The sequence below is a fragment of the Abrus precatorius genome, unplaced genomic scaffold (genome assembly GCF_003935025.1).
Source record: "Abrus precatorius isolate BTA unplaced genomic scaffold, Abrus_2018 Scaffold11, whole genome shotgun sequence".
NCBI classification, from domain to species: domain Eukaryota; kingdom Viridiplantae; phylum Streptophyta; class Magnoliopsida; order Fabales; family Fabaceae; genus Abrus; species Abrus precatorius.
Window position 1 is genome coordinate 26536051 of NW_020874303.1, and position 139094 is coordinate 26675144.

The following is a 139094-nucleotide window of genomic DNA, read 5'->3' on the forward strand; positions in this document are numbered from 1 at the left end:
GCTTAACCCGAATTGTATATATTTTTAGTAGTAATTGTTTTTATTTCTAAAGGTAGATTGGTTCCCAGCCCAAAGCAAAGCTATAATGATTACCTGTTTTACCTTGAAAAATGATAATATAGCCGAAAACGAAATAGATTATGAAGCAAATATACTAAGTGACATTAATTGAAATTGATTAAAAAAAATTGTTAAAACAGAATTATATATAATATAGTTTTAATTATTTTATAAGTTCCCATAATTTCATTGGATTTTTACCTAGGTTTCACTGAGAAATATTTAATTATATAATCACTTTTGTTTCAAAATTTTACAGAAAAAAATTTAAAAGTTAACTCCATTAAACCAAATTTTGCCGGTTAGTATTTTTTTTATATGGCAACTTCTTACTATAGAGATCAAAGAATGTGCGAAAGAAAGGAAAACTACGTAGACACAATCAAGCTGATCAACATATAACCCCAATAATTCTTCCTTCCAAATTGGGGAATGCAAACGAAAGAAATCAATTTTAATTAATATTGAATTACATACATACCCTTGGCTCGAATTATAAGATTTGACAAGGTGAGAACTCTACTGAAAATTTAATTTTATAACCTATCTTTCCTTCTACGTTATTTTCAACTTCAAATATCAATGAGAAATAAGTCTATCCATTCCTTTCTCTTTCCACTCGTTCCCCACGTCCAAACATAGCATAACAATAGCATATGTCCCCAATTACATTGAAGATGTTCACCTAATTGGCACCTTCCAATCCATACAGCCTGATTCAAGCATTGTGTTGATCAAGATGTCCACTAAACTGGATCTCGCCATGGAAATTGCAAGCTAAGAGACAACGTCCTGATACACATGCCGCCTACAAAGCACCTTCATGTTGCGAATCACAACTACCTTGCACTCACCAGCACTTGAGATCAAGAGAAAACCAGGGGATGCAAAATTTGAGAAGGTACTAGTGCACCTAACAGCAAATAAACATGCTTGCACTGCTTCAGTTGTCTAAGTAAAAAGCATCTTTAACTCCTCAATTCGTGCAGTTCGAACTTCTTGATCAGTCAAGGCACCAGAAATCATTCGTTGTTTACGTGCTTGCACTGCCTCCATTCTCTCCTCAACTGTGCCCTGCAATGTGAATAATAAGAACAAATGCCACATTCAGGTCAATAACAAATTGATACTTGATAGGTGAAAATCCACATAATTGGTGATAAAAACAAAACAAACATGCCAACTAAGTAACAAGTAATTATCCAAATTAACTTGCTTGAACAAAGCAACCTCATATCTGGTATTCATGAAGTAACCATCACCCTCATCAACATTTTAGCACTTCAATTAACAAAAATTAAAGATAAAGCAGTTTTGCTACCAAAACTTCTAGAGCAATACCATATTTCTTTTAGTCTTGTACCCAGTAAAGCAATTGATCAGCCCAGCTAAAAATATATAATAAAACCAAGTGAGATGTGCACGATATTCTAAAATTGAAATATTAATATACCTTCACAATAAATCGTTTAATGGCCACCTTCTTTGTTTGTCCAATGCGATGAATACGCATAACAGCTTGTTCCTCAACAGCCGGATTCCACCATGGGTCCTATTTATAGAGAAAAATAATTTATAACCACAATTACTAAAAAATAAACTTTCCAAATGTCCGCAAAACGTCACTATATATCCGTTGGATTGATTATTCATAAAACTTTCTCATTGCAACTTTCTGAATTCTATATACATGTAATTATTTCCTCCTATATACTGTATACATTAAATTTCTTAATTTAACAAATATAATAAAACAACTAATTAATGTGGAATACAAAAAAAAATTGCTATAAATTTATATAGAAACCAGAAAAAAAGTATTGGTGAGTAATAATAATTTAAATTTGAATAATATTACCCTAATCATGATGCTTACATCTTGAATCTTTAAATGACCTGTGATGCAAATATTTTGCTCTCAGACTAATTTAACTTCCATGATGAATTGAGACAAGGTAGTGTACTTGTTCCTACAATTTTAAAATGCTGCAATGATACGTTGAAATTGTCTAGTTACAGGGTAATGGTGATTCTTACTTAAATAATGTAGGGAGATCATATAAACTCCACAACTGATCATGCATTTTTGGTCACTGTTTTGACTTTTTATATACATCCAATTTTGGCAATAATAACTCTTTAGAAGATGAGACTTTTGCATAACCAATGTAATTAAAAGCTCATCATTCATACTCAATATTAATAGCAATACAAATTCAGATTCATTACACTTTATCCCCCTGTGGTTGGGTTAAAAAACACTTTGCCCTTTTGCTATGAAATTTGACACTTTATTCAATAGTGGTTTGGTTGAAAAAACACTTTGCACGTACCATGACAAAAGCATTAGAAGCTGCTGTTAGGTTAATGCCCACCCCACCAGCTTTTAGTGACATTAACAACACCTGGTGCAAGAAATAAGCACGGATGGTTATAAATAGTAATCTATTGAACCAGTTCACAACTCTATCTATGTCACAACAAATGCAAAGTAGAAGTATGTCAAAACCAGGGTGTCGCTGTCTTCTGAGAATTGTTTGATTACTTTTTCCCGCTGCTGCTGATTCAAAGTCCCATCAAGACGAACAAATGAAATGTTATTCCTGGACATGATTGAAATCACAAAATAATAATTTTGGTATCATTGTTCATCACCAAAACATGTTAAACCAATTAAAAGGTAAATACACTCATAATGCATTAATGGCTTAGACATGATGCAGAAAAGAACAGGAAAAACATGCCACAAGATCACAGCAATCCTCAAAGCTGATGTCTAATTAAAAAGAATTATAACAACACAATATATAGCAAAGGCATGTCTAGATTATGGACACGGTTCTTTTGAAGAAGTTCACATTCACTCAGATTCTATCACACCAGAACAACATCTTTCCTAAAATACGATTCAGTCAGAAATGAATCTTACCGAGTAAAGGCAATCTGCAAAAGGTCTAGAAAAGCAGTCCACTGGCTGAAAACAATGCTCTTGGAGCCTGATGAGCGAAGATTTTCAAGTTCATTCAAAAGAAGTGTTACCTTGCATGACTCTACCCAATTCTTCTCAATATCCACCTGAAACCGATTCTCAGTAGGGGCAGTGATAAGATCCTGCCTGCTGATTAATTTCCTGTAAAAGAAAAAGTATCATAAGGAATTTGTGCAATAACCAAGATTCATTCGAAAAATACTGCCATAAAGTCAATTTTAAACTTCCTGCGGTCAAAGTTAAATAAAACATATCCAAAATTCTAATAGATTAACTTGATATACCTACAAACAGGACATAAACCAGAAGTAGAATTTCGCCAACTTGCCAGGAGGCATTCCCGACACAAGCGGTGAGCACAAGGTGTCAGGACTGCATCTTCAAATGCTTCTAGACATATTGGACACTCTCCCTGCTCCCCTTTACGTAGCTCTTCCACAACTTCTTGAACATAAGCCCGAGAAGGTGCTTCTTTTCCTTCACCTTCAGAGGCATTATGGGTTCCTTTAAGGAAGCGCTTTGCTAGTTTGTTTAGATCGGAAAAGTCTTGAGTATCACCGCGACTAAATGAATCAATTGTTACCAATAAGTTAAGGTTTATGAAGAGAAAACAACTTAATGGTATAAGGGTCAAAGAAAACATTGTCACAAGCATGCTTTTCAATCACATTGCATCAAACAAACCTCCCAAGAAAGATAAAATGTAAACAACATCAAGCAAAGCCAAGAAAACCATCCTATGCAACAACAAACCCATTCCTATGCAGCATATTGTTCTGATTCAATCAAAGGCACCAAACTATTACAAACATCTATATACATCTTTTGGAGTTAAAAGAAATTAATCAAGTTTGTGATGAACACACAGCCCAAACATGTTCAAAACACTTCAGACAACTGAATGATACAAATAAAATGACCAGGGGTCACCAGCCTAGAAAGTCGTATAAAAACAGACCAGCAGACTATTCGTTTCATTTAATCCTGTTAACTATTAAGAACCAAAGTCAGACATAAGGGTCCATCCTAAAAACAGAAAATATCATTTTTCCCTCATTAAAATTCTTCAGTTTAATAAAGTAACAAAATTTAGGTCAAGTCAGAAGGAAGATTTGACAATTGGATCAGTAATGTATATGTACTTCCCAGTTGCCATTTTTGCCATTCACTTTTCAGCCTCCACAATGCTACCACCATCCAGCATCTTATTATTGTAGTATCATGCTGATCAATTTCTTTAGCATGCTAAAGTTTACCTATAATTATCTCAAATTCAGCTTAGAAACCGTAATTACCATACAGTATAGTTCAGAGGCCAGTGTTTATAAAAATTTCTCTTGCACTGATTTTTTTCCTGAAATTGAAAACTAACCAAACCTGACAGAAACTCCTCAGACTAGCTTATGAATAGCATTTTATTGAACAGAACAGGTTTAGAAATTTTAAAGAATAGATTAAATATGTTAGTGTAACTGTTTCTTAAAAATCAATTGACCAGACCACATGCTTATAGTTACAATATGTTGAGAGACAGCAGCAGATTTCTGGTACAAAATTCAAGTATATTAACAGGAACATAGGCCACCATACCTCATTACAAGAAAAGGATGGTCACAACATTGTCGAAGACGTAAAAGTAACTCCAATATTGAAGCATAATTATGAAGAACACGCCCTTGTTCAACAAACTGGTCAAACTTCACCTGCATAAATTTCATCAACAGGTTGGATCAATGTGACTCTTTTCAGTGCCAAAAAACAGGGTGAAATTATTAAATTTAGATTAGATATTCAAAATACCTTAGATCTTTTGAATAGGGCCTCATAAAAATCCTTTTCAGCTTCTGTGTGTTCACAGTAAATTATCTGCATATCAGCTGGAGGGAGAACTAGGATGGGCCTGCAACAAATAATAAGTCAACAAAATACACTAGATGTTGAAATAGCACAAGTCTTTAACCAGTTTACCGACTTGCCCTCTCGATCTGTGCTATGTTTGGTTCTCCTCAACATGATTGGCTTCAAAATGGACTGAACTAACTTCAAGCCTCTTTCATCACCACCCTCAAATGGCTTCTGAATAAGTTTGTTCCACCTGGATCATACAAAACAAATCTTCAGAGTCCAGCACTCCAGCCACATACCCACTTAAAAAGAGTAAACAATCTAAGTAATAACCAGAGTAGCAGTAACGTATAAGATATGTTCCCAAAATAAATACATAGCATTTAATGACTATGCTAATTCTAAACATTCATGGCATCCAGTTTGGTTTCATACGTGGTACTCCAGTTATGTTACATAAAGAAAACAAAGGAGGTGTAGGGTTCAGAGTTCATAACAGAGGGGGGCAGGTGGTTTTGCCAGAAATACTGATCGAGATGCATGGGTATGGAGCATAAAATAAAAAGAAGGGTGGGTGAGTGTTGGTTGCAGTGCAGATGTCGGACAATAGATAGAAACATGGGAAACTACATCTAATTAGGAATTTTTAAAAAAGGAGGGAAATCTAAATTTTTCCCATAACTCTCAACCCCCAACCAAAATATGTGTGTGTGTGTGTTGTTTTTAAGGGAAAATTGAATTTTTTTAAAAGCCTCTCACTATAGCACCAATACAGCCTAATTGCACTACTGATAATTATGCACAAGATTCATGCTCTAAATTTCACATATAAGTCTTTTTATTATTGTTATTTGTTTCAATCCATATAAGCAAACATTTGAAAGCTACAACTTCTCTATAATGTAGAATATTCTAAATTGAAATTCTGAATTGTATTGTGTCAATTTACATTATAATTTACATGTATATATAGGAGTCTAATTCTAATATTTACATGAGAAAATATTATAGATTATCTTCTAATAATCTTAGAAATAATGAAAAACAATTATAAAGATAATGACAATAAACAAATAAATCATAATAATTAGGAGATATTCTCAACTTTCTAAATGCAGTTAGATATATGGAGTCAAAAATTTCAGTTTAAACCATATCCAACACACAAAGGAAGTGGTAAATTTACCAGGCCCAATGACCCCAAGGCTCTATTCTCAGAAACCGTAGAAGACTGTAAATATCCTCAAGGTTGTTCTGTAGATTATGAAGGGCTCCATGTCAGGAAGCATAAAAACAACATCTGTCATGAGACTCATGACAGATACAAAAGAAGCAAATATAAATACATGAACAGCAGGTTGCATGAAAATTTTGAAGTACATATCCATTTGAAAGTAATGAAAAAATCCCAAAGCCGATTTTTAACCTTTTTAAATAAAAATTTTTAACACCAAAATCACTTTTAGTATTGGAAAAACAATGAAGCTTATCTAAACCCAAGGTAAGGTTTGACAGCATTGCAAGGCACATGTGTATAACAGACCAATGGTTAGCATGCTTAAATACAATCTCCAACTTGCAACACTGGGAAAAAACACAAATAATAAATTAAAAAGCAGCAGAGTCAGAATGCAAGATGAATAAAGCCACAACTTAGAGAATGAACAGGTAAAACCTCATCAATTATTATACCATGATATCATAAACACATTTTAATTTTATACAACTCAAAGATGGAAATCATAAGACAGACACTCCCAAAGCTAATTAAAGATTTCATAAGTTTGATCATAAATATAACCTTAGAGCAAATCAAAGGTTTCTGCCTTTCTGGTAATGTATATCAAGTTAATGTATCAACCTTATTCCTCATAAATCAATTAGTTAATTAATCCCCAAATCCCAAAAAGAAAATTGTCAGCCGTGAAAATAAGAAATTAAGACTCATAATTATTCACCTGAATAGGAGTGCCAGTTAGACACCAACGTCTGTCAGCAATTAAAGCAGTAGCTGCCATAGAAATTAGGCTTTTAGAAGATTTTATATTATGTGCCTCATCAAGAACCACTCTAAACCACTGAATAGAGAAGAGTCCACCGTTATCCTCTGCATTCTGTACATAAGACAGATAGGAAGATGCATCAGTTGATGTGTTCTAATAAATGAAGCAAATAAGCACTGTTAGAGCAAAAGGGTTCCAACTACCTCACTGGAAAATTCAGAGGCCAAAATTCCATATGTAGTAATTACAACATCACTCTGAGCAAGACTTTTTGCATCTTTTGGCCTACTCTGTCCATAATGGACATATAGAGATAGAGACCCAGGGTGTGCGTGAGTTTCAATCTCAGCCTGGAGAAATTGTCAAATGTTCAGAACTGGAAAGAAAGTATTTGACTTGCTCTATACATCCACAGCTGAATACAAAGTGATATTAACTTTCAAGTAAAGAAATGCAGTAACCAGAGAGCAACATATGCAAAAACTGACAATGCTGATACCTTCCACTGCCCGAGAAGAGTCATGGGACATATTATCAAGTTGCCACCACTTGTTAGAGAATTCTTTTGCTTTGTCGGTTTATCAAAACCAGCAAATTTGGTTGCCTTCTTAGGTATGCTTGAAAAATTGTGCACTGTATCACTAAATTCACCCCCTTCAATAGAGGACTGAGTTATGGGTTGATTGCCCAATGATCCACCCTTCCCTGAATGGGCAAGGAGAAGGGATATGGTCATGATGGTTTTTCCAAGTCCCATAGCATCTGCTAAAATCTTCAAATTCACAATAAAATAATGCATTATAAATGTTGAACAATATGTGAAAGCAAGAAAAATTTCCAGGGTTAACTCCTTAAGAAACATACTCCTCCTCTGGCCATCTGAAGGGTGCTAGGAAATTCTGTTGTTGCTTCACCAGAAAATGCATTCAAATAAATAGCAAGCTCCCTCCTAACAAGTACAAGCACAAATACTTAATCAGAACCATTTATTAGTTTCTCTATGCATTTCAGTTCTCACAATACAACCACAATTTAAAATCATGATATCAAATAACCACAGGAATACTTGTCAGCCAGGTGATAGGCCTCCCAACATGGATGGAGGGTTGTTGCTGTCTCATCCATATCCCGTCCCTTCTCCATCTGGATCATCCAATAAAGAGCCTGTTTTTGATAGGGCCGTAGTTCACACAGAAGAGTACCAGGGGGATCCATTTCCTGAACAAAAATTCCTGGTTAATGATTATTTCATCTTTATAGGCATAAGTAAAACAATGCATGTCACTCTCAGAATACAGCACCTCTAACTCTGAGCTTGATCCAACACCAACAATGTTGTCAACATCAATTTCAGAAATGGAATCCTCATTGTCATTCTTGTGACCATTTTGAGAAGGATGCTCAGACTTGGCACGTAGTAATGTGGCCTGAAGAGAATATCCCTTCCATTAAAGAAAGGTACCGGCAAAAATGGTTGCAGAAATACTGACAAAGCAATACATCCATAGTTTTTTACCGTTTGACTGAGAGGACGCTTATTAGAATAGAATTCACCGGGAGTTAACTCTGCCTAAAAATCAAGTGATGATGCAAGTCAATATTCAATTACAACTTTCTTGAAACTTACTGAGGAGTTACCTTGTCTAACAACAGAAGCCAACTCCACAAGCAGAAAGAAAATATAACAATTTCAACTGAATATAGTAATGACATAAAAGATGCTTGGGGAAAATAAAAACAAGTGGCACAGGACTAACAACCACCTTCTTAAAAGGGTTCAGGCCTAGCAACCGAAACAAGGTTGGAAGCGGATGAAACACGGATTCATCTGTAGAATTGGTAGCATCCTTGAGAGAAACCTGGTGATGCTTACCAAACACTGAACTATTGATGAAAACACTGAAATAAAAACATCCCACCCCCACCACCACCAAAAACAAACCAGAATTTATTATTTACCGACAAAAAAAAACTAACTGTAAACCAAATAATTTTATAGAAAAACAATTCAACGCAACATTGTGATTACTAAACACGGTGTGGCAAGTCACAAAGCTTCTCGCATTGAGCATACCTGACTGACAAAGTAATAGAGTCCATGATGCCCAAAACATTAGGCGCAAATTTACAGTGTCCTTCAACCCTAACCTTGTTATCTCTCACAAGAGGTAAGAGACACCGAGCCCATTCGTTCGGTATTCTACCAATCTGCCAAAATCCATGCCATAAATCAAAACACGAACTGAATTAAACTATTGAACAACCAATGTTACTACCATGTTGATGTGCATTACCTCGCCACCGTGTTCGGTGGAGAACCGAACTATCTCCGAGCAAGTCGCTGACCGTCCGAAACCCTTACCCGACGAAGGTGAAGCAGAAAGTGCCTTCTTGGGAAACTTAAAAATCACTGTATCACCGGAATTTATAGTCCTCCCTTTACACGTGGATAATCCTGTCATTTCGCCACAAGCCACGAACCACCAATCATCGGAGCCAGAAGTGCAGTTACTACTATCGTTATCTCCATCACCGGCACTGTGCTTGGAGTTGACGGTGACAGTGTGATGAGGTGTAGGTTTTGGTTTAAGAGGAGAAACTGGTTGTGGTTGGGGATTATTGTTGCGAGGGAGTTTGAATTTTTGGGAACTGTGAGTGTCGAAGATGATGTTGATGGCTGCGGTGACGTCGTTTTTGGCCATGTGTAGGGCTCTGATGATGTCCATGTCGGTAAATTCCGAACCGACGATGGATCGGACGGTGGACACGTGGTGGTCAGTCACCTTGCTCCCCATCGAAGCCCTAACCCAAACCTCGTAATTTCGCGCCAAGGGTTTGCTAAATTGAAAGTGAAACAAAGGGAGAAGAAAAAATCTAAACAGAGGCGCGAGAACGATGAAGGGATGAATCTCCGTTACTTGGCGGGAGTCCACGTGAGACGCACGTGGTCACTCGCCTTGCTTTCCCGCCATATATCTCGTCTTCTGGAATGTGCGTGTATTAATCCCTATCCCACCACGACTTTATTCATTTACAAATATACATTAAAATAACAAATAAATAATAACATAAAACTAATATATTTAGCTATTCTTGTATGAGGAATAATAAAAACATTTTTTACGTTATTTATATATTATTTTCTATTATAAGTTAAAAGAAAATTTATGATCTTTTTAAATAATTTCTATCGCTGTAGATATGAAAAATATTAAATAACGAATAATAACAAATTTAAATGCTTAATAATATTAAGTCAATAGTTAATTAAAAATATAAATTGAATGAAATGTAATGTTTTTATTTAGATTTTATTATTATTTTATCAAATTACCATAAAATATATAATAATTTGCTCTTTCAATATTGAAGATACAATAATTTATACAAAGGAACCACTTAGCGTACCCTGCAAACGTTAGAACAAAAAATATAGCTTTTTTTTTTAATTACAATACACATATATTAAAATAAATGATTTTACCAATTTTAACCTTTTATAGTTGATTCTAAATGATATAATACTTATCATAGTTATATATTTTAAAAATAAAATATATTAATTATAAATATTAAATAAAAAATTATAAAATAAAATAAAAACAGAAAAGCCAGTCAATACCAAGGTGAGCAACAAAATAACAATATACATGTAACTTTAAGTTTACTTAATTATGATAAAATTGATTTGTTTTTATTTTTTTATTATAAAACAGATTAAACGTCCAAATTAAATCTATAGGAGAGTCATACTATTCTAACTACCAAATGTATCAAAACATAAAAATAGAAGTAATTAGGAAGGAGATACATAAAAACAATGGAAAGATAATGAAGCTTTTAACATTGTCTTAGTAATTTTATCAGCACAACAATTAGCTTTTCTAAAAATATGAACAAATCTAATAGACTTGATCAATTTACTAATAATACAAATTAAGTCAAAAGAAAGTGATAGTAGTGCTGAATTTGAAGAAGTAAGGATAAAGGTTATTTAGAGTCACTTTCCATCCAAATAGTATGAATTTTCTTGAGCAATATCCCTATAATTTTGCAATCAAAGATAAACAAAAGTCAATTTTGTTACAAAAATCAGAAACAAAATTACTATACTCATCACAAGTGAGGCCACTATAAACTATTTCCCTAGTAATCAATTTAAATTGCAATTTTTAGTATAATGTATATTTTTAATTAAATTGTATAATTTTAAAAACAAATAAGTTCAAAGTATAACTTATTTTTTGAGAGTTTTATCATTAGATTTTTAATATCAAATTTAAATCTAAACATATGAAAGTGATATATATATATATATATGTTGTATAATTATTGTATTTTTCTCTGAATTTTTTTTTTAATAAAATCTTATAAATTTTAAACACTTAAAAGTTCATTATTAGTAATAGAGGTAATTAAATAAAAATTAAAAGAAAAACACAAGTTCTAATATTCTTTAAAAGTTAGTAATTAAAGTACAAGTTCATGTAATATTTTTTAATTAATAACATTTTCACTTTAATTCCGACAAATTTTTTGAAGAGAAAACAACAATAGCATACACCAACTTAAATAATACTACTCCCAACAGATTTGAACATCGTCCAAATTGTGTTTAACAAAAAATGCCAAATTGTGGAGTGCAGCGAGGAACTGCCCCAATATTTGTCGTTAATTTTAATGACAGAATATGGCCGTTACCAGTTACACGAATCTTTGAAGGAAAGATTAATAATTGGCGGGAAATTCCATTTAAGCGGGAAAATTATTTTCCTCAATATTTTCACTAATTTATCTTTTTATTTTAAAAAGAAAAAAAAGAGAGTAAAAGCTTCCTTTTTATTCTCATTTTCACGGGCTAGCATCACCGCCTGAGTTAGATCGGTTTTCAACCGATTTGACTCATTCGAGTATTATTAAAAATAAAACTGGCAGCACTAGGGTAAGAAACAACGATTTTGGTAATATTTATTTTTAGGGTTGATTTTAAATATTTTATTTGTATAACATAAATGTTTTAATAAAAAAAATTATTATTTAATGTTTAAATTAATCTTAATAGATAATGTTAATATTTGTTATAAAACAAACAAGAATGTCAAAGTTTTGCGCAATAAAAAACGAAAAAATTATCTCAAATTCATGGAAATCATAGGGAGAGTAACTAAAATACAAGTGGATTCAGTATTATTCTAAGTTTGTTAAGTTTAGTATTTTAACAGGGATACAAATCAATACCCTGTCCATCGTTTAAAATAATTTTTAAATTTATGCAAAAAAATTATTTTTGTTTAATAAGTTTTAAAAAATGCGTGCACTTTTCATGTTTTTAATCGTTATTTTTTTGAGAAAAAATAATATATGTGTTATGTCGAGTTTAGATTAAGTCAGATAAAAAATAAATAAATAAAATTGAATGTCGGCATTTTTATTTTTTCCTCTGCCTCCTACATATACTTATTTTATATCATAAACTATCAAATCTACAATGTATAAATATTTTTAAAAATTTTGAATAAAATATAAATATAAATTAAAAGTGGAAAAATAAAACAATAAACCGTTTAAATTATAAATAATAAATTTATAATTAATTTAAAGAAAATATGAAGGTATAAATAATATATACCTTTTAGTTTTACTTTGATCTCGTGGCTGCTGGTGTTAAAATAAGATATACCCCACAAGGCTCGATGACTTTAATAACTTGCATTACATATAAATGGATTTTTTTTTATAATCAGTATTTTACAGATATTAGTTAGAAAATTATGATAGATGTATATTAATAGTATTTATTTTGAAGTTATTGTCCCTAGAAGTATTAGTTAGCATTTGCCAATGAAAATTTTCTAAACCATCTATTTGACTCTCTATTGACAAGGTTCAACATAATAATTAATCAAGTGAATATAAATGAAACAAAACTAGATGTGTAACTTGCTCACACATTCTTTATAAAGCATAGATGATTTTTTTTAAACTATACCTTTTTGATCAAGGCAACATTTTGATGATTTATCGTTTTTTCACTCCATTTCACCTTGAAGATCATGCACACTTGATAAACATCGAAAATTTCTCATTAAAATCATCAAACCATTATAAGATTGTTTTCATACAAAACCAGCGAGTAAGATGCTTTAAATTTAAAAATGTTAATCAACACATTAAGCTGTAAAAAAAAGTATATAACTTCTTAATTTTTCTTCACATGTAAGGGATACAAGAGGTATAAAGCATGCCTCTCATTCTCAATGCAAAATATAATGCATGGAGCGATTTGCACCTCTGTGTGGAAAATTTATCATTTTCTTGATGAACTTTTGAGAGCTCTGCACTAACAATTTATGCTATTTTCTGATGTAATCCACTTCTCATTTTTTACGCGTAAATGTGCATAAATCAATCTAACACTGTCATTATCATTATATTATGACACAAAATTGGTGTTCCTAAACTCCAATACGAGTACAAATCAAACTAAGATTTCTGGGTCAATATTCTCTAACATTTGAGAGCCTAAAAACTATCTTAAATCTCCTAAATTCTGCATTTTTTCATCTCTCACAGATTCTTAGCATGGTACATACAATCAATCATCTTATTTTACGTGAAGCTAAATATATACTTGCAAGTGGCTCAACTCAAACCCATAGTTAATAAAGTTTATAATTCAAATATTAAAGAATTGACATGAAAAATTTACACTTGTTCATCCTCAATTAATAAGTTTACATATAGTTACTAACACTGTCGGTTATTTCACTATTCATATGGTCCAATAAAAACGACGACCCTTTAAAATATTTAGTTCTTGTAACTATCATTTGTAGTCAAAATGTATTGTAAACTAAAAGAGTACATGATTTTTAAGCGATTATATTTCATTGATTTAGTTTCAACTCAACTTTATTACTCGAGAATAAATAAACGTGTAAAACCATAACGAAGGCCACAACAAAAGTATTGGTGAAAAGCTAGTCATAAATCAATATTAACATGGGTAATGTGATGCATTAATACAATATACAAGAAAACATCGATAGAGAAAGAAGACTTATCTTGCCAAGAAGGAACCAGTGAACAAAGCTAAAGAGGGCTTGTTAAGTAAAAAGGCTTAATTGAACAGATATATAAGACGTTACTTAGAGCAATGATTACAATAATGTTTTGTGTGACAACATGTCGATATCAGTAAAAGTGTACTACTGTAATTAAATTAAGTGTAATGCTGTAATTCAATTAATGAAGTGAAAAAAAAAATTATACGCTTCTCAATTTAGTAGATGATAAAAATGAACAAAAATAGTGAAATTGAATCTATTTGTTTCCATTGCATAGACTGTTACTTGAAAATTTAGATTTTTTTTAATGTTCAGCAAGAGTCTCTTAAGGTTCTAAGATCATAGAATAGAGCGTGTATATAAGACATATTGACATCTAAGTTAATATGTGTGCATGGAAGTGTGTTGAAAATGTAATCAAATAAGTGTGTTCATCTGTAGTTGTCTATTTTGTTAAGCACTCGCCTTGATGTTCAATGAATAAGCGTGACATTATATAACACATGAGAAAAGTGTGATTGTAATCTGAAGATAAAATTACAATACTCATGTTTTGATAAAATAAGATAATCATGACCAGCCAATGTGATTATTAACGTGGTGTTTTGTGGTATATAAAGATTTTTGAGATTACAGTTTACCGCACTCAAAATAATTTTACAATTTAGACGATAGACTATAGAGTATTTAACAAATTTCCAATATTTTTAATAGAAATTACTTTTTTTTATTAAAAATTACAATATTCTATATTATTAATCAATTAAATCTTATAATTAATACATTTAATATATATATATATATATATATATTTATCATGCGTCATTTAAGACAGATTAAAATATTTATTTATTTTTTATTTTCTAACACACTTTAGTATTTCAAACATACCTTCAAATTTTCATATTTATACTCACATAATGAAATAATGAAATTTAATCAAATAGTTTCAAGATGTCAATTTATTTATCTTACTTAATATTTTAAAGATTACAAATAATATAAAAGTAATATTTTTATTAAAAAATAACAATTCTTATTATATTTGTAACATAATAAACATTTTAATAATTTACTGTCATTTTTTTATTGCTTTAAAAGTATTCTAAAAGTAACAATCTTCTTCTAACATTTTAATAATTTACTGTCATTTTTTTATTGCTTTAAAAGTATTCTAAAAGTAACAATCTTCTTCTAGAAGTTAGATTTTTATTCAATAATTTATTTACCTTTGGTCATTTAAAATTTTAGTTTTTTATAAAATTTATTTTAAAAAGACTAAAATTCGAAGTTAATATATATATTTAAAAAAAAAAAGATTAAATAGCGTGCGAAGAACTCGGCTGGGTGGAGTCGGCAACTCGGACGCGACGAGTGATAACAACAAAGAGGTCCAAAATCTCAGGATACGTCTTGGTTGGAGTGTGCAACAGCACAGCACAACACCATCGCTTGCTGTTTTCCTTCTTCTCTCATCTTATAGTTATCCTCACAACCCTAACCTTCAATCCACGTTAATATATCTCTCCCCAACAACATCCCCAAACAAACCCTAATCCTTCGATGAACCTTTCGTGAAAAACACACCGATTCGGCCATGGAACCTCCCGTTGTGAGATCCAGGGGTCGCCCGCGGAAACGGAGAAGAGAGGAGGACCTAACCGTCACCGTTGACCCCAAAACCGTTCTCGAATCGAAGAAGAGAGCACCGATAGCATTGGTTGGACGATACGTGCTGAAAGAGTTCCCCCGAGACACTGTTCTTCTCGGCAAAGTCGTGCGTTACGATAGTGGATTATACAGAGTCACGTACGAAAGTGGCGGTTTCGAGGATTTAGATAGCGCTGAGATTCGTAGGATACTTCTCGATGAAAGTTACTTCGACGACGATTTGACTCGAAGGAAGAGTGAATTGGAGGAATTATTAGCGTTGCCGACGATCGTAGAGGTACCGAAGAAGGATTCGAGTGAATTGCACGGTGATTTATCGATTGCAAACGAAGAGGAACGAGACGAAACAACGGATGTTGATTCGTCCGGTGACTCTAGGGATTTGAGCTCCGACGCCGAAACGATATTACCTATACCGTTACCGTTGTCGTTGCCGCCGTCTTCGGGAACTATTAATGTGCCGGAACCTTACGTTTCGTACCTCTTTTCAGTTTATGGATTCCTACGATCGTTCAGCATTCGCTTGTTCTTGAGTCCGTTTACTCTGGACGAGTTTGTTGGTGCTGTTAATTGTCGAGTTTCGAACACGTTACTTGATGCCGTTCATGTTTCCCTGATGCGTGTATTGAGACGTCACCTTGAAAGCCTTTCAGCAGAAGGTTCCCCGCGTGCATCAAAATGCCTGAGGTGATGATGTCTGTTACTGCTTTTTTTATCTCAACCTTTTTTGGTGTCTGCTTTAGTTTTAGTGCTGCAGGATTATCTCTTTAATCATGCTTTTCCGTGTTGTAGTCCCAAGTTTGGTCAGTTTGTGTACATGTGCGTGTAATTTGTCATGTTTCGTTTGATTTGAACGATGAAACTGTTTTGTTTATGTTCCATTTTCATTCTTGGGGGGATGGGGGAGCACGTGGATGCCTTATTTCCGCCCGTCAAAGCATTTTCCTTTTGTGTAGAATCCCAAAACCCTGGCGGCTTGTTATGTTGTATTTTTGACTGCATAGGTTGAGTTTTGTAGAATAATTTCAAAGCAACTACATGTGTTGTTTCATCCATTGACTAATTTTGTAGAGGACAACAAATCTGTTATCTTCTCCTAATTGTAGCATTCTTTTGTCTCAGTATGTGCAACATGGCATATGCCTCTGTGTTATCCTTTTTATGAGATTGTTTATATTTAAAAGAATGTCAATTTGAATATGTATTTTTCCAGGTGCAGTGATTGGAGCTTGCTTGATTCATTGACTTGGCCCGTTTTTGTGATTCAGTATTTAGCAATTTACGGATACACAAAGGGACCTGAGTGGAAAGGATTTAATGATGAGATTCTTTATGGCGAGTATTATTTGTTGTCTGCTAGTAGGAAGTTAATGATATTGCAAATTCTCTGTGATGATGTTTTGGAGTCTGAGGAACTAAAAGCTGAAATGAACATGCGTGAGGAATCAGAGGTTGGGATGGATTTTGATGATGAAGATATCCTTTCTGCTGACAATGGGCCTAGAAGAGTCCATCCAAGATATGCCAAAACTACCGCCTGCAAGGATAGTGAAACTATGAAGTTTGTTTCAGAATTGAATGCTGTGAATCACTCTATTTCACATATCAGAGATACTGAAACTGCCGAGGATGGTGATATTGATGGAAATGGAGATGAATGTCGCCTATGTGGCATGGATGGGACCTTGCTTTGCTGTGATGGTTGTCCTGCTGTTTATCATTCAAGGTGTATTGGTGTGATGAAGATGTATATACCAGAAGGGACATGGTATTGTCCAGAGTGCAAAATAAATATGATTGGGCCAACAATTGCACGGGGAACATCACTTAAGGGGGGCGTGATATTTGGAAAGGATTTGTATGGGCAAGTTTTCATGGGTACTTGCGACCACTTACTGGTGTATGTTTAACATCTTTTGTGTTTCTTCCACTCCTTCATTTGTTATTCTGGATGAGTCCAGGCACTACTTTCAAGTTAATTAAATTTAAAGTTCAATTTTATTTTCTTCTCTAACTTGATTTTGTTCTTTGGTTTTTAAATTTTTTACTTTCCTGGTTGTCATTCCTTCTATAGATTCACTTGAAAATTTTGAGGTTTGATCTTACGATCTTTCATGATTGCAGGCTCAATGTTGAAAGTGATGAATTTTGTCTTAAATACTACAATCAGAATGACATTCCTGAAGTTATCCAACTGCTTTATGCATCTGTGCAACATAGACCTATATACAGTGGTATTTGCATGGCAGCGTTACAATATTGGAATATTCCAGAAAGCTTCTTACCCCTTTGTGTTATATCTGTACCACAAGTAAACTCAGCAAATACAAAGACGGATTTGAACTCCTCTACTGTTCCTCCTATGGTTGAAGACCACAAAGCTGTTAGTTCAGTGAAGGCAGAATATAATTTAACGTTTGTGAATGGGATTTCTAGTGATAATATGGTGCCATCTCTTGATGCTTCACTGGTTACCACTCAAAGTTCTGCTCAAGGAAGCAGTGGCAATGATAGAACTGAGGAGTTACCTACCGTAAATTTGAAGTCTCATGAGGAAGCTGCAATGGATTCAGTTGTTTCTACTGTTAACAATCAGTCAGACACAAAGTACCAAAACTCTGTTAATAGGTTGATTGTAGGTCCTGCCCAGTGCTCCTCGGTAAGCAGTCAATTTAATAATTATGGGCATACAAATGACATGGGGTTGCCTATGAATTTGTCTTTGCAAACTAAAGGTGATCAAGCTGGTTTTGGAAAATGCAAAGGCAGTTTAACTAATGATTTTGTGTACACGGGTTGCTCCAATAAACCACAGTCATACATTAATTACTATATGCATGGTGATTTTGCTGCTTCCGCTGCGGCTAATTTGGCCGTTCTTTCTTCGGAGGATTCTATATCTGAGGGTCATGTGTCTGACAACTTAAGGAAAGCAACATCTGAAAACACTTCTTTGCTAGCAAAAGCATTCTCACTAACTGCTTCACGCTTCTTTTGGCCCAGTTCTGAAAAGAAGCTTGTGGAGGTTCCAAGAGAGAGGTGTGGCTGGTGCCTTTCTTGTAAAGCCCTTGTTTCAAGCAAGAAAGGATGCATGTTAAATCATGCTGCTCTAAGTGCAACCAAAAGTGCCGTGAAAGTCCTTTCTGGCCTTGCTCCTGTTAGGAATGGAGAGGGAATCATCCCTAGCATTGCAACATATGTTATTTATATTGAGGAAAGTTTACGTGGTTTAATAGTTGGGCCCTTTCTATGTGAAAACTTTAGAAAGCAATGGCGTAAACAATTGGAATGGGCCAGATCATTTGGTGATATAAAGCCTCTTTTACTCAAAGTGAGTGATTATTGTTATTATTATTTTAAATAAAGAATATTTTTCAATTTTTAACGTGTAATTATCATTGTTGTCCAGACTTCAGAGTTTATATATTGCCTGCATGCATTGTAAATATTTTGTAACATATCTTGCTTGTGTTGTGTGCAAATTTATAAATAATTTTTTTCCCATTGGTTAATGAAATTATCATTTTCAGCTTGAGGAGAACATTCGTACAATTGCTTATTGTGGGGACTGGGTAAAGTTGATGGATGATTGGTTGGTTGAATTTTCTACAAAGCAAAGTACAGCATGTACTCTTGGAACATCACAGAAACGTGCAACACGTGGGAGGTGTAAGAAACAGTTATCTACTGATAAAGTTAAAGCAGATGGTTGCCATGAAAACTTTGCATGGTGGCATGGCAGCAAATTTACCAAATCTGTATTTCAGAAAGCTGTTTTGCCAAAATCCATGGTCAGAAAAGCAGCTCGCAAAGGTATAAAGTACATAGTAGACTGTATACCATTGTTTACTAGAAGTAGTAGATTATTAGTTAAATTGGATTGATGCTTGTTTAATCTGTTATTAGTCAACCATGAACTGAAATGGAAAACCACTTCCCGATTGACACCTATTCATCATTTTCTCTTTAAAATTTTATTATATAAATATAGAATTATTTTAAAATCCTAAATATAATAGTTCATAAAAATAATACATGCTTCATAATTAATCAATATGGCTGATCTTTTAGTCGTGACCAGATGTTCAAGAATTTATTGACTATATCAAAATCTGATATAATCGAGTTGAGCCTGCAAATATTGTCTGGTTCAATTTGATTGCAGTGCACTTTCACCTGTCAATGACTATTTGCCAATTGTTTTGTAATTTATATATGTTTGGGAATAAAAGCATGAGCACTGATTGGTTGTGGGCAACAGGTGGTTTGAGGAAAATTTTTGGTATATTCTATGCGGATGGCTCTGAAACTCCTAAAAGAAGCAGACAGCTAGTTTGGAGAGCTGCAGTTCAAATGAGCAGAAATGCATCAGAGCTGGCACTTCAGGTTCCCTCTTATGTATTATAATAATATCATAGTAGTCAATAGCTTCCGCTATTGCGGCCAAGCGAGTTTCTGCTGTCATTCCAAATGCTATATGTATAGCAGCTGGAGTGGCACTAATCGTGGCCAAAATTGCGGCTGCTATTTGATGAATGATGCAAATGTCAAATTTACCCTTGTTTTCTTAACATTAAAAGGCTTTAAAGGGGGGCATTTTATGATTTTGCTTCCCCTTTAGATTGTCAATTTCTGCATGTTGTATCATTCGAACTCTGTAATCTTGAACCCTAAGTGCTCCCATTCACCATCTTCAGCAACTTTTGCTTCATTCAGCAAGCTTTATAGTGACTGACGTCCTTTTTTGTCTAAGTTCCAATCATCTTCTTCATCTTTGACAAGACTTACTCATTTTTTGTGCGATCCATTCACGTTAGAGGCTACTTTCCCACCAAAACCTGACTAGGTTCACTATTTCGAGCCAAGTTGTAGTAATCTTCTCAATTTCCAACAAGACCTACATATTTTCTGATGAGCCATCTGTGGTGGAGGATTTTTCCTGTGAGAGCACTCTATTTTGTTCTCTTTTTCCTTCTCTGTTCTGTTCTAACTTCTAACTTTTGAAAACCCCTCCAAACAATTGAAATTTGAAATCTTTAGTATATATATGTGTAGCATAATCTATATTTGGTGTATTTTAAATTTTCAAAATAGCAGCCATTCTGCTTATCCACTATTTCTCTATAGTATTTTTGGGGTCGGTTGCATCTGGATTGACTACTTTGAATAATATTTTTTTATATTAACAACTTTTTTGGATCAGTATGTTGTATTTGGCAATAACTTGATATTTGATTATTTGCATCAGGTCCGATATTTAGATTTTCATATCAGATGGAGTGATCTGGTGCGTCCTGAGCATAACCTTCAGGATGGGAAAGGTCAAGATACTGAAACTTCTGCTTTTAGAAATGCAAATATTTGTGAAAAGAAGCTTGTAGAGGGCAAAATTTTTTACAGAATAGCCTTTGGGAGCCAAAAGCATCTTCCTTCGCGGGTAATGAAAAATGTTGAAATAGAGCAAGGTCCTGAAGGAAAGGAGAAGTATTGGTTCTCCGATATACGTGTTCCTTTATATTTGGTGAAGGAGTATGAAGAAGGCAAAGGAAAATTGCTATCTGATAAAGAGTACTTGAATATTGCATCTCAGTTGCACAAAAGGCGGTTGAAAGCTACCTGCAAGGATATATTTTTTTACCTTACCTGCAAGAGAGACAAATTGGACATGTTGTCATGTTCTGTATGTCAGCTGGGTGTTTTAATTGGGTGATTACCTTACTTAGCTACTCTCTGTTCATATGTTTATATAGTATTGCTTTTTTATCTCTTTACGCCTGTTCTTTCTAATACTTTCTCTTGGTTTGATTTCAGGAATGCGCTCAAGTGCAGTGCCTGTCAAGGTAACCGTGATCACTCCTTTTATGATTCTTCATTCTTTCAGTGCTGTCCTAAGGTTTTAAGGAATTTTGGAAATGAATCTTTTCAGTTTTTAATAAAATGAATCATCCTGTTCCATAGAATAAATACACGTGAATGCCCTTACATAAAGAGTCTAAACCTTGCAATGAATATTTTGAATTTTAGTCCAATTCTTTTGTTGGTTAGTATGTGGTATGTGTGAAATATTTGAGGAAGTGATGATATTATTTCATGATCAAAATAGGTTACTAGATACTATAAATAGTTCAACAAATCAGAATTATAAATAAGGAAATAGAATGAAATCCTAATCTACTAAACTTTTCAATTACAAATCAGAGGGATTTTTATACAAATAATCCCTTGACAGTAGGAAGAAAATATTTACAGTAGGATTATCATAAATGTGGCATAATTGTGCCATAATCAATCAAGGATTTGACTGATTCTAGAATCCATCCTATCCAGCATCCAGCAGTATGTGGTTTATTTAGTTTGTGTTTTTCATCTTGCCACTTCTTATTCTCTTGATTTTGTTTGTATCTTGGTTTAATGTTATGTTTCATATGGGCATAGGTTATTGTCACCAAGGCTGTTCCATAAGTTCGACAGTCTCTACATATGAAGAAGTTCAGTTCCTGGCCACATGCAAACATTGTTATCACACTAAATTACTTACTCAAAAAGAAACCTGTAATGAGTCTCCAACTAGTCCCTTACTCTTAAAAGGCCATGAACATACCTCTTTGACATCTCTGAAAGAGCCAAGGCCTAAATGTTGTGATCGAGGATTGAGGTCTACTAGGACAAAGAATAGCTGTCCTGACATGAAGCAAGTTGCTTCTGATTCACCTTTGGAAGTGAAAAGTCGTTCTAGAAGCAGTTCTTGGGGTATTATATGGAAAAAGAAGAATATTGAAGATACAGGCTTTGATTTCAGGCTCAAGAATATACTTCTAAAGGGACGTTCAGGCCTGCCTCAAATGAAGCCTGTATGTTGCTTGTGTCATAAACCATATATGTCTGATCTAATGTACATTTGCTGTGAAACATGCAAAAGTAAGTTTTTTCTTCAGTTGTTAAATGACATCATTTTGAAGTCCTTAACCTTTATTTATAATCTCTGTATTTGGTTTATACAGAATGGTATCATGCCGAAGCTCTTGAGCTTGAAGAGTCCAAAATTTTTTATATTCTGGGCTTCAAATGTTGCAAATGTCGGAGGATAAAGTCACCTGTGTGTCCTTACTCTGATTTGTTGTACAAGAAGCAAGAGGGCAAGAAGTCACACTCAAGGGTTTCAAAGAAAGAGCACTGTGGAGCAGATTCTGATTCTGGAACACTTGTTGATATGAGAGCATGTGAGCCTGCTACTCCTATCTATCCTGCAGAGGATTTCTCTAGACAAGACAATGATCCTCTGCTGTTCTCCCTTTCTAGCGTTGAGCTGATTACAGAACCCAGGTTAGATGCTAATGTTGAGGGTAATACTATCTCTGGGCCAGTGCTTCAGAAATTACCTTTGAGAAGGCTTGTTAAACGTGAGGGGGAAAATAATGATTCTTCTGGAGGTAATCTGGATACTGAATTTTTGACACCCAATGAAATGGCTAATCTGTCTAAATCTGTAACGGATTTATTCCCTTCTGCAGAATATGGTTCTGCAGATAGCAACCTTTCAAATGTCTCCGAAATTGTAGGATGTGATAATGCCGAGTTTGAACCTCATACCTACTTCTCTTTGACTGAGCTGCTGCACTCAGATGAAAGTAGTCAATTTGAGGTAGCTAATGCATCTGGAGACTTGTCAGAATATTTGAAAATTTCTTCTGTATTAGGTGTTCCTGAAGAATGTGGAACTGTTAATATAGCATCCAATGATGGACCTACAATTTCATTGCAAGGAAATGTTAATAATTGTTGGCAATGTTCTCAAAAGGAACCAGCCCCTGATCTCTCTTGTCAGATTTGTGGGATTTGGATTCACAGCCAATGTTCACCTTGGGTTGAATCACCATCTAGGTTTGGAAGTTGGAGGTGCGGTACTTGCCGGGAATGGCGATAGCAGATTTAGTTTGTCATTCTGTCCATGAGTTCCCTTGCGTGAGTCGAGGTAGTAGTGTGCTAAACTTGGCTGGCAATTTTTGCACGAGTTGGCTCAGAATCCATTGCGGTGTAACTTGGGCAATTATATATTGTTCGCTTTAGGAGGTTACTTGGCATCTGCAGGTTGCTATGGTTTTTCTTTAACCGCACAAATGATTGCGGCTTCCCCTGCGACTAGTGAACCCAGTCTTTTTTGAGTGATTTGACTTCCGACATGTTTCCAGCCTGCGGACAGTTTGGTTTTACTTTTTTTGGTAAACGGAAAGTTTCGTTGAGTGCTTTTGGATCCATATCGGTTTATTTATCTCCAGTTGCATATCTGAAGTTTTCCCCCTCACTGTGGAACGATTCACAGAAATTTGCTCTGATCTTGGGAGATAAGCAGGTTTTTTTATGCTTATCTGACACAATTATTTGTATAGATTCTCATTTTTTTGGGAGGTTGGTCAAAATTGAAACCCTAACCTCGGATTTTAGTTCATGCTGAGACATGCCTATGGAGTTCTCTCTCGGCCCCACCTGAAGTCATTCTTTACACTTAATGCGACGTGCATGCCTTCCCGGCCACATCTACCCGCGATGTAGAAGCGCTTTTTCTCTGCATAATATTCGGTCATGCTATGGCGCTTCAGGATTACAATATTATTCTCAAGATTTTACTAGTTAGGAATATTACTGAATACAGATAGGTTTACTAACGAATTGTTTATCACGATGTTATTGGTGTCAGAATTAATATTTTTAATTTTTCAATATGATTGTATAATTTGACCTCTAATAGTTTTTAATGAATCTAATCTATCACTTTTTTCATAATCATAATTACGCTCTCTAACTTTATTTCAATTTTTAATTTTTTTTCGTAATAATCATAAAATCTCAATTTTCATTCTTTTTATTAAATACTTTGATTTTACTAAATTTGACTTTAAATAATTTTGTATGCAATTTAAGAAATTTAAAAACAATACTACAATTTTAAGAAACAGCTATAAATATCCCTTTGAACCCTAAAGCATTGGATAGCAAAAATACGTATACTCGTTACTCCACAAGCTGTTATTGTAACTATAATTTCAGAACAACAATTTCAAACTTACAATTGGTTCTATCGAAGGCAATATCTTACATGCTATTATCAGGTCCACCACAAACAAACCAGTGAAACTGGGGAAGGTGAAAAATATGAGAAAACTGAAAACCCTCGCCCAAATGATAAAATCTCGCTTAAAGGACAATCGCTTTGTGCAGAAAGAATCTCAAAAATGCCTACCAACCCAGAAATCCCTGCTCAAACACTCAGCTGGTAAAAAGCTCACCCTTAACTCCGCCAGCCCTTGCATCATGATTTAATTTATCCACCTCACTAGCTTTTGAGGGAAACATGGGTTAGGCTGCGTAGATCAGGCTTACAAGTGTGTAATGACTAATGAACACCTTTATAATATTGTCATAAAAGAGCAGCCAGCATTGCCCCAGGATCCGTCAATGCTGTGGGAGTACCTGCTGGTTGCGCCACTGGTGGTGTTGTAGCTGCTTGTATTGGTATACGGGTTGCTGTGGGGATGCTGACTAATTGGTCCTTGATGAACTCCTTCACCCTGCAAACCAATATCAGAATGATCTGTAAAAACCTCTAGAATCCATTGATGGCTTCCTGTAAATGGAAAAGTAGATCACATACTCAAATGTTAGTGTTGGGTCCCCTGAAGCAACTGTCATTCGCATCTGGGTTCTGTCTGCCGGGTCTGTTTCAATTCTTATCTGCACATAATTCACAAAAAATGTTAAAACAACCACCTCTGTCCAAATTATTTAATAAATCATGACTATACGGGACCACCAATTGCAATGCTAGATATGTAGTTTGACGTATATACTTACTAAACAGAGCATTGCTCTTGTACTTTCTGAATAAAATGTTGTACTCGCAACAAGGTTGTTTGGATTGGGATCCTAGAGCAGATAGATAGCAGAAACAAGTTATATATAAATTAGATGTTAATTGTCGGGGAAAAAAACAAAAAAAGTAAAAAGAGGACTTCGATATCATACAAGGCCTGGGCAAACTGTCAAATGGTAACTATTGAATAAGTTGGCCATTTCAATCAGTGGAAGTGGTCTAACGCCTCTAACCTGAAAAACCAACAGGAAAGATGAATTTATGACTACATGACCAGAATAACAAGCTAGCAAAGCAATTATTGCCACAGAATAACCATAAGCAAATATCCAAACTTCACCATGCACATAATGTAGAATACATACCACTTCTTGAAGCTTCAAAGGTGGTCCGGGAAGTGATCTCCACTGAGGGAAAAACTCTTCAGCAGATATAGTTATAGGCTGAAGAAATTTATTTAGGACGGCTGGTAGGCGAAGTTTGACATTGACCTACAAGGCAACACAGTAAAACATACCTTAATTATAGGTTTATGATAGCTGGATGTCAAAGAGCAACAAACCCAAAATCAAATTTTACCAAACTTTACCTCTGAAATTGAAGCTCTTATTATTATGATCTGTATGCAATATTTCAATTTCTTTAAGAAAGAACCTTCAATTCAGTTCTCCAAAGGTACACGTGTTATCATATTAGTCTTTCAAAATACTTGTCACCAAATTAGTTCATAATTTAAATTGTCACCAATCACCACGTAACATGCCATCTAAATCATCATTCTGGAGGGTTGAAAAATGATAAAAAGAATTTCTAAGGGACTAAATTGGTGACATAAGAATCTCTGAAGGACCAATTTGAAAACTAAATTTTATGATGCATGTCACTTCACCAAATTGAGGGTTTTCTCTTTCTTTAATAATGAGAAACTAATAGAACAAATTTTCTAACAATTAAAATTTGAACTAAATCAAAACTTTGGTCAAGTATGTCCCGACCAAATAAATTTTAAAGAAAACTAGGCATGATCCAGACTCCAAATGCTATGCTTGTCTTGTTGAGATATATTTTAGTAGAGTTTGGCAAAATTTTAAGAGCCTTTGGCTCCTTTTCTTTCTTTTCTTCAAATCCATGATCCAAGAACATATTATCCAAAAAATTTAACATTAAATTTAAAACTCTTATTTTTAGTTGTTTCCTTTGGTAATTTGTGTTTATGCAACTAAATGCAACATAAAGTGGCCAACCTGCATTTTCTTTTGACTAGCCTTGGAAGAACATGCTCAATCAACACTATATGGAGTTCAGCCATAGGGGAAAGAATGGATTTTTCAAAGAAGAAATGTTAAAAATAAGTTTAAATTAAAGTACCATATTGTTACCAAACTTGTAGTAGAAGTCAAGAACAGCGACATCCCTGCTTGGATGGAGATTAATGATCTCAAGTGGGCATTGCACCTATGAAATCAAAAGAAGGGAATTGGAAAGAAAGTTAACAATATTTGAAAGCAACAAACAACCCATGTTTTAAGAACTGGACTGGTAAAGATGCTGTTTCACAATTCAATCGTGGATAACTAATTATAATTTTTTAATATTGTATATTATATTAAGACATTAAATTTAAATTAATATGAAATGACCATATATAGTATGTACGATAAAAAAATCAATACTAAAAAGGATAAATGATAACAATCCATGTATATGGATCTTTATAACTTGTCATTGGACTTTTAATTAGTTCAAATTTAAAAAAAAAAAAATTTGACAAAATAATGATTTTTTTTGAAAAATTAAAATTTAACCGATTTTCATCAGATTTGGATTGGTTCTCACTAGTTTTGAGATTAACTAGTTTTTTTGGGTTGAATGGACCATATGCCATAACAATGTATTCTCACTTGTGCTCGGGGAGGTATAGTTTCTGGTACTAGAGAGAGTTCCATTTTCAAATGTGTGGGAGGCAATATTAAAGCTTGAACAGAGACAAGAGGAGAAGTATTCTTGTTTCCCAAGAAAAGAACAAGATGCCCATGATGAGCTCTCCATTCTGCTTTAATGCCAATCTGTACAAATATATAAAATAAAAAAAAAATACTAAGAACACAAGTTTAAACTGTAAATATACATGACCAAATTAAAACAAACACTACTGAACATTTGAATAAAATTGACAAAAATACCTGAATATAAGGATCCTCATATAGGACACCACTATCCTTCAAACACAAAGCATGAAATCTTTCAGCAATATTTCCAATTGGCTGCACAAACAAAAGGCACAAGTTAGAATTCCATTGCCCACAAATTATTTTGTAGCAATATCCTTCTAATATTGAACAATGGAGAATGGAGTCTAGTAAAATAGTGACGAGTTATGTTATCTATCATAAATTTGTATTTCATTGAAGAAAGTCTTGGGGCACAATGTGGTTCCCCATCAAATCAATCATAACTATGTCTGAAGGAAAACATAAGATGTATATAAGATAATCTTAAAAAATAAAATTTGTTTGGTTAGAATATCAGGTTAAGCAAAAGACTTCAACACAAGTACCTCCACAGAATTGGCCTGTTCTCCTGCAGGTACAATGGCTGTGGCATCAACTACAGTTCCTTCCAATTCCAAATTTGAGCTTGGCTGAGGGTGGACACTGGTACTGGGAGGGCCTTCAATAGCCAATGAACCCAAGAGATCACCAAGGAGATCTGCCGGGGGAGGCTGAGAATCTACTTTACTAAAAGTTCCATTTTCCTGGGGTACTCTTTCATCTTCTGAATTATCATCCTGTTAAGAAAAGTAGGTGTCAAACTAAGAAGTAATAGGAGGAGCCATTTTACAGTTGAAAGGGATCACATTGTAGATACTGTAAAAAACATGTTAAGTGAAGGGAGCAACTGACCACATTACTGCTCATGCTGGGCATCTTTACAGGACTAAGTTGGCCAACAGGTGGGGTTCCATTAGTATGACTTTGGTCTGTTACAACCAAAGCATTTGATGTTTGAGATTGCTGCTGAGCTCGCAACTTTATGGCACTTTGTTCCGCAGTATCAACTTCAGTATCTTCAGCTTTTTTAATCAATGCAGACTAAATTTGAAAAAAGAGTATGAATCCATGTGCTATTGATTACACAAGTGATCAAACCAACTTCAAACAAGTCTGTAAACCAATATTGCAAAAAATACCTGTCGTTCAGGGAATTTAGGCATTTCAGCCAATATATTCATTAGGGCTGCACCTTTTCTACTCAATGCAAAATATTCAACAGCTCTTTGCTGTATTTCAACTTCAATTGAGCTTTCATATCTAAAAATATGAGCAAATAGGTTAACAACCTATGCCATGCCATAGAAACAATACATAATAGAAATAAAATAAAATTGAACATTGCAGAGGTAAATCTCACTTCTTAAATATTGTCCATATCTGATTCTGTAATTCAGGATCTGGTGGTTGACTGTGCATCAGAATTTTAGCATATGTTGACAAAAGAATAGAAATAGTAGAAGTCCTGAAAACAAAGGAAGTCTGATATGGTATCTAGGATAATTGGATTCCAACAATGAATAAATGAGAGGTAGGGTGTGATTCCCCTTACGATACAGTAGGGAGCTTCTCATGTATAATGTTAAATATTTCCTTTGGACTGCACCCAGGTCGTCTAGCTAGAAGGTGGCCAAACTCTCCAAGTATGTATGCACTGACCTGTTGAAGTGTATTCAGATGAGAAACAGAACTTAAACCAACATTTACAATTTCAAAGTGACTATCTAGATCAAGATATAAATTACTTAGTAACTGATTTTGTAAATGAATAAATATAAAGTAAAAACTAACATCATAAATTAAAAGAAAGAAATACTTTATTGACATTCCTCATACTTCATAAGATATTACGATAGTTCAACTTAAATGGACAGCTAAATAAAGATCTGACTGTTTTTCTCAAATATGATCAAATATTTCTCACACATTTTACAGTTTAGAAACCATCATATGTGAGTGGCTCATTGATAAAGCCCTAGTATCTTTATTAGAAAGATTAGGGAAGAACTCTCCAATTTACAGAATAGACCACACACAACACTTCCCAAAGGTCCCAATTTTCTCACAAAAGACGAAACAATTTTTCTCTCAACCCCTCTTCTTGTTTACAAGTAACGTCCCTTAATCCATCTAATTATCCAAGCCCCACTAACAATCAAACTCCCTCACTAACTGTCCCAACCCAACAGACTAGCTAACTTCCTTCCTAAAAGTCACTAACAAATGCTTACAGTTATCTAATACTAACAGACACCTAACACACATTAAGAGATAAATATTATCTACACAAACTAGCAGCCACCAGACAATTAAAAAATGGTAGTAAAAGCACAAACCTTAACCATTGTCTCGTGTATGGCAGGTTTGTCAAGATACTCTCGAGCTTTTGCAGCAGCATAAGGCTGATTAAAGACATAACATGCCCTGTGAATGATGTGTCAAATAAGAACTAACATGGTGACTACAAGATTCAAACATACCTGTAGGTCTTCATTGTTCGTGACAAACTGGACCACCCGAAACCAGATGTCGTCACTTACAAAATCTCCGGCCTTGTCAATTAATTGAAGAATCACGTCAACATACCTGTAAAAAAGGGATGGCATGATATCAATGTAAGTACGAATGTGTGTGCATTAATGTCAACAATAAGTTCTGTCAAGATAGGTAGGGAACTTTTTAGACAGAAATGCATCTATATTGGTCTATTGACTCTATTCCACAAATACTGAACAAAATTTCTATAAATAAAATCTTGCAATCCTTCACAGTTGCAGAAAATGTTCAGAAAAAGATGTTTTCATTTGTCATGTTCCTAAAGGATGCAAATTAGTAGTTCCTCTAATCTGTCCCCACTAAATTTTAAATCAATTGCATATTTTTGCCATAAAAGATTCTAATTTTGACATTAGACAGGCTGACTGTAATTTTGAATTTATAGTTGTATTGTTTTTCTTTTTCAGGGAGAACTTTCATGACAAAATGGACAGGTGCAAAAATTCAGAATAGGCCATCTGAAAGTAAAATTTAAAAGAAAACAAGCTACAATAAAAGATGAAAAGACAAAAGTTCAAAACACAAATTAAGTAAATAAACAAATCTTTTCAATTATACAAATTTTTTCATTTTGGATTAAAAATCCATCATATATATGATAGTGAAACCACTCTTAAAATTACTCAACTGAGATGCGAAAGAATAAGAAAGAATGACGTGTCTGAGAAGAGGCAAAGAAAATAAAATGTTCTCAAGACCTCCGGCCTAAGGGAACTTCTGTAATTTTGCACTTGAACTTGTTTTTTTTTTTTTTTTTTGGGGGGGGGGGGGGGGGGGTGTTCCGCAAGGTTTGGCACAAGTTATTCTGTTTATTTATCTACTTAAAGTAGACAAAGTCCTCCCTGATTTACTAGTATTATGAGTCAGGATCTATATAGTATACTTTCTTTTGTTACTTTTATAAAAGAAATCATAAGAGGCTAAATAGTATGGTTACCTTTATGATCAGTTCAGCACTTATATAAGGAGAGATCCGGAAACCAAGCAAGAGAGAGGGGCCAAAAACAAATAGACTTCAATACATATAGTTAAATTCTTTAGTATATATTGAAGATATCTTTAGTTAACTGTTAGAGATTAATTTTTTTTTAAGACATATATTACCAAAATAAATATAACTGGTTTCCTTCAAGGTCAATATTCTTAAAACTCTTAATTATCTACTAATATTATAGATATACCAAATTATAGTATTAAATTATCTAACTACATAAATTTTTACAAATAAATTTTATACATATAGATTTTATAAAATATTTTGAGAGGGGGGCTAGGACCCAAACTTGCTCCCGTTGGATCTGTCTCTGGTTACATAATAAGAGAATACCCCATGATGAGATTATCTGCTACAGTAACAAAATCATTCTTGTATTTTTTTAGTAGGCTCTATTGCATTACCATGAAAGATCTGGTGCAAACTTCTCAGCTAGAATAGCTGCTTTAAGTGACAATTCTTCACGCATTGCAAACTCGGCTGTGCTGAGATACTGCAAAACAATTGGGAATTTGGAATTGCAGACTAATCATTTTGTGTTCACTGGTAATAGCTGGTTCATTTTCTTTCTTTTGTCTATTGTTCAAAGATGTTGTGAATGGGAAGGGGATAAGGTTTACAATGAGATTTCCAAACTGCATGAACTAGTCTGGACCTAGCTCCATACCTGCAGTAGTTCTTCAACTATATCCTTGGCATTTGAAACATCACACATGCCATAAAGCAAATCTAGAGCACGCCTCCGAATACTGCATATAAATCAATGTAGAGAGAAATACTAATTGAGATTGAGAACAAAGGAAATAGCTCTGTATCATGTTTGCATTTTCACACTAAAATTTTCAGAGAAAAGCCAGTTTAGAAAACAATATCAATTTTATTTTTTAAATTGCATTTTATTAAAATAATAATTTACAACCTCCTTACTATTTACTAACAATACAGGATAACATAAAATAAAAAGCAAGATCCTCAAATAACATTGACTTCTGTCCATCTTTGCTCTTCACTTGACTTAAATTTTAGCAAAGGGGCAGTGGGAGTGTGCAGAGAACGAATCAATGAAAGGGCACCTTATCCTTCATAATAACCACAAGCTTATACACATATATGCGTTACCAATAGGTCCAGGGAGGGTTCAGCATGCAAATAATTAAGTGATGATATATACAGGATCAATGATTTCAACATATAGTGTAACTCATAACCTGATGTCAGGATCCTTCAATGAGGTAATAATCTGAGCTTGGTGTCTTTTTATAATATCTTGTACATCAGTAACCATCAACATTCTAGTCATATTTTCCTGCATCATAATAGCACATATGTTATGAACTGGGACATTGCATTATGATAGCCACCACCACCAAGTCTTACAAACTGATACAATGAGATCTACTGCAGAATATTTGGGCATGCAATCCTTGTGCTTCCCTTCAAACGAAAGAAAAATGAAGAAAATAATGGGAAAAGAGAAATACAGATTAATCAAATGTGCTCCCCAACTTACCAAGCCAAGATATCGAATGTTCGGTTCACGGACAGCAATAAATTTTCCAAGAAGAGCCACACATTGGGACATCATCTCTTTTTCAGCATCAAGATGCATCACCTGATTAGAGCAATCAGAATAGAGAACATAACCAAAACATCTCGTTGTGAGAAATAAAACCTGTTCCGCTTGTAAGTAAATCGGGAGGGGATGGGGAGGGAATAACATATAGCCACCAAATTCCATGCACAAATCTCTTTGAAGAATCATCCATAGATCGATAGCACTGTAGCAGTAACTAAGGACACGCTATAGAACCAATCAAATGCATACTGTAAAGTGTAAACATCCCTACAAGGTTGTGCATGCAGAAGTATAGATAGATACAAAGACAGCCAAGTAAAATATGGAAAATACAAATGAATGACATTTCATCTGTCTCTGAAGTTTGGTGTGTGATTATTGACAAAGACAATGGATGCTTTTATGAGGGCATAATGTTACAGAGGACTGTTTCACATACATTATTTTAAGTCACATGGTAATGTATATGGATAGCTCCATAGCCGCATACACCTAAGCAGCTACGTATGCAAATGTAAATCTTTTGAATAAATAATGAGATGAATCAACTTACATACAAATATATATTAAAGAACCACGAAGACAAAGACATGCTAAATTTCAATGTTAAAAGTTGGGGCCGACTCAGCTAGGGTTTCAACTAGTTTGACCAACAAATTCATAATCAATGTATTAGCATTTACACATACGTGTCACTGTCATCTACACCGAGCATTGTAAAGAACAAAGAAAATGTTGTCATTTTCAATGTAATGTAGTGCAATGAACATACCAGAGCAAGGGCTTCAAAAAGAACAGCATGGGACGCATTATTTTTGTTCACATTTTTCACAACATCAGTTCCCATCAGTATCCTTTGTAACACCTGAAACAATTAATCAAGGCTAACTAAAATTCATTGACTAAATTAAACTTGTGAATGTGTCAATGAGATGTTACAAACCTCAAACAATGACCTTCTGGTATTAGGATCTTCAATGGTAGGAAAATATTGAAGAGCCCTCATTGTTTTCACCTGTTTGAAGCACAAAATCATAAAAACAAACAAAGCTTAACTTGCTGGATAAGATATCAATACTCTTAGTTCTCAATAACAGCAAGCTGTTTCTTCTTTAAACAAAAGCCAATGGAGAAAAAAATTTGATGAAAAGAAAATTTCACAAACCTGAAGCCAGGGAGATGGGATACCATAGTAAGTGTATTCTTGTGGGATATCCTGGTTCCTAGCAAGCCGCTCTAAAATTTTAACACACTTAGGAAGGCAACTCCAATATGCCTCATGGTTGTTTGATACTAACGCAACAAGAAGACTCATAGAAGATGTCAAAACACCAAGGTCTCGCTCATCCAAAAGTTGTGCCATCCGATCCGCCCTTAAAATTAAGGTAAAAAGGGACTAATAAGGTGCATTTCAAGGAAAGCAAAAAAAAAAAGAATGAATACCAGCAAAATTACAATCACATTTACCATCCATCTACATTGACAACATCAGGATTTTTCCTGTACAGGCGCAGCAAACATAATGCAGCCTTTTTTCTCACAAGTGGTCTGCAGCTGCTAGATATCTAGATAACGAAATGCAGTTACATCAACATTTTCAATTCAAGGCAGTTATTTAATGATAATGCAATGATTTCTTACCAGCAACTTCTGTACATCAGGTGCTAATGACTCAGCAAATTCTCTCCCACCAATATTTCCAACCTACAAGATAGAAGACATCGTATGGTGGCAGTAACTCAAAGGTTGAAAAATTAAGTGCTACAAATATACAGAAAAAAAAAATGATATCAGCAAAAAAGAAAAGAATCAAGAGAACCCAATCCACTAAAGATACTCAAATGAATACTCCAGCTTATATGGCAAGGCTAGATGATAAATTTGGAAAATAAATGAATTTATGCAATATTCTGAGAGAAATTTTGCCTCTTGTTGGTTGAAGCACGGTATCAAAAGGGGTCAAGGCCTCTTTCTGGTTAGGGCACACACCTATCGCACCATAGGCAAACATTTCCATTTTCCAGTTTAGGTTAGTCACTGCTCTTAGAACCTTATTGAGAAAGAACAACCAGGCTTTTTCCCATTATTCTACTATGAATGTTTTGCCTGATTAGTTAATTTATATGGGAAAGTAATGCAAAATAATCAAATATTTTACTGTTAACTGTTTTCTCCTTTTCCTAATATTAACACCATTGTTCAGTGAAGTGTGAAGCGCTTCCTGCCTACAGATATGGAAAACTTACTAGAGTCTAGCATCTTGGACTACCTAGAGTGACGAGGGGGAGTTAATTGTAAGTATATAAAGTATACCTGTATTTCATCTGTTTAAATCAGCACTAGCATGAGTTTTCCCAAATCACGACAATTTTCCACCAGCAAAGATATAATTTCAATGGAAAGAAACAGAGTATCAAGACCAATCAACTTTTGCAAATTTACTGAATGCCCATATCAGCATCTGGAAACTCTTGACGCAAGAATTTTAGAAAATATATTTGTTGTGAAACTCTTTAACAAACATAAGTTGGAACTATAATGGCAAAGGAAAAAAATTAAAGAACCATTCAATGTGGATATTTTGTCAGTTTATAAATTATATATTCATTACAAGTCTATAGTGCCAAGTAAAAGCTTTTCCATGGCACATGCATCAGCAGAGGATAGTAAAATATAAAAAGAGCAAATCATCCACAAACAAGAAATTTTTTTCTAGGACATCTTGTTAGTACAATAAGATACGAAGAGAAAGACAATAATATATATAATTGTTAAATGATTAACATGAAAAGCAAGCCTGGTAAAGATGGCAGTTTTTCCCATTACCATACCATAGTCAATGCTAGGCACTGGAAGGTTTCATTGCGACCAATAATGTCATTGCGCACGGTATTTATAGCCAACCTGAGAAAGTCATGATTTTCATTAAGCAAACTTGATGTTACAATGTACCCAACCTGCAGTCATTTATGGCAATATTAGATTCCTTCTTTATAGTTCAGATACTTTCTCAGTGAGGTAAACATGTAAATGAACTGAAACAACATTTCACAAGAATTGAGACACACAAAAAGAGAGAGAGCAACAAATCATTATAAATGATGTCATAAAAGGAAAAGAAAATACCTGTTTTTCTGGATACTTTGGGGCAGATATAAGAGAAACAGCTTCCATGTGTCCAAAATCCACATCATAGCCAAGCATATATATGTAAAGCATTTTCCAAACATACTTCTTTTTCTCATAGGGAGTCAGAGCCTAAAGAGAGAACAAAAGTTTAAAAAAATTAAATACAGGCATTCCTAAGGCGTTGAAATTGCTTTGATTAACAGTAAGCAGCAATCGAAGATGAGTAATAGACAAGCAAATATTTTCTATTTGCAGGCATAAATGGAAAATTAATAAACCACAATAACAGGAAATGATTAAGAAAAAAGAACTTTTGAAAGAGATCAGTTAAAGCCTAACAGTCAAATATAATAATAGAATATCAAAATATGTGTACAAAATTATAACAATATCATTTATCTAAAACTTTAGTTTTAAATATACACATACCTATGATAAATGTGTTTATATATATTTAGTTTATATATATTAGTGTGGGTAAATGTGTATAAGTACTATAGTGACAATACCCATACCCATCAAATTTTGACGGTATTTACTAAAACTCAAACCCAAACCTATTGAGTATTTACCCGACCCATTACGGGTATTTTTTGCAGGTACTTAATGGGTATAACCCATGCCATCCCTAGTCATTGAGAGTATAAATCAATAATGTCTTTATTATTATAACTAAAGTTAAGGAATTAATTAGATTTTAGAAACTTAAGAGGACCAATGAACCAAAGAATTGAATATTAGTTAATCTAGGGAATCTCCTATATTAGTTATGGTGAATATTAAATACTAATTGGAAAAATCAAATGAAATTGGATCCCTGGTGTCTTCATTATTGCATGCTTACTTCCTAACTTAATATCATGATGCTTTTTGCATTTTCATTCTAGCTCTTTCGTATTTAAATTTCTTCCAAATAAAACTAAGCCTAAGACTAGTTGGTAATTGGTTATGATCTTTTGTGGGAACAAATCCAGACTTTTCCACTTTATTGATTGATTACGTAAACTTGCAAATTTTACCCATCTGAATGCAAGGCAAGGCTGTCTTCTAGGTCAGAACGAAACTCAATTTGACTCAAAGAAAGATATATACAGATGTAGAGGTTATAAAACACATAATGTTTGTGATCGGAACACAAAACGTAATATTGAAGAAATTTTAATATATTTGAACTCATTTCGTCAGAAATATTTCTCCAGGGGAAATTATTTTTATGTATCATGGTATAGCTTCCAATGCATTCTTTGCCACAGTAACAGTATGACCACTGGAAGCAAATTCAGAAGAAATTATGTTACTTACAATGTATTGAATCTACTAAATCGGTTGAAACAAAGAAGCAATAGCCTTCTAGTACAGTCAAACAATCACAAACAATTATATTAAAATGTACACACGAGCTATTAAATCAATTGATAACTGCTGCCATTTAATGTTAACTTCAATATTGCAGCCAAACTAACCAAGAACGGATACCTAACCACACAATACACTCTATAACCCCTAGAATTTCAGCTTATTGCTGCGTCTTCCACATGCTCGACAATATACAAGTTATCATGAGAGCCTTTGTTTTTCTCCTACCAGTAAGCCACTGCATATCACAAATCCGTTCGAGTCCTACTCATTTCAATATTCAAAACCTAACTCTCCTATATCAATTTTAGGCATCAATCCCGATACTATCAACAGGTCCGTGATCTATAAATTTCAATTTTCTAGGTTTCGACGACAAACAACCAACAGAGCTTAAATCAAATTCGAACACTAGAATCGGTAAGGGAAACACGAAGTGACAGAGAGAAACCCTAAGCGAACCTTCTCGTTTTTGAAGCGTGTGCGTATGTTACCGAGTTCCTTGTCAACGCGAAGCCTCTCTTGTTCCTTGTTCTGGCAATTGCGAATATCGCTTATAAATACGGAGAGTCCTCGCATCCCCGACATGGCCATCGCTTATAGAGCTCACAGATCGCTCTCTTCTCTTCAGATCCCCAAACTCGACTCAATTGATAATTTGGATCCAACGCGAAATTCGAATGGTTGGTGATCTTCAGCTCCGAATTACAGAAACACGATCGAACGGAAATGAATGAGAGGAACTCAGTTGTGCTACGGTTGATCTAGAGCGAGAAACAGTTCGCGAGGTGAGAGAGAGAGAGAGAGAGAAGTTGGAGTGACCAAAATTGAAAAAGCCCTCGCACACTGCTGGAACTACCTTTTATTTTCCATTCCATTTACCAATTCCAACACTGCATTTTCAGTTTTTCTTTTCTTTTCTTTTTTTTCTTTTCCCCACCTATGACTTTTCTTTCCCATGGACTTTTAACATAAATTCATGATTAAATAATGGCTCCTACTAAAAGTGCTGGAAAGGTATTAATTCAAAAATAAAACAATTATATTATAAATTATGTTAAGAGTGTATTATATATTATGATGAAATAATATTAGTATTTATGATATTTTTATAACAAATGCTAATAACAACATTAGAATATTAGTTAAAAAATATTTAAAAATAGTAATATACTTTAAATTTAAATTTCCAACTAATATTTTGTTGGGTAAAAAACCAGTTTCAGTTTTTGCCCATTGTTGTCCTTTTATTCCACCTATATTATTTATCTTTTCTCTCTCTTTTGTCTTTGGTGTTCAAGTCAAGGGTCTGTCGGAGGGGTCGGAGGGGTCGGAGTCATATACTTCCTTCTCTGCTCTACGTTTGAATTTGGAACCATGTGCATTTGGGAGGGTATCATGTCACAGCTCCACAACATTCATCGAGTGTCGTCTAACTGGATCTCTATTCGAGCTAGTACATGATGAAATCCTTTTTACTTATGTCTTTTAACCTAATACTTTTCCCTATTTAATGAGTTTTTATTGTGCTAGTATTTTTATGAAATATAGAAAATATTAAATAATATAATACTACATCATTGGAATAAAATCAAATTCTTTTTTTTTTTTACTTAAATTACAAATTTACTTGGGAAAATTTTGGTAAATGTGTTTGAACGAGACATAACAAAATCTGTGAATTCTATTCTATGTTTGGTATATCTTAAAGAACAAATCCGAATATTAAGTAATAAAATGGTACATTATAGTTCCACTAAAAAGGATTGGATCCAAAGAGAAAAAAGGAACAAAATATTTTGTTCTATTATTTTTGAGGACCAAGCACTACCTTGAATACAATAATTGAGGGTTTTAGGTTTACAGCCGGAAAAAATCATATATTTTAAGTGCACGACTAGTTTAATTTATTTTAAAAATTTGCTTATTTGCTGTTATTTTCTTTAAAAGAACTGTTAGAAAAATTTATTATTATTTTTTAAACAATTCATCCTAAACATCTATCAAGATTGAAGTTAATTTGCTTATATGTATGATAATTTTACATATATTAGAATTAAATGTTACATTCTTTTAAACTAAATTAAATATGTTTAACTGAGTATTTATAAATTTTAATTTGAATTAATTTAATTTTATTTAAAAATAAGTTTAAATTTTAATCACCAAACACATGGATCAACACATGAAAAATTATTTCAGCTTAATCTATAATATTAAATTAAAGTCTTAATGAATGAAATTTTATTAAATGTTTAAAAAAGAAGGAAATTTTCACAACCAATAAAAATCTTATTTAATTCAAAGATAATTTGTCCTCCGATACATGCTCAGAGGAAGAAGGTCTCTAATAAAATATATATGTGGTCTAGATAATATATATATATATATATATATATATATATATAATTTATGTTTAGAATTACAAATAATGTTTATAATAAAATTTAATATTGTTTTAACTAAATACAAAAACTACAATTTATTACTTCATTTCAAATATGAGTTCAAAGATAAAATAACTTAAAAATAATTGAATATCACATTTTTATTTTACAAAATTACATTAGAATAAAATGAATGTGATATATAACATTTTAACGTGTATTTAAATATGTACTAATTATTGGATTCTTAGTTACCAGCTGCCAGCTGTCAAGCTTCACAGCATTGTCACAGCTAGATTGGCCCTTCTACGTCTTTTTTTGTTAATTGAATTTTCTCTGCTAACATATAGGGGCTGCTCCTCGAAGGTTCTTACTCTTTCCGTCACGTGTTTTTAAATAGTATACAGTGAGCAATTGCTGCTTAATTTATATTATTAAAGTGGATACAAATGAGCACCAATGACAAGTGCATTTGCCTAAAAGCAGTGTCATACGATACATACCATGATGCAGTTCTCTCATTTTTTTTATTTATAAAAATCCATGTCATGGCAACCTATGATCTTTAAAATTACCATGTCCTCTGCTAATTCACAGACTTTCATTACATACGTAGTTCCCACTAACTAAATAATATAAAATAAAATTGATTACGTGAATTTTCAATCATAAAAGCTCAACAATTCAAGTGAATTTTAAGGAATCATATTGAAAAGGAGTAATTTAATGAACTCTGCATAAAATTTATTCAATAATAAAAATTATCAAAGAAATATATTATTTATATTTCTCGAATTCATAAATATCATATAAATGTGCAATTAACATATTTTTAAAGGAATGCCCAATTAACATCTCTCTTCGTTATATGAAGAATTTGTTAATTTATAAGATCATTTATAGTTATATGAAGATTTCCTCTTCAACATATCTAACAAAACTAAGAACAAACTAAGGAGTGGAGGGGTATGGTCCTATTAGAATGACCACTGAACGCCCAAAAGATGAAAAATGATGGGTGAATTGAGAACCTTCCACAAGGACAAAGAAATAGCTAGCCAACTTTGATAGAACTTTAGAAAAGGGGAAATAGGAAAGTGTAGACAAGGGAAACACTCATTGTACGCCACTCAATTTGGCCCAGTCTACGAACTGCATGCCACCATATATGTTGTTACCAAATCGCACACCAACAGTGAATGCCATTGCAACAAGTGGGACCTTCTTTGCCACAGGAGATGCTTCAACAAGTTGTTCAAGTCCATTAATAATTTGATAACGAGTGTTGGAGGACACAGCAAGGAAGAAACCTGATAAAAAGGAGGGAAAACCAATAAAGTAAATTTAAGTACATGGTAATAATCCTATAGCATCATCCTGGCACAAATAATCTAGCATACCAATTTGAAGTTAACGCAACAAGCCAATAATTAAGCTCAAACGAACTGTGGTTTATATTCCTTTGGTCTACTAAGTAAATAACAAAAGATGGTGCTAAATCTTATGTCCCATCTTGCCAGCAAGCCAAGCAATATATAAATACTTTTTTGAAAGTAATAGAAACAGCTCTTTTTTATTAAAAAAAAAAGATAGTGGAAACAACATTAGATAAATGTCTTTTTTCTGAAATTAAAATTATTGGCTTATATATATTTTCTGTCCCTTAATACAGCACAGCTGACTCAAGAAACTGAATAAAATAAAGCATAAAAGACTGGAGATAGAAATTTTGAATAACGGGACAAGAGTACCCCAAAGAGCAGCACTTTGCAGAAGAGGAGGCACAGGTATGTCATCTTCAGATTTCCTAATGCTCCTGTTATAAATAAACAAAAATGCCTTTAAGAATTTACAAGAGCAAAAATGACACCCCTGATAGAAGAAAATGCTTTTGTATATTTCCTTTCTATACTTATATAAAACAAAAAATGCAAGCATTTATGATAAAATAATGCAGCCAACAAATTAGACATCTGTAACAAAATTATACAACAGAAGCCATCCTGGTGGACATACCTTTTGGCGTTCATGATCATATTTGCAATTCCTTGGCCAATAATACCACATCCAAAGCCAACTGATCCATACAACGCACCCTGAACACAGAATGTCAAGTATTCACAAGAATAAACTATCAGAAACCATGTTAAACTGAAAAATCAAACCAAGATGGCACATCATCACATGTAGTCAAAGTTTGATTCTATAATCACGGGATTTTATATACAACCTATATTCTGTCATAAGTTAAATAGTTAATAATCATTTCAAGTTACCTTGTAGAAGTACGTGGCAATACGCTGCTTCACAGAGAATTTGCATCCTGGCCTTTCAGCTTCAAAAACACTGCATTCAAGTTGTAATTTATTATCATATCAATAATTTCATATTCAGCTAGATCTCTGAAAAGTATGGAGCAGTTCATAATCAATTTGAAGTCAACAAAAAATTTCTCTAGAAAGGGAAAATAACTATTCCTAGGGATTCCCTGAAGTACTATTCGTCACAATTACTATAATACCAGGAATCTCAATTTAAGAATTGAATTGCTAATTCGCGCCAGCCTCCATATACAACTTCACAGAATAAACAATTCGCTACACCAAATATAAATAAAAATTGGTGATATTGAACATAAAAAGAATTCAGCCTAGATGCTTTAAATTAAAAAATCATAAACATCAGACATTTTTTATATGCTAAACCACCCACTCTAAGTTATCAGGATAACACTATTGAATTCACAACATTTCTTTCCACCTCTTTCCAAACACTAACCTGCTAGGAAGAGCAGCACAAGCATGTTGAATGCGTCCAAGCAAACCTTTTGACAAAGAAGGCTTTCCAATTCGAGCATAGGGTGCTAACAAACCGACCAAAGCAATGTCAACAACCACTCCAACCAGCAGATCAGCAGCATACAACTCAAACTCAGCCCAAAAGTCCTTCCCTCTCTTCTGAACTTCAGCAAACGTCGCGCAACAAGAATCTATAACAATCTGCACGTGCCACAACAACATGTTAACACATCTAAACCAACAAGAACCTAAACAACACTCGAACAAGTTCACATCATAACAACCATAACCATATTGTGACACCAATACAACAGTTCAAACAAACCTCAGTTCCAACTTTAAAAAGAAAAGAAGGGTCCGCTAGCATTCGGTTTCTCAGCATAGAACAATGCTGCATCAGAAAAGACAGTGGCCAAGCCGAACCCTGCGATCAAATTATAAAAATAAATTAAAATAAAAAAAAGCAAAATTGAGCACAAGCAGGGAAGGAAAAAAAATTGAACTTTGAACCCAAAAATCTAAACTTTAGAGAGAACCCACTTGTAATTCCAAGTAACGAAGAAGAAACATTTCACGAATGCCGGTGGTCTTCGCAGCTTCTACCATATCCGAAGGCAACTTGACACCACGAGCTTCTGCTTCTTTCATAACGGCTTCGAACTTCAACAAGGGTCCGAACTCTTCATCTCCTCCTCCTCCTCCTCCGTCCCCGTCACCGGCTCCACCACTGCCATCGCCGGCGTCACCTCCACCGCCGTCAAAAACGGGTTGATCGCATGTGGGTTGTTCGGAAGGGGCGAGGGGTTCAGAGGGGATACAGTGGATCCTGAAAGAGGGCGTTTTGGGGAGGGAATAGTTGAGAGTGATGAAGGGTGTGGTGTTGAGAGAGTGGAAGTTGTTGAATTGAGGGGGTGTCCATGTGGCGGCGTTGTTGGAGATGCTGAAGCTTGGCATGTTGGTGCCGCCAAAGGTAACAAAGCACCTAAATGTGTGTGTGAGTTAAAAGTTACTGTGAGAAGTTGGAAACAGAAAGGCCTTAGATCGTGAACTTAGCGCTAAGATTCAGGAGTCAAAGATGAAAGGTGACAAAAAAATTCCAAATAATTAAATTTGAAACAAAAATGAAAAAGAAACGTCGCCTGAGAGATTCGAACTCTCGCGGGGAAACCCCATGTACTTAGCAGGCACACGCCTTAACCACTCGGCCAAAGCGACGTTGTTGGCTACAATTCTTCCTATTAAAGATTTATATGCACTTTATTTTAAGCTCTTAGTTTAGAAGTCAATAATTCCACGCCGTATTGATAAGGATTCAAATATTTATTAAAGTTAATGATTGACCTGATCTTGGAATGAAAAAAATATCCTCACATTTTTAGAGTAAATCACCTATATAGTTTTTGAAATTATAATTATTTTTAGTCTTTAAAATTATAATAAATTTAGCCATAAAAAGTATGAAGTTACAATATCTTTTAATTAGTAACTTTAGTTAGAAATGTTAAGGATTCGTCAATTTAATCTATAATTTTGTCATTTATAGTATATTAGTTAATTTAGTCCCTTACTTTATTGTATACTAGTCAAATTAGTCTCTAGCATTAGGAACTTAGAGTTCTTTTGGTTTAAAATGTAGAAGAATTGATTTTGGTGGATTTGATTTTTGTATTTGGATGTGATATTTTGAAAGTAAATTGAAAAGAATTAGAGCTGGTTTGTATTCCAATTACATTCAATAGTCCAAAACTAATTATTTCAAAATCAATTTAACTTTATTATATAACAATGAAGCCTAAAATTTATTGATTTTGTAATGTCAAAACCCAAATTGACTAGTGATGCTAATTTATGAGTAGATAATTGATAATTATAAAAGTTTTAGAAAAACATTTTTTATAACATTTAAAGATTAAGTTGAGAAATTGTTATAGTTTTAAAGACTAACCATTAGTCTGCGTTCTTAACTTTCATTTTCATATACAGACAAGATAAGCAGCAGTAGCAGTATAAATATGACTCTTCACGCATATCGTATGTGAACCCATTTCTGGTAACAACTACGGACAGTTTATGATTTCAAGGAACCCTCTTACAGTTGTAAGTAAATAATTAAATATATTAAATATGAGTTCCTTTCAAACATATTATATATAATTTCTAGTGGGTGACGTGAAATGATGTATTTAGTGAAGTATTCATCGTAACTTTTCCTTTAATTCCAATAAAACAAATAACAATTAAATACGCGTTCAATTGTTCAATTTTTTTTATTATCTTAATTTAAATTACGTCAAATAAACATACACGTATCATGACAGAGCGGGAAAAGCCGTACAAATTTCAACACGAGCATACTACATTTGTTTTTGTCAATTATTAAGAAATTACACTAGAGTCACAACTACGCAATATTTGACATCTATACAAGAAACAATGCTAGTATCAAATTCATTGTCAATTACATTCGTTTGTGAGCTTTCCAAGCTTGCATCAGCTTTGCATCTTCGGTAGGAGGGTCTTGCATGATTCTTTCTTTGATGACAATAATGTCCTTCACAAATGGGAACTAAGTAAAATCTACTTTCAATATCTTAAAATGAAGAATAATTCTATATGGATAAATACATAAGCTATTTCCGAAGATCAATAGGACAATTTGTGAAATTGCCTATATGAATGTACAACCAACCTTACACGAGGGAAAGAAATGGAAAATGTTCAGATATGCAGACTAGTGAAATTAAAAAGCATAATGGATTAAGAAACATTTTCCTTCCCTTTCCCCCGTACAAAAAATTTTAAAACACACAACACTGCTATGTATTGCATAAATAAAATAAAGAGGAACTCAGGTTTCTTGGTACTCAAGAAAACTGTGTGTGTGTCAGGACTTGTGGGAACGGCGTGCCCGTTCAACTGATGCTCTTGGCGTTGATCCAGTGCGGTTAAGGGATTCTGGTTGAGCATCTGAAGGTCGTGGAACGAGCTTACACCCAATTTTCCGGGCAACCAAGCGAGGAGAACTACGGGAACTGTGAGATTTGCTCACACTTCTCATTTCTTGCTTTATTTTACTGAACTCTTCTTCAAGTTCTCCAACTCTAGAACTCATCCTATCCATATCCACCTTTAAAACCTGATTTTCGCGCACAACAGTCACCCATCCATCCCTTTGTACAATTTCGCCTGCTGTATCGCCTGTGGCGGTAATAGGAACAGGAGCAGCAGGAGCGATTTCGCCATCCAATGCATTGAGACACCCGGCTAATGCTGTTCTCAAATGCAGTTGTTCAAAGAACAGCACTTGAAGAACTACTCTGAGGGGTAGCCTGTCATTTTGGGATGCATGGGCACAAGCATGGATTGAGAGTTTCTGATAGTCAATGATGTTGCATAGTTCTTCCTTTTCTTTATCGGAGAGCCAAGGATGAGCCTGCAGAATACCATAAACAGTCGTCAAACTAAAAATCCATGACCCAAACAAGCCTTTTATGTAAAATTTAGCTCAGAAAAATCAAACCTTGAAATATACGTCCAGTGCCCTGTAAAGCCCATCGTGCAATAATCTTGATGACTCCGGAAGCGCCTCTGCAAGTCTGCGTATCTTTCCCGGTTTTAAATTGACATCTGAAGCAATTTCTGCAATATAGCTATCTATCAACTTTGCAACTTTCCTTAACGATTCAGATGATGGGGATGCTTGTATATCATGTGATGAAGGAGAAAAGACAGTTAAAGTTGATTCTGTAGATATAAAATAATGGACAATCTGTTCAATACAGTCAGTGTTATATAATGCATCAGAATCTGAATATGTAGGAATCAGAAGACTATCCAAAGTTGCAAGTTCCAATTGCATCCCTATTCTCCTCTCTAAAGAATCCTGGCAAGTTTGACTGACATTCAATATCAAAGCCACGCGAAGAAGTCCCAGCAGGAAACGACAATAAGATTTCCCCTTCTTTTCGGGAAGAAGTTTCTCCATGCTTTCCAATAGAACCCTCTGATCAACTGTGGCAGGCGTCAAGCTGAAACTTGCAACTGTTCTGGTCTTGCCACCTTGTCCACCCTGCCATCGACCCAGACCTGGCAAGTGTTTTCTAGAATAGTACATTATAGCACCTGCCAGGTTTTCAGGTCTTATACCTCTTGCTTGCATTGTCTTAATAAGCCTCTCAAACAAACTCACGCTGAGATATGAGATATCTTCGAACCACCAATCAGATTCTGAGCTACGAATTCTGGCACCAGTATTTATACCATTCCAAAGAATGCTTCCACCAGGGCTCTGAAAACTCCCATACATCATCATGGGCCATCCAAATAAGCTTGGGTCCGTACAAACCATCATAGATAGAGCATTCAAACACTTGCCCACTAAATGAAGCTTTTCAGCGTTTGGTAGAACAGGCTCGGAACTGTGAAGAGCCAAAATACAATCTTTCCAGTTGCGCAGTATATTTTTATGGAAAAAGCTCTCTGATTTTGACAACAAGTTACCTTCTCCAAATTCATCTGTCATTTCAAGGAATTCTGCAGCACAGTGGACCAATACGACATTTCTGGCTGTCAGTTCCACACGAAACCCATAACAGAATTTGGCCACAGTTAAGAATGTATCAGAACCACCAGGAAATTCTTCCAGCACCATTGTCAGAGTCTTCTTAAATGTATTCTTGGACTCTTCATTTGCTCTAGCAATTTTGCCACATTTTGATACAAGAGGGAACTGCAGTTCCATGACATATCTAACTCAAACTTCAATGCAACAGCACACTAGTAATTTTTTGCATCAAAGAGATAGCAGTATGAATATGATAAAATCAAGCCTTATATTTACAGAAATGCTCCTAGTTCATCATATTATGCATGAAGTCCAAACTGACTTACAGAATCATCTCAAATTCTAAACTTTTTTCCTTTTAATTCTGATGGGAGACCTAGAAAACTAATAGACAAAATAGAAACAAGTGTTCACCACGTGATAGACCTCATCTAGCAGCATAACTTTGAAAACAGCAAATCATGTGAATCAAACATGTTTGAAAACTAGATATTTAGTTTCATCACCAAGGGAGCTACCCTGAACTACATCCAATAAATTAAAAGAAAAAAAAAATTCATAACCATCATCTTTAAGTACCAAATTAGCTGAAATACAATCCATCATTAAGAATTTAAGAGAGACTTGTCCCTGTCCTGTCTTAGCTTAAGCTGAAGAAATTTCAAGATTATAGCCTTAAAAAAAAACACCACCACAACTTTAGAACCATACAAGTGGGTTTCAGCATAGAAAAATATTTATAGATAAACTGGCAATTTCAATACGTAAATAAAAATTATTGTGAAAGGTGCGATCTTTGCAACAGGTGGTATCTCTAGTGAGCCTAATCCAACTCCCTGTATTTAAAGAGGGATGCTTAGTTGCTGTACATAAACATTAGAGATAGAACAAACTAAAAGTAAAAGCATAAGCCATAAATCACATTAATTGGGTTGGATCGAATTTCAAAGAAAACCGTAAGGGGCAGTCGGATAAACCAGAACCATTAAAAAAATAAATAAACTCATCAACTAATTCATCTATCCGTCTATAGACTAGTGGAGAGAAGAGAACAATTGTGTACCTTATGAAGATGGAAATTGACACCCTCAATGGAAACAATGATATCACTAGGTAGTCCAGCATTGCAGAACCTACCAAAACAACAACAACAACAACAAAAAAAAGAGATGAAAAATCACATCAAAAATCTCTTTTTAAAACAACAGAAATGCATGTCTGACTTGGACTCCACCCAGTAGTCAGGTGAACAGAACACGTCATTTTCTCATGATTTCGACAGCAAAAGAAACCAACCAAAACGTAGTTAAAAAAATCTTCAAAATAAGAAATTTCCAGAGAGGGAATACCAGTGACCTCCTTCTCGACGAAACCCAGAAAGCTTGCAAGCTGGAGCCATAGCAGAGGGAAGCAAAGACCCTCCTTTTCCCCGTCACTCTACCAACCCAACAACATATTTTCCTAAATTTTTGCTTCTTCTTAATTCCAAAAGAAAAATAAATAAAAAAGAATAAAAGGGTAAAAGCAAAAGGCAGGAATGAATAATGAGAAGGCAAAGAAGGAAGGAAGGAAGGAAGAAAAAATAGAGTACCCACTGAGGGCGTCTTTTATATGAAAAGAAAAAACAACCCAAAGTGTGGTGTGAAGAGCATAACCAGTAGAAATGGATCAATTAAAGAAAAGAAACAAACTTGAAATTTGTGGAAGAGAAAATGACGCAAGGATCACGACGGCGTAATCGGTCATGGTAAAGTAAAGCAAGCTTAAATTAAAAAAGGGTCTTCAGTTTCTTACGTTAAAAGCCTAGTATATAATATATGTACTCATAATAATCATAACAATAACATGATGTTAGTGAACGAAAATGAATAAAAGGGACAAAAGTGGGGACAGATAAGAAAGAGTATGAAGGGGCTAAGAAGAACATTACAGGTCAATAAATGACATGCTAGTGCGTGTGATGTGAAGTGCAAATTTTTTTTTGTCCCCCTTCTCTTCTCATTTTCATTCTCCACTACTTCTCTGTTTTTATTTTGTTTTTGGGTCATTGTTTTTGGTTTGTGCACAACAACTTTGCACACTCCAGAATCATGGTCCAATTGCAACACGCGTGGTTTGATTTCAATGTGGGTGAGGGATTTATTTTGTGGTTGCCGTCGTTTAGTGAGTAAGGACCCACTGCCACACCATTGATCATAGGTGGCATTTATCGTTTATGATATGTTTGGAATCTGTACAAAATTCATTGCGTACCTTATAAAGCAAATAAATAAATTGCGCTGAATCAAACTTTCGTTAAATTATATATCAACGAAGATTCGACACAGAAATTACTGTACTTATTTCATCAAAATTAAATTATTTTTATGTTTAGTTTAAATTTTGAAAAAAGAGAAACGGGGAGTAAACTGTCTCCTTACTTAAATTTTAGCTCTCCTTCAAAATTGTAAAGACTTAAAAGGGAGAATTTTTTTTATACTAATTAGATAAATTTGCCTTAATTTTTTTACTGTTTACTATTAAATAATAAATTAGTTTGTTTCTTTCTCTCCTTCTTTATTGTAAACTACATAATATGTCTCTTCCTTTTCATTAAAATCACTTTATTCCCTTTTCTTTATTTTTCTCTTTTAAAATCTTTCATTTTTTTAACCAAGCAGTGCATAAGAATATAACTTAAAAAATATGATAATTATGTTTATAGCAATCCAAAATAGTCTCAATCTCGATACACTTTAAAAAAAAAAATGTATTCTCTTTAAACAACAGTAAATAACGTTAAACAAGATTAAGTGTGTGTTTGAGTGAATATTTATAAACTTAAAACAAGTTATAATTAATTCCCTTAACTCAAATATAAATTTAAAAGCAAAATTAAACATATTTAAGAGTAGCCTTTTTTTTTGTTATTGTAAAGTCACATTATAACAAATTCTTCATGATTATATAAGAATTTAATGCGAAACTAAATATACCCTAAAAAATCTAAATTACGTAAAACTGATAAACCATAGTACACAAACGAACACAACGACAGACGAAAAATTTAGTGAAAATCTAAGTTTACAGTTGCGATTATGTATCATGTTTAATGCCTACTTGGTTGTAAACAAAATCAATTTCAGACATAATACGCGAATTAGTTCATATTGCCACACATAGCTTGATTCTTAAGCTTTAATCTGTTTTCATAACATACATAGTTCTCTTGAATTTCTCATAGTATTGATGAAATTAAATTCAAATAGTCCATAAAAAAAAGAAAAAACTTTTAGAATGCCCAATAAAACGAGTAGGATAACTTAGGACTCTATCACACACTTTTTCTCTTTAACTAAAGATACATACAATCACGCAAGGGCCGCTTCAAAACCCAATGCTTCATATCAAACTGAAGCTAACCATGAACATCAACATCATAGAAGAGAACGTTAGCCAATAGTAAAATAAAATAAAAATGTAAACATGAGAAACGAAGATAAGCAAACCTTAAAACATAAAAGAATGGAATTTTCAAAAGTTTTTAGAGGGATGGGTTCAACACTTTCTCATTTAGATGGCCTACAGTTTCATAATCACAACAACTATACTTCGGTGGTACCTGCAACAGATAAAAAAAGAAGCTTTGACCCTTCATCAAAACAGTATATTTAGGGTAAATTTGTAGTTAGCACAGAAGACAACTTAATATTTTTACGTTTTTACCATATGGGGCTCCAATCAGCTTAAAATGCATTATTTTCCTTTGTTCGAGGTATAAATCAACGCAAGAGGTTTTAATTACAATTATCAATGAAGGTAGATGGTAAATTTTAGCTCTCCTTCACTAACAGCGCCCGTGGCCTAATGGATAAGGCGTCTGACTTCTAATCAGGCGATTGTGGGTTCGAGTCCCACCGGGCGTGCTTGCTGTACAATTTATTATTTAATCCCTATCTGTATTTTTTTTTGAAAAAATTTAATTAAAGGGTTGTTGCAAAACAAATCTGTAAATGGCACCTGTTAAGTTGTTGAGTCAACAGTGATGGTTTAATTCATCGTTCGGCTCGAGGCATATGATAGTTATATAATAATGTATTATAGAATGAAATCCCTTATTTAAAAATTTTCAATTACATTAGTCTTTCTTTTTATCATACCAAATACAATGACCTTCAAATTTAATCTTTACTAAACAAATGAGCATACCCTTAATTTGAGATTTATACAAGTCAGGCACTTTAATCCTTAAGAACTAAAAAATACTCCTTTAATTCTTAATTATCTAAAAAAAACATTCATACTATTTTTTTAAAATTTATTTATCACTGTCAGTTTACATAAAAAAGACTAAAGTCAATGATACTATAAAAGGTTTTTAAAATGTCAAAACTTAGGAGGTAAACGTATTGCTTCAAAATTAATCCATAAAATAAATTAATGACCAATAATTTATAAACGTTACAACAAAATCTGGAAAGACAACACAGGAATGACAGCCTCATCCCATGCACACAATAGCTTCTTTACTCGTATAAAAGGTGTCCAAACATGTCTAGTAGCCAGAAGCAGCAGTAGCACAGATTGCCCTTGATAATTTCCTACTTCTTCATAAGCATGCCGCAAAGATGGCATGAGCTACATTGGCTACCAAAACCAAAAACAAGAGGGGAAAATTATCATGTACGTAACATAAACCACTAAACTATATGTAAGTGCCCCTATGCGCCCAACACTCTTCACAATGCACTTCATCACCATACAAGTTTAACTTGCCATGGGCTTTGCAATGACCTTCTTAATGGCTTCAGCGTAAGTCCTGTGCTGATAGGTGAGAGTGGATTCAAGCAGATCCCAAAGTGAGGTCTTAGGATTCCAACCTGACAGAGAGGCAAAATCCCATCAACAGGTAAAGTCTTTTACAACGTTAAAAGGTAGGTAAGTAGAACGAGGAAACATACCAAGTTGTCTATTAATTATGGTCATGTCAGGAATTCTCTTGTCACTATCATCGTATCCCTCACCATAAAATTCTTTGGAGCTTACATCAATAGTAGGTTTTTCCAAAGGTGGTTCTGCACTTACCTTTGAATAAACCTGTAGATTTGAAAATTAAATAAATAGAGTGCCCTTAAATACCATGTTGAAATTCTAATAGGGTCAAACAACCAAACTTAATCCTTTTACCTGAGTCATCATTTCAGCAAGCTGCCTAACTGTAACCTCATTGTTTGGATTTCCCACATTAAAAATGTGCCCATTGGCCCTGGCAGGATTTTCCTGTCAAAAGGTGATTGTTCACATTTTGTAGACAATGAAATAAGAGTAATAGTAGTTTAAGATGAATTTCTATAATTTGATAATCTCTAGTTTAAAAACACAAGGTCTCAGTATGTGTATGGAAACCTACGATCATCAATAAGACAGCTTCAATAGCATCCTTGATATACACAAAAGTCCTCTGGGATTGGCCACCATCCACAAGCTTGAGGGGTTCTCGGCGGAGGAGATTCTGCAAAAAGTAATGGAGAAAAAACTTTGAACTGATATCCAAAAAAATTGTCTAAAATTTAGAATAGATTCAAGCTTCAACAAAGTCTAAATCAAAATGTAGACCGACATTGCTAAAGCATGCAAGAACCCTAGGAACACCCTCACTTGGTCCATCAATGCCAGGAATGAAATCCATTCGTGGTCCAATCCAATTAAAAGGTCTCACAATTGTGAACTCCAAACCGTTTTCAGCACCCTCAGCTGCCAACAATGTCACATTATGAAACTAGTCAATATTTGAAAATGGAAACAGTATATATACACCCAAAAATTAAATTAAATAAAATCAGCTCACCGTATATAAGCCTCTCAATCAACTGCTTAGCACAGGCATATGACCATCTCTGCTTTTCAATTGAACCAAAAATGCAAGGAGACTCATCTTCTTTAAGAACATAGTATGCAGGATCCTGACACAACATTGGAAACAATATAATATAGCCCAGCTCATCACCAAAAAAGCACACTCCCTTACTCGTAATTCCCAATACAAAAGCAAAACAAATAGCATCATTACATCAAAAAAGGTTTACAAACACACAAAAAGACAGATATAAACTGTTGATGGAAAACATCACCCGTTGATGGAACAACCACCGACAGGTTCAAAAAGTAACGGATGCATTGCGAATTGGAACCCATCATTGGTCATGCGCAGATCAAAAGTAACTTCCTCCATGGAAAGTGAAAGCTTACCTTACGAAGAGGGCTATCCTTAGGGAGAAAGCTCCCAATAGTTTTCCCATACACTTCACATGTCGAAAAATGAATCAAACGCTTGTTGTTTTCCGAACAGTACTTCACCTGAAATCGTCAAACCCTTCCACATCAATCAATTCCTCAACCCCAAAAAGGCAACACCCAACAAGATTCAATCTTTAATTCAAAATTCTACAGATAGATAGGGGAATACGCACCACCGGAAGCGCGTCGATGAAATTGCTGTAAATGGTGTCCAAAGGGCGCGTGTTGTAATCCGCAGGAGTGCATATAGCAGCGAGATTAATGGTCTAAAAGAAACCAACAAAAAAGAGAAAAATGCACGATTTTGAGGGAACCCCGAAAGAGAATAAAGGGAACAACGAAATGCGTAAGTGAGAAAGAAAAAGAAACCAGATCTGCCATCTTGATGAGACCCTCGAGTCTTGAATCTTGCTTGATGTTGAGGCGGTGGAATTGAATTCGACCAGTCCAAGGAAGCGTGTCGGGTTCCAAGAGGTGTTTGATCTTGTCATTGTAGACATCCAAAGCAAGAACCTTGTGAGGTGTCTCCGACATCAGCTTCTCGCAAAGGTGAGACCCAATGAAGCCTCCTGCACCAATCATGCAAATGGTGATTGGCTTTATGGGGTTCCCATTCAGATCTACTCTCCCAGAAGCCATCACTAGGGAACGAGTTTGTGTTTGTGGCAGAGAAGAACTTCGTAAGAGTTAATATAGAAGAGAGGTCTTGCAATGCTCTTCTTGCTTCTTTGCCGTGCTTCTCTTTGGTTTCTCGCTGTGTTTTGATTGTTGTTACTATCACTGTTATGGATGTTGAGAGTTTTCTACGCAAGGTATTTGTTTTGTTTGATTTAGGATTTTAATGATTTGCGTCTTCTGGAAAGATTTTGTGGTGCTGATTCGGGATTCGTTTCCTTTTAGAGGGTCTGGTCTTGTCTCCAAGGAAGAAGAGTAAGCAAATTTGCGAATGCAACTTTTTTTTCTTTCCATTTTTATGACATTTAATAAAATATTACTTTCGTTCCTAATTATATATTTGTGAGCTGTCACGACTCGCGAGGAATTCACACTCTGAGAACAGTGTTTGACAGGAAAAGAAAATTAAAAAAAGGAAGGAGGAAAAAAACTGTATAGTTTTTCGAAGTTGATTGATAAAAAATTTGTTTAATTAGAAAAGGATGAAAAAAAATAAAATAATGTAATAAATTATTATTATTCAGTAACATACACATGTATTAGAATATGATATAACATTAGCTGAGATAATACCATCTTAATATTATTACACCAGCATGTGGTTAGGGCATGAGTGGTGGTGATGGGAGAAAATTTGACAGAGGGATACATTAGTCTTTATAGTTAGAAACATGATTCTTTTTTCTCCTATTTTCGTCCAATTGAAAGTGAAATGGGATTTCTGGCACGCTCCATACCCAATTATAAAAGGTGATTATTATTCCGGTTTTTATTCACAAAAATAGAGTTACAGAGTTACAGAGTTTAAGAATTTTATATCTTAAAAATAATGATTTCTACGGTATTTTATGAATTAATAAGATATTATATATCTTGTCACATTAAATAATTATTACTATTAATTTTATATTAAATATATATGTAAAAATTAGTAGTTTATTTAAAAAATACAAATATTTATAAGATTTATAAAATATTAACAAAATTACAAAGTACATATGCAATATTGTTTCAAATTTACAAATTCAGTAATTAGCATTTAAAAGCACTTTAATAACATTGAAGTCATTATATATTTAGAACTTATTTTTACAAGATATACAAAGTATATCCTGCGAGGGCAAAATAATCCATTAATCGAAGAAAAAAATTAACACTAAAACAAATATAATTAAGATCATCACCGACATGTCCCTGGCAACTAATTGGGCATGACATATATTTGCTGATCATAAATATAATTAAGACCCTCACCTATAAGAATTAGTCGTAAGTAAGAAAAGCAGGCCTCTTATTTAAGACACTAAAAAATTCTGATACGTAGATTTCGACACTCCCTGCAGTGTGAAGGAGTGTTTAACTCATGCTTGTTGAATGTGTTTTTTTTTTTTTTTTTGCTATTAATGTAAATGTGCGTTTAAAAACATATTAAAGAGTCTATAAAAATGAGTCTAAAATAAACACTATAATTAATAAAATTAAAATATATAAAAATCCCTATGTATTAAATAAAATATGCTATGACAAACTAAGGAAAAGTGGAAAACTTAACATGTAATCTAGTCTGATGTACAGCTGGATACGATTCCTTGTCGACAACGATACGCGGATTGAGACCTTACACATTAAACTGTTCTTTTCTTTCTTGCATTTTTTTCAGTTATTGATATTCAAATTTTCTCTTAGAAAAATCAGACAATTTTAACGGACATGGAATTTCTAAGAATTCAATTGCCTGAATATTAGCTTAACGTCTAAAATTCCACGAAAAAAAAAAGGGTACGAGTTAAAATGTCATTTTAAAAAAATGTACGAAACGAAAACCACCACAGAAAGTAAGGAATACAAGACATGACATTGCTTTAAGTGTGTATTTGGGTGTAGTTATTTTTATAAATTTAAAGATACTTTTATTAAGAAAAGCTTAAAAATTACTATTTATTTATCATAATTTCAAAATTAAATAAATAATGTATTTTAATAAGCTAAAATTTGAAATTTTTAAAAATTTAATACAATTTTAATGATAATATCATTCCATCATATAATGTTATTTCAACAAGAATTATTAAATTATTAAAAAAATATAACATATTATAATCAATTGACAGTGTTTTTATATTGACAATAAATTGATCATTTTGATTATAAAATTAATTATTACACATAATTCTGTATCATTTAAAATTTTTTTAACCAACATATTTAAACGTAAAACTTCATTTCTATAATCCACTACCACAGCATATCTTATATTATAGAATTAATTATTACACATAATTATATGATTTAATTTAATAACATTCATACTGAGTACACGAAAACTTCTGTAATACATAGTATAATTTTCACGGCAAAGCATCATATGTTGATAAATGGGGTCAAGAGATGTGTATGTGAATTATTTTCCTAATAGCAAATAGTAACGCAGTGACACAAAGAAGTTAGAGCATAGCTTGCACAGGTGGTGATGCCGTGTAGAACCTGCTACTTTCAAAATAAAGATATCCACCATTACTGAACAAAACAAATTAGTCAATCGAAACTCGAATAAAATGTGAGTGAATTATGTGGCCATGAGCTGTGTACATCTGTCAGCCTCACTTTCATCTTGGGAACAAATAATCTATATCAAATGTTAGGTTTTAAACTTGACTCTCTCTTTTTAAAAGTGAGTATATTTTTTTATTATGTGTTTCATATCATACGTAATTTTATCATTGTTTAGCATTTATTTTTTAAGAATTTTAAAATTATTAATATTTTTTAAGACTTTTTTCAAATTTAATAAGTATATAAGAAGAAAAATATAAGTAGATAAAGGAAAGAAAAAAAGAAAGAAAAACGTTAAAAATTTGAAAAAAATTGGTAGTATGAATAGTTAAGATTTGAGATTACAAAAATACAAAAAGATATTTTTTATAGAAATTAAATTTTGAGAATTTTTAATTTTAATGTAAAAGAAAAATTATACATAAAAAAAACTTAACAACTTGAGTATTTGTAAAATATTTTTAAAAAACTTTAAATCATAGTAAAATATCATATCACAAAAAGAAAAAAAAAAATGATATGTTTTTATGTTAAATAATGAATACTTATTTTATATGAAATCAAAGTTAATCGCATAGTTATCTAATCTCAAGAACTTCAGGATTCAAGCATGATCATCTTTGTGTGTCCAAAATCCAAGTGCTGCGGCGTCTCTTAGTAATATTTTTACTTTTGTTTCTTTTAGTTTTTCAGGTCATGGGTTTAGTTGTGTTATACATTTGGTATGGTAAAAAAACTAGGCTTGTTGAAGAAGCTGTGACAGCTCAGTACATCACGTGCAAGACTATACTTGTAACCAACGTCCATAGTTACTAGTATATAATTTTAAGTCAGGTTTTTGGTTTTGGGAAATTTAGAGAGCAGACTAAGAAAAGGGCATTGTTTGCTTCTCAAAATTACAGTTCGTTGTATGCTGAAAACTACATTCAACCGTAGTACCATTTACTAGCTACTTGTAACTCTTTGAATATGTTTTAACGAGTATCTTGTAGCTTAAGACATGATGATGTTTTCCTTTGGTTTTATTTTTCCACGTTACAGTAAGATGGTTACAGCTAAGAATGTTTATGGTACCTACTTTAATTAAAAATTCTATCACCTCTACTTGTCAATTTTAGTTACATTAGAAGCATGCAAATCATGTTTTAGACATTGCCGTGATACTAGTTGATAAATTTTCTTTTTTGACTACTGATCATAACAAATTTGAATCCGTTCATGTTATTAACTAACATAACACGGTTATATTAAAAAAAGAAAAACACATTTTTTATCAAGGACCCACCATGATTAATTTTAAGACCCATTAATATGATCAAATCATGTTAATATCTTAACAGTTAAGTTGAAACATTTATAAGATTCTCGGAACTGCAGCCTTGCCAAATCACCTCCAGTGCATGTTGCAGCTTCAAAGCACAAGACATTACTCAGATTACCAGTTCCCAATACTTTTACTACCCATTTTCAAAGCCTCCCCCTCCCCACTCTCCAACTCTCTTTCTCTGCAGAAGCTCACATTGCTGAAGTGAAATTGAAAAGCATGGGGCATTCAAGTTACATCTTGACTTCCTTGCTTCTGGTTGTAGTGTTAAACGTGGCTAAAGGACAACCTTTGGTCCCTGCATTGTTCATATTTGGGGATTCTGTGGTTGATGCGGGCAATAATAACCACTTATATACTATTGTTAAAGCAAACTTCCCTCCTTATGGAAGAGACTTCAAGAATCACACTTCAACAGGGAGGTTTTGCAACGGAAAGCTTGCATCAGATTACACTGGTATTCCTAAAGATACCCATTTAATTAAATACCCCTTTATCACCCACATTATCATGTTTTTCAACAAAAGGCTTAATTCTTGATCCTTGTTCCTTCCATTGCAGCTGAAAACCTTGGATTTACCTCTTACCCACCAGCTTACCTCAACTTAAAGGCCAAAGGAAAGAACCTCTTGAATGGTGCCAATTTTGCCTCAGCTGCTTCCGGCTACTATGATCCTACAGCCAAACTATATGTAATTATACGCGTGGAAGTTTAAAACTCAAAAACTACATTTTTTCTATACTTCTCATGATTAAGTGTGTGTGATTTTTCTTTTCTTTGTTTCCCATTGGTCTAGCATGCAATTCCATTGAGCCAGCAGCTGGAACATTACCAAGAGTGCCAGAATATATTGGTGGGAATAGCAGGGAAGTCAAATGCTTCATCAATTGTGTCTGGTGCTATATATCTTATCAGTGCTGGAAACAGTGACTTTATTCAGAACTATTACATAAATCCACTGCTTTACAAGGTTTACACTGCTGATCAATTCTCAGACATTCTCATGCAACGCTTTGCCACTTTCATTAAGGCACGTCTTCCTCAACCTTAACATATTGCCTTAGCAAACCGTGTTTCACTTAGATGTCAATAATAAAATTTGCCCAAAAAGGAAAAGGATATTTATTTTCCTTTGCTAAGGAACTTTGCTGATTTTGAATTGCATTTGCAAATTTCAACCATGCATGTGATGTGACAGAATTTATATGCACTTGGAGCAAGGAAGATTGGTGTGACATCATTACCTCCAATGGGTTGTCTGCCAGCAGCCATCACTCTCTTTGGCTCTGATAGTAACAAATGCGTGGCAAGACTAAACAGTGATGCTGTTAACTTCAATAAAAAGCTAAACACTACATCTCAGAGCTTGCAAAAATTGCTTTCTGGTCTCAAACTGGTTGTCCTTGATATCTACCAACCTCTCTATGACCTTGTTACTAAGCCTTCTGAAAACGGTACATCATCTAACTCTGCTAATCCTAATCTTATTATGTATGGCTCATGAACAAGGATCTTTAATCAACAAGTTTCCTTTGTGTGACATGCACTACATTTTCACAGGATTTTTTGAAGCAAGGAAGGCTTGTTGTGGAACAGGCTTGCTAGAGACATCTATATTGTGCAATCAAAAGTCCATAGGAACATGTGCCAATGCATCTGAATATGTATTCTGGGATGGTTTTCATCCCTCAGAGGCTGCAAACAAGATTTTGTCCGATGATTTGCTAGCTGCTGGCATCTCTCTCATATCCTAATCGAACCGATCTCTGATAACATCTGCTTTAGATTTTCGAAAGAACTGTGTGGTTGCTGTTGTTCTATTCGTTTGGCTTATATGTAAAAGCAAGTTGAATATGTTCAATTAAGTTCATTGTGTGCTTTCAAGTTTCGTGTAATAGGACCAATACTCCTATGAACTTCAATGTAAAATTTCTCTTTTTGAGTATTAAAAGCTGTTCCTGCTGGATTTTTATTCAATTCAATTATTTTATTTAGAGAATTTAGTTTAATGACAGATAAACTACTAAATAGAGTCTAAAACTTAAATGTATTATCAAATAGGAGATGATTTTTGCTCACCCTTTAATAACACGCTGTGAGCAGAAATGTGAAAGGAAACAGCATCTACTTAAGCATACATTTTAAATAGCATCATCTAAGAATTCTCCGCTGTGCATTTTAATAATATGTTTTTCCTTCTCTTTAAAGACCAAATAATTACTTCCTGTTTTACTCTCTCTAAAGTCTAAACCAAACAAGACATTACCAATCTAACCACTAGCTACAGAAATTCTCTATAGATTTATTTCTTAACTCTATATAACATTAAAGGTATTAGAACCTTTGGGAGTGAGTTAAACATGGTGGAGGATAAAACCTCACCAAAAAACGAACTAGTGAATAATTAGGAATCTTTTTAGTCTACAGAAAAATGGAATCCAATCATTCTTTCACAAGATGAACTCAACCAATTTCACGTCTAATAGCTATAACCCGTGTTAGCAGCACCTGTTTGGTAGCATTTCCCATCATAACATTGGAGACAGGCATGATCTTTAGGATGCATTGTTGAACATAAGATCATTGATTCTGTCTATACCAATATCTGATATGGGCTCGATGGGTTTCTCCTCCCCTTCTAGAGAACTCTCGAGACTCAAAGGATCCCTACTGAATTCATCTGAACAAAGAGATATCCATGTCATTTATTGGAAAACTTCAACCAAAAAACGCATTGGATCATTATTGATAGCACTGCCTTAAGACAAGAAAAACCCAAATGAAATTCTCCATTAACAAAATGACTTTACTCATATTATATCAAAAGGACTTGAGTCACTAGATCTCTGTGCAGAAAAATGAACAGTAACTCAAACGTATTCATGTGGGCAAGGAGCATAGAATTAAGGTAGCAATCAAAATTAACCATGTCTGCGTCATTAAAGAATTCATCATCAAACTCACCAAAAACTGTGTTTAAAGATGCAGGGGAAGGTGTTGAAATGAAGTTAAGGCCAATGTAGAATCCCAGCATCAATACAATGGTCACCATGACATAAGTTGGTACTGCCAGAGCCCAATATCTGAGAAGAAAATTATTTTCCAACATTTTGTCATAAACAGTTGAATAAACAATCTTTTTCCGTATATTTTATTTGAGTTGAGTTCTACAGCTTGATAACTGAAAAGCAAAGGCCATGGGCATTTTTCACATAGTTTTTTTTTTTTTTTTTTTTTACATAAACAGTTGATAATCCCTTTTCAACATATTTTATTATTAAGCACTCTGATGGAAAAAGTTGGGTTTACTTCCCTCCATCCCCCTCCCCAAAAACATCCCCTTCACTTAACAGCTCAATTGACATGCTCATAATGTTTGTTTTATTCACCTTAACTGAGTTTACATTTGTAAACCTCAAATTAACACTCCAGAATTTCTCTCACTTTTAAGAGTTTTCTCAATGAAAATTCTTTGCGCACTGACCCAAACAATTACATATGGTAGAGGACCCTAATAGTAGTGAAAGCTTCAAATGACAACAGGACAGGAGTTGAGCTGTCTAACCTGCTAGGATAGTAAGAGATGCCAACAGATTGCAGCCATGATTCTGGAACATATGCCCATACCAAGAAAATAACTATTCACAAAATAAATGAAACAAATTAAAAATAATAAAAACCACACAAAATTCCACATGAACATCATAAATAACTTGGAGTAAACTCCATTCAAGTCCCTGAAAATAGATGTATGCTTCACTTTAGTCCTCAACATTATAAAATCCTCGTTTTCACTGCCAACTTTACAACACCTAATTCATTTTAATCTTTTTCGGGACATAATAACAATAAAAAACAAAGTAAAAAAAAACTAAAATAAATAATTATCGCAAAGTAATGAATTGATGTTACAAAATTTATAGGAGTAAAACGGGAGTATTTACACACATAACAAAAAGTCATTTCGATCATGGGTGCCCAAAAATCAGAGAGATTCGACAGAAAGAGTTAAAATAGTGGAAGGAACAAAACCTGTGGCAACAACGGTGGTAATAGAACCAACAAAACCATAAACTTCAGAAGGCTTAGGGCCTTGATCACCGGAGAATCCGAAGCCAGAGGTTCTGTCATCGGGATCGAAAAAGGACACACTTGCTCTCCGCTGTTTCGACAGACTCAGGATTCTTCTTGGACTGTTCACAGAGTGGGGACTTTCCATCTCGCATAACTTCAATTCAATTCTTTGTTTTAAATATCCAATTGAAGTTCAACCACTGCATGTGATTGTGAATTGTGATGTAGCAATAGTACCCACGTTCCCTAACACACTTTCGGAACTAGAAGTCGAAGATAGTGTGTTGGTTCTATTAAAAGATTGGTGTGGTCACAGAATCTAAATATATTGGTTAATAAATTTAATATATTATTAATATAGTTTTAAATTATTATCTTACTGACACTGATTAACATGACTTTAGTAAAATTTAATCCACATTTTGATTGGCTTTATTTTTTAAGGTTAAATGAATTCCTAAATTTGTTCAATTTACAACTTTTAAACATTTTTATACATAAAAAATTATAATTGAATTTAAAAATGTAGGTGAAGCGGGATGGGCGAAGGTATCGAATATTTATGAATTAAAAAAATATATATATAAAAAATCAATATCATATAGTACTATATAAAATCATATTATATTATTAAATACTTATTTATTAAAAAGTTATAATCAACTTGGGCATACGTTTTATAACTTCCTTGGATGAGTCTCGTCTTTGTGTCTTTTTAGCGGTATATTATAATCATATTTTTTTCCTCCATTTTTGAAGACAAGAATTGCATCCCTTCCTGTTTTGGTTTAAAAATTGAATTTGAATGGATTTAATTTTGTAAAATTGATTTGACTTAAATAAGTATGTATAAAATGATTTGATTTATGTTTAAAAATTCTATCTTAAAAATAAATTTGTAATAAAAATTTAGTATAAATTTTTAAGATTTAACTTAATGCAGAACTAATTATATTTGAAAGTAGTCAAACATCAATTTATTATTTTTATTTTATTTTATTTTTGTGAATCACCTTACACTTGAAGTAAATGTGATTGTGTGAGAATTCAAGATGAAACCAAACAAGGCAAGGCCATTCGAATCACTAGCTTCAGGATTTCTCTATACACGGGTTTAACGCCAGAGGTATTAGAACCATTTGGAGTGAATCAAGATGTAAATGCTCGGTATAAAACCTCACAGGAAAGAACAAATCACAGGAATTACTAATCCCTGCGTGGGTAGGTGACAGAGAATCCGTGAATTAGGAATTAATACAATCCAAAAAGCCAGGAGAAATTCTCCCAGCACCAGTAGTTTCTGAAAGAAGGTAAGAGAGAACAATGTCAAAAATGATAGCCATGTATACCTAAATGTAACAGGGCAGAACAAGCAAATACAATACAGCATCTGAAGGTACATTTATCAAAGATTCTATGAACAACTGTAATTTACAAGATAAATTCTACTTTGAAAATTTGTGACAGCAATCCAACATTCTTTTCACGTCTGTCTCACTGACGGGAACTTCAGCAATCACATTATTCTCAGCTTTCTCCTTTGCAGCAGTCCAATGATTAAGAATGCTAATTATCCTCCCAAGCTAATTCAAAGGTAAAGGAAAACAAAAAAAAATGGTAAAACAAGCATGTGAACCTAACCGTCAGTAGGTGTGGTGGCCTTTTATAGTTGGACACATTTGGATGGCTAGATAGGGGTCCAAAGGTCTAATTCTTCAGAATTGAATAGCAGCATCTAAATATGCAAAGAACGTTAGTGCTTTTGTTTCCTGCTTACAAAATGCCATTTAGTAAACTATCGTTGACCTTGATTATATATATAAATGAAGGAAAATAATATATGTCATGAATGGATTCTAGAAAACTAGATATGAAATTATAGCCAGACAAAGAAAAGGAGTACAGGACTGTAATTTTTCAGCTACACTTATACCTGATCCGATGAAAAATCCTTTGCAAAATATATAGCATCATTAGTAGAGAAAAAAAGTTGCCCTGTATGTGAGACTGAAAAGCAAAAATATAAACTAGTTGTTTACGTAAATTATTTGTTTTTAGTTTAAGTATAATGTATTATCAGTATAAAACTCTTATCCACTATTACCTAATCTTGTATTACCACATCATCTAACAGGTTTGACATTGCGAACGACAACATGAAAGTTCAAAGTCAATAAATGATATAACAACATATCATTATAACAACATATCATTAAGTGTAAAGAGTAAAACCTTCTTATACTGACAATATTTTTTTGTTTCAATAGAGATATTGTTTTAACTTTTCTAATAATGCATGACTCGTTAGTTACTATAAATTTGGCACCCTTTTCAGTTCAGGGCCAATAAACTGCAAGAGGATTCCTAATCATATGGCTAGGAATGAAATTAAATTCAACATCTTACTTCTAAGAAATTGAAATCTCAAATCAAGAATTTTGGTTCTTCTTACTCTGCAGGCCTCAAAATTGTAAACAACAAATTCAACTAACTAAAAGAAAAGGATACAGATGTATTTCTAGCATCCGCTGTTGAGCCGGGAGAAGACAGGCTTTCTGGTTCATGACCAGAGTCAACTTGTTGGTTGAGAAGCTCATCTTCAATCAGTTCAATTTTCCCGACAAGAACTAAAACATAGTGATATAAACTTGAAGGGCTCATTTCAGTTTCCCGAATTCTAACCAAAATCCTAGCAATTACATTCCAGAGAGCATTTCTTGCTTCTGCATCGTCCGAAGCAAAAGGGAATATATCAAGCAGACCACCTAAGAGGCTCCAATCTGGAAGACACAATGCCATTTTCAATTATGTTAACTAATCCAGAGGCACAGAAAATATAATAAATAGTGAATCAAAGTTTATAAATGAGAGGGAAAGAGATGTTTCACCCTGGGATATCTCAGAAGCATGATCAGAAACATCAGACAACATATTTGCAATAAGAATTGCAGCAGTAACACAGCAGTTCCCAACCTGCAGGAGATATCACCAATTCACCACACTTTTTCAGTTAGCCAAATAATTTCCATTCCTTGTCATTGTCAATCTACAAGAGGCACATACTAAACTAGCAAGCAAGTGGCATTTGTTGATCATTTTAGAAAATCAGGTACTTATTCATGACAAGACATTCAACTACTACAACACTTGGTCTCAAAATCCATCATTGACAGAAGTTTGGACAACTTGAGTAAGTTGGCTGCAATATGAAATTCACCACTCAACTGAATTTCAATTTGTCTGTTAGAAAAAGAAAAAAATTCATAATGAAGAAAGAAGGGATTTTTGGTTCAAGTATGCGTATAAGGAAACAGGAGGACATCACAGGCAATAGTAACTTCAATTCTCATCTGCACTGATATATATTAAAAAATTGTTAATTCATCATCAATTTATGAGAAAACATCAGAAGTAGAGTTCAACAAATGATGCTACTCAAGGGAACAAAAAAAGAGAAAAATAAATCATTTCATCCATTAAGGAGAAAAAGGTTATTAATTTAAAATTATAAAAGCATGTAATGCATCATGGAAGAAAAAGAATAAGATATTACTTATGTTGGAGTCTTGGAGAGAACTCATTACGATATTTACATGACTTATGTGGTAATAATCTTTCTGACTTTAAATTACAGGTCGTCAAATTCCAAATTATTGACATCAATAGTTGATGCTGAGTAAGATGCATCAATATCAACAGTGTTAACTACAACAATGTACCTCGACTTTATCTGGAAACTTAACCAGATCACATATTAGTTGAAAGAGCTCTTTACTTGAACAAATTTCCTGAGAATGATCATCCATAACAGAAAAGGCTTCAAGTGCACGAAGAATTAAATCAAGAATTGAGTACCTGAAATGTTAAGATATTAGGCTATCACATGTCTCATTCCACTAGATAGTTGGATGGAATAATTATCTGAAAAATGAATGTGAAAGGGGAAAAGATTGCTCCCTGATGTTGTCAGAATTAGTATCAGAATATAATAGGATTGTGGATGAAGGTACCTTTCAGGTATTCTTTCATTCTTTAATTTGCTTATCTCAAAAGTCAAGAGACTGATCAATATATTTGTAAAACCAAGCTTCATCATAGGTGGAAGAAGAACGTCCACAACTTTCCGCTGACTTTCTAATATGGCTAAAATAAGCCCAATGCTCTGTCAATAAGTAGAATAATCTTAGCTACTGATTTGATCGAATTTGCGTTCTGACTCAGGCAATGTAAAAAAAAAAAACATCAAAATAAGTAACATTTTTCCTCTGAAATTATTTAGGTTTCTTGTGCACATAACCATTACATGGTTTTCACAAATTTTAGTGACTTCACTCCACGTAACCTCCATAAAAATAAAAAAGTTGAAGAAGCTATTACGGATTAATACCAAGTATTCATTACCTTTTCTAAAAGCTGAAGGTTCAATGTATTTTCTGCAATCCATAAAATTTGACGTAGTATATGTTCAGACTGCAACGCCTCAGCCCATGTAATAGATTCACTACTTTGAAGACCCACGGTGAACAATCTGTTCCAAAACTAATTTTAAGAGAAGTTGGTAAAATAAGTGGCGTGATACCTAATTTACAGCATAACATAACATTCTTGAGATAAATAAATAAAACATCATGCCCTTTTCCTATTTGGGTGGGTATATCTGTGTACATTTTTTTAAAACAAACATCCATATAGAAGAAATTTTGTTATATAAGTCGACAATAGTACAAATAAAGTGGATGAGGCATTCTCTATCCAAAAAAGAAAGAAAAAAACACAGAAAGAGCAAAACTATAACTTATGAGATTGAATTGTGTAGAAAATCATGCCAATCTTTCTGCCTGTCTGAGAATGAAACAGCCCTAAAAACAGAATGAGCAGAAACCCAGAGGGTAGCCAACAAATAACCTTATCCCAAATGAAGTTTAGAGTCAAACAATGTGTCCTTCAAAATTCCAGCCATAAACAGCAAAGAATCACCAAGGCAGAACATAACAATAACACAAAATTATAGCTTCTTTATGTGAGCCAAAACCACTGAAATTAACCAGAAAAAACTGATGCAAATCCTTAGGACAGACCAGATAATGAAAGTTAAAAAATAAAATTAAAAAATCAAAGAAACGGACATAATAGTCAACGAATAATTAGATAAGATTAGAAAAAATAAACATTATTTCTTTTATAAAAAAGGCAAAGAAACATTGATACTAGCAGGGTGTCTTCCTCACAGAAGTTATGCACACAGAAAATGAAAATAGCAGGAATAACAAGAAACAAAACCATATAATATGGAAATAGTAACCAATCATGTAAATTTGGTCCTTAACAAAATGATAAGTCAGATATCCAAATTCTGAGGTATGTAAAAAATGCATCATATCATACCGGCATGTTTCACATAGGCATTGAGGATCATCCATAAATAATTTGTCCACAATTATCTCTATCAGTCCTTTTGTTGAGGCTATGTGCTTCATTGGAACTTCATGACATGCAAGGTTCCCAACAATCCCTATGCTAATTTCCTGCACCATGAAATTAATCCATAAAAATTTGTAATACAATAAATTGGGGACTCTTAATCATTTGATAGTTTTATGCAGTCTGAATGTCATAATACATATTTTGACATTGACTTACAGTAACACGCTCTGATTTGCAAACAATGAGATTTGCTAAAAGAACTTCAAGTATGAGATTCTCCACCTGCAAAATTATACCGACTAACTGATTCATTTCAATTTATAAAACGATTGAATGGTTGAAAGGCTAATGATAAACTAAAATTATTTAGATCTCCAGCAAGAGGAAGTGTCAATGATGGTTTTAATATTAATGATTTGCAAATTGGGCGGGATTAAGAAACATGCATAAAAAAACATTCATAAAATCATCTATCGTCTTACAAAACCAACATGAGTGAAGTTTGAGACTTATGGCCTGTTTGGTAATTGGTTTGAGAAAGCGTTTTTTATATTTACAAATAATTACAAAAGAGCCACCTTGTTGCCTGTTTACATTTTGTTGTTTTCACCACTTCTTATACAAAATAGGAAATGTAAAAAATAAAGCTTTTTCAAACCAAACAGGAAAAAAAAGTTCTGTAGAACCAAATTTTTGCTGCATAGAACACCAAAAGACAGCATTGATGTACCATGAGTTCTGCATGTGTTTTACTGGCAGCTAAATCCCACAAAATGCAACCATATTCCTCCCAGGCATCCTCTCCAACCGAAACACCAGAGTCTTCAAATCCATCCCCAGTACCTTCATCTTCACCTCTAGGGTGTGAAAATTCACCGGAAAAAACATCAACATCCATATTCTCAGAATTATTCTTTTGTGATTTAAGCTTTTCATCACTAGAATCAGAAGCAGAGGGCGCAGCCCTATCTTCTGTGTCGTTGTTAAGCGATCCTTGGTTAGGGCCATTCAAAGCAGCTTCACTAAAAGTACTCCGAGACTGAGAAGCAGAATCCAGAGGCAGAAGCTTCCTTATTAAGGAGATTATATAACTGGGATCAACTGTCGTTGATAAATAAAAAAACTGCATCAGAAATAATTCAAAACAATCACCAAGTAGGAATTTAAAAAATAAAAATAGAAGCAAAATATTTCAATCATGCTTTCATGCCCAGTACTTCAAAATTAAAACATGCAATAATAGAGTGTAGTCTGTAGTGATGGCAATAGTATATTATTTACATCGATTCCAGTCCAACGAAAACTAGAGTTTGAAATTCAAGTTGAGGCGTTAGTGAATGATGATAACCTCGTGCGACGGAGCGGAAGGGTGGTGCGTTGGACCACCCTGCTCTTCTTCGTCAATGGCTGGATCTGCCGGAACCGCCATGCGCTTCTTTTCCTTTGCTTGTTCCCTCCAATTTCAAATTTGTCTACACCATCCACACCTGCGTCTTCCTTTGTTCTACGCTACCGAACAGAGATTGAGAGGGAGGTTTTGGAATATTTTTTACGAAACATCCAGTACACAGTTTGGGCCAATGGGCCTGTAATCTATCCAGGCCTACCTCCAAAGTCACGGTAGGTGGGTGTCGACCAGAGTGTTATTTTCAGTTGTCAACTACACGGATTGCAGTTGGAAAAAAAAACATCCTTTTACCCTAAACTAAATAAAATGTTATTTATGTAATGTATGTAATTATTATTTTAATTTTTAATATATTAAAACATTTTAATCTATAATATGTAAAATTTAGTTTTTTTTCTATTAAATGAAAATAAAAGCTTAGAAATACTTAGTCTAAATGTAAATTGTCATACGTTACATGAGAATATTAAGAAATTTCAGATTAATTAATTAATTTCTCATAAAATTTTAAGTTTTTAAATTATTTAGAGATCAAATTAATAAATTTTAAGAAAAAAATTGATCTAAACTAAAATTTTATATTATTATTAAATGTCATATTTTATGACTTAACATATCAAATTAGCTTATTTATTAAAATAATTATATATATTGAAAAAATTGGTTATTATATAAGTTGAAAAATAAAATAATATTTTATCTACTTTATAAACTATTTTGATAAATTTTATAAATGACAAATATTAAATGATTAATAAATACATATATTAAAGACAAAAATAATATTTTACTTTAATTCAAATAAATAAATAAAATATTGATGACGTTCCAAGAGTCAGAGGGAGTACTGTCGCATTCCAATTCGAATGTCGTAGGCGAACTTTCAGCCACACATAATGTACACCAAAACTATCGGCCACAAATAATATAGGAGGGAATTTTGTTTTTATTTCTCATAATTAATTTACTTTTTAAAAAGTTAATTTAACTATTAGGTAACCGAGTTACGTTTATTAATTATTAAAAAAACCAAAGAAAAATGAAAAATGTATTAAAAAATAGTTAAATAAAAAATTAATGTATTTTATTTAATCTTAATTTAAATTTAAATTAAAGATAAATTAACTTTTTATACATTTTCATAGAGAAAAATATATATGGAAATGAGAGTTTGGGATAAATTCACTTTTGGCCTTCCCAGTGGTTATCCATGACTTGTCTCGTTCCGTCAACTTCATCAGAATATTTTATGATAAACTTAGATAAAGTAATTAAATGAAACAAAAGAACCAAGTAATAATAATTAAAAAACTAAATCCGGATAAATTATTCATCTGTTCAGTTTGATCGTTATAGATACAGCTTCAACTACTCCATTCCCTCGTTAATCCTAGTCCCACCTGCACGGCATGCACGACCACCATAACCGTAACCATAGGCATAACCACACCTGAACCGCGCTGACATGGCTTTAACTTGGCCGAATCTGCTTCAGTTTCGTTCTCAACCTTCGCTTGGACCCGCCAACTACGTCTTCTTCTCCGATGTAGAACCGTCATGCACCGATACTCTCACTCTACTCCGCCGGTGCAAGGTCTCAGTTCTATCTCCGCCGGCGCTGAAACCTGTGAAATGCCTCAGCAGATCCACGGAGGAGAAGCAGTGGAGCGACTCCGAAACCGCCATATCTGACTCGGATAAAGTTGCAGATGAACCAAATGACCGGTCTCGGAACCGAGCTTCCGTTCCGGCAAACGGTCGCGTTGAGTCTCACAGGATAGTCACCACCTCTTCCGGCGATTCTCTCTCTCTCGGAATTCGAGAACCGGTTTATGAAGTTCGTTTTTTTAAGCTCTTTTTTTTTTGTTTAATTTTTTATAACATGTTGTAGAATTTGGGCATTTCTGGTTCTCCAGTTGAATGAACTTGAGCCCTAGGACTATAATTGGCAGCATCTTGAATTTATCGCAGTTTTACTTGTTTCGTTTTTTTTTTTTTTCCTTATTTGTCTGTTATGTTTTCTTTCTCCTTCTATGTATGTGAATTGTGAAGGTTGTTGAAGTGAAGTCTAATGGGACAATGTCGACTAGAAAAATCAACAGGAGACAATTGTTGAAGTCAAGTGGTAAGTAAAATGCTATCTATGCCTAAGCTGGAAGTTGAGAATACTCAATACTCCGTGCTGATATCTCTTATCATGTTCTGTTATCCATGCTATGCTTATTTAGTTATTTCACTTTATGAGCATAATTATAATATTATTTGGTTAACAAATGTTTTTTGATGGGCCAATACATCTGCGTCGGGTTCTATTTATATCATTTATTGATTTTTCGTTTATACATGTTCTGTTTTTATTCAGGTCTTCGTCCACGGGACATTCGAAGTGTGGATCCATCATTGTTTTTGACAAATTCAATGCCTTCTTTGCTGGTATAATTTTTTTTTTCTGTCTTTTTTATTTCTTATTACCTCGCTGTATGTATAAATGTGCACATTCAAGTTCAAGTAGATGCCCATGGAGTGCCCCTAATTATAAACTGCGAAGTCCACATAGTTTTGCTGAAAATTTGTATGTTTCATTACATAATTTAAGAAATGTGTTTTGAACTTGGCTGTCATCCCTGTTCTCCAGATAGGATCAAGTTGTTCTTGAGCTTGTATTACACAATTCATAGGAATTCAGCATAAAAATTCATTTATGGTTGAACGTTTATTATAAACACACACAAATATGCACAAACCTTTTATTTTGGAAAGTTTGTCCGATATGTGTTAAAAATGAATAGAGAACATTGATATCTATTGCTGCCTATATCAATTAATTTACCTATTCTATTTCTTTGTCATCTTTGTCTTGTATTAGGTCCGGGAGTATGCTATACTTCTAAATCTGGGTTCCCTACGAGCAATAGCAATGCAAGATTGTGTACTTATATTCGACTATAATTGGTAATGTTTTAATGCTGAAATAATTCATAAATTATGGGATGCACCACTGTCATTATTCCTTTGATAAAGTAACTTATTAAACTAAAACCAAACTTCTACTTCTGTTGATGTTTATCAGTACAGGAGGGCAAGCTTTTCTAGAGACATTGCTACCTCGATTGAACCCCAAGAGTAACAATGGAGGACCATCAATGCCATTTGAAATTGAGGTTAGTCTGGAGATTACTTTTTCATTAACATGCTAATTACTGGATAGGAGAAAAGACTAAACTGAATAGACTTGCAGTCTCTTAATGCTGCTTTATATCTTGTATCCTGTTATATCATTGAGAGAACAAGCAGATCAGCAGTCCTGTGAAGAAAAATAGAGGAAAATTGATTTGAAATTCAATATGTTTCATTTTCAAGGGTTGAAATAAGATAGCCACTTAATCAGACTCAGGCCTGAATCAACTTAATTCTGTTATCAAAATAAAATGCATTTATTCATATCTTTATTCTGAGGAATGAGGATAGAAAAAGATAAATATTAGAATTATACTTCAGGCTTCAGTACATATTTATGACTCATGTTTTGGAAAAGGTAAAATAGTGATTGTTGTGGATGCTTAGGAATACTAATATAAAATACTGAAAACATTATACCAAATAAAATAGTGACTCACGAATTTGAATATTACGGTTTATGTGAGCATGTGTATAATGAGTTTATTATACAGTGAGTGAATTTTGTTGTCATTTTGTATATTGTTGAGTCATCCATTTGGGTGTCAACATAGGCATACTGTTGTGAATTGTCTTCCCCCTTATTATTTGGCGGAACTTTCAGGTTGTTGAAGCAGCATTGCTTTCAAGAATTCAGCGTTTGGAGCAGAGATTGATGAACTTAGAACCTCGTGTGAGTATGGGAACATAGTGAGTAACTGAGTATATCTATGTTGATTCTTTGTATCTGTGTACCTGCAGATGTGTTTGTCTATTTTTTATTTTTTTTTTATGATTTTGATTGGTAGTTGTTTTAACCTGCCTGTGAATAAAACTTGTTAGACAATTTGGTTTTATCTACTATTTCTTGTGGTGTGTGTTCCAGCCACTCTCTCCACACAGGCATTTCACAGTGCTTTATGAGATACTTTTAGCATAGCATATACCTGCAAGCAGAAACTTTCTTATTTTAATATTTATGGAGTATATTGGTTTTTTCCTTTTTGGATTCATAATAGATTATAAATTTCCACTTTCTCTGTCTCTCAATTCACTCCTTGTTTGGAATTTTTTTTCTCTATTTCCCTTTGGTGCTAGGTACAAGCTCTTCTTGAGGCATTGCCAAATCGGTTAACTGGTGACATATTGGAGCAACTTCGTATTAGCAAACAAACTTTGGTATTTTTGTCTGTATATTTTTTCAATGAATCTTTAGTGGTTCTGGGATAAAACTAAATTTTCATTTGCTTTCTGTCAAATTGCTAGGTTGAGTTAGGTTCTAGGGCAGGAGCTCTCAGACAAATGCTGCTCGACCTGTTGGAGGATCCCCATGAAATACGCCGTATATGTATCATGGGAAGAAACTGTACACTTAATAAAGGAAACAATGATATGGAATGCTCAGTGCCCGTAGAAAAGCAGATTGCTGAGGGTAAGCCATGTAAATTTAAAAGGATTTACTTGTTGACATCAATATGGACCTTTCCATTCAACTGTTGACCTATAACGCAGTTGCTAATTTGGTCTTTTCTCATGATATGTAGAGGAGGAGGAGGAAATTGAGATGCTTCTGGAAAATTATCTTCAAAGGTTATCGTCATTCTAAATGCATGCATTACATTTCATAATTTTTAATTTTTTTTTTTGGGTGTGGACTAACCAGTTGAGAATTTATATGATATTTGCAGTACACCATACCATACAGCATTATTACATGCCCTTATGGAAATTTAAGAAGGCGAGATCCCAGAATTAACATAGCAGAAACAAGTTGAAATCAAGAATCTCAAACCTTTTGCCTACCATTAATATTCATAAACAACAAGACTTCATTTTGCAATCTCATGGATATCTAAAAGGCTCTAAGGCTTTACGTTTAGATGTTTCACATTGGTTAAGAATATAGTCAAAAGTGTTTCTTATAAAACTGGGACAATCCTCCCTCCTTCAACTGTTTTGAGTTGTGTTAGGCCTAGTCCATTTCAAATACTCTAATCTATTTTACAATATCTTAAAGGTATCTTCATTTCAAAACAAGTCTCATAAAGGTTTCAAACTCCACAGTTAGTTGATGATTCTAGCAAATGCTTAGTTACTGTTCTTTGTAAGTTTAACATTTTTGTTGATTTTGTCCCAAAATTGATTTCTCTAAATGCGTTTGCAGATGTGAATCTTGTCATGGCCAAGCTGAAAGGCTTCTAGATTCTGCAAGGGAAATGGAAGATTCTATAGCTGTCAGTTTGAGGTTTGAATGTTTTTTTTGTCTCCCTTGATAATGGATTGCAGATGACTGCATTGAAAGATTACATAATTTGATGCTAGGAAGTTTAGTGCTCTCCTAAACCATGAATATGCTAAACATGGGGTTATGTTTGGACTGCCATCTTTGGATGAAATGTGATGGCACAGGCTGATAGAGCACCAAATATGAGTGGTGTGGATCATCAAGTAGTACAGGACATGGATCAGCTGGTGGGCTCTATTCGTGGGAAGCCTATCATTTTGTTCCTATCATAGGCTCAGAAGTCACATTAGGCATTGAACCATTTGACATCCCATATTGTCAATGGGGTCAAAATCACGATACAATATTATGACATTTATAAAGACTTCAAGTAAGACAGGTGAAGACCAATCCAGAATTTCAAAATGCATTATACTGAGCCTATCTCACAATTAAGAATGCATGAAATATTGTCTGCTGTTACTGTAAAGTTAGACGAACCATCTGGGTTCCTTCTGGCAACAGTGTTGTATAGAGTAAACTTGAGAGCATTATGCATGTAGATGTAATCAGACACAAAATTAGGTTATATTTAAACTCATTTCAAGTAAAGCAATTTGTTGACGTCAATAACTCTATCTGTCATTACAAACCTTATTTGTTCTAATAAATTTGAGTTCATTCAACAGTTCACGAAGGCTTGAGGTTAGCAGAGTGGAACTGCTTCTCCAGGTTGGAACATTCTGTGTGGCAGTAGGTGCCCTTGTGGCAGGTACAGATTTTGAGTGACTCTTTGATGTGGTATATAGAATGGGTTGTTGAATACAACCCATAGTTTAACCAAAAGTTATTTAATTAATCACACTCAAGTCCAAATTAGCCAATTAATCCAAATTGATTTAACATTAATTACATTAAAATTAACCAATAATTCAAGTGAACTCAAACTAGGTTAGTTATATTTTTTGGATGGCATCTAATCAACCCACTGCTCTCATGTCTTAAAATTTAGTAAATTTTTATCAGTTAGTTCTGAAGTTTGGTTAAAAACATATGAACATGCACGCATTTACCATTTAACCACCCGGGTGCATGCTATATATATTTGGTACTGTCATGATCATGGCACCATTTTGTTGTTTTAATATACTTCTCTACTTCCAAGATTTAGAATAGGAGGTGCTCAATTTGATCTTGAAAGGAATGCTACAAAGGAACATGTAGGTTATGTAAGAACTTTTGTTTATACGGCATGAATAATCATGTCAAATGCAGGCGACCGGTTTATTATCTGATAGAATATTATCGCCGTTGCTTGTCTGATATTTCATTAAGGTATATTTTCATGATTTCAGGTATCTTTGGCATGAACCTAAAGTCCTATCTTGAGGAACATGTGGTATGTGGGTTTGGTGTCAGAAGTCTTATTTCATGCATAATTTACTTGATTCTTATTGGAAGTTGTTGCCAATCAGTCTTACTAAAATAACCACATTTTTGGTATCTGGTGCAGTTTGCATTTTGGCTTACAACAGCTGGGATAATCATTGGTGGTGTCATTGCTTTTTTTCTTATGTATTCCTACCTTAGGGCTAGGAAAATATTTTGATCAAGGTAATTTTAACCTGACAGCTCTGAACTTTTTTTATGATTTTGAGTATGAGGCACCTGTGCAGATATTACCGATATAACATCTTTAACCTATGGCTTGTATTTTCAGGCTTCTAATGACCTTCTGAGGTTTAGTAATCCGAAACTGAAGGGAATCTAATTCATTCTTCAGGTGATGTCAGGCTGTGTAGAAAAGTTAGCACCCAACAAATGCATGATTGATTGTACACCGGGGGGGGGGGGGGGGGGGGGGGAGAGATCAACATCCAAAATGGGTCATGATGGTACTCGCATCACTGAGCTGTTATAAGCATTAGTTTTTGTTCTTGTTTCGGTGGGGGTATACATTTTTTTTTTTTAGTTTCATGAGCTCATAGTATGGCCATGATAGTCAACTGGATTATCCGCCATCAAGAGATCATATTGGCTGTTGTATTTTTGGCGGTGTGCTGTGTATACTAAAATATTATTTAACTTTCACTGTAACGCGCAATCTTTAGTTTCGACATTCAAGGTTACAGCATGCATAGGCGCTGCATTAGAAAAGGAAGTCGAATGCAGACGTTAATCAGCATTTCAGATGGGCAGCATGACAATGTCAAGCGAATTTTTAGGGTGGTAATGTGTCTAATAGGAAACGATGTCCACGACTACATACGCTGCATGGATTCAACCACGAAGAAATTAAATAGTGTAAATTTACACCATAAAATTCAAGAACAAATATCTGGCTTCTTTAATTATTGGGATGACCCACTAAGGTTTTGTGGAAGTTTGATAGACAAGAGAAAGAGAAGTTCCACCTATGGCTATATTACTCATACCAACTTCCACACCTTCCAACTCAGCCTTTTCCCTCTGCATCTTTTCAGACATTTCCTTGTCAATAGCATCATGCTGCATAGTAGTTGACGAGGGCTCAAGAGTTCGAGGACCTGCACTGAACCATGGATGACTAAGGCACTGAGCAGCAGTTGGTCTCTTCTCAGGGACAAAATCAAGTAATGGAACAAGGAAGTCAGCCATGTCAGTTGCATCTTGCTCACTGAAATCATACTTCTCCATCAGGACCTTGTTAAGGGGCCAGAAACGCAACCGACGAATATGCCTCAAATCACCATATCTATTGAAAAAATCACGGGAATAGCGACCACCAAGTGCAATCTGAAGGAAACAGTTGTTCAATTTTTGCGGATGGAACAAATAAAATAATTAAAAATGGATTACAAAAGCATCATTAAAACATAAAAGGGGTAGAATATAATAGCATCATGAAATAGAGTCTATAAAGGATTAAGTTAATACGTGGGAATTAGGATCTATAATATGTTGAATACTTTTTTTTCTTCTTGAGCACATCAGCGTGCAAATTGATAATAACTTTGATGTTTTACAGCCAAACACCTAACATGCTTACCTTGCGAGGCATCATCCCAAGAAGCTCCATCATCAATGCCAGATGATCCTGCAGAGTAAATTCTGGAATGTCATTTGAAGTTCAAGTCCGAATAACCACCACAATAGTATTTCACATTTTTGTAAGTTCTTCCCAAGAGGAAATGATGGCATTTTCAGTACGTAAAACAAATAAAAACAAATTCAACTATATACATTATTTTAAATGAAATTAGGGCTTAAAGCCCCAACAATTTCAAATAAGCTATTTGACCTCCTACTGATTGAAACTTCAAAAGTTTTTACTAATTAGTAGTACCAAAGAAAACATAGAGAAACTTCAATTTTAAGATAACCAACAGAATAAACAACAAACATATAAAAATAGTGAGAAGATTGTAACATCTTTAGACAAAAAATCCGAAGTTAGCTGCTTATTGATTTCAAAATACTGCTAGTCCTCAGTACATATTTATTGGAAGAAATGTCTTAATATGTAACATAGTAACATAACTTAACAGATTGCGAGCTAAATCTTGATTCCAACTTTCAGAAGATAAAGCTGAGCAAAATTAAATTGAATTCCTCAGTTGTAATCCAAGTCCTCTTAACCATACCATTTTGGCCACATATTTACTATTTACCAACCTAACAACGTTACACCACATTTGGAGTACAACGTAGAAGCATTTTGGTAGGGTAATCGTCCCACTAAATGTTTCCTTACTTTTCACACACAATTCAAATTCCAAAGAGACAACAGATATAAACAAAGAAAATTTTCAAAAAAGACAATTTTTGTCTAGACAGCAAAAATGAAAAAGGCATAGCACTTCAAGCAAAAACATAAACGAAAATGCATACAAAAGTATAAATAGATAACAGATGCATAATATTTTTTAATAACAATTTACTTAACATAACCAGCTGAAATATTCTTTAATACAGATGTGATTCTAACTGCATGGAAAGGAAGAAAATGGAATTATAGAATGGAATAACAGTCAAATCAAACAGTTATGAACAACTTCTACTCTCAGAAAAAAAATGATGAAGAGCCAGTTTTCATAGCCAAAATAGTAGCATTATTAGTATTAACAATTTAACAGACAGTATTAGATTATTATAGAATGAAATGAAGCCAACCAGTTCGTCCAAAGTTCAAACAGGTGCACTTACCTCATCTCTATCATAGTTGTCACCACTATGAGGATCAAAAAGAACATCCCCGGTGGCAAGCTCAAAACAAATGCAAGCAAAAGACCATATATCTGCTGGAGTTGAGTATCTAGATCCAAGAAGAACCTCAGGACACCTATACTGCCTTGTCTGAATATCATTTGTGAATTGTTTATAGGTCCAACAAGCATTGCCAAAATCAACCAGCTTGCACTTAAGATCAACAGCTGCAAGCAATTTCTTCCTTGTACAGTGGCTACCTCTCCGATGACCATGACTTCCTTGTGGAACATTAGGTTTATCTCCACCAGATTCTACACTTGGTTTCACATCATTACTACAACTGTCCTGCTTCAGTGCTTTAGAATCCTCCTCAGCTTCCTCAGTATTTTCCTTCCCAACACAGCATTGAGCTGCCTTTTTAGCCTTTTTCCGCAATTTCTTTTTCTGGTTCTTGGTCAGATCTCCATTCAAACTTTTATCATCTTTTGTGGTCCCATTCTTGGTCACAGCCTTGTCCCTGGCGTTTGGAAGGATAAGTGGAACACCTGATTTTCTGGGATCCTTAGACTGATTTATTGGAGACAGAAGCAAGACATTCTCAGGCTTCAAATCAGTGTGTATCACCGAAAGTTCACGGTGCAAGTAATCCAAACCCACCAAGATATGGAAACAAATTTCTTTGACTGTGGGAAGGGGAACGCCTCGGTAATCACTGTACTTGATAAGGGTGAGAAGATTATCACCAAGGAATTCAAAAACCATGCAAACATGCTGGCCATTAGGCCCCGAATGTTTAAAGTGATCCAAAAGCTTTACAACACATTTCTTGTCGTCTGGGTCCCCTTCTGCAATTTCTTTGAGAATCTTTATTTCATCCATTGCTGCTTCAGTGTAATGCTGAGCACTCTTTTGAATTTTCAAGGCAACATATCGCTACAAATAAATATTTAACCCATCGTTAATAGAGTTTCAAACATGCTTGTTTGCTCGGCATTGAAAAAACAAAGAATAACAGTCCTAAAGTAAAATTCCGCAGTCACAGGAACTCTAATGACACACAATAAACATGATCAACAACGTAGCAAAATAGACAGAGCAACCAGGAAACAAAACACAAATAACAACCTAAGAATTCTGTTAGCTGAAGGAGAAAGCAAGAGTCAGACACATTGATAATCAAAGTAAAATAAAACATAAAATCAAGCAGCAGAATCTCAAGATCCTTTTATTAGATAAATTCGAGAATGATATATTTCTTTTGAAAGCCAACCATTGACCAACACTAAAACCCTTAAAATCCAATTTTAATAATATCTTTCAATCAGCAAAGGAAAGGGGGCTTTGGTCAAGACAATGCTTTCTTAATTATTCCATAGACCAAAAAAATTACGATAAACACGCACTTAACCCAAAGTTAAATTGACCCTCCTTCACAACCCAGATAAAGTGCAAAACTGAATTTTTGTCCGTAACCCAAAACACTAATATTCAGCCATAAAAAAGCGAATTTTTTTCTCCCACAGTTACTTTTGTGAGGCAACAAACAAAAGCGTACATACCGATTTGTAAGTGTCCCAAGCGAGCCACACAGTGGAAAAATGGCCCCAACCGAGCTTGCTCTGCACCACATAACACCCATTCTTGAAAGTGTCTCCAATCCGAACCGCATGGTACCCTCCACGCCTGTAATCTTCGGTCCCTTCGTCCTCCGAACTGTAATCACTCACCTCATTCCGGTCCTCCGCCATTGAAGGACCTTCAAACACAAACCACCGACTGAGATCACAAAAAAAAAAAAATTAAGAAATGAAAATGGGAATCTCAACGACGATGAATGGATTGGTCCGATAATGGTTGCAGATGGCAGTAGTGGAGCGAGGTTGAGGCAAATGAACCCCTCGAATTCAGTGAACGGTTGAAATGGGAAATTAGGGTTTTTGAGAGAGTCTTGCCGGGAAAACAAAGTTATAACTTATAATGGAAAAGATAAATTCTTTGCTTCAATAATAATAATAATAATAAAAGATAAATTCTTTGCTTGGAGCCAGGTAGTAAACAACCAATTACGTCACAAGTTAATTTTATTGAAACATTTATTATATTTTTATAAAAATTATAATATTTTAATAAAAAATCATTATTGTTATTAATTGTTTAACTTTTATTTTAATAATTTTTAAAAAAAGAAAGAAACTCAAATCTTCTACCACAAGTATTATTATTGTTATTTAAATTTTTTAATTAAATTAAAGTCTTATTTAATAATTTAGCTGATAAAAACTAGTATTAAAAAGTATTATATATTATTAAAAATAAAATTTTAATTTTAATTAAAAATAAAACGTACTAGTAACATTCTATTTAAAATTTATCTTTTTAAATACAAATAATTAATTCATACAATTTTTATATTATTCTTATTTTATATATAAAAATTGTATTCTTTATTAATAAATTTATTTAGCTTTTTCTTTGAAATGTATAAATGTTAATTAGTCCATCAGCTATTTACCACGTTTATTAATCAATATAAAACCTAAATTTTAAAGATAGATACATGCACACCAATTTTATCAAGAGAACAGTAAATTTATATGTATTATATATTCTGATCCTATTTATAATAAATAAATAATTATTTATTTTATTAATAAAAAATAGTCATATATCACAAATTTATATTATATCATAAAAATAATTACATTGTTAAATAGTTTAAATTAATAGTACATATTAAATAAATTAATGTTACTATTTACATTGATAATAGATAAACATTTAAATAATATAAATCCACAATAAGTATAAGTATAAATATAAATAATTCATTAATTAATATATTAAAATTGATATTTAATTTATGTAATTGAATATATATATATTCTATAAATAAGATCAAAAAGTACATTTTAATCAATATTAACAACTAAAAATGTTAAAGAATATTAGTCACTCGCTATCGTACATTGCATGTTATTTTGTGTTTCTAACTCTAATGCTATATTTAGATATAAAGGAAAAAGACAAAAATACGAAGATAATTATATTTTAAGAATAAAAGTTTTTTTTTATTTCACTTTTCTTTCACCTTACCAAATAGAGCAAATAAAGCCCGTGCGTGCGTGAGCGTAACTTCTAAATGGGAGAGTGATGGTTACTCAATAGGGTCCCACACGCAATTTCAAATTTTCGCAAGGACTTACAACTTGGCTTGCAATAAATAACTATTTTAAATTAATTAATAAAATTAAAATATTGTATTGAAAATTATATTATGATTTAAATAAAGTTTTATTAATCTATTTAAAACGAGACTAATTATTCTTTGAAATAACTTAAATATACTTATTTGTTTTTAATGTTGACGTAAAATTAAACGCATTCAGTCAAGATACTTCAAACTGTGTAGTTAGATTAGATTATTTTAAAATTTTAATTTAAATAATAAAAATATAATTAATAAAATGTAAAAATAAATATGGACAATGATTAATAAATTAAAAAATAAAATATTATAAATATGTTTTTATTATGATTTAAAATCCATTTTAATATAATTTTAATAAAATGCTTATTTAATAATTTTTTGAGTAAAAATTGAAAGCACTAGTTATTAAATATTTATTTAAATATATTTGAAAAATTGCATTACACTTAACTTAGTAATAAAAAATTAATTTTTAATGATAAATTTGATACAAAATCAATTACTATAAATATTCTTTTAAAATTACTCTTGTCTTGTTGGCTATAAAGCAGAATGACAAAATGGTTTATTTAACCCAGTTTTAGTTTTGGGCTCAATCGAATACGCCGAAAGTACTTTTTATTTCAAGCCCAATCCAGACATATTGTTACTCATAACTCATAAATGGTTAACCCAACCCAAATCTGATAAAACAAAAACGAAATGAGTTGAGCCAACAATTCTAAATTAATTTAACCTAAAATTTAAAATTCAAGTTTTATGTTTTAAAAAACCTAATTGAAAGGGCCCACGTCATCACATCTATCCTAGGAACATTGGTTAACAATTAAATAGCCACTCTTTCCAAAAACCATAACAGTGGCCTCACCTTCTTATTGAATAGTGAATAGTTGTGAGAGATGACAAATGTTTCACGACAAATGCTAGAATTGTTCTTTCATCAATGGAACTTAATTGCACCATACTAACAAATATGTTGAACTCGTTCCTGTGATTCTGCTCTTGTGCCATACAATAGCTCTAATTTTTAGAAGGTGAATTTCATGTTGGTTTTGTGTTTGTTTTTGGACCTTGGTAGTATGATTTGCTATTGATCATATACTAATCCGAAAGAAGAAAAAACCTAGATAGAAAAAGAAGCATTTTTATTTTCCATCACTGTAGTTTTTGTCTTTGTTATATTCTATACTTTTTTTAACTTTTTTAGATTTAAGAATGCGTTTTTTATTTTTTTAGAACTTGTTGTACACTGACATAATACTCTATTTATTTCACATTTTAAATGTCATTAGACATTTTAATATATTCATACTAAAAATGCTTTAAAATCGTGATAAAAAAGTATAATAACGGTATTCCCAGTAAAAAAAATTTATTTATTTTTTAACATGAAATGAAAAATTAATTATTTTTCTTCAATATATCATGAAAAAAGGGAAAAAATCTTTAGACGGACTTTATGTGAATTTTTGTTTTCATCTGAAGTGATGAAAATTTAGGAGATAAAAAGAAACATTTTATTTTCTTTTTATCTTCTTTTTTAAGTACAATTTTTTATTTTTTACCTAGATGCCTAAATGTTTTTGCAAAAAAAAAAATCACATTTTTACAATAATAAAATGTTTGTAATAAATAAATAAAAAGTCTTTTTTTTTTCGAGACAAAAGGTAATATATGTAATGTTATGTACTTCGTTTCTTCACTCACATCCCAAAGGCCTAATCGATAATTCATTACGTGCATATTTGAATTTGCGTTTGACTAATTGATTCACATTTATTTCAGTGTTACTGCTTGAGACTTTTGCATCAGATTCATGTTTACTAATTGAAATTCAAACACACACTGCATCAAATCCATTAGTCTCGTTATTTCAATTACTCGTCACAAATATATAGTTATATGCAATGAATAATTTTATAAAAAACTTTTTTTTTTTTACCCCACATCATGTTAGGAAAATATTATATTTATTTGGCAAGACTAATCCCATATCCCATTTTATGTGCCATGTTTTCCATCGATTTTACAAAACGGACAACATGATAAACCTCAAGAAAGTTTAGCATGACAATATCTTATTTTAATCATTATGACAATATCTCAATTTAAACAACCTCATAAATATTTTTCATTTACAAGTAACACAGCCACACAGATAGAAGAAAGGAAAACAAAGCAGGGTGCATCAAGAACCAGCAAAACAATAATTAACAATATATTATAATGGCTTTGATATGCTTTTTTTTTATTAAAATAGCTTTGCCATGCACCCAGCCCAGTCCTTAGGGCCTAAAGGTTCACATAGCATTAGCTAAGTTGGGCAATAACAGTGACTCATTGCTTGTATTATGAGGTAAAGCTACTTCCCAAGCCTCAATGCATAGCATCTCTATACAACTTCACAAATAGCATTGCATATTTCTTTCTTGTTTTGTTGTTGCAAAGCATTGACTACTTTTTTTTCGTGGTTAAAGGTAGTACAAGATTTAGAATCTCAAGTTGATCATGATTTCGACTCAAGGAAGATAAAGACTAAAGTGTAATATGATTTAGGAAAAAAAACAAATAGTTATCTCATTATTCTTTACTTACTTGATATTATATTGATATGCACGATTAATATGAATTTTTAAAAGAATTTATATTATAATTGCAACATTGACAATTATCATAAGGAACTGGTTATGTTTTTATGAATTTAAGAGAATATTATGATTCTTATAATATCTTAAGAATTAGAGAGTATTATCATTTTTTTCAATTAAATTACTAATTTAATTATTTATTAATATAAAATTAACTTGAAGATTGTATGAGTACAAAAGAGGGTATCAAACTCTTTTAATTATAAAAAATATTGAAATTTTTATCTTACTATAAATATATATTTTAAACAAGTAAACTTTTAAATTATTCAATCTCAGCATAAAAAATAATTAAAGTTATGATTTAAGAATTCATGATAATCCTGATGAGTAAATTCGAGAGGACAACTACAAAAGTTAACAATATTATAAAAAAATGTGAATATTATTATTAAATTTAAAGAATTTCTCATTAATCAAATAATTTTACGAAGATGAAGATAAAAATAACAATGATAAAAATAAAATAAAGGTAATAAACAATAATAAGCCATTGTTTTGATTACATTACTTCAAAGTAGTTCAATACTTTAACAAAAATTAACACTTCTATAAAACTAAGTATTAGTTAGACTCAAATATTCAACATTTAGCAAATACTTATAATTAATTTTATTTTAAAACCTCACAAACTAATTTAGTTAACGCTCACACATTATTAAAACCATTTTAAGATTTTATTTGATTTTAAACTTAGTTAGCCAACATAATTTTTTATTAATAAAATATTTATTATTTGTAAATTAAAAAAAAACTTGGGGTGGCCACAGCATACGACCTTTCTCTCTGTCCGTGATTTGGATGTATAAAGTATAAATTACCTAAATTATATATATATATATAAGCACTTAATTGTTATAATAAAATAGACAAAGAAGACAACTTCTAACATTCAGATTTCGGAGGCATCAAAGTAAGAAAAATAAAAAATGAAAATTAATAAAGAAAACGTGAAAGAGTCTTACAAGATAGCCGTCTAGAGGCCCCACTTCCGTAGAGATTTTCTTTCTCTAGAAAAAAGAGGCCCCCAATAAGTTGTTTATATTATTACCAAAAGTTCAAAATAATACTTAAGATTCATGCATTTGGATCTGGTGATTATGACCACGAGAGACATGTACATGAGACTCAGAACGGTGGTCCATGTGAAAAGGAAAAGAAACTCAAAGAGAAGACCCCAGGGAAATTAACATAAAAGAGACTCAAACTTGGCAGTTTCCAATATTCAAATTAGTACCACCCAAAACAAAACAATAAAACAATTCACATCACCATCTTTTGAATTGGGCATTAATTCGATTTGAAGGCAAATCTTTGCCTTCATATTTCATTCTCCACATTGAGCTGGAATTTCTAGAGTGATAAGCAGTGGCCATTTTTTATTAGATAGAATAGCTACTTTGACTTTACATATACAAACATGGCAATCTTATTCGCCAAAATGTCCATAATTTGTTTGTTTAATAGTATAGGGACTTGGATACGCATTAATGAAATAGTTTATAAATTTGAATTAACTATTGACGTAACTATGAGTGGATCTGGCACCACATCTCTTGCAAGAAAAGTTCAGCATAATTAAGTTGGTGATGAGAGAGTTGGGTATATCTGGTGCACAAGTTATATGCACTTTACTCTATAGTGGCCGGCACATTCAAACAGATTACTCTAAGCATTCTTGGTCAACATTTTTAATAGGAATGAAAGAAAATATCAACATTGCCTTAAAGATTCAGATTGTTGTAAAAGTTTTAAATTTTAAGAATGACTCGGTTTAGATTATTTGGTCAACAATCTTTGTTTTCTTTTGTTTTTCAGAAGAAAAAAAAACAACGTGAATTTCAATATCTTGTCTAAAAAACATTACTAAATAAAAAAGTATGAGTATTAAGTTATAAAAAATAAAATATTAATTTTTTATTATGTAACTAATAAAAAATATTATTTTAACTATTTGACACATCTCACAAAACTACACGTTAAATAAACTTATTTTTACTGAAAATTCATGTTGTAATAGGTTGGCAAGTATTTTTTTTTATATTAATTTTTTACGCACTGTATTTATAACAATTTTTCAATTAAAAATTGTATAATTTAATGCATTAATATTATTAAATTTTATAATTTTAATAAAAAATTATAATTTATTTTATTATGTGTAATGTTCACAATTTTTTAAAGTATATTAATGAAGATTAATTTTTGGGATTACTTTTTGGAAGGGTTGCAAGGAAACAGAAGGAATTAAACCGGCTATGTTTAGGGCAGTTTAGTTTATCAAACTTCTGTCAACCGGGTTTTGCCGTTTTGATGACAAAACAGGTTCTTCTATCTTCTAGAAAACACCCATTTTTTGAATCTTTCTAAGTTTGTATCTTCGTTGAAAACAGAGTAAGAGCATTTTGATTTTTTATTTTCCATTCACACAATTGCTGTTATCGTGGGTTTTTTTTTTCCACAATAAGTGCATAAATTAAGTTTTCTTACGTAACTAAACAGGTTCTACGACATTGATAATCAACAACGTTCAAACTAAACAAATAATAGAAGCAAGAAAGAAGCGATAGCGTTAATTTTCATCAATCGATAAGGGAGTTGTTACGTCAAACAAGCCATTCATTTTACAATTTCTATGGGAAATTTTAAGTAAATAATCATAAATGCTTTTGTAATATGATTGATTCTTAGTATGTTAATACACTTTTCTATTAATATTTAACACGATAAAGAAGTTATTTATGATACTTTGTTTTAAATTTATCAATCAATACAATTCAATCCATTCATACTATTAATTTCTCATATGTTAAAAAAATATTAATATTACTATGATATCAATTTTTTAAGCAAGTATTTAAACTATAATTTATCTCAAGTAATTAACAATATACGCAAAAAGAAGTTTTGAAAATAATAAAAAGAGTGAGAAGAAGTAATCAACTTGTGATTATTAAAAGTGGTCAAAATTAAGAACAGTTTGTGCTTTATAATAAAGTTCGTTAGCAGTTTATCATTAAAAGTTATTGTACATTTCAGTAAGTATTACAGTTTTTTTACAATAATATTTTATATTTTTTATAACAATACTCTTTTTTTTTTTTTTCTAAGTTATAGTAAAAATTGTACAACGAGGTTTATTGGGCTTATCATTTTAGTTTGATTTTGTTTTTCTTTTCTTTTCAAAATTTCACCCTTTCATCTTCTTGATCAATTATAGGTGAAATTTGTAAAATATTTTATAAACAATAATCGTTATCAACAATAAACATTTTCATTCAGTTTTTTCAAGAAATAATAATAATAAACAAATTGACATATATAGCATATGAAAAGCATGGAAGAGGGCGTGGCCATTTAGAATGAACCGTACTTGTCTGCTACGACTTATTTTTGGGCAGCCTCGTGTCCTGTGTAGTCGCTGACTCAGGTGAGGTTTTCTAATAATGACAATGACCACAGCAATGTACAATTAATATTTATTTTTGATAAAATATTACTAATAATTATTAAAATATACTTTTAAGAGTTGAGCATAATACAATTATTTATTAAAATGTTTAACATAATAACCAAAGTAAAGGCCCTACAAACTGGGTCAAATGGAAATATGCAAATAGAAACTTTGGCTTTTGGGATATTATCTTATTGTTATTGCACTTTTCGTTTGTGTTACAAAATTGAAAGCAAAAGTAGGTTGGTCGTGGATGTGGACTTCATTTTTTCTCTTCCAAAATCGCCCTTTTAAAGGTGAAATTTGAAATAATTGTACATTGGGCTTAGTTAAAGTTTGATTTGATGCGATGCAAAGTAAAAGCTCCATCCTCAAAGTACTCTGATTTCTTAATTTTAATTTCCCACCTATGCTTTTTGTCGCAGATGGCACCAAAAAATGGAATCTGGATTTAGTACTATATATAAAATATAATACATTTTATTTTATTTCCATTTAATGAATCATTATAAATTATATCTAATTTTTATAAATACAAAGTACCAATATTTTATATTTAATTGCACCAACTACATTCCTCTTTGACCGCCCTCAATCTCGACAAACAAAATGGGCATTAGGTAATGTATAAACAAACATACAATTTTCAGGTCTGTTGAATGACCAAAGATTTTTCCGATATTATTGTTTTAAATGTTTCTTAAATAATTAATCGCTAACATTTAGTTACGTTTTTTTAATGTGTTTTAAGTAAAATGAGATTCATCGTTAAAAAATATATTTTTAAATAAAGGATATAATGAAAAAAAATCTGTAATGAGTATTGTGATAAATAAAAATTATATTATAGAACCGGATACATACCAACTTTGCATACACTACAGTGTACCAGTTTGAAATTTATTAGAAGTATTTCAGGTTAAAATTTTGTCATTGTAAAAAAAAAATTGTTGAATGAACTGCTTATATTATACTGTGAATATTCTTATTTTTTTTTTAAAGAAAATTATTTTCTATCCATAGGATCTTGTCTGAAAAAAATAATATATTAATATTCAAATAAAAATAAGCTAGACGCGTAAATTTTTTTTTCTTCTTAAAATTATAATTCTATACTTTGATTCTTTACAGGATTTGGATATAATAATTATAATTTTAAATTAATTCAGATTGAAATTATAATTTCAAACTATAATTTTAATTTTATATACAATCAAGTTATATGAGTTCTTAAAATTAATTTTAAACTTCTAATTAATTTTTATACAACTACAGGTATTCTTAATTGAATTGAAGTTAAATAAAATCATTATAAATGACGTACCTATATTTATTAAGACTTATATTTTTAATCTAATATTTTTATTATATGTATGCATTTATCTGTCTAACTTTTTTTATATTGACAGATAATACGCATGTAAAATTAGATAATATTACACATCAAAATTAATAAAATGATATAAACAACATTTTTGATTAAAAATAAATTTTATTAATTTAATCATTTGATTTCAAAATTTCACACAATTAAATATAATTAATTAATATTTAATCATCTCACTGTGCTTTAATTTATAATATATTATTTAAAATATAAGTAAATAATAATAATAAAATTACATATTTATAAATATCTATAAATCATACAAATTTATATTGTGCAATAATTTACAATAAAATATATTTCTTATTTTCTCTTTAGTTCAGATGAATTTTTCCCTCTTGGATGATTTTATCTTCTCTCAACAAACAGAGTTAAGGTTTTCAGGGGTATTTTGACCGAAAGAGAAACTTCCATTCCAGAAGTAAAATCAACCAATCTTTATTTATTATGAAAATATAAAAACGCGTGCGAAGGACGCACACGATTACGTAACATTTATCAAAGAAGAAGAAGCTCCGTTGTTTGTCTTCATTTCCTTCAATTAAGATTTAAGCGAAAAACAAAACAAACTATAAATAATAACAAAATAAAAATAACAGAGAATTGCAACTTTACGTAATCCATAGTTGAAACTCCCAATTCTCTGTTGTCTTCGAACTCTCTTCTCTTCTCTTCTCTGTCGCTTTGTTCTTCACACATATAAATACATTATTCTCTCTCTCTCTGCAATTGCAACGATGTTTCACAGCAACAACAACAACATCCTCGAACTCAACATTATTCGCATGTTCATGTCTAGTGCCCATTTCTTCACCCTTTAGTGTCTTCATCATTTCTATTTTCCCTTCCTCTTCTTTTGGAAACGCTGTTTGAGATACGCACATATATACGCACACGTACGCACATAAGAAATTTGTAGTAACAAGAGTGGTAACACGACGACACGAATGGCCGCTGCGTTTGCCATCTTCGTGGCGTTGATCGCGGCGGCGGTGGCGGTGGGTTTTGGATCGCCGGCGACTCTGACGTTGGAGAGAGCGTTTCCGACGAATCATGGAGTGGAGTTGAGTCATCTGAGAGCTCGTGACATGTTGAGGCATCGTAGAATGTTGCAGTCTTCAAGCGGCGTCGTTGATTTCGCTGTTCAAGGAAACGCTAATCCCTTGGAAGTCGGGTAATTCTGTCGGTTCTTACGTTTTCGCTTTTCTGCTTTTTTTCATTTGAAGGATGGGTTTTGGGTTTCGTGTGGTTGAATCAATTTGGAAGTTTTTTTTTTTGAACTGTGTTGGATTCTGAATAGTGGGTTTTCAAGTTTGTTGAGAATCTTCTATTCAACCCTTCTGTTTCCCTTTCTTTTTCTATTATCTCGTGTCTTATTTTTCTGTTCATATCATATTGATGATATGTTCTCCTTTTATTCAATATATGGCCTTCCTTGGTTCCTGCTTGGTATTGTTTAGTTAAAAGTTTAAACCAAAATTGCTTGAAATTATTTTCCTTGTATATATGTTTTTTTAATTTGAAATTAATGGCTTATTGTAGGCTCTACTATACAAAGGTGCAGTTGGGTACCCCTCCGGTAGAATTTGATGTGCAGATTGACACTGGCAGTGATGTTCTGTGGGTCAGTTGCAGCTCCTGCAATGGTTGTCCCCAAACAAGTGGGCTTCAGGTAAATGCAGTCTTCTCTCTATTTTATTAATTTCATATCATTTTTGTAGAAGGGTAATATCAATATAGTACCTGTAGAGTTTGTCAATATTATCATGGCTGCTGGATTTTGTTACAGATTCAGCTCAATTTTTTTGACCCTGGGAAATCATCAACATCTTCATCAATAAGTTGTTCTGATCAAAGGTGCACTAGTGGAATGCCATCATCAGATGCTAGCTGTAACGGTTCGAGCAACCAGTGCACATACACTTTCCAGTATGGAGATGGAAGTGGTACATCAGGCTATTATGTGTCAGATATGATGCATTTGGACACCATTTTTCAGGGATCAGTTACCACGAATTCGACAGCGCCGGTAGTTTTTGGGTGAGCTTTCATGAGCCTGAAATGGTTGATAGCATTCCTTTTTCCTCTTGTTTGTTGGTTTAATGTAGGAGATTATTGCTTTGTTAATGGAGCAGTTGTAGCAACCAGCAAACTGGGGACTTGACAAAATCTGACAGAGCAGTTGATGGGATATTTGGACTTGGGCAACAGGAATTGTCTGTTATCTCTCAGCTCTCCTCACAAGGGATTGCTCCAAGAGTATTCTCCCATTGTTTGAAAGGAGATGGTAGTGGTGGGGGTGTATTGGTTCTCGGTGAGATTGTGGAGCCAAACATAGTTTATACTCCACTTGTTCCATCACAGTAAGTTCTTTCTTCAGAATAGAAATGCTACATTTTACTATCTGCATTTCATTACATTTCTATTTCTTTTAGTGGTTGTTGAGTAATGAATCCATGCTGAGGGTAATACGAATTCTTTGGAAAACTTGGGGAGTGAATGGAGATTTATCTCTTTGTTCTTAGGAGCATTATAAAATGTTTGCCTAGAAATTTCAGACCTACTGATAGATGGCAAGTATTTAATACTGGAAGTCATTTGGTGTTCTAGGCTTGTAATTATTCATCCAAGCAAGATTGTTAAACTTGACTGTTTAAATTAATTTATATTTTTTAGTGTATAGATTAGGAATGTGATTATGAAGAAAGGAATGCCAAGATGAAGATATGAATTTGCCCCTAGTTTACTGCTATGAAACTATGGCTAGTATAGGTTAGGTGCCTGCTCTTGGAATAGTGCCTTGAGCAAGGTCAATGAAAAATTTACTTAGTGGTTGATTAGATGGTCCTATCTATTTCATATTTGCAAAGAGTTTCGACTAACTGCTTCCTTTTGCAAATATTTCAGACCTCATTATAATATAAATCTGCAGAGCATCTCTGTCAATGGCCAGCCATTGCAAATTGATTCATCAGTTTTTGCAACATCAAACAATGGAGGAACCATTATTGATTCTGGAACAACTTTGGTGTACCTTGCAGAAGCAGCTTATGATCCCTTCGTCAATGCGGTAAGTTTTGTTTAGGCAATGAATTTCATGTTATTCAATTTATCAATAACATATATTGCTTTTATGCTACATTTCATGTATTAATTAGAAGTCATGGCATGCTTTGTGTTTGGTCGGAGATTTGTGCAATATTGATGGCAAAATGGCTTTTCCTGTTAATGCAGATTACAGCTGCAATTCCACAAACTGCACGCACTGTTGTTTCCAAGGGAAATAGTTGTTACTTAATCACCGCCAGGTTGGGCTGACCATTTCATACATATTTTTTCTGGACTTCTTTTTTCTGTTCATCCTCCTTAATAGAGCATCTTGATATTCTCTTTTTCTAACTCCTTTTGTCTATACTGTGTTTAGTGTCACTGACATTTTTCCACAAGTAAGTTTGAACTTTGCTGGTGGTGCATCTATGGTTTTAACACCGCAGGACTACCTTATACAGCAGAATTCTATTGTAAGTCTTTAAGCTTGAGTTTCTATTTTTTAAATTTTTGGAGGATTTGTCTAGATTACAAGATTTCCAAAGATATCGATTTCAAGTCTGAGTGAGTTGCATTTAACAATAACTGAAGAATCATTGTCTATCAATGTAATATTTTCCCCTTTCCTGTCACCAGTTTGCGGAAAAGCTGACTTTGATTTTACTTTTGTTCCTATTGGCACGCTTGTGTTCTCTAAGACAGCTTCCATGATAACTTCTTCCATACAACCAATCATTTCTAATGGCATATATTATCCAAACTATCCGTCAGTACAATGAGCTCCTTGTGCACATCCGCTATATTTGGTTGAATATTACCATTCTATTGCCTTGGTAGCTCTCCATCCATTATCTAGAAAAAAAAGAAAAAAGGCCAACTGTTTTTAAAAATTTGTATTACGTCAATTTCCAACTGAAATTTGATGCCTTGTGTTGAGAAAGTTTAGATATGTCTCTCAGATTTTTAGGGCAAATTCTTGGACATCGTTGATAGTTTTGACTACATGCGAGTTTTCACATACATCTTGCTGCTTCATTTTGTATTTTTTTATATACTGTATTTTATGTGTCTCACTAAATGCGATGAACCTTTGCATGTCACAGGGTGGTGCACAAGTGTGGTGTATTGGCTTTCAGAAAATCCAGGGTCAAGGGGCAACAATTCTAGGAGGTATAATACCAGTTTGAACACTTTAGTTCATATATGAAATTCATATAGAATCTACAAGGATACCTAAAACAAGTTTTGCATTTGATTGAAGGTCAACTAAAAATTGGAAGCTTAAACCTAGTATAGTATCATATTATAACCCCCTCCTGTTTTTCCTTTGTTCTTGCTATTGTTGGGGTTTTATACTACCGTAGTAGTGTACGTCTACACTCAACCTGCCAGAATATCAATTTCAATATTGTTTCTCGTACTGAAATTAGTGCTCATCATCTGTTAAGGACATCAAGAGTATGATACTAATAACTTCACTTTGTGCTTTGGCAGATCTCGTATTAAAAGACAAAATTGTTGTTTATGATGTGGCTGGTCAACGCATTGGATGGGCTAACTATGACTGTAAGTTTCAGCTACACTACCAGAAAGGCATAGTGTATGGCATAAGAAAAAGAAAATAGTTTTTCTTTTGTTTTTTTACAAGGCTCGCCACTCAACCAATTTTTTTTGTTCTCTTGAGAGTGGAACCAAAGACCCAACTTTGTTTTGTAGCCTTAACTTAGGCTAGCATAATATGACAAGGTCAACTTGAAAACTTATAAAACAGTTTTTTTTCCACCCGAAAATGAGACTTAGTATGATTTCGAATTGTGGAACCAGTAACATTGAGCTACATTTTCATTTCTTAACCTTGTTTATCTATAACATTAGCTTCTGATGCTGTTCACTTCAAATTCAACAATGTAGGTTCTTTATCCGTGAATGTCTCTGCAACAACTGCCACTGGCAGAAGTGAATTTGTGAATCCCGGAGAGTTAGGTGGAAGCACTTCTAGGGGCGATGTATTTAAGTTGACAAAGACAGGGTTGGTCTTGTCTTTCTTTGTGCACATAATACTAATTTTCTGCTTTGGATTCTTATAGCATTTATACATAGTGGGAGATGGAACTATATTCTTTTTCCTATGTATATTCTTTTGCCGGTATATATTTGTGACAATCGGCAAGAACACATTATTTTGAATGTTGTTTATGCCTCCTTTCGGCTTGTTCGGTTTATGGCTTTAGGTGATTCTGTTGGACACTCAGTCTTAGAGAATCAGATAACCACTCATTACTTTTGGTAGTATTGTAAATTACTTCACAGGGTTACTGATTGGACCGCATATACGAGTTATACAATTTAGCTTTTCTTTGAGGTTTAATTCATCTTGGTTTCTGCATATAATAATAATGTTGCAGATAAAAGCACTACACTACAGTTAGCTGAATATAAAGTCTAAAATATACCCAAAAGTTTATATAATTAATAAAAAAAATCTCTATGTCAAGGAAAGTTAACAGGCCCCAACCTCAAATTGGACATGCTCGGTTAGCCATGAACTTGACGAAAAAAATAGAAAGAAAATGTTAAGTATTCGTCATCGAACTTGGTCGAAAATTGAATTGATATGAAATATTATTTTTCGACGAAAGAAAAAAGATAATGAACGAATGTATGTTGGCTGACCACATGAAATAATTCGAATAACAAAAGGTTTTTTTTTTTCACAAATTTGCAAGTGGTCCAGTTCACATCAACATATGACGTTTCGTTGATTTTCGACCAGTTTAACAAAAGGTTTGATCTTGATTTTTAAGTAATCCAATGTTATGGCCCAATCAAGCCGATTGATGGTGCAGTTCTTGGTTAACACTAAATTCTACATTTATCCAAATAATCGTTTATTGAATAACCGTTTAATTCACTATTTACCTAAACACTTTCCATTTATTTTTTAAATGCACCAACAAAAAAAATAAAATAAAAACTACTTATCTTCACAGCTACTACCTTGGCTTACACAGTTTTCGTCCCCCACAAATGTGTTACAGACTAATAATATTTTATCTATTACCTCCTTCATAAATATTTTTTTTTTTAAATTATAATTTTTTTTCTAGAATATAGGTATCTTTCACAAGATTCAATACTATATGAGTTGGGTAAGATAACTGTGGATGACACAGAATTGTAAGTTCTTTTGTGCTTTTATTTGAATGAATTTCATTTTCTTTAAGATATGTATCAAAAGATAAAAAAAAAAAAAAAACTACTTATCCTCACACCTTCCATGGTTTACAGCTTTCCTTCCCCACAAATGTGTTACAGACTAGTTAAAACTGCAAAATCTCATCCAACCATGTTTATCACAGCCCAAAATATCTGCAAATACAGAAAATTAGGTAGTCTAGCACCCACTTAAAGAAAAAAAAAAAAAACACATGGGATGAGGAGTGAAAAAAGAATGTTTCAAGAAAATTTTTGCTTAATATGACATGACTGCAGCATGGTATAAATCATCAAAACAGATAGATGTAAGTCATACCTCATTATTCATCTTGAAGAAGTGATGTGCAAGAAAAAAGGGAAGACAGTTCATCTTCTGTTGCCAATCCAGAACCTTGCCATCTTACTCTACCAAAATTATCAAGTAGAAAGATATACCTGTAAAATTGAAACGTTGAAAACAGTTCTCTTCATAACTGATAACTTCATTGGCTAACCATGAAGTGAATAAGCAAAGAAAAGCTTCTAACCCTGTTAGGAGATTCAATATCTTTAGTTCTTTTCTGAAATAATAGTGGTCACCAAATGAGTACACCATCTGCTTCTGAGGTGCATCCTTGCTTTCAAAATGATTAGGCTTCTTCATTGTCCAGAGAAGGAAACGCTTTATAGGAGACTGACATAAAAGCCACGAATCTATAAATGATACCTGATAGAAAATACAGCAGCTTGCTTGTAAAATTTTAGCAGATCATTCAAAGAGTGGAAACAGGGAAATAATCTCTCAAGGGTCTGTAGATAATAGTATTAGAATTCTAATTTCAATTCCAATTTTGTCATAATTGGAATTAGGAATCATAATTTTTATGTTCGGGACAAATAAAGAATTGATATATCAAAATACAATTCCAAATTGAATTGGAATTTTATTGAAGGATGCCAGCAGTGAAGGTGATCAGCGGAAACTGGTGGTGACCAGCAGGAGTCAGATCATTGGCGATGACATGGCAGGAGCCAACTACAGTAGTTGTTAGATGACAATGGTCTCCAGAGTCCAGAGTATGTCAATGGCAGTGGTTTCTAGAGTCAGAAAGAGACAATGATAATAAAAATTAAAATATGAAATATTGATTTTAACTTTTATCTTTGATACTTGGAATTCTTTGGTAGTTCTTAGTGTATAAGGTAAGAATTAAATATATTGTAAACTAATGTTTCAATTCTAATGTACACACCAAACAAGATAATTGGAATTGGCAGGTCGTAGAACAATTCCAAACCGATTCCACGCCACAAGGAGCACCTAATGGATGTTAAATATATTGACATTTAATCCGGAGGCCAACCCTTAGATAAATGCAACCCACAATAATCTCCACTCTCCAGTAAGAGGGGGTAATAAGATGATAGTAGGTCGTGAGCATGATTCAATGACAAGGAAATACATAAAACCTTAACCAAACATATATTACCTGATATAGATGAACATCTTCTGATTTTCTAAAGGCTTCTACAAAAGGCACACTCCAAGAATTGATCAATACCTGTCAAGGATATAGAAAGAATTGGCTGTAGCAACAGTAAGCCAAAATCAAACCAAAAATGTTACCGAAGTACCAAACAATACAATGATGACAATATGTAATTCCTTTATCACTTGTAATCTGATCAATAATGTAAATGGCACTTCTTAGGGGTTGAAATTCTTTACCGAAGGACACACCATGATAATAGCAATATATGAGATTTGCTAGGCAAAAACAAGGATTGTTAAGGTTGAATTGTTGCAAACTTAGCCTTCTAAGAATACAAATAAAGTAGCTTTTCTTAACATTTTTCAGTATCTTCTATCCTTTTCCCCGTCATTTACCCTGTTTTCTTCAATGATATTTAATTAATGTTACTGTGGATAACAAATAGCAGTTATAGTTCAACTTTCAAATAGAATAGTTAATAAGGACAGACTACAACAAATGCTACAATAAAATGTGTTTCATATAAAGACATACAAGGTTGGTGTCGGCTGCATTCAGATGAGCACACTATACAATAGTGTAGATAATAGAAGTCTTATCTTTACAAAACACAGCCATGATCCATTACCTGGGAGCTTGCTCGAAATGAAAGACAATACAAAGATGCCTTGGGGACAGATGATTTATCAGAATCAACTACACTGTCACAAACACGGATAGGAAGCTTCATTGTTTTACCACTTGCAAAGCTGACTTCAAGATCAGGAAACTTCACGGCTTCCATTGCTGGTATTATCACTTTATTAGCAACAGCAATCTGCACAAATCACTTTATTATCACTTTACGCTCCCAGTCCACCCAATGGATATGGTAGATCAAAATGATATTAGCTAAATGTTTTAAGGTTAGCCTAACCGAGATGTCAGGTTCCAAGAAAGCTTGAACAAACCAATTTAGAGACAAGTCAGATAAAACTGACCAATATGGAGTTTGGTTAATTAGTTTTAGCTACGTCAAGTTAGTAGGAACAATGAAATTAAGCACATGAAATACTGTGTAGTTCTCTCTGGAAGTTTGGACACATTCCACCTTATCACATGCTATGGAAACAAAAGAATATGCAATCAAAGAGTTGCTGGGTATTAACAGCAGAGTAAATTGAACGTTACAAATAACAACGCAACCCAAGAAGTTTCCATATAATTGCAATACCTTACCACCATGTTGCTTGAATTCAGCCATATCAGCAAAGTATCCCCTATTCAATTCATCTGAACTGCATAAAACTCCATCATCATCACTACTATACTTCACTTCCATTTACTATTACAATTCAAATCTCCCCCCCCCCCAAAAAAAAAGAACTTACAGCCGAGCGCGCTCCTTTTCAATTGCTTCCTTATTTCCAAACTGCAAAATTTTCCATAAAAATAATAATTCAATTTTTAGAGCATTTAGTGGTGGAGGAGCGGAATGACAAGAGAAGAGTAGAAAGGGGTGTATTGCAACTCACCTGGTGGAGATCCAGGAAGCGTTTGGGGGTGACGCGCGAGGGAAGTGGGGGGTTGAGCTTCTCGGATAGGGAACATAGAATGGACTCTCTCAGACCCAAACGTCGTCGTATCAGTGGCTTCAAACCCACCATCTTCACCACTTCCATTCGATCCGATGCGTTTCTCCGCCCCTGTCTTCGATTCCTCCTATTGCCAACAGTAACCAGCTACACGCTTAAGGACATTATTATTATTATTATTATTGGACTAATTAGATATACACAAAAATGTTTAGGATTAATTTTAAATATATAAAGATATTATTTTTAAATGTGTAGTAATATTTTTTATATAAATAATGAAGTTCTATTATTTTTTGTTTCTTTTTTCAAGTTTTTCGTGAATTCCTTGCTGATTTACGTTTTCTTTCTTTGCTGTGTTATGACTTATGAAGGAATATCTTCAGTTTACTGAAATTGAAATATTATTGAAAATCATAATACATGAAAACAGCGTTGCTTTCATGTGTTATGATTTTTATTATTAAATAATGATTTTGTAAAATGATAAAATAATTGAAATATTATTCTGCGGAAAGCACAATGAATGGTAATAGTCATTATATTGATAACAATTCTTGCATATTTCCCATTTGCCAAAATGTCTCCACTTGGATGAAAAGGAATTTGAGGTGCAATATTTTGCAGAAAAATAAACAGTAAAAAGTGTTCCCATGAGCATGAGGCTTAGGAAGTAATGAAACCCCTTTTCTACATATTCACTATTAAGTACTCTGAAGGGAGAAGTTGGGCTTCACATATACGGCCCAATTGACACTATCAAACGAATGACACCAAATGTGTGACGCAATAATTCCTCACTTGAATTAATTACTAAATACGTTATAAAACGCACTTCTGAACAAAATTAACTCACTTCACAGTTCACACGTACACCTCTAAAATTTTTAAGCTATTAGGCAAACATTCTGTTCAAGATTTAATATAATATAATTTATAATTTGTCTTTTTTTTTCTTTTAAATTTTAGAGCTGTAAAATTACTTGTTACAATTGTTCGATTAAGTAATTTGAACATTTCACTCTCAGTAAATAAAATGATTAATTTATCCACTAATATATCTTGTGACATAACTGATCTCAAATAAAATTTAAGTAATTTTGAATTTAATAACTTTTGTTCATCATTGGTAGTAATTACTAATATTATCAATAATTTTATATAAATAACACATGTATTTGCAAAAAAATTAATCTAATCTTCTGATTGAGTTTAATATTTTGAGATATTAAAGGCAGTTCTTTCAATACCTTCAATGTGAAAACTAAATTAAAATCATTAATATTAAAATGCAAATCAAATTTTTAAGTCGAATACAACATTTTTTTTTTCATTTAAACCTCACCCGAAGTCTTAAATTTTGACATTTAAATAGAATACCTTTTATCACGAGCACATAGAATAAACATATTAAAAATAAATTTTAGATTTAGTTGTAATGAAAAATTCTCAAAATAATTTTACAAATCAACATTTTTAGATCAGAAGTGTTTTTTTTAATAATATTATTAAAGACGACAATATTTTCAAAATATATATTATAACATTTAGTTCTTATTATATATACATAGCAAAGCTACTGGGCACGTCACTTCAAGTAGTTGACCTTTGTTTTGGAACTCCACTGTTATTGGCTAATGATAACACAAAATGTCTCTGACAGACACAGACATCAGACACACAAAAACGAACAGATAAAAGTGGTCTTAATAAGAGGTAGCATACCCTCATACTTCATTGGTGCGTGCTTGCTGCGAGGAAGCATAATTGCATAATGTTCCCCTCACAAACGCTAACGACGACTGCATAGTCGAATGCTTTTCTAAATGCCATTCGCTGCACGTATTGGTGGATTCCGCGTAAGAAAAACAAGTCTAAATCATTATAATGCTTTCCATTATGTCTTTATATTATAAAGTACTATATATTATACATATGAACAGCCACTCCCATCACTAACCCACACTAAATATTACAGGACAAACTTTGTTGGGTTTAACTTTAGTACCACAATCTTAGTTACAACTTTTTAATGGAACACTAATTACTTCATTATCTAGGTCGTGGACCAATTAACTTTCGGGTATTGGTGCTTTGCTTTGTTTATTTAGTGCTAATAGATCAGCTTGATACTCGGCAATCCAACCTTTGATTATCTTGACCTCAATATTTCTCTGCGTCACCAACCATTGAGGATCACTTGGTTTTTGTGAAAGTATGTCTAGGCAGTGAGAACCTGAAATATACATTGTATGTAAATAAATTAAATATTCCCATGTTTAAAAGCCACACTATCATTTTAATCATGAAGTCATTAACTCGATTGAGAGACGTCATTCTCTTAAACCGCATATAATGTGTACAAACAATAATGTATATATGATTGTAATGATTGATGAAGTACCATTTACAGTGGAAACTGCAATGACACTACGTGAAATACTCTCCAATACCCTGCGGTTCATATAGTGAGCACAAAAAGAGAGGAAAAAGAATGAAAAAAAGAGGTTAATAAAACAAATTGAAAATTAGAAGGGAGAAAGACAAATGATTGAAGAAGAAATTGAGTAAATCCTTAAATTAATTTTTTAAATTGTATGAATCATGTATTTTAATTCTTCAAATTATATAGATCATGTTTTATAGTTTCTGAAATTTTAAAACTATATTAATTTTTAACTTTATAACATTTCATTCATTTTAATTTTATTTGGTGTAAAATAATAATACAAAATTAAGTAAGAAATTAAAATAAATGACTTTTTAGTTAATTAGGGACTAGTAAAAAATTTAAAGATTAAAATATTTAATTTATATAATCTCAAAAGCTTATTTAAAAATTTACTTGAAAGAAAATATTTATATTTGTCATTATCAAATTTAGTTTCTTCGTAATTTACCCGCCAGAGCTGTACGGATCTCTCAACCCATTGGAGAATATGATGTTGCTAGCAAATCTATGGAGAATCAGTTTCAAATCCTGCATTTTATTTGTACAATATAAATTAATCAAAAGCGTTAATATTTTATAAATAATCATATAGAATAAGAAACGTGAAGCTTAATGATATGACTAATGAATTCACGTTTCATGAAGCTGAATAATAAGAAAAAACCGTACAGGACCCCCATAGTATGTGGTCACCCAATGAGGCTGGGGAAGGACACCATATAAGCTCCAACAATCATGAACAAATCTCTTCATGTTGAAAGGTGCTGGTGGGAACATTGAGTCATTCCTTTCATGACCTATTGGCATAACCATCTCGCTGCATGTCTGTTTATAAAGTTAATTTAATTAATATTAATCTAATTCATTTTATTGAATAATTATTTAATTAAATACTTATTTAATAAATTCTTTTTAAAATAATGACTTATATAATAAATTTAGCAATGAAACTTAAGAGAGTCATAAACTATTTTTTATAAATTTTTCTTAAGTTTTTTCAAACATGTACTTAGTCCTGTTTTAAAAAAATAACAACTTATGAGTTTTATCAGTTCTTTTTAATTTATTTCAATGAGTTTTTTTTTATGTAACTTATCAAAATAAGTTATTTTTAATTATGCTAGTAAGTTAATAACAAAATTATTGAATAAATATGTTTAATTAAGCTGTGTATAGAAAACATACACCTTAATTAATTTGGTCTTGGGATTAATCATGAATGTGACTTTTACTAACACCGTAATATTTACCTGCCATCTCCAACCCAGGTTAGTTTCAGTTGGGTGATTGTATTCATTCATATCATAACATGAACGATGTCGCATATAAGCGACAACACCTTCAAATATTTGGCCAAGAATATCGGTTTTCTTAGCTGCTGCTGCTGCATCAATTGCATCACATATAACCTTAACTGGGTACTCAGGAGGTTGATTGTATTGAGCAGCATCTGTATATAATGAGTCTAAGTAGTCCTTGAGCTCAAAACTTTTGTTCAATTTGCTGAAACACGAAAAAGAAATTAAAATTAACGATATATATTTTATACAATCGATTTTTAAATGAATAAGATAATTTACAGCTGTACATATACAGAGTAGAGAAGTATACATAATTAGCTTACTTGCAAGTTTTAAATCTCTTGCTGAGAATTGAAAGGCCATTCGGCTTCTTAGCAACTCTGTCGATTTCAGACCATGATTTACGTATAGTTTGGTAGCAGCTGTCACTAGTTTCCTGAACCAAAAAAATTATGCATCCGTTGCAATATTTCTTTTAAGGGTTTAAATTAATTAAAGAAATTTTGTTATTTTTAAAAGAAAAGATTTGCATAGATTAATTAGTAGATTACTTTGAAGTCTTTGGTTACTATATAGTAGTATCCGGCTTGTGGGGCAATGCCATTGAAGTAAAGAATTGGTGCTGATGAGGCAAGAGCACCAAGAGCAATGTGGGGATACTTTAGGCGGAACCATGATGCAAGCACTGCATAATAAATTTATAAGTGAAGGAAGTTAATTAATTAAACCCTCGTACACAAGAAAAAATATATAATTGAGTAAATAATTAACTACCACGTGTGATAAAAAAGCTCTAGATATATAAGCGTTTGTTTAAGTCCTACTTGAAATTTATTTCACAATTTAAAGTACTTCAATTTTCTTACTTCCACCATAAGAGCCTCCAATAACGATTATGGGAGAATTCTGAGCGGACAAAGTTTTCTTGATGTGTAAAAGCACAGCAGCATAGTCTGCTATTGCCTGGGCTGAGTTAAAGTAACCGCGAGTACTTGCATTTCTCATAGCTTCCTTCCTTGACCCAAATGGTATAGATTTCCCATAGTATCTATGCTGTTTAAAAACATCATATGTTAGCATAAAGTAACAATCAATTTTAATAAAAAATAAATAATTTTTTTTTATTAAAAATCATAACGTATAATCCTATCATTGCGTTACATTCTATAAATTTTTATTATGTGTGTTTGAATATATATTAAAAAGATAGAAATAACAGTTAGTAAGTAGTAGTTTCTGGTTAATGCAAATATTGGACTGCCAAATATGGCCACAGTTACTGAATGTTAACGAGTTCATCTACGCTCTTGATTAATTACCTCTATATAAACAATAAGAGCATTGAACTGAGGAGCGTTATCTCTGAGAAACCCAACATAGTATATATCCTCATCCACCGGTGCTTCTGCACCAAAGAATGCAAAAATTGGTGCACTTGATTTAGCTCCACCCCAGTACTTGAAATTTATCATATATCTTTGTTGAAAAGTGGTGTAGCTGTCAGGCTTGTAGTTGAAGTGATCAAGTCTTTGGGTGTAATAAAATGTTTTGAGATCTTCAGGAAGTTGTGAGGAAGACATGATTTGGGGTTCGAGTTTCTTAGTTCTCCTCGAAGTTCCTAACCTTGGAATTTTGAAAGCTGAAACATTAGCTGAAATAATTAGAAAGAACAAAGAAAGCCACTGAAATGAGTGTATGGTGGATCCCATGTCTGAATGTATGTGTGAGACTTGAGACTAAAGGCGTGTCTCCTAGACTCCAATGTTTAAAGGTTGTAAGATATGCACATGTATATATACTGCATGACATTGAAAAAGCTAATGGTATATCGCCTATAAAATCTTTCTATTGATTCTTTTAAGTGAGATGCTAATAACACTTTGTAATATATATATATAACACATTTTTTTTTAACTAAAACTTATTAAAATTCATACAAAAACTATGCAAGTTTTTATTTTTAATTTATTGTTTTTACTTTATCTTTTTATAAATTTTAGTTAATAATAAAAATATATTAAGAATATATTTCTAATACTTTTCTTCTTTTAATATCAACACATTTTTAATAGATTATTATAATCTGTTAAATGTAAGTTAAATGAAAAATTTAAATTGAATGTAAAATTTTTTAAATTTACATTAGTATAAATTTATTTTGTCCCATATATATATATATATATATATATATATATATATATATATATATATATAAGAGCTAGCTATATCTGAGTAATTATGTTAGAGTTGAGTCGTATAGCTTCTCATCTACTATGGCCTGAGATCTTTTATGGCAGATATTGGTGCACAAACCCCTTTTTTCTATATTTTTCGAAAAAGAGAATTAATATATGATTTATTCGAAGCTGCGATAGGTATGAGAATGATGCATAATTTTTTTCGTATAGAAGGGGTAGCAGCTGATTTACCTCATGATTGAATAGATAAATGTTTTGAATTCTGCGATTATTTTTTAACAAAGGTTGTTGAATATCAAAGACTTATTATGTAAAATCTTAATTTTTTAGAACGGGTTATATATATATATCTTTTAAATAAAACACTATTACTTGAACTAATAACATCCACAGGGACTAACTTTCATGTAACATGAGTTGAAGTATAAAAGGCAATCGTAGAAATAAAAATTTTTAAAATGAAAGAAAAAACAAGATGGTGCTACTTTACTTAAAAAAGAGAGTAAAATAAGCTACCTATGAGCCTATATACCTCCTTATATAGACCTACAATGCAAAATGACTGAACCGCGTGGGTCTTTAAAAATTGAGAGCTTTGCTAATAAAAGTGCCCTGCAGTTTCAGGTAAGAATAAAATGATGTGGATGCAGCTAAGATTCATGCATTCGATTACTCGTGCTTCAAATTTATATATATTGAAAAAACCTTTTCAGAAGTTAGAAAAGAACTGAATGATCATTCACGTGGCAAGGGCATTATAGTTCTGCCATAGAGCTATGAATTCTGGTTATTTGTCTTGCTCTCACAACACTTGATGCAGAGAACAAATTTATGTGATCATTTTAATTTTAATTTGAGATATTAAGTTTGAGATATAATAATTGTAATTATGTTAAATATTTATAATTTTTTTTATCACATATGTATAATTTTAACTAACTTGGAAAGATTTGTTATTATTGTAGTCTAACGGAAAAAAATGAAAAAAGATATGCTAATAATAATGATAATTATGAAGAAGATTTCAAAGAAAAGAAAAGAAAGAAAGATTTTAAACATTGAAAGAAAATATTTTAAGTTTTATATTTTAATTAAAGAACATAAAACAACGTTATTTAAAAGGTTAAGAAAAAAGTTATACAAGTTGGCTTTACTGAGCCTGTTTTTTATGAGAATTTAATTAGACCAATGTAAAAGATTTAAATATTTATTCAAACTTTAAGTTTAAGAGCTCAAACCTTATAATTTGATTGATATATATAGGTCTCTATTCAATTACTTTCATTGTCAGAGGATATTCCACTTAATTAATACCTTGCGTGGCCATATATATACGTAGCCATGGATGTTCATGATCACCTTGGGGAGAAGTATTAATAATTAACACTCTTTTTACAATGTAATTAACTATTTATGAGAGATTTGATAGTTCTGACCACTTAATTAATCAGTGTGTTCTATATATCTTTTGGTTAATAATAATCTTTAACAGCATAAACACGAAGACATAATACTTTTTTAGCATTACAATGCTTTATTGAGACAGGCCAGGAAACCAGTAGCTGAACTAACAAAACATTATCTAGCTAATGGTAATGGCGTGAGGGTTTAAAACTACCAAATCGACACAACACTGAGCATTATCCACATAATGTTACACAGCGAATCACTCCATTAATTTAAGCAGGAAAAGTTAATTTCACTTTCTATTTCATTAGTGTTATTGCTTCAACGTTGGCATAATGATAGCATCCAATAACTGTATATGCCTATGATTTCAGCTAATTTTTACACGTTATTGATCAAGCTTTCATTAATTAAGGTTATAAATACACCGTGATCTTAAATTATACAACAATTTTTCGTATTATATATATATATATATATATGCGCGCGTGTGAAAATTAAAAGAATTCTATAGAATATTATATTGTTAATTTTTAGTGATTTAAATTATAAAAGTTATTTATCTGCATTGATTCTTTCTTCAAAGCACCAACACTCATTACTATTATTTCTTTTATAAATTCGGTAAATTTTATTTTGTCTTAAAAATTTAAGAGAGCTTTCTATGACGTTCAAATCAAGAATAATAATCACTTTTAGTATTATATTAAATATGTATAATATATGATAATAGTTATCAGTCTATTTTTAAAAAATAAATATTTTTTTATTTTTAAAATATTAACCCAATCATCAATATAAATATATTTATTTTAATCGTTAATTTAAAAAAATTAAGTTATTCTTTTAAATCTTTAAACACATGAGCAAGCACTTATAAATTAAATATATACTCCCTATTTAATCTAAAATATTTTAAACATTTATTAATGAAGTATATATATGTTTAATTGATAAATCAAAAGACAAAAGTTAGAAACGTGTTTCATCTATATCTTTTTTTTTTTACACTCTTTCATTCTATCAATATAAAATGCCACGTTAAAAAGAAAGAAAAAAATTATATATATATATATATATATATATATATATATATATAATATGTAATTTTCTTACACTCAATTTTAATTTTTTATTTAATTTATATCTAATAAGTTATAATTTATTACTTTATTGGCAGTTAAATGTAAGTTAAATTAAAAATTTAAATTGAGTATAAGAGTTTTTAGACTTATACTGGTATAAGAAAATTTTATATATATATATATATATATATTTCAGAATATGGTTAAGTATAACATAAATGGATATGAAAAACACTTGAAGGTTAAAAAGAAAAAAACTTGAATATAGTAACCTAATTTCATATTTAAAAAAATTAATATAACTTTTTTTTGTCTCAATGTATAATTTACATTTTGTTTTACTTTTATTCTACCAAACATGCATAGTTTTAGAACTAAGCTTGAATTTGGTTTAACAAAACCAAAAGACTAAAACAATTTAAAATCAAAATTTCCAAACATGCACTCTTCTACTGCACCAACAATATATGCATATTGACATATAATCTATATGCTTTATCAAATCAATAACTCACTCTATTGAAAAAAAAAAAAAACCAATTACTCTGAATCTAGTGGAGGCTTATGCGGTGAAAAGTTCAATTATGCTAACCAGATTAGATTAGGTAGCTGACCTTTTTTTTCCATTTTATTGCAAAACGGATCAATCACATTTGTTGCTTTTCCTTTATCGCAATGATGGAACACATTTTTGGTACTAAAGATGGTGCTTCCGTGAAAATAAGGAAGAAAGTGGACGAGGAATGAGAAATACACTAACTGAAGGGTAATGTGAACATTGCAAATTGTAAAACGCATGTGGATAAATTACCCATATTTCTTGAATAACATTATATTCATACAGCTATATAATAATTTGTACTTTATTTTTATATATATTTTTGTTATATTATCTTTGTTCTCTCCACCTTATACACCAAAATAATAATATAATGTATGACTAACATTATTCTTTTGTGTACCACTGACGAGTGAAAGAGGAAATGGGAATTTTCTGTTATAAGATGGAACCTTTTGAGTTCCACCATTTCTATTTTGAAACAATCACAAAACACCATCCAGCTGTAACGGTGTGAACTCTGAAACACTTGGGCCATTGTTGACAGTGAGAGTTGCTTATGCTATGTGCTTTCTTAGCAAATACAGTAGACACATGCGATTCACATATAAATGGTAATCATGGTCACGGACCCATATCCTCTCCAAAAAGAAGTGTAGACAGTTTAATTTCCATTGATCAGCTTATAGTGGAGACGATCTAATTTCTAAACAGTATATATCACAAACACAAAAATGTATATATCATGGCAATTTTTCTTCACTTGTATTTCCACTATACATATTGAAATGCAAGGAAGCTTCTTTCGTGGAATTCTCCTAATTAGTCGACCAAACGATGAATAATAGGAAGACCCATTGATGGAAGCATTGTGCTTTTGTAGTAGAAGTTTGCATTTTCATTTCTTTGATTTAAAATCATAAGTAAATGGGAACACGATGGAATATAGGTGGACCAGCTGCATATCACGCCTACACGTTTTTAGGTTACATTAGTTAATAAGTTTTAGATACATTTTTTCATTATTGTAAGACATGTATTAACAACATTCTCACACATTATTCATATTAGCTGTATAATTAAGTAGACCTCAGCTCTGATTACACCATCCTAGAATCCGATCATATATTGTATCTAATTATATTCATAATATGTTTTAATCAAGTAACGATGATTCAGTTTATCATACTGGGATTGATTTATAAATTTATCCTTGTATTAAAAAATTTAAATTTGTATTTCTTAAAAAGAATAACGTATACTAAAAGAGTTCACTAACAGTTAGTTATTTGATTAATTAGTTTCATTAATGTAATTTTTATATAAAAATTGAATTGTTCATATATCCGTTACAAATTTATCATGCAAACAATATGGTATTTTAATGATCTATGTCAATATATTCTACCAACAAAGTTTGTCATCATGATTAATTATATTGCTAGCTTAGATGTACAATATTTTATTAATAATTTTATTTTCATCAAACAGAGTCTATATCAACTATAGAGCAAGTTTAACAACTAATATTTATAATAAATATTTTCTTTCATAGTGATACTCTCCTCTTGTAACTAATTATTTTATAAAAATTTAAAATTTAAATAAAGAAATAATACTAAAAAAACAAATAGTAACAAAAAATTAAATATTTAATGTAGAAAAAAAACATGTAACATACAAAAGTAAAAAGTTATTCCTAAAAATCTCTCATTTAAAAATATAAATCAGGATATAGTATATAAAAATTGACAAAGTGACAAATTACTGTTCAAATCTTTACTGAAAGAGTTGTCTATTTTTATGTACCAAAAAATAAACATAAAATCTTCTATAAAAAAAGTACGTATGTAGAAACAAAAAATAAGTGCACTTTATACAAGTCATGTTTTGAACTTTAGATTTACCTTTATTATACAGGAAGTAATCACAAAAATACGCTACAATCTCATGCTTTCATTTTGAACCAAAAGATCCCAGCGTGATTTCATAAACTTAAAAATTAAAATGCAAATCATGCATGAAGATAAAATAATAAGGAAATGTCAAACATTTTTTTCACTCGATAATTCAATCGCTTGTATATCACTCTTTCAATCGAACAAAAATAAAGCATACTATTTATAAATAAATAAAGTAATGGTTTTTCATACAAGCAATCATTGTATATATATGACATCGTATCAAGATATCGATTCCTCATCAGATTTCATTTTTGTTCTTATTTCGTCAGAATTAAGACTAGTTAATTAATTATAAACTTTAATCCTTAGGCTAAGTACATGTTAATGAGTATACTTCAACTCTGACAACGGTAGATAATGTCTTTAGTAAACCCTCATTAATAACAAAATTAGTGTGGATAAACCAACATTTTTTTTAGTGTTTAATTAGGTGAAGAGCTAAAAGGAGAGAGTAGTTAAACTTAATTTGCTTACAGATTGATCATCGTTATACATGGTAGCTTATATTGATAATAACTTATTGGAAATTATTACTAATGCTGAAGTATAATGGTGGAAATGCAGAGGAAAATCCTAATATGTAGTTGATTTTGATCCTATGATTTGTTTGGTCTAGAATTTGGAGGAGGCTTTGAGGGCAACGAGATCAGCGTAGTACTGAGTGATCCAACCTCTGATAATGTGAATCTCTTTGTTCCGTTGTTCCACCAACCATTCTGGATCGTCTTTACGTCCAGGCAGAATATCTAGGCAATGAGATCCTGAAAAGTCAACGTTCCAAAGGGCCCAAAGGCCCATCAAAGTTTGAGTAATTAAAACTAGTCATTTTTTTGGGAAAATTCATTGATATTATTAAATTTAAATTAAAAGAAATATGTATTATGTAATTATTTTTATTGAAAAATAACAATGGGAAACTCTCAGCAAGAAAAATAAAAAACGAACCAAGTCGTACCATTTACTGTATAGACGGCAACCAGAGTATCTGATATGTTGTTTAGAAGCCTGCAATGTTATAAACTATTGTTCTTAAACAATTGATTATATCAATTCACGTTTTGTATTTTACGATGTTTACCCGCCACTACTGTAAGGGTCTCTTAGTCCATTGGAGAAAATGATATTGCTACCAAACTTTTGAAGGGCCAATTTTATATTCTGCCATCACAATGAAGCATCGTGGTGTCAATATAATAATAATCTTTGGTTTGGAGAATGAAAAATCCATATGAATGTTACAAAGAAGAAGAGAACAAGAAGCTCTTACATGGCCTCCATAGTAAGTAGTGACCCAATGAGGACGAGGTGAGACCCCGAATTGTTCTTTGCACTCTTTGGCAAAGCTCTCTAAGTTGAAAGGATCAGGTTGGAACATTGTATTCTTTCCTATGCTGATGGGTATCACCATTTCACTACATGTCTAAATGTACAGAACAATTCTTATTATTTTTGGATCAACTGGAATATGTATTCGTATGAATAATACTGAAAGAAAATATTGTAATAATGCATATAAAAAGAAATAAAAAGTAGATTTTTTTTGTAATTTTACATTAAATATAGAGTGATATCTTTTAATACAAACAAACGCAATTTGTTTAGTTTAATTTGCAAGCAAGCTCGTTCAATGTTTTACAAAATATATTAATTGTCATTCAACGATATGCTACTACTGTATTACTATTCAATGAGTGTTCAGGAATAAAATAATAACTTTTTTAATAGCAACATATGTATCATCGAATGATAATTTATTTATAAGGGTCAAATCTTTTTGTTTTTATAATTTTCATCAAAATTGAGCTTTTATTACATTCTGTTCTAAAAGGCTAGCTATAGGATTGTAAAATTTTATGCAACACGTAAAGCAATAATTAACCAAATTTTCAAAATATAAATACTTATACGATTTAACGTGTATTTAAAAATGCTTAATCAAAATTTATATATAGTGATTTTTATTAAAAAATATATAATATCATTAAAATTAATATATTAATCATATTTATTATAATTTTAAATAAAAATGTATTATTTATTAATTTTTTTAATGATATAGCCTTGAGCACACGTGATCATAAATTTAATTGAATGAATGGATGACATTACAAAAATTAGATCACTGATATATATATATATATATATATATATATATATATATATATATGTATATATATGTATGTATATACTGATTCTAACCATTCAAAAATATCAAGTATTTCTTTGAAAAAATAGTTCTTATAATTATAAGTAGTTTTTTAGTAAAACTTTACTGAGATAAATTAACATCTTTCTTAATTAATTGATTACCTGCCATCTCCAACCCGTGGTAATCTCAGATGGGATAATAGGGCCATTAACTTTGCATGTGGTGTTTCCCCTTAAAGCCACAACACCTGCATATATCTTACTGAGGATATCACTGCCAGAAGAAGCTCCATCAATGCCTCCACAGATCACAGTAACTGGATATGTTGGAGGACGATTGTATTGAGCCGAAGCAGCATACATCGACTCCAAGTACTCTTTCAAATCATCTGACTGGTTTAAGGGACTGCAAAAAACTCACTAAGTGAGTAAATGCAATTTCAATTTTAGCCCCCCAATCAACCCAAGAAAAGAAAAAGTCTTAAATATATTTTACTTTTAAAAAATATATATTTAAAAAAAATAATCAAATCTTACTGTTATCAGTTCTTTAAATTCAATGCTATAGAAGTTGAAGTTATAATTTTTTTAAAAAAAATATGTGCTTTTAATCATTGAAAGTAATAATATATTATTTTGTTAAGAATGCATTTAATTAAATGTTTATTTAATAAACTTAGTACATAAATATTTATGACATAAATTTAATCATAAAATTTATTAAAATAAACTCAAATTATTTTCACAAACTCTTGATGTATTTTTTTTTCAAATACTTCTTAAATATAAATTAAAAATGAATAATAATAAAATAAAAATTAAACAAAAAAACCTAATACTTTCATGAATCAAAATCATATATTAAGCAATAGTGCTTGTACTGGCAAGTGTTGAATTTCCGGCTAAGAATGGAAAGACCCTTTGGCTGAGAAGCTACTCTGTCTATTTCAGACCAAGACTTGAGTATAGTTTTGTAGCATGTCTCACTAGCTTCCTGCACGTACCAATTCATCATTAGGTGACCTTTATGATGATGCATTTGATAACAAATTAATAGGAGATTAAAATCAAATTATGGTAAATTACTCGAAAATCCCTTGAAACAACAGAGAAGTAACCATTTTGTGGCGTAATATTATCAAAGTAGAGGATTGGAGCTGATGAAGCAAGGGCACCAATGGTCAAGTGGGGATATTTGAGCCTAAACCATGAAGCAAGCACTGCATTTATACCAAACATATATTATCAACAACATATAAATAAAAACAACTAAAGGGTACATCACTATATATGAAGACTATTTGAGAAACTTACTTCCACCATATGATCCTCCAATTACAATCACTGGGGACTTTTGAGCGTGTAATGTCTTCTTTACATGTATGATAACTTCAGCATAATCTGCTATAGCTTGAGCTGAGTTGAAATACCCTCTAGTGCTTGCATTATTCAATGCTTCTTCCCTGGATCCAAATGGTATTGATTTCCCATAAAACCGGTGCTGATGAGAAGAGAAAAGAATTAGGATTTGTCAAACTCCAGTAAAAATCTTTGAAAATTGGACCATTGAATATTGAATAAATAGAAATTCTATGTAGTATATAATATACCTCTATGTATACTAAGAGAGCGTTAAAGGAGGCAGCGTTATCAGTGAGAAAACCAATCACTTGAGGGGAATTATCTATTGGTTCTTCTGCACCCAAGTAGGCAAATATTGGAGCACTAGATTTGGAGCCACCCCAGTAATTGAAATTGACGAGATATCTTTGTTGGAATGTTTTGTAGCTTTCAGGCCTATAGTTGAAGTGATCAAGAACCTGTTTGTAGTAAAATGTTTTTACGTTATCTGTGTTATTTGCATCCAAGGATGGAGGGTCGTTTAAGGTTCTTTCCCATTCAGGAATGGGACTCAACCTTGGAATTTTCAAGGAGTGTGTTGCAGTGAGATGGGTTGAATACATTAGAAAGATTAAAAGAGGCCATTTGATGAACGACATGGGGTGGTGTTTCATTGCAACTTGCAACTCAGAAGAATATTAGCTTTCAGGTTTGCTTCTTTTCTGTTTCAAATTTAAATCAAAGACGTCCTTATATAGGATGTGATGTTAGAATTAAAAGATAAGACATAAAGTAAAAAGTATAATAAAAAATATTTGATGTTTAGAGATTGAAATAAAAGAGAAGAAAATAAATAAATAAATAAATAAATAAATATATATATATATATATATATATATATATATATGCTTATTTAGATAGATAACAAAAAGTGAAAATAAATAATTAAATCATATTAAAAATAATCATTAGAAATTAAAATTATCTGAAATATAATTTTTTCATAATATTTTTTATGAATAAAAAATATTTTATATTATTAAATATATTTTTTAAGAATTTAATTAAAAAAAAAACTCACCCTCCCACTCATTCCCACTCTCGAGTGTCCCCTTCCCACTTTGAAAAATTTTATTTCAAACTCAAAAATAAAATAAAAGCACTCTCTCTCCCCTCTTCCGCGTGACATCCAAATTTAAGAAGTTTCTTACTTTCTTTTTATTTCTTTCTTTTCCCTTATTTTCATTCACCTAAACAGAGTGATAAGGTTGGACTTATTAATGAATTTTAGCTTATAAAATAGGAATTACTCAAAAAAATTTCGTGAGTTCATGTAATTATGTCATTCATCGTAAATTTGAAAAATATTGTGTATACTACTTGTAAATATTTATTAAGTTATAACCCAACTAATAAGTGTATTGAATAATAGTGTAAAATCAAGTAAGCTTTAATCTTTGATGGGCATAAATTAAGATCATTGTGATTATATAAGGTGAAAACTTCATTTTTATTTTTAATACTTTACATACTCTTTTCATCAAAGAATATAATAGTAAAAGAAGAAAATATAGTATACAATGTCTTAAAGAGAGTCCTTCAAGAGATAGAAGAATTTATTATAATTATTATGATATTCTGAATCCTAATATTGATCTTGTGAAATGCTTACAAGTGGTCCTCAAAGTGTATGCGCATTTTCAGTTTCATTGATTTAAGTTGTGCACATGTGGTGAGGTTGAAGATATCATAAGCATACAAAATTAAAACACTGTCACAAGAGACAATGGATAACATTGCTCTTCTCTAGCAACTCTCTTTATCACTATGTTACATAAATCTCAATCATAAATTTCATTTCATGATTCGTAAGACTGGTCCATTTATTTCATAATTGATCAATCAAGATTTGTCGACATTAATATTAATTAGTGAGTGCTTGTGGTGATTAGTCAAATAACATTGTTCAATTTACCAATCTTAAAATATATATTGAACAATGACGCAGTCATCGATCAATCTCCAAATCTTAATGACCAATTGTAAAACAAATTGATCCGTTTGTATGGCGTATTAGATTATTCAATCTATGGTTGAGATTTGTTTATAAGAAAATAGAGGGCACAGTAAATATTTTTTGAAATTAAAAATAGCAAAGTAAAATAAAATAAATTTTTACTCATTCACTATTTTAAAAATTATAACCAATTTTTAAGAAAATCCAGAAAAAGGTATATCTTAAGCAAATCCAAACTTGCTACAAAAAAATCTTATTTATGAAAAAATTTACAAATTTACGTGGTCCTTGGAAGTTGGGAATAAGATATTTAGCGATAATCAATTATTTTCCTGCAACGAATAATGAATGACAATTAATTGGACCAGTTAAGTCACTATTTTTGAACGGCTTTGGCACGATGAAACCAACAATATAAAAGTTGATTGTGATCGATATCGCACTAACTGAGGCATTTTCTGAAATTTAAGTTTAATCCATTTTTTACTTAAGCTAATTTTTACTATTAGCTATAAATTAATGTTATCGAAAGCATGTGTCCCGTGATAAACACAATACGAAATAGGGGCAGACAAAACAAATAGTAGCAGCATGCATTAAACAGTTAACGTTCCTATTATTAGCCGTACTTCCATGTATAATCATAGAAATAAGTAGTTCGAAAGTGATTATTTGAAACTCATGTGATACTCCTAATCTTGAAGGCTATTTTTGAACGAATAATCTGAAAATTGGAAACTTAATAAATAATAAAATCAACAAACACTAGATCTCTATCCATTATTCGAGCAACTTTTGTTAGTTTGCTATAAAAAGTTTTGGTGTAGTTCATTGAATGTCTTCGTATTTGGGCAACTTTTGCTTGCTATACTCATGAGATTGAAATTTTATAGCATTTTTTTAGATTAAAAATTCTATAACATTTTGTAGGTAAGGATTTGATTCTCTCCATTTTCCATGTTAGGGCAACTTACGTCATTATGCTTTAAATTAAAAGGTTTTGGTAAGAAAGAACGTAAATCATTTTCTAGTTTATCTAGGCTGCGATTGTTTTGACAAAAAGAGTAAATGATGTTTACGGTGAATAATATTTTATTCGTCCAAAGATCACATAGCTAGATAGTGAAAAAAAATTAAAAAAAAATGAATATAATAAATTTCAGGAGAACTGAAAAATTTTAAAATTTTTATCTACATTAGACTTGGTGTGAGACTTAACAAAATTTTAAAAATATACTCAAACCAATTTGAATCTCAGTTAATAAAATGTGGTATATTTTTAATATAAATTTAATGACTGTAATTCAGTAATGCACACACAGTCTTCAATATCATTAAATGAAAGATTTTTTCTCGTCAACCAACTTTCATTTTCAACTTATACAAGTGGAGCCTTCCATCTGTATGTTTGGGTGAGTACATAAAATATATATTATTATAATAATTGATTGCATGAAATAAATTGTGTTTGAATATATTAGATAAAATTAAAAAAATATGTGTAATAGTTAACGCATATTTAAAATATTCTATTATGAAGGATACTAAAAGAATAAGCTGATAACTTGTAATAAATACGTTATTTATTTATTTTGCAAAAAAAGATAGTTAAAGATTATAAGTTAAATTTTCAAAATTTACCATACAAAATTAATAGTAATGTTTTTTTTTGCATAATCCAAAAAAATAATCTAATTCAAACACACACGAACAGTTAAAAAGTGATCTTATAATTCAAGTTAACTCTTTTAAATTTAATTTAAAATACTATTTTTAAAGATAATTTTTTTAATGTTAATTTTAAAATTAGTTCTAGGAAAATTATTTCTTTAATTTTATATGGCGTTGAATTTAGGACTGCTGCAAAAGAATATTATTATTTTGCATATCATGCTCATCTTCTAGAGGCGTAGAAATGGTATGGAAAAAGTCCGTGCAAAGCAAAAATTCGGTGTTCTAGTTGATTCTATGTAGCTACTTTTCTTAAGCTTCACGCACTTGTATGGTTGCTTAGTAATCATATATCTTGCAGGGACACGAGGAAAAAATCGTAGTCCAAAAGGAAGTGCTCTCCAAACTCCTCTTTAATCTTGTGATCAAGATAGTGTGTTTGACCCCCTTTTTTTCTCTTTGAAAAAAAATAAACAACTCAGCATAATTTGAAAATATTAAAAAAATGTAATTTTTTAATAAAAACAAAAAATAAAACTTATATAAATGAATAAAAAGATTTTTTTTTTTAAGGAGAAAATTTAAGATAGGACAAACCAAATAGGGCATAAGTAGTGAGAAGCTTCAAATAGCTTTACACATTCTTTTTGGTTGGCGTGCAGTGTCTTTGGTGCATGCCTGTAATAATGAATGAATAAGAAATACTAGTGCTGTGTTTAGAAGCATGCATGAGATTGTGATATTAGAATTGTATTTTATGAAAAATTCTTGTTCACTTTCAAAGGTGGAGGATAGGGTTTTCTGAAGACAATGAAATACACCGTGTATTTCAGGTTATCTTCCTTGAATCTAAGATATTTATTATGACTGACTCGTTATTTTTAATGAAATGAGATATTTAAATTTTTAAAGGGAATTTTAAAACGGATTGGGTTAGAATTTAATATTATATATTATATTTATTTGTTTATTATTTAATTTATATTGTTTTTATTTTTTGGAGGGATTTTTTTTGGCGGTGAGACTCAAAAGAAAAAAAAAGCCCCCCCCTCCTCCCACATCCATAAATTATCCAAACAAGAAACATTATCTTCCACTTTATTTTTTTTCCCTCCTTATTTCTATAACATCCAAACAGGTCAATAGTAATTTTACATATTGTAATTACAATCTTCAACCCTAATTCTTCTAAAATCATTATAATCAAAATTTTGAATTGTTCTTTTTCTGTCGAAGATCAACCACACTTCAATAAATATTAAATAGATTGACTTGATTATAAATTAAAAAAACATTAAACTAAATAAAATAAAATAATGTACTAAGTAATTTTACATCTCAAAGTCATCAAAAGATCATTTTTATATAAAATTACAATAATTTAAATAATTTTAAAATGCCTTTAAAATCGATTAAAATCTGATATATATTGAGTCTTACATCGTGCTATATTTAGTAAGCATGCTGCACCATCTATTCGACGGCTTCGTTGCAAAAATGATTCATTACATATTCTATTCAAGAAAATAGAAATTAAATAACAAAATTTGCATTTAAAAAAAATTCAAGAATCTAACTTACCGCGACAAGCCTAAGATTGAATCAAAACTATAATTATATTGACAAGAACTTTGAAACAAAAATATTAACCATGCAAGCACAGGCGGCGGACTCAGACATGCATCAACACCATACCCTCAACTAGCGGCAGTAGTACACAATATACAACGCATACGAGTGCCACCCTCTGTCTCTTCATCATCATCGCCGTTATCATCCACAAAACCATTGTAAACATAAGTTTCTGCCTCTTGGGAAGTGGCTCGGATCTCTTTCTTGCTACTACTAGTATAGGAGGAATCCACTAGACAAGTTGTGTGATAAGCATGACAGCAAAAGAAAACAACGACCGATATATTCTGTACAGAAAAAGGGTCAAAACATATACAACATCTTCCACCCCCTCTATTCTTTGACTTCATTTCCATGGCTCTCTGACTTGGGGATTTCTCAAACACCTGAGAAGCATGAGTATCGCTCCTTTTATTTTTTGGCTCGTCTTCCCCATTACTTAGATAAACTCCATGCTTTGCCTCTTTGTAATACTTTATTAATAAGTTGACACAATCCGCCTATTTTAATGGACATCAAATCAGTAAGGTATCTTATTGCATCAAATTAATGGGATTACAAAAAAATTCCCTTGTCCTAAGGAAGTGGGTGGTGAAGAAATGAACCTTAAGGATATCATTACACCCATGTCTAAGTGATGTTTCAGTCCTGTAATCAGTAATAATTTTAACCAGCCGGTCCCTAAGCCTGTAGAAAGCAGATAGAGAAATTACTCTTGATGAAAAACACAATGCTGCTGATTACTGAATATAGCTGGAGCCTGGAATAGGGAAACCGATCGAACTATCTTAACAATCAGTTAAAATTCAAAACATGACCCAACAATGCAGATGTATAAGCAGAACTAGATAGATAGGCTATCTACTTAATGAGATTTACAACCAAAATACTTAAAAAGTCTAATGCTTTATTCCTTGCATGGGTTTCAGGATTAGATACTACAATGTAATTTCCGTTGAGTCATATTTTTTACTTACCGAGGTATTTCCATCCCATTAGGAACCTTATTTACAATGTAGAGGGGATCAAGGTTTCCAACTGTGTGCTCCAATAGTATGCCCACCTATAAATTACAAGAATCAATCTTTGAACCAGGTTGAGAAAAGCAGGTATACAAAATAAGTAAATACTGGGTATATCTGTTTGTTTTAGGGTTTTTTCCTCCCTAAAACTGATTTGAAAGTTCTCATCACAGAAAACAAGTTTTGAAAACATATTGGAACAGATTTCAATATAAAAACAAAAAAACAATTTGGAAACTTTTTCTTGAGCAAGATTCATCTCCCCCCCCCCCCAAAAAAAACACACACCCACACAAAACAAAAATTACTTGTATAATGATTTCACATCAGGTCCACATACAAAGACATGACAACAACCAAGTTTTTTTCCCACAAGGTGATGCTAAAAGAAGGGCATCTTTAGTTTCATGATCACAGTCACAGTAATCCCACATCAGTTCAACTGCAATACTAGCAAGACTTTTGTATTTGGCTTCCATGCTGGACTGAACACGTAGTTGCTGTTTAGAGTACCTTGAGATGAGGTTGGGACCAAGGAATACATATGAGCCAGACAACGACCTTCTGTCATCTGGATCTGATGCCCAATCAGCCTCACAAAGACTATCAGACTTAAAGAAACTTCCAGAAGCGCCAGACAAAGAATCAGCCCAAAATGAATTGTGCCTTTAGGTACCTCAAGATTCATTTCACTGCCTTGTAGTATTCTTCCAAAACAGTTACTAACTAACCTAAGGAAGCAAAGAGACTTCATAGCTATACATACTACCAGATTACTCTAACTGGTCCTAGTCCTTAAAAAAATGGAATAGGAACCAACTCCCAAACATTTTTCTTTTACCTTCCAAAAATAAAAATAAAAATAAAAATCATGTTCCCCAAAGAAGAAATGAAACAGGCTTGAATCTTAAATATACAACTAGTTATCAAGATGTACCATTTCAGGTTTGTGAAGGCATTGCTTGATTAGTTCTTCCCACAGTTCATCATCATGCTGCATGGTGACGAAGTCTACAGCCTGAACAAAATATGACCACTTCAAACTCAACATAGAAATCGTGAAGTACTTATTTAGGATTTACATGTTAGTTGACACCAAAAGCCACTTCTTATTTAAAAAAGATAAAGTACCTCCTCTATATCCCCCAATTTATTTATAATAACTGATAGGGCTTGTTTTGAGTTTCCCATTCTTCCAAGGATGAAGACTTGCTCTCTCATTAGGTCTCTCCTAATGCAAATTTCATAAGCCTGAAAAAACAGTTTGGAGAATTTGGTTCATAGGCGTGTAAATATATAACTATCAAATTATAGGTTAATCCCAAACCTTCTCAAGGGTATAGTGTTGACTGCTTCGAAGAAAGGGTAGCAGCATCTTTGAATCATAGTCAGCATAAATTTCTACCTATGCAATAGACAAAGACGATATTATCTGTGAACAGAGCATTTAATAACAGGCAGCACATGCAGACTGCTACTCATTTAGCTACTTCAGATAGACAGTGTAATGAACAGACAAAAATTTAAGGCAAAAAATGGAGAAGAGTAAAGATTCGAGCACCAATAAGGAATCAAAGCCAGCAATGGGTAACAATGACCACAAAAAAGAAAGGCCATGGATATGTAGATTGCAAACAAAATTGGCAACTATATCCACAATAGCTACTAAACAAGATTGAATATGAATGAGACCTGAACTGGTCAAGCATTCTAGTTTCAGTGCTAGCCATCCCCGAACAGTCAATCTATATTACATAACAACTAGAAGATGATTAAAGAAAATGATTAGGTTAAAAAAATATAATGTTTTAAAAAAAATTGCATACAAAATAAAGAAAAACAAAAAATTTGCGGGAGGGGAGGGCAAGAGCACAGCCCCCTTCAAAGAGCATTAGCTCCATCCCTGTTCAGTGCATGATAGTGCAGTCTCTTTAATTATGACATTTTGCTTGCCTTTTCAATATTTGTTTGACTTTAATTTGTCCTGGTTAACTGATTCTCTTTCCCCCTCCGTTGTCAATGATGCAAAGTAAAGACTTAGATGCAATTTCTCAGAGAAGGCTGCAGTGTAGTATGCACATCATTAAATATCTAGGTATTTAGTAATTAGTAAACCAAAGCATCCTATATTTCTTTTCAACTGTTTTATGTTGTTTTGCGTGAGAACAAAATGAATACACGGCTTTCATTCATCAATTCAAAACATAAATATTGTATTGAATTTGTCAAACTTAGAGAAGTGTAGACAGAAAAACTGTCTTCTCCTGCTGGAGAATTCTCATATATATACTGTTTAATACAAGCTGATTTTTAGCCCAATAATTAACTAAACGGCTATATTTACATTTATCCTACAACTTAATTAAGGAGAGAATAACAGTTACAATCCTAATTAAAAAAATAATAACAGTTATAGCTGTACAATACAATTGCATATTAAATGTTCAGCTATGAAATTGCTGGTTTTAATGACCAGAAAATTTGCTCATCAATTCCATTGACATCCCCCCTCAAATTGATGCTGGTAAGTCTACAAGCATCAATTTGCCAACAAGAAGATTGTGCCGCTGACGTGTCAAAGTTTTAGTGAAAATGTCAGCAATTTGCACAGATGTTGAGACATGAAGTAGAGTGATAATTTTGCGATCATAGGCTTCTCAGATAGAATGACAATCAACCTCAATGTGCTTCGTGCGTTCATGATAAACTGGATTTGCTGCAATTTGTATGGCACTGGTGTTGTCAGCATGCAGCGGAGTTGGTTGAGCTTGAGAGAATCCAAGCTCTGTAAGGAGACCACGTAACCAAATTATTTCAGAGCATGCAGTAGACATTGCACGATATTCTGCTTCAGTGGATGACTTGGAAACTGAATCTTGTTTCTTGCATTTCCATGAAATTAGAGCATTATCCAAAAACATACACCAGCCAATAGTTGATTTCCTTGTGTCTGGACAGCCAGCCCAGTCAGCATCACTATATGCTTGGAGTTGGAGAGATGAATCAACAGGAAAAAATAGACCACGTTTGGAGGTGCCAAGGAGGTATCGTATGATGCGGTGTACTGCTGAAAGATGGAAATGTCGAGGAGATTGCATGAATTTACTCACTGTGTGGACAGCAAAAGAAATATCCGGACGAATGATGGTCACATAGATAAGACTACCAACCAGTTTGCGATATAAAGTGGGATCTGTGAGAAGTTCACCTTCATCTCTGCTATATTTCACATTAACTTTCATCGGGGTGTCAACAGAGGTTGCATTGGTGAGGCCAGCTAACTGAACTAGATCCTGAATATACTTTTGCTGATTTAAAAATATCCCTTTAGGTTGATGATGTACTTCTAACCCCAAAAAGTAAGTGAGGTGGCCAAGCTCCTTCATATGAAAAGTTGAATGCAGCAAGTGTTTAATTTTAGAAATAGCGGCTTGATTAGAACCGGTCATGACAATGTCATCCACATAAACAATAAACACCAAAATGCCGTTAGAAGTCCTCTGTAGAAAAAGAGACGGATCATATTGGCTTTGTGTGAAGGAAAAACCAAGTAATATGGTTCGAAATTTTTCAAACCAAACTCTAGGTGCCTATTTCAAGCCATATAAAGAGCGTTTTAGTTTGCAAACAGCATTAGGTGAATGTGTGGACATACCATTAGGAAGTTTAATGTAAACTTCCTCCTTGAGGTCCCCGTGGAGAAATGCATTTTTGACATTCATTTGATGTAATGGCCAAGATTGTGATGCAGCAAGGGCAAGTATAGTTTGCACATTAGTCATCTTGACAACCGGGGCAAAAGTCTCATCATAGTCAAGTCCATATTCTTGCTTATTTCCTAGCACAACTAAACGAGCTTTGTAATGGTCTATGGACCCATCCGAACGAAGCTTTATTGTGAACACAAATTTGATGCCGAGAGGTTTAACAGATGGGGGACATGGCACAACATCCCAGGTTTGATTTTCTTCTAGTGCTAGGAGTTCTGTCTCAATAGCTTGCTGCCAACACTCGTGCTCCATTGCTTGTTTATAAGAAGAAGGAACAGGGACTGATGATAATGTTGCTGTCAAGGATAAGGGAGAGGTAAAACCATACTTTTTTGGGGGTTTATGAGTGCGGGAACTTCGTCGTAGGGGAACTAGTTGCAGCCCTTGTACCGGATCAGCAGCCAAAGAATAATCTTGAGGGGGCCCAGGAGGATCTGGTGGCTGATTTTGAGTGGTATGACTTCGTCTGTGGTAGGTTAAGAGAGGTCTAGATGAAGGCTGTCCTGCAGAAGAGGTAGAAAACAATGGTAAAATAGAAATTTGGGAAGGAAGAGGATCATGATAAGTTACAAAAAAATATTTATTTTCTTGAAAGATGACATTTCTAGATACCCAAATCCGACGAAAGTTAGGATCATAACAGAGAAAACCTTTTTGGTGAGGAGAATATCCAAGAAAAGCACATGCAACAGATTGTGCAGTGAGTTCAATGTGTTCTTGTGAAGGAAGATGGACATAACACACATAACCAAAGGTTCGAAAAGAGGAATAATTGGGTGGGTGACCAAATAACCGGATGAAAGAAGAATCATTATTTAATGATGTAGATGGCAAGTGGTTTATAAGGTGAACAGCAGTGGAGAGAGCTTCACACCAAAACCGAGGTAGCACACAAGACTCCAACAACAGGGTGCGGACAACATCAAGCAAGTGGCGGTTTTTTCTTTCGGCTATCCCATTTTGCTGGGGGGTTGAGGGGCATGTCCTTTGAAATATAACACCATTAGTTTGCAAGAAGTTCTGAAAAGAATGAGAAATGTACTCCCCTCCATTGTCAGAGCGAAGAATTTTAATTTTGGAGAAAAATTGGGTCTGAACATAAGCATGAAAAAGTTTGAAAGCAGACAATACTTCATCTTTAGCGTGCAAGAAATAGACCCACATAAAACGACTATAATTGTCAATGAAAGTGACAAAATATTTATAACTTGCATGAGAAATAATTGGTGTCACCCCCCATACATCACTGTAAATCATATCAAAAGGTTTGTCTATGTTTGATTGATGTGTCGAAAAAAGAAGAATTTTACTTTTGCCAAGTTTACAAGAAAGACAATCAAATTGAACAACATGAAGAGGTGGGGACTGTTTATTTCCAAGAAAACCACTTTTTAACAGGTGATGCAGTACATTGGAGTTTGGATGTCCAAGACGCTTATGCCATATCTGATAATCAACAGTAGCAGAATTACAAGAAACACAAGATAAAGAAAGATTTGGAGACAAAGGGAAATGAAGTGGAAAAAGGCGTCCAATTTTAGGCCCCGTTGCGATTGTCTTCCTTGATTGTTGATCATGCACAAGACAACCAGATTTTGAGAATTCTACAAGACAACCATTGTCAACTAATTGACCAACAGAAATGAGGTTATTAATCAAACCAGGAGAGACAAAAACATCGGTTAGAGATGAAGAAATATCACCAGTTGCTGTGATAGGTAAATGATTTCCATTAGCAGTATGAATCTTGAGATTTCCAAAATATTTGGTGATATTAGTAAGAAACTGAGCATTGTTGGTCATATGGTTGGAAGCCCCAGAATCAAAGTACCAAGGTGAAGATGTAGAAAAAGGTCTACCTGAAAGTCCCAAGGCAGAAAATGCAAAAATGATCATTTGTTGAACCATTTCAGGAGTCAATGTTGGAACCAGAGCAGGAGCAGGATGTTGGACAGAGGCTGTATTCGTAGAACTACTAGAAGTAGAGGAACCAGCCAATGCTGTAATAGCTGTTGCAGATCGCTTTGGTGGTCTTGTTGCGCATTCTTTAATAATATGGTCATTCTTTTTGCAATAACTACAAAATTTTTGTGGACAGTGTGAAGCATAATGTCCAAATCCTTTGCAACAGTAGCATTGAACAGCACTCATGTCACGGCCTTTTGGTTTTCCTTGTACTGCGTAAGCCACTGGGACAGTAGAGAAGCTTTGTTGGTCAATGGTCGATTGTGTGAGAAGACGTTGTTCTTCACGAAGCAGTTCATTGAGGCATGTATCTAGTGAGGGTACAAGGTCTCTATTCATGAGATTAGATCGGACACCTTCAAAATCGGATCTCAATTTCATAAGAAATTGATTTCGTTTAGTAGTGTCATGAATTGATAGCACTGAAGTAAGACCATCAGAAGTCAAATTTTCATAAACTATGTCAGTGTAATCTGCCCAAAGAATCATGAAATGAGAGTAAAATTCAAAAATTAAAGACTATCCTGTTGAGAGATGGCGATGTCATGTTCAAGCTGAAATCTGCGTGCAGTATTATTCTGACTATAGATTTTCTTCAAATAGGCCCACATTTCTGTTTCAGTCTTGAAAGGTCGTAAATTCTGGATAATGTTTGGATCCACAGAACCTATGAGCCACGCCATGACTTGAGCATCCTTGACCTTCCATTTGCGATGTTCATCCTTCTGTTGGTCTTTGTTAGGAGCAGGAGTGCTACCATCAACATGACCCCAAAGATCTCTTCCTTTGACAAATATCTGGAATTGGAATGCCCAGGCTGAGTAGTTCTTGCCATTTAAGCGGACCAATAATACGTCATACTTTTCAATAGACATGAAATGGTAACTAAGGACCAAATCTGGACTAGGATAGAATTGAGAAAAAAAACAAGGACCGTAAAAGCTTGGACTAGGACAATGATTGGAAAAACTGGGACAGGGCTAGGCTAGGATCGTAAGCCAGATTGATACCATGTCAAACTTAGAGAAGTGTAGGCAGAAAAACTGTCTTCTCCTGATGGAGAATTCTCATATATATACTGTTTAATACAAGCTGATTTTAGCCCAATAATTAGCTAAATGGCTATATTTACATTTATCCTACAACTTAATTAAGGAGAAAATAACAGTTACAATCCTAATTAAGAAAAGAATAACAGTTATAGCTGTACAATATAATTGCATATTAAATGTCCAGCTGTGAAATTGCTGGTTTTAATGACCAGAAAATTTGCTCATCAATTCCATTGACATTGTCAACACAAATGGACTTGTATAGACTAAATGAAAGAAACATAACCTACCTGCATATCATGAAAGTCCTTCCCAGCATGTGGATTCACTTCAAATAATGAATGGAGATATAAATGTAAGAAATATCTGCAGTCACACTTGACATCAGCATCTAGAAGTTGCTTCACAACTTCAGGTGGACTAATTATGTCCTTATTTTGAATTAATAGCGAAACAGCACGCTTGCAATCAAGCATCATAAGTTGGACAACCTGAACAGGCACAAGTTAGACAAATAAGATTCTGGTGATCATATTCACAAAATTTTAAGGATACGGTATATTATTAACCAAAGTGCTTTTGGTATCAAACAATTAATTACTCATTCGGTACACAATTTTCGCACATAGAAACTCATTCTGTGCCATCAGTAATGGTTGCTTAGATAACTGGAATTGAAATTCTTAGAGTCTAGGCTAAGAACAAAATAAATTAGTTATTATTCAATTCCAGTGAATTGGAATTGTGATTCTGATGCACACTCCAAACAAGATAATTGGAATTGGTAGGTCCAATTACATGCACCAAATGGCACATAATAACCAGATCCTAATATCCTACACCTCTACATGCAAAAAGATTTTTTAGTTGCATTAATGCTTAATATCAAATCCCAACAGTGACATGAAATATGTTTTATACATCAGCTAACACTCTAAAGCTATCTAGAAAATAGAAGAATTCCAAGATAAATGTCACTTATGTAAGGTACAATCATACCTTTTCACGAATTGCATCATGTAGGTTATGTTTATCAATGAAGTCAAACACTTCTGGTTTTAAAAGCTGAAAATCTCAACAGAAAAAGGAGGAGGAAGTAAATCAATAGTAAAAAAAGAGTAGGGAAAACCTCAACTATCAAAGCATTTCTATGACATTTAATCAATGGCAATGCAATAATTGCTTCCAGGAACACAAGGAAAATTAAAAGCACCTACATCAGCATACAATGAGAAGGCCTTCTCATGTTGCCCATCAATCACATACAACTCTGCTAATGCCTGACACAAAAAGGAAACATGTTATTACGAGCAGATTGTTAAGAGATTAAAAATGCAAATACAATTAGTCAGACTAACCTCCCTGAGTGAATCCGTCATGGATGAAGTGTTAAGTTGAGGCTCAATAGCTGAAATAACATGCAATGCAGAATAAATTACAGATGGCCAGGATTTAATAGTGGACAAGAGATCCTTATGAAAGGATGGACTTGTGGCCAATGCGACAAGAGCAACCTGTAGAACCAAAAAAAGAATAAACCTAAGTCAGTTGATTACAGCTACAATGTGAACACTTACTTGTAACAGAGGCTACTTTGTTTTAGGCTATAGCAAACCTCATAAGCAGTATCACGCAATCTAGGGTTTTCTGTAGGCATATATGGAACCAAAACAGGGAGTTGACGAAGATGCGCAAAATGGAAGACCCACCTGTTGAAAAGTAATACATTAACACTCAATTACCAAACAAGAATTGTACAACGTAGTACTGACTAACAACTAATGGTATGTGGTACCAGTACCTCTCCCATGCTGAGACTGATCCTCGAAGCAACTTGGGACACAAAGAAGCCGCTTCAGTATATTTTCTTTCCACGATCAGATGATCAAGGTACCTAGACCCAACCTGCAAAGATAAATCTTATTTAAACTTAAATGGACAAATGCATAAAATCACCCAGAAGAGTTCATACATACACATACACATATAATATGCGTTATATACTAATTATGATTCAAGAAATATTCGCAATTAGCAACAGCATAATAATAAAATCTTCTAGGAGGAAACTAGAGGAAAAAAGAAGGTAATTGTGAAAATTGACCAAATCAATTTCACGTTTATCCAAAGATGTAAGGACAGGGGATTAACATAATGAAACATACTTCACCAAGTAGATAAAATTGTGGGTTTCATTTCATTTTCCTTTGAGCTTGGGTCTAGAGTCAAATATTGTAGTGTCATTGATAGCAAAATACACAATGACAAATTACTTGACAAACAAAATAGTTAAGAGGAATCTTCACATAAACGCAATCCTATACTACAGCTTCACTTTTACACAATTGAGTGCCTACAAAAGCATACACGCATAACCTTGTTCCACTGTTATGTGCTAAACACTGACCTTTCTTAAGCAAGCAGGTGCATATTACTCCACTAATCATTTTAAAAGAAGAATATAAAACATGTTGTATTAAGTCAAACTTAAACACCTCATCAAGTATTTCACTCCGTCCCTGATCAGATTCAACTGCTGCCAAAGCTTTTTCATGCCACCCATGTTGAAGAAGCCAAGCAATATGATCTTCAGCATCCCTGATTTATCAAAATGCATTACTTTCTATCCATGTTTTAATGGTTTTTTTTCCAATTTGTATACCAACTTATAAAAATAGTATAACATTTTAGATATATTTAAAAAATTCCATAAACAATTTTGCACAAGAACTCAAGGTAAATGACAGGATTCACTTGTTTTTATTTAATTTTTCTAGTCCCTTTGGGACAATGGAGGTAAGATTGCTTCTTCCCAAAATTAATATCGTAAATATTGACAGATCTCTGGCATAGGATAAGGATTGCACTTCTTCTAGAGTCAGTCACTTTGAGGCATCTAAATTTTACTTTCTATCCATGTTTTAATGGTTTTTTTTTCCAATTTGTATACCAACTTATAAAAATAGTATAACATTTTAGATATATTTAAAAAATTCCATAAACAATTTTGCACAAGAACTCAAGGTAAATGACAGGATTCAGTTGTTTTTATTTAATTTTTCTAGTCCCTTTGGGACAATGGAGGTAAGATTGCTTCTTCCCAAAATTAATATCGTAAATATTGACAGATCTCTGGCGTAGGATAAGGATTGCACTTCTTCTAGAGTCACTTTGAAGCATCTAAAATTTCTTGACAAAAATGAGTAACATAAAAAGGCTCCTTAGATTGTCATTTTACGCCATATGAAACAGAGTAATATAGGAATAACACAATCACAGACAAACAGGAAAGTGGCAATTCAAGGGCACATCATGAAGTATATACAAATATAAATATAATATCCATCTCTATAGGTGAATATAATGACGTATTGAGGTTTAAGAACTTTTTTAACATAAGAAAGTTTTTTATCTATTTTCCTCAATCATCTAACCCAAAAAAGAAAAGCATTTCGAGTATAGTAGGATAAAGTTAAGAAAAAACATAGCAGCCTTCTTTTCTTCATACATGTGTGTGTATCTGTGTGTGTGGTGATAAGTCAACATAAATGCATCAATCACTTAGATTAATTCGATTAAGAATATGACTACCTTGGTTTTGCAATAACTACATCCTTTGGGGATACAATATAGTAAAGCGGTTCATCACCTGCAGCCCACTGACCACCAGCATAACTGCTACCTACATTTGAATGAACAAGCATCTATTATCCAACAAAACCGTTAAATACACAAAACATAGATCACAGACAAGACTAAACAAATTTTAACCTGAGAAAGGAGCATGAGCAAGGGAATAGTCCTTCGCCTTATAATGCTCAAAGCCATGTAATGGTAGAGCATCTGTAGAAAGTTCATCATTGTTCCATGTTACTATTCGTACTTCTGGTCTTTGTGCATTACCCTGTTGTTTAAAGTTACATTATTCACCTTAAGAACAAATCAAATTGTGATATGAAGTTAAGAGGATGATGCTGCAAATATTGTTTTACTTTTCTTGCCTTTACAGTACATAATAAATTTTGTTCCACATTTAAGAGCAATTAAAATATACAGTAAATGTTAAACATTCCCTGAGGTTTTATACAACTGAGCATGCAAGGAACAATATAAAAAAAATGCAAAGACAATATATAATCTCAATGGGCCAAACTACACTAAATAAGGTAATATCAAAATGTACATGAAATAATTAGTTTGTAGGTAGTCACATGATGCTGGTTTTCCTTATGTGTCTTATTCAACAGTCAAAGCAATCTGAAATTTCAATTGACCTGGCTCATTATTTGAATTAGATCCTTCACACTAAATTAAAATTCCAAACTTCCAGTAAGTCCAGGTGTTAAGGATCAGGCTATGACAACTGTAAATTGAAATGCTTGAAGACAGCCCTTAATTTAGCGAACATAAAAATGAACTGAGAGACCTAGTCATAGTGCAAAAATAGGAACAAGAAGGGAAGAGTATAATAGTGCAAGGTCAGCATGAGATGTTAAGTAATTTCATTCATCATGTCGTATGCCAGGAACATAAATACCTGTCGTGAAGGAGCAGTGCTGCTAAAATCTTTTTCTCCATCTTCTTCTCCAGGAATATAAGCTAGAACAACCAAAGCATCACCAAAAGGGGCAATTCCTGAGATGAAATAGCTAGTTTGAAATGATGCCACAATATCCACCTGGGTCATACTAGACAAGGGAACTTGCCTGTATGTCCCATTGGCTGCTTGATGGTGGTTTGTCCTTATTGAAGCAATTTTCACATATGTTCCCCAGCCAATAACCAAGAGGGTGTCATCCTATGAAATATGGAATGAACTTAAGCTACAGCAGCCTTCTTAAGAAATGATATGACAGCATTGCAGCAGTTTAGAACATTAAACAAGGCTTCAATTCAGTTATAACAGTGGACACTGATTCTTGAAATGACATAACGAAACAGCAAACCTACATAGATATTTCACTAACCTGCCAAACCAGGTGAGGAAGCAAAAGCTCAGGCCGTGGGCTACCTCGTGGCTTTTCAATGAATGTTACACGCTGGTCATTGGAAGTATCATAAACCTTCACCCCTGCATCATTTGCCCAAGCAACAAGAGTAGCTCTCCACTTCACAGCGTGTACTGGACCTTCTCCAAAGTGCAAAACCTTTTTATATGGGAGAATGGGATATCTTTTATAACCAATAATACACAAGAATACCAGTGAATTAAAGAGTATTTAGGATAAAAGTCAGAAGAATCTTACAAACCTGGTCACGATAACCTAACCATTTCTTTGAATTTAAATATAAATTTCCCGCCAAACCACCAGCGACAAATCTCCGAGATGTGTTTCTTGAATAATCTGGGTCCAGAGCAATCGCCTTCATAGGACGATGATACTCGAATTTCATTTTCTCATTAGAAAAAAGGCTGTTTATTACAACGGAGCCATCATCAGAACAGCTTCCAATATATTCACCTTCTACATCGAAGCTAAGGTCGTTAACAACAGCAGCATGAGCAGAGAATTCTTTCACCTGAAATGAGATAGCTCAGTAAACAAACAGGTTTCCCAAAACGAATAAACAAAACACAGGCACGAAACGCTGCTTATGAGCAATGACAAATCAAAAAGACCTAAAAGCAATCATCTATAACATCACATACGATACTACACTTGAAGAACACAAGTGCTGAACCACGTTAGAAGCAAGCTAACTTCATTTTGAAGTCACGTTAACTCAAATATTACGCAAAACCAAACCAAAATGATGCAGAAGAACCGTTTCTCACTGTAAAATTAGGAAACGAATGAAGAGAATGGCAGCTGACCTGATTGCCGAGAAAATCAAGGATGTAAACGACGCCGTCGTGAGTGCCGAGAGCGATCATCCGTTCGGCAACAGCGATGCAAGACGCTCTGTCACTCGCTAGCAGCGAAGGTATGCTACCTCCCATTCTCTGGTACTTGAGCCTCGGCTCCTCTTCTTCTTCCTTATCATCGTCTTCTTCTTCATCATCGTCGTCTTCCTCTTCTCTCTCATCGTCTCCTTCGACGCCGTTCTCCGACGGAATTTGAGGCATTCGAACAGTTGTCGCCGGCGAGAAGAGAAGAACTGAAAGAGAGAGATCTGTTGCGTTGCTGAAAATTTATATTTTGTTTCTCTCTCTTTTCTTTATTTATTTTTTTCACGCTTATTGGTAAAGTTAAAATCGGCGAGTGTAGTTCAAGTAAGCAGAAAGGGGGAGAAGGAAAAGAGTGAGTACGTGGGTTGCGGGCTTACTTTTTAAGAGTTATTTGTTAAAATTAAAGGAATTAATGGGGTAGACGACAATAACAGCAAGAGGGACACCTGTAACCAACGGAACGGCTATGGTTCTATCTGTTTGCATTTGGACTTTGTTTAGGTGACATAAGATTATGGATATAGTAGTTAAAGCTTACAAGCTGCCGAATAAAAAAAATTATTAAAAATAAAAATAAGCGTGTTAATAATATTTTTATTTTCATTTTTTAATTAATATTTAAAAAATAATTTTGAATTGAATTTTTATGTTTTATATGAATTTACTTTTACAACACTCTTCAGTTAGTAATATATAGTTATTTATTACATCACTTACTTAATCTCCTCTTTTTATATCTTTCTTTAATTTATTCAATTTTACTATATAAATATAATTTCTCATACAATAAGCGTGTTAATAATTTCTCACAGTTTAGGTAATTTATTTTTCTGTATTTTTTTTGTTCATTCTTTGCAAATAATCATTTTGAATTCACGTTCCGAAGGAGTTGTCAAAGATTCTTTAACCACTGTTCCTTCTCTTCTTTCTTTCCTCAATGTGGGTTGGAGTTGCTCCTATTAGATTCTAATTTTTCTTTGTTCTTGCTCGTTGGGTATACGAGCACCAACAATGTTGTGGCGGTGCATGTTAAAATCGTTTATTAATTATCTTGGATTGCGATTGAAACTTGAAAGAGACATGAGCAATTGCGTGAGCTTGACAGTCTACAATTTTGTATACATAAATTAATTATCTTTTAGTCTTTAATCAAGTATTTTTATAAGCAAGTTATAAAACTAACATTTAGCTTAAATATTTCTATTAGATTTAATTTTTCAATTTTTTTTTAAAACACAACTTGTCCTTACAATTAAAATTCAACCTCCATAAATTTATTTCATTGTATTTTTTTTATTTATTTCATTATCTCTTTCATCTAATTAAATTTTATATTAAAAAAATATAACTTAAAATATTTTATATTCAAAATATATAAAAAATATTTTTTTATATATGATTATTTAATTGATTGATATAATTTAAATATTATATATTTTTTTTAAGTCATTTAACATAAATCACTTTACATTATAAACTTACATCTTTGTTGAATAAAGTTAAATTAAGGTTTAGTATGTATTAACTTATATCGACATATTTAATTGTTATTAATTTAATTTTTTATTTATATAAAATTACACGTAATAAAAGTTTATGTATATTAAATTTTCACTAAAATTACAATACTTATCATATATAATTGTTTATCACTCATGAAAAAATCGATTTAATACGATAGAAATATTGCTTCTAATCTTTGCTTCCAATTCAAGAGGAAAAAGCATATATAATCATTCCATAAAGATAGAATGATCGACATTGTACATATTAACAATTAATGGCATTCGTGCATCTCTCCCTATTCTTTGATTATGTGCTAGTTTTCTTGTGAACTCTTTCTTGTCTGATTTTTCTGTCGTTCTCTTTATTATGATACGCTTGTATTAGTTTTATTTATCCTCTATGATATATATACTAACTTCAAATTGCTGGCGACTGAGTAATTGCACCCACCATGTTCAGTGCTATGCAAGGTTGATCAACAGGTACCTGCAGCAGTTTTATGCAGCCGAGTAAATTACTGAAAGAAAAGATAAAAAAATGTAGAGACGTAGTTGATTTTTATTTTTTTATGAGACAGACTCATTAGAACTCATAACAGCATTGGGATGAAAGATAACATAGATGATACCTCCCACATAAGTAATAACGTTGTCAACATTCCAATCAATGAAAATGTTTCATGAATCATTTTAAATCATTTTATAATATCTTCTTAATAATCTACTTAATTATTAAATTTTTAAAGAGTATTGAATTGTTATATTACTCATTTATAAGGTTTTTAGTTTTTATTTAATACTTTTAGAATAATGATTAAAAACATTAAAAATATTAAAGAATGCAACATTTAATATTACCACTATTTTTTTATTGTAATTTAAAAAAATTAATTAATACTTTAAAAGCAATAGATAGCAAAATCAATAAAGCAATAACCAATAAGAGAATGATTAAGAGGATGCATAGTTACTGAGAAGATGAGTGATTTTGACTTACAAAATGGCCAGCTCCAAGGATCCAATAGAAGTTTAGGTTTTTATATGACTTGAAAAAGCCTTTGGTTGATTTGTCATTTCCACAGAAGATGGGGGTTCTGTGTTTCTCCATGAAGTTTGGAAGCCCTGCCCACCTACACAAGGAACCCAAAAACAAAATTTAAGAAAACCAAAACACTATAATACTCCCTTTGATTCACCAATCTTAATAGATAGGTGAGGCTTGCTTACTTGAGCTTCTTAACCCAAGCTTCAGTTCCCCTGGTTGCACAAATAAGATCAACCTATAATAATCAAAGAGATTACATAACTACCCAATAATGGAACCAATAAAAATTAAATTAAAAGGAATCATCAGATAAAACATAAAATACTTAAAAAAAAAAAAAACCAAGATGGCTATCAAGTTTAAAAGCAACTCGCCCATCCATATTCTCTCTTTGTTAATTTGCTAAAATCTACAATACTTTGGAATCCAGATAACATGTAAAATATTTGTGGTGAACAATATCTACATACGACAAAATTTAGGTATAATTCTTTCAAGTGTTCCCGTTGTTCATTAATTAAAATTAAATTTTTATTTTGATAATTTATGATAACATTAGATATAAATATATTATTAAAATAAAATTTAATTTTAATTGATAAATAAAACTAAGAGCCAGTAACTCATCAACAATGTGCAGTGCTCCAAATCAAGAGTATCCTGCCATCAATTTTTAACATAAACTGACAGTGCAAGTATTGTGGATAGGGACACTCACTTGTCCACTGTACACGGTTACATTGACCCCAAGAGCCAGCAACTCATCAACCTGAACTAATTAAACAAAAAGACATCAAATACCCAAACAAAATAAAAAGGACGAGAAAAAAAAAACAACAACCAAAGATCAGAAAACTATAGAGCATAATGTTTTCAAGAAACCATTATCAATACTATTTTGAACAGAATGTTTACAAGACACCGTTATCAATACTATTTTCAGATTAAGATGAATTTAATGGAGTTAAAAGCTTAAAACCAAAGTGTCCAGTTTGTTATCATAAACTTATTAATGTCTTCTTACCTCAGCTATTCTTGGCTTCATAAAATCACCTTCAAGATTTGTAAAAACATTATCGGACTGTTCAAACCATCTATCAACACAAAATACCAATGTGATCACGGATTTGAACTACGATTTTAAGTACATTTTTTTGGTTCAAAGAATTATGGTTTATAGACTTACGTAATATTCTCAGGAATAATCTTTAACTTCTTCTTTATGACACCATTTAATAGGCTGTTAAGATTACCATTAGCACCAGGAGAATATCTTGTTGAAGTAAGATACTTGGAGTAACGACTCTGAGATATTTCTTTGAATAATTTCAGCTTCATTGTGGAAAAGGTGGCTGAATCCCTTCCAGAATCCAGCAGAAAATTATAGAAATCCTGAAATTCCCAAACACAAGATTTCGTAAGCTTACTTAACTTTAATGCTTTTAGTGATTATAATTAATAATGACATCTCATTTAAGCGATTTAAAAATATAATGAAAGAAAATATAGTACCACAGCATTGCTGTTGATGCTAATTACATATTCAAGTTCACTCCATGATTTAGTTGCATTAACAAATTGACCAGCCTCAAGTTGCTGCTTGATCCTCTTGGCTATACTGTTCACCAAAATGTGTTCGGTCAGATGACAGAGAAAATGGACATCATACTATACAATAATACTGTTTCCGTACATTTTCATCAATGTGGAAAATAGATCGAAAATTAGATGTACCTGTTTGATATTTGGAACCCCTTGTCGTCAAGTCTTGAGAGGTCTTTAAGTAGAGGGCCCCATGAGAACTGCAGTATCAAATTGAATATTGAAAATGCATGAAAGTTTAAGAACTGGTGGGTACAACATTTCTAGTACTTACCACAAAATCTTCTGGGGAGATCCAGCTGTCTCCTAATACCACACCTAAATAAGAAAAAAAAAGTTAACAATGTATCACAAAAGTCTTCATATATTGTATGGATAATGGATCTATCGTAAGGAAGAAATTAACTAATTAACCACGTTGATAGATAAGAATTGTTTCCATTTTCCTATCATCCTAATCTGGAATCTGACAGATGATGGATGCATTTCAAGAAAGGAATATACACCTCCAAGTTTAAGCTTCAATCTTCCTTTATGAATAGCTTTGATTGCTGATAATGCAATAGTAACAGCAAATTTGCCACCATAAGACTCCGCCACAATGAACAGAGGACTCTTTTGGAGGCTTGGATTAGTGTTGAATATCTCAATTAACAATGTGGTCAAGTCAGTGGCAGCCTCCTTATCTGTTTTGACAAAGAGTCTAGAATCCTCCACAAAACTGTACCCAGTTCCAACTGGGTTGTCCTGTATAATAACATATGAATTATTAGAATCACTGTGAGAGAGAGAGAGAGAGAGAGAGCGTAATTGCAAACAGAAGGCACCGAAAATGAATATGGTTGAGTTACCACAAACAATAGATCTGCTTTCTTCAACCATGTGAAATTCCTTGGCTTCAAATTGGCATCCAAAGGACCAATCTCTTCAAAATTTCCAAACCCAACTCCTGAAGATCCCTGTCCAATATTTTGAAATTTTCATACCACAAAGATAGAATCTATGTCGTTATTAGTTAGCAACACCATAGCTCAATTTAAACAAGACTTACTGGTCCTCCCTGCAACCAGAGTATGATTGGCCATGGGTTGGAGGAATTCTCCACTCTGTAAGGACTTCTGTAAAGCCACCAGAACATGTGGGCTTCTGTGATAACACACAATTCAAAGTATAAAAGAGGTAATGTTACCATTTTTTTTCACTCTAGATTCCTTTTCCTCACCCTCAATAGATGCAAAATTTATCCAGTGAACTACTAATAGTATCTTGGATTTAGCTTAATTCTAATAAAATACTAGTAATAGTCTATTGTTCAAAAGCTCTTCCAATATATAAAGAAATAAACCATTAATTCTTTAAAAAATAAGCTGAAACCATACATGTGCTTAGTATGCAATAAAATTGTTCAATACAACATCATGCATCACTGAAATTACATAACTTTAATGCATTTGGCTTACTGGGTCTGACTTGAACATATCCCCATTCTTCTGATCCGTCTTTAGTCCTCAAAGCAGTTACCATTCCTCCATGAAATAATATACCAAGGAATACGAAAGGGGCCACAAGGACACAAAGCTTTTCCATTTGTAGAAAGAGAACAATAGAGTAACAAGGAATGAGTAAACAGAACCAAAGGAAATGGTACTATATATTGAATTTGGATTGGTTTTGAGGTGAGTCTACTCAAGTCATGAAGCGCGTTTTTGTCATTGTTCCCGACAGAAACATCACGAGATGGCCTGAAGCTTGTTCAATTCAATGTTAGAATTTTTCATAAAATGGTTAAAATTAATTGTAATTTTTATTTTATTAAAAATAGTCTAATATTGTGATTCATTTAATGATGCTTAAATTTATTAATAATGTGATTAATTATATATAAACTTTAGACCTTAATACTAATCTATATAAAATATAATGTGGATTTAACCTTTAAGTCTATGATGAAAAATACTTAAAATTAATAAATATAATAGCTAAATTACTTTTATTGTCCGTCACGGAAACACATTTTATTACTCTTTAGGTTTGTCTCATTAAGAACTTAAGATTAAGAGAGCGTGATTAGACAAAGAAAAATCTTAACTTTTTACTTAACGAAAAAATTATATCTCACATAAATTACTTATGCACGAATAACAATATCTATAACAAATAAATGACTTTCAATAACTTCATAATTAGGATTCTATGTTCATTAGTATTCTATGTTAATGTAATTAGATCCTATTTCAAATTTATACTAACATTCAAGGCTTAGAGTATACACTATATACATAATGTGCACTTCAATTTTTCACTTTTTAAGGACAGTATACCAAATCTGCCAAAGCCTACAAGAAAATTGTGAGTGCATCCAAAACGTGGCTGGGAAAATAAACAGCAAGAGTTGTGTTGACTAAATTTGGAAGAATATATAATTCATGATGACGGAAAGCGTAAAGGGAAATAAAGGTTTTGGCTTTTTTATTATGGGTGCGTTTGAAAAATAACATATTTCATATATTTTTAAACTATATAAATTTATTAAAATAAGATTAAAAATTTATTTTATATCAAAAAATTTATTGAATAAAGTTAGTAAGAGTTTGTAAACTATATGCCATGTGATATACACTCTGTTCTCCACGTTAATTTTGATAAACCCGTGAAGAAATAAGTATGGTTTGTGAATAATTAAAGTTACTACTTAGTACTAATGTTAATTATGGTAGTGCATGTGGGAGGGCATGGTTCTCTATTTGGACAAAAAAGCCACATGAGGAATGAAGCTATAGAAAGGGGATGATGATGGGATATGAATGATTGGGCAGTGTGGGGTAAAGAATTTATGTGCAGACAGAGAATTCCAGTGAAGAAAGGGCCACATGTCATATCATGGTCATTCTTGCACACTGCACCAAGTTATTGTTGGGAAATAATCCCTGCTCTATCTTATTTTCTTTGTTCTATTTACTTATTTAAAAAATGAATTTTTAAAATATGTATAAATTAAGAAAATGAAAATTTACTTTTTTATTGATTGACTATTTTTATAAATATTTTGATTTAACAATAAGATTCGTGTCAAAGCATAACAAAAAAGTTTCAAAAATCAATCAGTTCATTCAACTAATGAAAATAGTAATCCAAAGTTGATTAATAGCATCGAAATTAAACTAACATTAATTAAATATATACCTTTAACATTATATAATTTATAAAAAATTTATATGATGTCATGGAATCATTAAAATTTAAA

General features: G+C 32.6%; 17 protein-coding genes and 2 non-coding genes across 34 annotated transcripts; 5 read left to right on the top strand and 14 right to left on the bottom strand.

Annotated features, from left to right (window-relative positions):
* Nucleotides 1–413: 413 nt before the first annotated feature.
* LOC113853967 (DNA repair protein RAD5A) lies at nucleotides 414–9894 on the bottom strand. 3 transcript variants are annotated; one of them, XM_027484714.1, is made up of 20 exons: nucleotides 9192–9894; nucleotides 8972–9105; nucleotides 8661–8796; nucleotides 8414–8467; nucleotides 8199–8324; nucleotides 7964–8115; nucleotides 7762–7846; nucleotides 7397–7669; nucleotides 7101–7247; nucleotides 6853–7008; nucleotides 6081–6148; nucleotides 5022–5144; nucleotides 4850–4949; nucleotides 4640–4752; nucleotides 3334–3612; nucleotides 2990–3190; nucleotides 2570–2663; nucleotides 2394–2465; nucleotides 1514–1612; nucleotides 414–1134 (listed from the first exon to the last, which is right to left on the bottom strand). In XM_027484714.1, exons 1-20 carry the CDS (start codon nucleotides 9690–9692, stop codon nucleotides 1012–1014), a joined length of 3036 nt encoding a protein of 1011 aa, XP_027340515.1. In that variant the 5' UTR covers nucleotides 9693–9894; the 3' UTR covers nucleotides 414–1011. The 3 variants fall into 3 exon arrangements, 2 of the variants coding, with proteins under 2 accessions (XP_027340515.1, XP_027340516.1); XR_003502715.1 differs by having other exon boundaries at nucleotides 417–1134; nucleotides 2570–2617; nucleotides 9192–9779; XM_027484715.1 differs by having other exon boundaries at nucleotides 463–1134; nucleotides 8199–8339; nucleotides 9192–9740.
* Nucleotides 9895–15372: 5478 nt separating this feature from the next.
* Nucleotides 15373–24412, top strand: LOC113854042 (DDT domain-containing protein PTM-like). Of its 2 annotated transcripts, none has more exons than XM_027484862.1 (9): nucleotides 15373–16322; nucleotides 16849–17535; nucleotides 17760–18966; nucleotides 19166–19448; nucleotides 19897–20021; nucleotides 20884–21341; nucleotides 21447–21475; nucleotides 22071–22557; nucleotides 22637–24412. In XM_027484862.1, the coding sequence occupies exons 1-9, from the start codon at nucleotides 15562–15564 to the stop codon at nucleotides 22659–22661; spliced, it is 4062 nt and encodes a 1353-aa protein (XP_027340663.1). In that variant the 5' UTR covers nucleotides 15373–15561; the 3' UTR covers nucleotides 22662–24412. The 2 variants fall into 2 exon arrangements, with proteins under 2 accessions (XP_027340663.1, XP_027340662.1); XM_027484861.1 differs by having other exon boundaries at nucleotides 22071–22553.
* A 208-nt stretch (nucleotides 24413–24620) lies between these two features.
* Nucleotides 24621–38122, bottom strand: LOC113856173 (AP-2 complex subunit alpha-1-like). Of its 3 annotated transcripts, none has more exons than XM_027487889.1 (27): nucleotides 37628–38122; nucleotides 35807–35938; nucleotides 35512–35637; nucleotides 34322–34384; nucleotides 34148–34245; nucleotides 33846–34053; nucleotides 33624–33695; nucleotides 33453–33545; nucleotides 32615–32716; nucleotides 32313–32410; nucleotides 31772–31853; nucleotides 31509–31597; nucleotides 30035–30140; nucleotides 29891–29956; nucleotides 29107–29213; nucleotides 28915–29019; nucleotides 28694–28814; nucleotides 28407–28595; nucleotides 28061–28291; nucleotides 27687–27767; nucleotides 27405–27569; nucleotides 26872–26958; nucleotides 25869–25994; nucleotides 25656–25736; nucleotides 25485–25556; nucleotides 25285–25364; nucleotides 24621–25201 (listed from the first exon to the last, which is right to left on the bottom strand). In XM_027487889.1, exons 1-27 carry the CDS (start codon nucleotides 37757–37759, stop codon nucleotides 25051–25053), a joined length of 3063 nt encoding a protein of 1020 aa, XP_027343690.1. In that variant the 5' UTR covers nucleotides 37760–38122; the 3' UTR covers nucleotides 24621–25050. The 3 variants fall into 3 exon arrangements, 2 of the variants coding, with proteins under 2 accessions (XP_027343690.1, XP_027343691.1); XM_027487890.1 differs by having other exon boundaries at nucleotides 24627–25201; nucleotides 28410–28595; nucleotides 37628–38096; XR_003502872.1 differs by lacking the exons at nucleotides 24621–25201; nucleotides 25285–25364; nucleotides 25485–25556 and having other exon boundaries at nucleotides 25658–25736; nucleotides 26883–26958; nucleotides 37628–38096.
* A 2196-nt stretch (nucleotides 38123–40318) lies between these two features.
* LOC113855443 (protein RETICULATA-RELATED 1, chloroplastic) lies at nucleotides 40319–43484 on the bottom strand. The gene is made up of 7 exons (XM_027487086.1): nucleotides 42891–43484; nucleotides 42676–42774; nucleotides 42331–42551; nucleotides 41829–41898; nucleotides 41569–41648; nucleotides 41304–41368; nucleotides 40319–40862 (listed from the first exon to the last, which is right to left on the bottom strand). The coding sequence occupies exons 1-7, from the start codon at nucleotides 43302–43304 to the stop codon at nucleotides 40669–40671; spliced, it is 1143 nt and encodes a 380-aa protein (XP_027342887.1). The 5' UTR covers nucleotides 43305–43484; the 3' UTR covers nucleotides 40319–40668.
* On the bottom strand, nucleotides 43484–43565 carry TRNAS-GCU. The gene has a single exon. It is a non-coding gene; the product is annotated as a tRNA-Ser (tRNA).
* Nucleotides 43566–44664: 1099 nt separating this feature from the next.
* LOC113855056 (BTB/POZ domain-containing protein At3g44820-like) lies at nucleotides 44665–48916 on the bottom strand. 2 transcript variants are annotated; one of them, XM_027486506.1, is made up of 5 exons: nucleotides 48845–48916; nucleotides 48264–48351; nucleotides 47978–48047; nucleotides 45871–47126; nucleotides 44665–45783 (listed from the first exon to the last, which is right to left on the bottom strand). In XM_027486506.1, the coding sequence occupies exons 4-5, from the start codon at nucleotides 47089–47091 to the stop codon at nucleotides 45235–45237; spliced, it is 1770 nt and encodes a 589-aa protein (XP_027342307.1). In that variant the 5' UTR covers nucleotides 47092–47126; nucleotides 47978–48047; nucleotides 48264–48351; nucleotides 48845–48916; the 3' UTR covers nucleotides 44665–45234. The 2 variants fall into 2 exon arrangements, with proteins under 2 accessions (XP_027342307.1, XP_027342306.1); XM_027486505.1 differs by lacking the exon at nucleotides 48845–48916 and having other exon boundaries at nucleotides 44689–45783; nucleotides 45871–47079; nucleotides 48264–48816.
* Nucleotides 48917–50746: 1830 nt separating this feature from the next.
* Nucleotides 50747–50819, top strand: TRNAR-UCU. The gene has a single exon. It is a non-coding gene; the product is annotated as a tRNA-Arg (tRNA).
* Nucleotides 50820–51296: 477 nt separating this feature from the next.
* Nucleotides 51297–54143, bottom strand: LOC113853542 (UDP-D-apiose/UDP-D-xylose synthase 2). The gene is made up of 9 exons (XM_027483954.1): nucleotides 53560–54143; nucleotides 53364–53456; nucleotides 53143–53250; nucleotides 52742–52856; nucleotides 52514–52647; nucleotides 52304–52405; nucleotides 52081–52173; nucleotides 51855–51990; nucleotides 51297–51773 (listed from the first exon to the last, which is right to left on the bottom strand). Exons 1-9 carry the CDS (start codon nucleotides 53827–53829, stop codon nucleotides 51661–51663), a joined length of 1164 nt encoding a protein of 387 aa, XP_027339755.1. The 5' UTR covers nucleotides 53830–54143; the 3' UTR covers nucleotides 51297–51660.
* Nucleotides 54144–57825: 3682 nt separating this feature from the next.
* Nucleotides 57826–59498, top strand: LOC113855431 (GDSL esterase/lipase At5g22810). The gene is made up of 5 exons (XM_027487074.1): nucleotides 57826–58199; nucleotides 58304–58434; nucleotides 58540–58773; nucleotides 58942–59197; nucleotides 59304–59498. The coding sequence occupies exons 1-5, from the start codon at nucleotides 57962–57964 to the stop codon at nucleotides 59495–59497; spliced, it is 1053 nt and encodes a 350-aa protein (XP_027342875.1). The 5' UTR covers nucleotides 57826–57961; the 3' UTR covers nucleotide 59498.
* Nucleotides 59499–59914: 416 nt separating this feature from the next.
* On the bottom strand, nucleotides 59915–62099 carry LOC113856224 (phosphatidylinositol N-acetylglucosaminyltransferase subunit P). 2 transcript variants are annotated; one of them, XM_027487957.1, is made up of 5 exons: nucleotides 62055–62099; nucleotides 61776–61971; nucleotides 61309–61351; nucleotides 60708–60826; nucleotides 59915–60423 (listed from the first exon to the last, which is right to left on the bottom strand). In XM_027487957.1, exons 2-5 carry the CDS (start codon nucleotides 61960–61962, stop codon nucleotides 60299–60301), a joined length of 474 nt encoding a protein of 157 aa, XP_027343758.1. In that variant the 5' UTR covers nucleotides 61963–61971; nucleotides 62055–62099; the 3' UTR covers nucleotides 59915–60298. The 2 variants fall into 2 exon arrangements, with proteins under 2 accessions (XP_027343758.1, XP_027343757.1); XM_027487956.1 differs by having other exon boundaries at nucleotides 61309–61381.
* Nucleotides 62100–63138: 1039 nt separating this feature from the next.
* Nucleotides 63139–68786, bottom strand: LOC113854687 (protein saal1). Of its 3 annotated transcripts, none has more exons than XM_027485838.1 (10): nucleotides 68590–68786; nucleotides 67972–68364; nucleotides 67458–67523; nucleotides 67203–67342; nucleotides 66219–66345; nucleotides 65828–65979; nucleotides 65537–65672; nucleotides 64706–64790; nucleotides 64326–64597; nucleotides 63139–63400 (listed from the first exon to the last, which is right to left on the bottom strand). In XM_027485838.1, exons 1-10 carry the CDS (start codon nucleotides 68668–68670, stop codon nucleotides 63263–63265), a joined length of 1590 nt encoding a protein of 529 aa, XP_027341639.1. In that variant the 5' UTR covers nucleotides 68671–68786; the 3' UTR covers nucleotides 63139–63262. The 3 variants fall into 3 exon arrangements, with proteins under 3 accessions (XP_027341639.1, XP_027341638.1, XP_027341640.1); XM_027485837.1 differs by having other exon boundaries at nucleotides 64706–64793; XM_027485839.1 differs by having other exon boundaries at nucleotides 64706–64793; nucleotides 67972–68342; nucleotides 68590–68728.
* Nucleotides 68787–69940: 1154 nt separating this feature from the next.
* On the top strand, nucleotides 69941–77384 carry LOC113854768 (magnesium transporter MRS2-11, chloroplastic). 4 transcript variants are annotated; one of them, XM_027485977.1, is made up of 14 exons: nucleotides 69941–70486; nucleotides 70702–70774; nucleotides 71012–71082; nucleotides 71516–71601; nucleotides 71720–71810; nucleotides 72431–72499; nucleotides 72904–72984; nucleotides 73072–73237; nucleotides 73350–73395; nucleotides 73970–74050; nucleotides 74719–74801; nucleotides 75385–75428; nucleotides 75543–75643; nucleotides 75750–76140. In XM_027485977.1, exons 1-13 carry the CDS (start codon nucleotides 70115–70117, stop codon nucleotides 75636–75638), a joined length of 1359 nt encoding a protein of 452 aa, XP_027341778.1. In that variant the 5' UTR covers nucleotides 69941–70114; the 3' UTR covers nucleotides 75639–75643; nucleotides 75750–76140. The 4 variants fall into 4 exon arrangements, 3 of the variants coding, with proteins under 3 accessions (XP_027341778.1, XP_027341776.1, XP_027341777.1); XR_003502793.1 differs by having other exon boundaries at nucleotides 69982–70486; nucleotides 73494–74050; nucleotides 75750–76138; XM_027485975.1 differs by lacking the exon at nucleotides 75750–76140 and adding an exon at nucleotides 77371–77384 and having other exon boundaries at nucleotides 69982–70486.
* LOC113853665 (SRSF protein kinase 1) lies at nucleotides 76165–80185 on the bottom strand. 2 transcript variants are annotated; one of them, XM_027484170.1, is made up of 5 exons: nucleotides 79777–80185; nucleotides 78575–79150; nucleotides 78215–78454; nucleotides 77058–77105; nucleotides 76309–76804 (listed from the first exon to the last, which is right to left on the bottom strand). In XM_027484170.1, exons 1-5 carry the CDS (start codon nucleotides 79963–79965, stop codon nucleotides 76397–76399), a joined length of 1461 nt encoding a protein of 486 aa, XP_027339971.1. In that variant the 5' UTR covers nucleotides 79966–80185; the 3' UTR covers nucleotides 76309–76396. The 2 variants fall into 2 exon arrangements, with proteins under 2 accessions (XP_027339970.1, XP_027339971.1); XM_027484169.1 differs by having other exon boundaries at nucleotides 76165–76804; nucleotides 78215–79150.
* Nucleotides 80186–89492: 9307 nt separating this feature from the next.
* Nucleotides 89493–94327, top strand: LOC113855165 (aspartic proteinase-like protein 2). Its single transcript, XM_027486675.1, has 10 exons — nucleotides 89493–90088; nucleotides 90457–90586; nucleotides 90704–90954; nucleotides 91050–91277; nucleotides 91822–91984; nucleotides 92149–92222; nucleotides 92339–92435; nucleotides 93066–93132; nucleotides 93457–93528; nucleotides 93874–94327. The coding sequence occupies exons 1-10, from the start codon at nucleotides 89862–89864 to the stop codon at nucleotides 94047–94049; spliced, it is 1485 nt and encodes a 494-aa protein (XP_027342476.1). The 5' UTR covers nucleotides 89493–89861; the 3' UTR covers nucleotides 94050–94327.
* A 783-nt stretch (nucleotides 94328–95110) lies between these two features.
* Nucleotides 95111–98390, bottom strand: LOC113856244. The gene is made up of 8 exons (XM_027487983.1): nucleotides 98165–98390; nucleotides 98021–98061; nucleotides 97864–97927; nucleotides 97279–97467; nucleotides 96648–96719; nucleotides 95706–95884; nucleotides 95495–95613; nucleotides 95111–95331 (listed from the first exon to the last, which is right to left on the bottom strand). The coding sequence occupies exons 1-7, from the start codon at nucleotides 98309–98311 to the stop codon at nucleotides 95499–95501; spliced, it is 807 nt and encodes a 268-aa protein (XP_027343784.1). The 5' UTR covers nucleotides 98312–98390; the 3' UTR covers nucleotides 95111–95331; nucleotides 95495–95498.
* A 1906-nt stretch (nucleotides 98391–100296) lies between these two features.
* Nucleotides 100297–103686, bottom strand: LOC113855943 (lysosomal Pro-X carboxypeptidase-like). Its single transcript, XM_027487571.1, has 9 exons — nucleotides 103297–103686; nucleotides 102844–103030; nucleotides 102529–102662; nucleotides 102301–102413; nucleotides 101927–102179; nucleotides 101346–101501; nucleotides 101125–101204; nucleotides 100629–100678; nucleotides 100297–100460 (listed from the first exon to the last, which is right to left on the bottom strand). The coding sequence occupies exons 1-9, from the start codon at nucleotides 103684–103686 to the stop codon at nucleotides 100297–100299; spliced, it is 1527 nt and encodes a 508-aa protein (XP_027343372.1).
* Nucleotides 103687–109614: 5928 nt separating this feature from the next.
* Nucleotides 109615–113389, bottom strand: LOC113855361 (lysosomal Pro-X carboxypeptidase-like). Its single transcript, XM_027486982.1, has 9 exons — nucleotides 112949–113389; nucleotides 112653–112839; nucleotides 112425–112558; nucleotides 112220–112332; nucleotides 111501–111744; nucleotides 110458–110610; nucleotides 110269–110348; nucleotides 110146–110195; nucleotides 109615–109951 (listed from the first exon to the last, which is right to left on the bottom strand). Exons 1-9 carry the CDS (start codon nucleotides 113351–113353, stop codon nucleotides 109803–109805), a joined length of 1515 nt encoding a protein of 504 aa, XP_027342783.1. The 5' UTR covers nucleotides 113354–113389; the 3' UTR covers nucleotides 109615–109802.
* Nucleotides 113390–117760: 4371 nt separating this feature from the next.
* On the bottom strand, nucleotides 117761–132052 carry LOC113854080 (vacuolar protein sorting-associated protein 41 homolog). Of its 3 annotated transcripts, XM_027484920.1 has the most exons (20): nucleotides 131624–131979; nucleotides 131059–131328; nucleotides 130776–130955; nucleotides 130346–130606; nucleotides 129580–129712; nucleotides 129400–129490; nucleotides 128304–128406; nucleotides 127610–127713; nucleotides 127424–127517; nucleotides 127167–127322; nucleotides 127026–127088; nucleotides 126808–126873; nucleotides 126099–126299; nucleotides 120349–120426; nucleotides 120153–120272; nucleotides 119959–120039; nucleotides 118977–119062; nucleotides 118605–118686; nucleotides 118316–118499; nucleotides 117864–118144 (listed from the first exon to the last, which is right to left on the bottom strand). In XM_027484920.1, the coding sequence occupies exons 1-20, from the start codon at nucleotides 131873–131875 to the stop codon at nucleotides 118065–118067; spliced, it is 2685 nt and encodes an 894-aa protein (XP_027340721.1). In that variant the 5' UTR covers nucleotides 131876–131979; the 3' UTR covers nucleotides 117864–118064. The 3 variants fall into 3 exon arrangements, with proteins under 3 accessions (XP_027340720.1, XP_027340721.1, XP_027340722.1); XM_027484919.1 differs by having other exon boundaries at nucleotides 117761–118499; nucleotides 131624–132052; XM_027484921.1 differs by lacking the exons at nucleotides 117864–118144; nucleotides 118316–118499 and having other exon boundaries at nucleotides 118636–118759.
* A 1569-nt stretch (nucleotides 132053–133621) lies between these two features.
* On the bottom strand, nucleotides 133622–137437 carry LOC113856210 (serine carboxypeptidase-like 51). Its single transcript, XM_027487943.1, has 13 exons — nucleotides 137311–137437; nucleotides 136902–136996; nucleotides 136702–136809; nucleotides 136357–136597; nucleotides 136125–136168; nucleotides 135983–136050; nucleotides 135761–135866; nucleotides 135435–135640; nucleotides 135273–135342; nucleotides 134967–135017; nucleotides 134431–134483; nucleotides 134201–134333; nucleotides 133622–133690 (listed from the first exon to the last, which is right to left on the bottom strand). The coding sequence occupies exons 1-13, from the start codon at nucleotides 137435–137437 to the stop codon at nucleotides 133622–133624; spliced, it is 1371 nt and encodes a 456-aa protein (XP_027343744.1).
* Between the last annotated feature and the right edge of the window lie 1657 nt (nucleotides 137438–139094).

Coding starts and splice junctions, on each gene's coding strand:
- LOC113856244 (XM_027487983.1), bottom strand. CDS start 98,311: ATGGAAGTGGTGAAGATGGTGGGTTTGAAGCCACTGATACGACGACGT. Junction 98,062..98,164: donor GCTTCCTGGATCTCCACCAG/GTGAGTTGCAAT, acceptor AAAATTTTGCAG/TTTGGAAATAAGGAAGCAAT. Junction 97,928..98,020: donor GAAAAGGAGCGCGCTCGGCT/GTAAGTTCTTTT, acceptor AGTTTTATGCAG/TTCAGATGAATTGAATAGGG.
- LOC113855165 (XM_027486675.1), top strand. CDS start 89,862: ATGGCCGCTGCGTTTGCCATCTTCGTGGCGTTGATCGCGGCGGCGGTG. Junction 91,278..91,821: donor ACTCCACTTGTTCCATCACA/GTAAGTTCTTTC, acceptor CAAATATTTCAG/ACCTCATTATAATATAAATC. Junction 93,133..93,456: donor AGGGGCAACAATTCTAGGAG/GTATAATACCAG, acceptor GTGCTTTGGCAG/ATCTCGTATTAAAAGACAAA.
- LOC113854768 (XM_027485977.1), top strand. CDS start 70,115: ATGGCTTTAACTTGGCCGAATCTGCTTCAGTTTCGTTCTCAACCTTCG. Junction 71,602..71,719: donor CTTATATTCGACTATAATTG/GTAATGTTTTAA, acceptor GATGTTTATCAG/TACAGGAGGGCAAGCTTTTC. Junction 71,811..72,430: donor CAATGCCATTTGAAATTGAG/GTTAGTCTGGAG, acceptor CGGAACTTTCAG/GTTGTTGAAGCAGCATTGCT.
- LOC113855056 (XM_027486505.1), bottom strand. CDS start 48,313: ATGGCTCCAGCTTGCAAGCTTTCTGGGTTTCGTCGAGAAGGAGGTCAC. Junction 47,080..47,977: donor TCAATTTCCATCTTCATAAG/GTACACAATTGT, acceptor ATGGAACTGCAG/TTCCCTCTTGTATCAAAATG. Junction 45,784..45,870: donor CACTGGACGTATATTTCAAG/GTTTGATTTTTC, acceptor GGTATTCTGCAG/GCTCATCCTTGGCTCTCCGA.
- LOC113855443 (XM_027487086.1), bottom strand. CDS start 43,304: ATGCCAAGCTTCAGCATCTCCAACAACGCCGCCACATGGACACCCCCT. Junction 42,552..42,675: donor TTTTTAAAGTTGGAACTGAG/GTTTGTTTGAAC, acceptor TGGCACGTGCAG/ATTGTTATAGATTCTTGTTG. Junction 41,899..42,330: donor TGTGCTGCTCTTCCTAGCAG/GTTAGTGTTTGG, acceptor ACTTGAATGCAG/TGTTTTTGAAGCTGAAAGGC.
- LOC113855361 (XM_027486982.1), bottom strand. CDS start 113,353: ATGAAACACCACCCCATGTCGTTCATCAAATGGCCTCTTTTAATCTTT. Junction 112,333..112,424: donor TTGTTTCAAGGGATTTTCGA/GTAATTTACCAT, acceptor TGGTACGTGCAG/GAAGCTAGTGAGACATGCTA. Junction 110,196..110,268: donor GACCCTTACAGTAGTGGCGG/GTAAACATCGTA, acceptor ATAACATTGCAG/GCTTCTAAACAACATATCAG.
- LOC113853967 (XM_027484715.1), bottom strand. CDS start 9,692: ATGGGGAGCAAGGTGACTGACCACCACGTGTCCACCGTCCGATCCATC. Junction 7,248..7,396: donor CTCTTCTCGGGCAGTGGAAG/GTATCAGCATTG, acceptor CAATTTCTCCAG/GCTGAGATTGAAACTCACGC. Junction 2,466..2,569: donor CAGAAGACAGCGACACCCTG/GTTTTGACATAC, acceptor TTCTTGCACCAG/GTGTTGTTAATGTCACTAAA.
- LOC113856224 (XM_027487956.1), bottom strand. CDS start 61,962: ATGGAAAGTCCCCACTCTGTGAACAGTCCAAGAAGAATCCTGAGTCTG. Junction 60,827..61,308: donor ATCTCTTACTATCCTAGCAG/GTTAGACAGCTC, acceptor TTTTCTTCTCAG/ATATTGGGCTCTGGCAGTAC. Junction 60,424..60,707: donor ATCTTTAAACACAGTTTTTG/GTGAGTTTGATG, acceptor CTCTTTGTTCAG/ATGAATTCAGTAGGGATCCT.
- LOC113855943 (XM_027487571.1), bottom strand. CDS start 103,686: ATGGGATCCACCATACACTCATTTCAGTGGCTTTCTTTGTTCTTTCTA. Junction 102,414..102,528: donor TAGTAACCAAAGACTTCAAA/GTAATCTACTAA, acceptor TTTTTGGTTCAG/GAAACTAGTGACAGCTGCTA. Junction 101,205..101,345: donor CCACATACTATGGGGGTCCT/GTACGGTTTTTT, acceptor AATAAAATGCAG/GATTTGAAACTGATTCTCCA.
- LOC113855431 (XM_027487074.1), top strand. CDS start 57,962: ATGGGGCATTCAAGTTACATCTTGACTTCCTTGCTTCTGGTTGTAGTG. Junction 58,774..58,941: donor GCTTTGCCACTTTCATTAAG/GCACGTCTTCCT, acceptor GTGATGTGACAG/AATTTATATGCACTTGGAGC. Junction 59,198..59,303: donor TACTAAGCCTTCTGAAAACG/GTACATCATCTA, acceptor ACATTTTCACAG/GATTTTTTGAAGCAAGGAAG.
- LOC113856210 (XM_027487943.1), bottom strand. CDS start 137,437: ATGGAAAAGCTTTGTGTCCTTGTGGCCCCTTTCGTATTCCTTGGTATA. Junction 136,598..136,701: donor AAGCAGATCTATTGTTTGTG/GTAACTCAACCA, acceptor GTTATTATACAG/GACAACCCAGTTGGAACTGG. Junction 135,867..135,982: donor GGGTTCCAAATATCAAACAG/GTACATCTAATT, acceptor TTTGGTGAACAG/TATAGCCAAGAGGATCAAGC.
- LOC113854042 (XM_027484861.1), top strand. CDS start 15,562: ATGGAACCTCCCGTTGTGAGATCCAGGGGTCGCCCGCGGAAACGGAGA. Junction 17,536..17,759: donor ACTTGCGACCACTTACTGGT/GTATGTTTAACA, acceptor TCATGATTGCAG/GCTCAATGTTGAAAGTGATG. Junction 18,967..19,165: donor TAAAGCCTCTTTTACTCAAA/GTGAGTGATTAT, acceptor TATCATTTTCAG/CTTGAGGAGAACATTCGTAC.
- LOC113853542 (XM_027483954.1), bottom strand. CDS start 53,829: ATGGCTTCTGGGAGAGTAGATCTGAATGGGAACCCCATAAAGCCAATC. Junction 52,406..52,513: donor TTCTTGCATGCTTTAGCAAT/GTCGGTCTACAT, acceptor TACTTTTTGCAG/AATCTCCTCCGCCGAGAACC. Junction 51,774..51,854: donor CATAATTAATAGACAACTTG/GTATGTTTCCTC, acceptor CCTCTCTGTCAG/GTTGGAATCCTAAGACCTCA.
- LOC113853665 (XM_027484169.1), bottom strand. CDS start 79,965: ATGGCGGAGGACCGGAATGAGGTGAGTGATTACAGTTCGGAGGACGAA. Junction 77,106..78,214: donor ACAACTATGATAGAGATGAG/GTAAGTGCACCT, acceptor TTTACTCTGCAG/GATCATCTGGCATTGATGAT. Junction 76,805..77,057: donor TTGGGATGATGCCTCGCAAG/GTAAGCATGTTA, acceptor TGTTTCCTTCAG/ATTGCACTTGGTGGTCGCTA.
- LOC113854687 (XM_027485837.1), bottom strand. CDS start 68,670: ATGGCGGTTCCGGCAGATCCAGCCATTGACGAAGAAGAGCAGGGTGGT. Junction 66,346..67,202: donor TGCCTATGTGAAACATGCCG/GTATGATATGAT, acceptor GTTTTGGAACAG/ATTGTTCACCGTGGGTCTTC. Junction 64,794..65,536: donor AGTTTCCAGATAAAGTCGAG/GTACATTGTTGT, acceptor TGATATCTCCTG/CAGGTTGGGAACTGCTGTGT.
- LOC113856173 (XM_027487889.1), bottom strand. CDS start 37,759: ATGGCCATGTCGGGGATGCGAGGACTCTCCGTATTTATAAGCGATATT. Junction 28,596..28,693: donor CTAAATTCCCTGAACGACAG/GTATTTTTTGCA, acceptor TTTCAAATTTAG/TCTGCATTGATTAAAAAAGC. Junction 25,365..25,484: donor CAAGAGCAATGCTCTGTTTA/GTAAGTATATAC, acceptor AATTATGTGCAG/ATAAGAATTGAAACAGACCC.
- LOC113854080 (XM_027484919.1), bottom strand. CDS start 131,875: ATGCCTCAAATTCCGTCGGAGAACGGCGTCGAAGGAGACGATGAGAGA. Junction 131,329..131,623: donor TTGATTTTCTCGGCAATCAG/GTCAGCTGCCAT, acceptor ATCTCATTTCAG/GTGAAAGAATTCTCTGCTCA. Junction 126,300..126,807: donor ATGATGCAATTCGTGAAAAG/GTATGATTGTAC, acceptor GTGCCTGTTCAG/GTTGTCCAACTTATGATGCT.